A 133,259-nucleotide genomic window follows, 5' to 3' on the forward strand; every position below is an offset into this window, starting at 1 on the left:
ACAGAACAAGCATTATGATCATGTAAAAATCGATTTGAAAAGCAAATATATAAGATTTCACTCACTATAACAGAAGCGACACTTTGTTTTCCAGTGTAAAACATTGAATGAGACCTCACTGTTCATATTGTAGCCATTCAAAAGACCTCTTTATGCAGAATTACAAGCATTTTAAAAAAGTATTAAACAGTGAATGAATCATTACACCTACTGACCCTCATAAATGTCAAAGAATCTTAATATTCTACACCAAAACTCACTTTTAACTGTTGCTCCATGGATTTATCTAATTTAACATTCAAATGTTAGCAGTCATAAACAAAATGTTTTTTTTTTAAATAATGGTAATTATTATTTCTTATTTGAAACCAACCTAACAAAGAACAAATCACAAGTATAATAAAATCACATAGGTATAATAATTAGATAAATGTAATTATTGAACCTGAATTCCTTCTGATTCAAGTACAGTAAGTCAAACTGTCTTCCTCACGACAATAAAGCTTTAGACTCTACGCATGTCCTCTAATCGCTGCGTTTCCACGTCCGAAGTGCAACACTATGGAAATCCTACTTTGGTAAATCATAATTATGACATAAAATGTGGAAATTATGACATATCAAGTCATGAATATGAGATAAAAAGTCCAAATCATGACTTCTTCTATTCATGACTTCTACTATCTATATATTATAATTGACTTTTTATCAATTATGACAAAAAAGTCAGACTTTTTAACTCTTTTTAATATAACATGGGTTGTCAATTTCGAAACTTTATTTTGTATATTTATAAATTGTATTATAAATGTCAATTTTGACATGTCATAATTAGGACGTTTTATGTTGTACATACGTTATAGTTTTTCAATTATCTCATAATTGTGAATGTAATTACTACTTTTCGGAATTTTGACTGTCATAATTTTTTACTTTTTATCTTATAATTATGACTTTGTCACAATTTCGGCTTTTATGTCAAACTTTTGCATATATTATATCATAATCTTCTTTTTATGTTACAATCATGACTTTTTTAATTGCATAATTATGACTTTTTATCTCATTATTTCGATATTATACTTTTTTTCATAATTAGGACTGTCAAATTTGAATTTGTTTGTTTTTGTTATAATTCTAAATTTGATTACGTAATTATGACTTTTTATCTCATAATTATACTTTTTGTCATAATTAGGACTACCTCAATTTTGACTTTTTATCTTATAATTATGACTTTTCAGTCAATTTCAGATTTATTGTCAAGCTTTTGACTCTCTTATCATCATTTTGTTTTTGTCATAATTCAGATTTTTTTAAAATTGTGTAATTATGACTTTTTATCTCATAATTTCGAATTAGGAGTACCTCAATTTCAACTTTTTATCTTATAATTATGACTTATGTCATAATTTCAGCTTTTGTCAAAATTTTGACTCTTTTATCATAATTTAGTTTTTGTTATAATTTTGTATCTCATTATTTCGACCTCATCTCATCTCATAATTTCTCATAATTTTGAATTCTGTCATAATTTCGGCTTTCATGTCAAATTTTTGACTCTTTTATGTCATAATTGTGTTTTGTTACAATTCTGAATTTAATTGCGTAATTATGACTTATCTCATAATTTCGACTTTTTTGTCATAATTAGGACTACCTCAATTTCAACTTTGTATCTTATAATTATGACTTATGTCATAATTTCAGCTTTTATGTCAAACTTTTGACTCTTTTATCATAATTTAGTTTTTTAAATAATGAATTTGTTTTAATTTATCTCATTATTTCGACCTCTTATCTCTTAATAAGGAAATTATCTCATAATTTCTCATAATTTTGACTTGTGTCATAATTTCAGCTTTCATGTCAAACTTTTGACTCTTGTATCATACTTTTGTTTTTGTGTTATAATTATGACTTCGTATCTTATAATTTTGACTTTTTATCTCATAAATACGATTTACCAAAGCATTTTTGTCTTGTGTGGCAGAAATGGGCTTCCGTACAATACCGTTCCTCCTCAGCCATTCCATAAAGTTTTTATGACCTGTGCTAATCTTTGACATTTGACCTTTGGGGGGGGGTCAAAGTAAATTCCACCAATTTGTTCACAAGCATTGCTACCGTGTTCCTCTCTCAACAGTCCCTGAGCACTTGTTTCATTTATTTCACACAAATATACACAACAACTGAACTCAATAAAGCTTTTGAAGTAACTTTTACAGAGAGACGTGTGCACTCAAAGATGGCTGGCTAAGCTGGTTTACGGATATACGGAATCTATCCGCATTCCATTAAAGTCCCTTTATGCTCTCCGGGAATACAGAGAGACACAAATGCGATACTCTAAACTCTAAAGAGGCAATACTGAAGTGCGAAAACAACGGCCACAACGACGGGCTAAACTTAACACAGTAGCAGATATCCCAGACAAACGGCGAGCTCTACGAGACGTCCCTGATATATGGTGGTTCTGATGCGTGTGATGCAGAAGCAGCAGTTCGATGATCAGGAGCGACGGAGCAGGCATAAATGTCACATGCAGAGCAATTACGAGCCCTCTCCACCTATCCAGCAGAGCCGCTCCATGCAATAAAACACAAAAATCATCACTAGTTATACAAAACGCTTCCTTTGTGAGGAACATCTGGAAAAAAAGCTACAGCTTAGATCGATTCGAGTGACGTCATGAAGATGCACAGTGCGTTCGTTTCAGAGAGTAGCAATCACAAATTCATAAAGGTTTTTTTAAGAAAGCACAAACAAGCCATTCTCATGGGTAACGTGATAACAAAGGGTTTATACAGATAGACATAGAGCTATATTTATATTTATATATTTATTTATATATATATTTATATACTTCCTAATAAATACAACTTGCTCTGTGCAAGATGTGATGAAGAGTTTGTTTCACATAGTGAAACCCAGTTGAGGAAGAGCATGCATTTGTGCGAATGCCAGGGAGATTTTGATGTCGTTGGTTCTTTCCTGGGGCTTAGAATGAAGGGGTGGATTGCCTTTTCCCAGAATGCTTCAGCGATGACACTGGACAAAAAACACAAACTTAAAGTTAGGGGCTCATGATGACACAGGACATTGCACATTAAACTCTGGCATTCAGGGCAGGACTAGTCAATGTTCTCATTTATACTTACATGACATATTCTATATTCTTTTACTCTGACTCAGCTAGAAGAAAGAAAAGAGGCCTTAATCAAACCGAGAAACTACTGACAACTAATGACTGCATTCTGTAGGATAGAAATTGTGGACGTTTAATCCCTTTAAATAATTAGGGATGCACCGATATTACAATTCTAGTAAGACAGTAAATGTTTTCACTTTAAGGCGATAATTAAATGTAAACTATTTTCATGATTTTGACTATAATACAAAAATATATATATATATATATATATATATATATATATATATATATATATATATATATATATATATATATATATATATATATATATATATATATACATACTACCAGTCAAAAGTTTGGAAATATTACTATTTTTAATGTTTTTGAGTGAAGTTTCTTATGTTCATTAAGGCTGCATGTATTTCATAATAAATACAGAAAAAACAATAATATTGTGAAATATTGTTACAATTTAAAATTATGGTTTTCTATTTTAATATACTTTTCTGTGATGCAAAGCTGAATTTTCAGCATCATTACTCCAGTCTTCAGTGTCACATGATCCTTCAGAAATCATTTGAATATGCTGATTTGATACTCACTTATTATCATTTAGTTCAGTTATTATTGTGCTGCTTAATATTTTTTTGGAAACTGTGATACTTTTTTCAGGATTCATTGATTAATAAAAGGTTAAAAGAACAGCATTTATTCAAAATATAAATCTTTTCTAACAATATAAATCTTTACTATCACTTTTTTTTTATCAATTTAACATATCCGCGCTGAATACAAGTATTATTTTCTTTCAAAAAAAAAGAAAAAAGAAAAATTACTGACTTTATCAGTGGAACACAACACATCAGTGCTATTAATTTCTTTCAAAAAAAAAAATTTTTAATTACTGACCCCAAACTTTTGAACAGTAGTGTATATTGTTACAAAAGGTTTCTATTTTAAATAAATGCTGATATTTTTTAACTTTTTATTCATCAAAGAAAATCCTGAAAAAAAATGTTACACATATATCGGACATCCCTATGAATAATAGCTTGGTAGCTTATGCAAGACAAATGGACTTTTACTGTTTTAATAACTATATTATCAGTTGTTATGCTAAGAGAACATGAGTAAAGCAATAAGGGTAAAATGGCAAACAAGGCCGTTGGGACTCACCCTTCTCCCTTCCATTTCGCATGTTCTCCTCTTCATCCTCCAGACCATCATCCACTGTGAGATTTACAAACGTTAAAGTTAACACTGAAATCATGAAGTAGGTACTTAGAGGACAGAAGCAAGTGTACATGATCACCTGAGTGAAGTTCTTTCACTAGTGACGACATAGTGTTTGTGATCGAGTCTGCTGCCACCAAAAGGTCATTACGGAGATTTCTTGGTACACCTGGATGAAAGAAGATTTTTTCAGATCACAATATCCAGAGCTTAAAGGGTTAGTTCACCAAAAAATAAATTACTCGCCCTCATGTCGTTCCACACCCGTAAGACCTTCGTCCATCTTTGGAATGCAAATGAAGATCTTTTTGATGAAATCTGAGCGCTTTCTGTCCCTCCATTGACAGCTACACGACTGACACATTGATGCTTCAAAAAGTTCATAAAGAGATCATAAACCTAATCCATAGGAATTGAGCAGTTGAACTTTTGAAGTGTCAAAGTGTCAGTCGTGTAGCTGTCTATGGAGGGACAGAAAGCTCTCAGATTTCATCAAAAATATCTTAATGTGTGTTCTGAAGATGAACGAAAGTCTTACAGGTGTGGAACGACATGAGGGTGTGTAATTAATGACAAAATTATCATTTTTGGGTGAACTAACTGTTTAAAGAACTTTTCAACCCAAAATTAATTTAGCGATTTAAATTTCAGTCTATTCCTCACTCATTTGGCATTAGAAGACTTGAAATATACACAATAATAGTTGTATTATTAATTGACTATTAATTGTCCCAGTATACATATACTTTAATTGTATGTGAAAGATAATCTTGGACATTCCAATAAACATTTTCTAAAAACATCTTCTAAATATCTTCAAAATGTCTCCATTTGTGGAAGATGTTGTATGTCAAAGGAAAGCATCAGACTCCTCACCCTGAGAGAAGGCATCCAGCACGTCATCTCCGACCCCTGCCAGGCAGTCCTGCGGTGTGTGTGTGGGGGTTGAGCCGGCCGAGGTGGAGCGGATGGGCATAGGCATGGTGCAACTGGCACTGTGGCTGGGTGATGAGTGGGGCGAACTCCCCGTCTGAGACTGTAGGAGGGGAGTGAGGGAGGAGAATGCAAAAATTACACTAGATGCGTAACAACCTGAACCTCCATTGGTCCCTCGCTCCCCAAGAAACACTCATAAAAAGCTACTACTGCAGACATGGCTATAGATATCTGATCTATTTCTTTAGGTTGTCTCCATGTACTGCATTCTCCATGCATCTTCGGCCTGAGAGCTCACTGAGCAGCACGCAAGAGCCATTAGAGGAGCAAAAGGCTGGTAGAAAAGGGCCGCACTGTCCCACAGATTGATGCTGAGCTCAAGGCCTGTGGCCCTCTGCCAGGCAGCAGATGGCTGGCCAGACTGCAGTCACATTAGACGTGAGGTGCTTAGCCTTGATGAAAGGAGAGCAGGTCTCTGATATTTGGCAGGGAGACATGCAGCTCGTGGTCCCTCCCTGGGTCACAGGAACAAAGCAGCGGCACTTGACTGGAAATGGGAGCTTCATGTCCTCGTTATGAGGAGCAGACGTGATAGAGATCGCCCAGAGAGACAGTCTCATGCTTTATTCTCATTAGGCGACTTTCACTTATCAATCATTTTGTACTAGTAAAGTATTGAACGGAAATAAAGAAATAACATTTCTGTCATCATTTACTCATCCTTACGTCAAACCTTTATGACTTACTTTGTTTTGTGGAACACAATGGACTGACAAGCCAAAAAAAAAAAGAGTATGAAAGCACCGCTATTAAAATTCTGGCTGATAATTATTCTCATTATAGCCAAAGACTGCTGAATGTCTGATATTAAAGTTTTGGTAACACTTCAGTATAGGGAACATGTATTCACTATTAACTACAACTTTTGCCTCAATTAACTCCAAATTAGTAGTTAATAAGGTAGTTTTTGTAGCGTTTAAATTTAGGTATTGGGTAGGATTATGGGATGTAGAAAAAGGTCATGCAGATTAAGTACTAATAATGAACCAATACACTAGTAATATGCATGCTAATAAGCAACTAGTTAAAAGTGAGAACTGAACCCTAAAATGCTATACTATTTTGTCTAAATAAATGTAAAAAAAAAAAAAAAAAAAAAAAAAAAGCACAACTAAAATCCATTAATATAGGCATCACAGAATTAAATATTAAATATGCATCCAGCGGTTCTGCGTATCACTACACAACACCCTTAGCAACCACTCTTAGCAACATAAACTGTTTGTTCAATGAAGCTTACTGTGTTATGTAGAAGAGTATTGTGAGAAAGAGATCGAGTGAGCGAGTTTACCTCATTCAGATTTAGCATTTTCCTTCAGGTTCATAATAAAAATCTGTTTAAATGTCCGCTGCGATATCTTGTCTTTTTAACAGTTAAGTGGTTTTCCCGTGACTGACAGCTCTAGTCAAAGCATTTGTTAGTTGCGTCTTGTTCCGTGTTCACAACATTTCAGTCTTTTCAATATAAATGTCTTCGCTACTGACTGACACACTCATAAAGACAGTCTTTGCCGCCATCTAATGGCGTAATAATGTAACTTCTGTTGCTGTTCACAGTCAGGAACTATTTTTTCCGGCGGAAGGAAGGCTTTGGGGATTTTACTTCATGAAAGTTGCATTGATACATATATTTTTTTAGCTTTAATATTTTATTGTGTAGTAACTGTTCTATAAAAGCAATAAGGTACTCGAGGCTAGTGCTGTATCGTGACTAAGTCACGGCTGAAGGGGTTGCAGGCATCCGCTTTGAGTCATGCCTAACAATGCCCTTCAGCCATGACTTATTCATGATACAGCACAGCCTCTCATACCGTATTGCTTACATAATATAATATAATATGTGACCCTGGACCACAAAACCAGTCATAAGTCAAGCGGGTATATTTGTAGAAATTGCCAACAATACATAGTATGGGTCAAAATTATCTATTTTTCTTTTATGCCAAAAATCATAAGGATATTAAGTAAAGATCATGTTCCATGAAGATATTTTGTACATTTCCTACTGTAAATATATAAAAAATATATTTTTGTGAGTGGATATGCATTGCTAAGGACAATTTTAGAAGCAATTCTTTTCAATATTTAGATTTTTTTGCACCCTCCAGATATTCAGATCCTATCCTAGTCATATCTTAACAAACCATACATCAATAGAAAGCTTATTTATTTACCCCTTATTACTTGTTTTGTGGTCCAGGGTCACATATAATATAATATGATCATTTTAAACACTGCAAGTGAATTTAGGCTTCATAGCATTATATGCAAATTTATTTTCATATTTGAAGTTTACAAGACTGTAGAATGTACTATGAATGTAATACAATCAAAAGTCATACATAAAGATATATAATATAATATAATATAATATAATATAATATAATATAACAGTATAACTTACAGTTTTAAAATGCATATTCATTTTGGGATTTGCTAACGATTGCATTTACCAGTGTTATTCATTTTAAATTTTAATTTTAAAGATTAACTGTAACTGAATGTTAGATGATGGCAAAGTCAAATGAGTCATATGGACTAATTTCATAGTATTTTTGTCATATTTCCATTCTTTCTGGAGCAAGACAAAAAAAAACAAAAAAAAAAACACTGTCATTGTACAGAAAAGAGCAGCCTAAACATTCTGCCTAATATCTCCTTTTGTGTTCCATGAAAGAAGGAAAAAAAGGGTGAGTAAATGAAGACAAAACATTCTTTTTGTCAGTAATCCTCTCCGTTTTCAGCATTGTGCACCCCATTAATCTTCTACCTGTCAACTTAATGAAAATGCCCGTGTTTTGGCATGCACAATACATATGTTAGCTCAAACTTTTGCAGCTGTGACCCAGTGTATTTACTCCAGAAATTTTGAGCTGTATTAAAGGAACACTTACTGCCTGTTTCTGCTCTTCATCCTGTCAGCCAGAAGATGAGAGATGACAGTGAGTGAAAGCAGACACGCCAGAGACAGAGGTGGTAGAGAAAGAGGTGGAGAGAAAAAAAGTGAGTATAGAATGAGAAAATAAATGATGTTGTTTCCATACATGCCATGGGAAATGAAGGACCTAATTTTTGTCCAACAAGTTTCATACCTTCAGCAGCCTCATGAGACCTTCCAGCTGGACCATCAGTTCTCTCCTGCTCTCCTGCAGGGCCGACATGCGCCTCTCCAACTCGTCTTTTCTGTGCCTGAACAAAATGACAAACTAAATGAATAAATGAGTCACCAACTTAAAAATCAATGACTGCCAAATATATAACTTAAAGGGCAGATATGATGGAAAACAGGATTTTCTTTGCTCTTTTGAAATGAAAAGCTCCTTGTACTATGTTCATAAAGCAAATCTCCCTCCACAACCTATTCATACAACCTATGAAAACTAAGTGGGGAAAAATGGCTCATGGTAAAACGGCTCCAAAACCATGAGAACAGAGGATATTTGCATATACTGTTCTTAAAGGTGCAGTAGTGAAAACAGCCTTTTAATGCTCAAAAAGACAGTGGAAAATGGTCACGTAAACCTAAATTACGAAACCTTTATTAAAGGGTTAGTTCACCCAAAAACACCCTCATGTTGTTCCAAACTTGTATGAGTTTCTTTCTGCTGTTGAACACAAAAGAAGATATTTTTAAGAATGTTGGTAACCAGACAGTTGACGGTAGCATTTGACTTCCATAATAATTTTGGCTACCGTTTGATTACCAACATTCTTCAAAATATCTTCTTTTGTGTTCAACAGCAGAAAGAAACTCAAACAAGTTTGGAACAACATGAAGGTGAGTAAGTGATGACAAAATGTTCATTTTTGGGTGAGCTATCCCTTTAACATTAGTGTGACAAAGTGTATAATATGACCCTTTTCTAGTCTTTAAATCTGCTCAGAAATGCACATAATGTGGCTAAATCTCCATGAAACCAAAACAAAGAGGGCAAAATTGGCACATAATGGAAATGTGCTAATTCACTCATCTCCTGAGACTAACATTATTAAGAAAATGAATTTGGCTCCTACATGCCCTCTGGTGCCCATAAAAGGTACTCAGTTTAAATGACTTTAAAGGGAGTGAAATCCCAGCTAGTCTGTTTAAAATCTGTTATGTTCCTAACAATCTCAAATGTTCTGAAATGCTCTGGTTAACTGATTAATATTACACTGCCTGGCCAAAAAAGTTGCTGTTTGGATATAAATAGGCACATGCTTAAGACTGAAACATTTTTGCAGCGATTTTTATGTTTTTAGCATGTTATATGTTTGGGAACAGTTCTTTTAACCGTAATTCATGGAGTGTGCAGCTTTTCTTTTCTTAAAGGGGACCTATCATGAAAATCTGACATCTTCCATGTTTAAGTGCTATAATCAGGTTCCCGGTGCATCTACCAACCCAGAAAACATGAAAATGGACAACCCAGTAACTTTGTTTCCACCCATGGTGCCGCCATTTTGTTTTTGCAAGCGGGCGAAAAAAGGGGGTGAGGCCATGTTGGGCTGCTTTAGAGAAGAGGAAGAGTTGTTGTAGTAGAGTGTTGTTGTCATGCCGTCATTTTACACCGGACTGCTTCACAAACGAGGGTCAATTCAACACAAAAGATGAACATGACGGCACATGCTAGTGGATGAGTTGAATCAACTCCACAGCAACTACATAAATTTATCCACTAACCATTCAGAAACATCCAGTTTCATTCTAAAAGTTGTAACTTCTTCCTGAGTCTCTCCATCAGTGTCGACTCCGGTTTGAACAATGTAAGGCTGAACACCGTTACTGACAATCCTCATTTTGGCTGCGTGAGATTCTCCAGCTTTGTTGTTGTTGAGCTGTTAAAGCTCTGCCCTCTTCTGGAAAGGGGGCGGAGAGCAGCAGCTCATTTGCATTTAAAGGGACACACACAAAAATTGCGTGTTTTTGCTCACACCCAAATACGGACAAATTTGACAATCTATAATAAATGATCTGTGCGATATTTAGAGTTGGAACTTCACAAATACATTCTGGGGACACCACAGATTTATATTACATCTTGTGAAAAGAGCCATAATAGGCCCTCTTTAAACAACCATGTACACTTTAAAAAATGCTGGGTTAAAAACAACCCAAGTTGGGTTGAAAATGGACAAACCCAGCGATTGGGTTGTTTTAACCCAGCGGTAAGGTTAAATGTTTGCCCAACCGGCTGGGTAGTTTTATTTAACTCAACTATTGTTTAAAAATTACTGTATTGCTTAATTAAAATTAAAATTAACCCAAAGTATGTTGGAAATGAACATTTATTAATGTTCAATGAATAATTATTAAACAATAAACATTTATTAAATTGCTTATTAATACATTTATATTAATAAACTATTAAATTTATATTAATAAAATATTAAAGCTTATTAATAAACATTCACCTTTTGTCTATTATTGTTGCCTCTAATTGCATCTGGTTTTTAATTTCCCAACTATTTTGGGTTCATTTTAAGCTAGCCATATAGCAATTTTTAAACAATAGTTGGTTTAAATTAAACTACCCAGCAGGTTGGGCAAACATTTAACCCAACTGCTGGGTTAAAACAACCCAATCGTTGGGTTTGTCCATTTTCAACCCAACTTGGGTTGTTTTTAACCCAGCATTTTTTAAAGTGTAGGAAGACACATCATGGCCATATTCCAGAATGACAATGTGAAGATTCATCAGGCTCAAATTGTGAAAGAATGGTTCAGAGAGCATGAAGAATCATTTTCACACATGAATTGGCACCTCTGAGTCCAGACCTTAATTTCATTGAAAGTCTTTGGGATGTGCTGGAGGAGACTTTACAGAGTGCTCACCTCTTGCATTGTCAAAAGATTTTGACCAAAAATGTATGCACCTGTTGATGGAAATTATATCACAACATTATCAACATAATGACTCATGACCCAATTCATGTGTGAAAATGATTCTTCATGCTCCCTCCCAACCATTCTTTCACAAATGAAAAGCTGCACACTCCATCGATTACGGTTAAAAGAAATGTTGTCAAACATACAACATGCTAGAAACATAATAATCACAGCAATAATGATCCGTCCATAGACTCATAAGCATTTGCCTATTTAAATCCAAAGAGCGACTTTTTTTTTGTCCGGCAGTATATATCCATTCTGTTATTTTTTGTGCATCTCTGTGTAGTTGTGTTTGCGGACCGTAGCAGTCGAAGCTCTGCCAGTAGAGTGGGGTTCTGCTGGGCTTTCTCAGGGGTGGGCTGAGAAGCCTGTTCATGTTCTAGACGTAGACGCTGGATTTCTTGCAGGATCTCTCTACATACAAATCACACACAAAAACATAAATTAACTTCAATGCCACCTATTGAAAGCTCTCAATTCATGATCATGAATATTTTATGGGACAGTAAATATGAATTCTTAATGAGTTACTTTAACTTATAAGAGAATTTAATGATTGTTACAAACAAGTATAGTTTGCTATGGGAATTTAGAGATCTGTAAAGAACGAGTGCAGAACCCACCTGTTTTTGTTCTCTAATTCTGCGATGAGCTGCCTCTGCTGCTTATTAGCATCAAAATTGAAACTCAGATCAGTTGGAGGGCATTGCTAAAAGGCAAAATCATTAGAGAACAGCATTACTAATTATGCACAAAACTAATTGGAAAGATGCCGTTAAATGAAGACATCAAGTTATGGATGCATAAAAACCAGATGTACACTAAAACGAATAGACCTATAACTAAACATGCTGTTAAATTCCACTCAATAAAACAATTGTGTCCTCATGAACGAGACCCCTTTTTTTCACCCTTGTAATGTATGGAGAGGTGTAATTTGAGTGTGTTTGTGAATTAAATCTCACAGTGGAGTTGCTGGCCTCCGCCGCCAGACGAGCAGCATATCGAGCGATAAGACGGTGTTCTTCATCCAGTCTGCTGGGACTCTCAAGGGTGCTACTGTCCAGACAGATAGAGAGAATAAGAAGAAATACATACAGCAGGAAGAAGAGAGGCAAAGAGAGTGATGAAGCATGAGACAGATGAGGGAAGATGTGAATTCCTGAAATCAACAGGAGTAATGAAATATGTAAGATGACAGAAGACCACAAGGAAAAGGTTTTGGAGAAGCTAATCCGAAACAGTGGCATCATAAAATAAAATTATAATATAATATAATATAATATAATATAATATAATATAATATAATATAATATAATATAATATAATATAATATAATATAATATAATATAATATAATATAATATAATATAATATAATATAAAGTGCTGACAAATGATTAATCACATCCAAAATAAATGTTTGTTTACATAATGTGTGTACTGTTTGTTTATTATGTATTTATAAATACACACACAAACATGTATATATTTAACAAAAATATATTATATTTATGTGTAAAATATTTATATAAATATACATGTATACGTTTCTTAAATAAACATTATTTAACATGTATGTGTGTATTTATATATACATAATGAATAAACAGTTCACACATATATTATGTAAACAAACTTATTTTGGATGCGATTAATCGAGATTAATCGTTTTACATCACTAAATAAAATATAAAATAACAATATAATATAATATAATATACTATAATATAATATACTATAATATACTATAATATAATATAATATAATATAATATAATATAATATAATATAATATAATATAATTTAATATAATTTAATATAATATAATATAATATAATATAATATAATATAATATAATATAATATAATATAATATAATATAATATAATATAATATAATATAATATAATTAGTGCTGTCAAACGATTAATCGCATCCAAAATAAAAGTTTGTGTTTACATAATAAATGTGTGAACTGTTTATTTATTATGTATTTATAAATACACAAACATGCATGTATATATTTAACAAAAATATTATATTTACATATAAAATGTTTATATAAATATGTAAATATTTCTCAAATAAACATTCTTAAACACATATGTGTTATATATATATATATATATATATATATATATATATATATATATATATATTATATATATATATTATATATATGAAAAATCGTTTGACAGGACTAAATATAATATAATATAATATAATATAATATAATATAATATAATATAATATAATATAATATAATATAATATAATATAATATAATAATGTATAATATAATATAATATAATATAATATAATATAATATAATATAATATAATATATAATATAATATATAATATAATATATAATATAATATAATATAATATATAATAATATAATATAATATAATATAATATAATATAATTAGTGCTGTCGAATTGATTAATCACAATTACATATTAAATCACCACTAACATAAAAGTTTGTAAATTATATATATATATATATATATATATATATATATATATATATATATATATATATATATATATATATATATATATATATATATATATATACACAAACACACACACCCATACATATACAAATTTAATGTTAGATGCTAAAGATATTAACCGCGATTAATCGATTTGACAGCACTAAATAAAATAAAATAAAATAATCATTTTTAAAAAATTTATTTTGAGAAAATATGTGGTTTCAGCAATTTTATATGTATTATACACAAAGTCAAGATATAATATAATACTTATATAATAAATAAATTTAATATAGATATAAATATATAAACAATATTTTTAGTAAAATTTGAGCACATTTTGTAAGTTTGTCTGAAAGGATGAAGAACACAGACATGTGCAGAGGTTGCATAGGCACTCAGTGAGTCTGGGTCTTACAGTACGTTATAGGGTTTGGCATATGGCTGGAGCAGATGATGGAGCATATGTTTTCCTTCCTCATTAAGTGCTCTACAATTAGGAGTGAATCACGTGTGTATATGTGCGAATATGCGTATGTTCTGGCAGTTCTATCCCACACACACACACGCACATTTTTTAAAATGCACACACCACATTCATCAATCAAATGTAACACAAATATTATATTAGTCTGATAATACAACAGGATAATAAATGACTTGCATGGAGCTTTCCTGCTGTGTCGGTCCCTGTGGCCCCACCGCTGTGACCTGCCTGAACTCGCGGTCTCAGGGGAGTGATTCATTAAGAGGGTTGTTTCGATGCCAGACGTCTCGCAGACTAACATGGTGTTTATAATAATCAGTGTCGCGCTGAGAATGATCCACTGGAATCCACTTATTGATATGGCACCCTGACAGCGACTGTTAGGCGCTTATATTGACACATAAAGGTGCACTGGATCATTTTTCTTCATTAAAAAGCTTTATGCAAAAGAATGAAGATCACGTTTGAGAAATATGTTTAAAATTATGTGCACTCATTCGAGATAAATACGAGTGTATATCATTGGACTAGGGAAAAAAAAAACCTTACTGGGTGGAAAATGCTGTCGGTGAATAACATTGTTCTAGGAGGAACAAATCCTTTACATGCAAATATGCCCCTGCAAACTTAATCATAACAATAATCAACTATAAATATGTTATTAAAAGTATTAAAATGATTAAAAATATAATAAGAAGAATATTTGATATTAAAAGATATTAATAATAGTTTTTAAATGATTAAAACAACAATAATGATAAAACTAATTATTATTATTATATTACATGTACAGTGGCATGAAAAAGTATGTGAACCCCTTGCAGAATCTGTGAAAATTAGAATTATTTTAATAAAATAAGAAGGATGATAAAAAATGCATGTTATTTTTTGTGTAGTACTGACCTGAGTAAGATATTTTACATAAAAGATGTTTGCATTTAGTTCACAAGACAAAACAATAGCTGAATTTATTAAAATAACCCCATTCATAAGTATGTGAAGCATTTATTCTCAATACTGTGTGTGGTCACCTGATGATCCATGACTGTTTTTATGTTTTGTGATGGTTGTTCATGAGTCTCTTGTTTGTCCTGAGCAGTTAAACTGAGCTCTGTTCTTCAGAAAAATCCTCCAGCTCTTGCAGATTCATCCGTTTTCAAGCATTTTTGCATATTTGAACCCTTTCCAGCAGTGGCTGTAGGATTTTGAGATCCGTGTTTTCACACTGAGGACAACTGAGGGACTCAAACTCCACTATTAAAAAAGGTTCAAACATTCACTGATGCTCCAGAAGGAAACACGATGCATTAAGAGCCGGGGGGGTGAAAACTTTTGAACAGGATGAAGATGTCACAATTTTTCTTATTTTTTTTAAATATCATTGTTTTTCATTTAGTACTGCCCTTCGGAACCAACAGAAGATACTTGCATGTTTCCCGGCAGAAAAATTAAGTACAATTTACTAGGGATGTCCCGATCACGTTTTTTTGCCCTCGAGTACGAGTCCGAGTCATTTGATTTTGAGTATCTGCCGATACCGAGTCCCGATCCGATACTTAATAGCCTACATAAAAAAGAATAAAGAAGAGCGAAAAAAAACAGATCCAGGAACAGTGCTTTTCAGGTTTTTCAGGTATTCAGTTTTCACATAGTAATCAAATATAAAATATATATTATCTTTACTGTATAAAATAAATAAAGATTAATCATTATTGAAGTTACAAAAACTATTCAGTATTCAGTCAAGAGCAGTGAGTGATTTCTTTGTTTTTTGTTGTTTTATTTAACATTAAAAACAGGCAGCAGGAATAGTTGTTTTCCCTTTAAGACATGCACGATCCAGTACATATAGCTACTGTTCCACATGCGCTGTCTTTCTCGACTAATATACGTTCACTTAAGACATAACCGACTATGTTTGCTAGGATGCTCTCTAGAACGGGCATGTTGACATAATTTTTGTATGAATGTGGCCGCCGAAGCGCAAGACTTGAAAGAGAACTCAGTATTTGCGCGCTGACTGAAATAAGCGTGTGCGCGCTTCGGATGAGCGCACACAAATCTTCTCACAGCGCGTGCGAGTTCTCTTTCGCGTCTTGTTCTTTAAGGTTTAAATCAGCAAGGCTTAAATGAGTTAGTTTAAACACAGATAGCAACGTGTGCTGTTCAGGTCTCACCTGCGCTCGCGCGCTATCAACACCCGGGTGATGACGGCGTAAATGACTGGACATTAGAGCAGACGGCACTCGCAGTTAACAGTTTGCAAAGAGTGACTGTTTTGTCCACGCTTTCTGATTATCGTTGTTGTAACGTTTTATGCATCCATCGACTGAAACATACATTATCTGAACTCTGTCTGTTTTCCACGTTGCTATTTTAAACAAACCATATTAACCAATAGATGCGTCGTCATTCGAGATGGACCGCAGTGCAAGTGCGGTCCGTAAGTGGAGAACCGTCCTAATACATATATATCCGAGTCCTGATCGGGAGGTAATGTCCGATTCCGATCGAGTCTGAAACGACATGATCGGGCCCGATTTCCGATCATGTGATCGTATCTGGACATCCCTACAATTTACCTTGATATTTGAATTCAAAAGTTTTTACCCCCCGACTCTTAATGCATCTTGTTTCCTTCCTGAGCATCAGTGAATGTTTGAACCTTTTTTAATAATTGTGTTTGAGTCCCTCAATTCTCCTCAGTGTGAAAAGATGAATCTCAAAATCCTACAGCCACTGCTGGAAAGGGTTCAAATATGCAAAAATGCTTGAAAACTGATGAATCTGCAGGAGCTGGAGGATTTTGTAGACTGCCATGAAAACCTAACTACCATAACATTTTACATTCTAAATGACCTGAAAGAAAAAAGTATACCCTGACCACTTCAAATGCAAAAGTCGATAAAGGACATGGAGAGCATATCACCACTCTCTGTACAGCTAGACTGAGAGGTGGAGTCTATGATTTCATATCTAGTGGCAGGTGGTCAATACTCACTTAACTTCAAATTAAAAACTCATTCGGAGCAAATGGAAAATGATATTTCTGTTCTGGCAGCAAGACTGGCCATGACCCAGCAGACGATAAATTCTACGCAAGGCCACTTGTCCTTGAAAGCCAACCCGGTAAATGAACGTGTGCTGCACCGTCAGCAGAGAGACTCGCGCTTATCGTCCTGCCTACAGCTTTGATGTCCCCACAAGGCCATGCAATTACACTCAAACTGAGCTAGAGAGAGAAGGAGAAACTTCTTATGGAAGTTCAAGGCCCAAAAAGTTTCACACTAGGTTGTGACAGTGAGGAAATGTATCCACTGGTTAATCGATGTGTGACAACACCGGTATCACTGGGATGGGGGGAGGGGGTGTTCCCTCTTTTGCACCTTGCTTTCAAAACGCTAATTCAAATGCTCAAAACCCCACGGGCATTCATAAAGGTGCGAGCGTTTTCAATGAATTCCTATGGAAGTTGAGACATGCACTATTATGCGGTTGTGCGCATTTTACTTTCGCTTTCAAATTAGCGCCAATTCGGAGGAGGCAATTGCTTGAATGGTGGGCTCATTATTGTTCTTAATGAAAAACACAACAACTAGAAAAACACAACTAATATCTTTTACAAGTTCCCTATTAGCACCTGGCTTAAATCCAAAATACTGCAAAAGTCATCCGCCATCGTATTGTCAGTCAGCTCCTCACTGTCGTAATGAATGAAATCTGACTTCTGCTGCTGATCTGTGCTGCGACTCTCGTTCGGCTCACGCTGCATTGAGCAGACGCATTCAGTTTTTAATTGTAGTGTCTGTTTTCTAACTGAATGTAATGATTCTCATTACGGGGGCAAGTGTTGCGGCTGAACACATGTAACACCGCCAACCCCAACTATCGCAGCAAGCCTATTTCACACAGAATCTTGTTGTTGATGTTTCGAGAAGTAACGGAGATCAAGGGTTGTTGTCACAGTTTTTTACATTTTCAGCTTTCTTTAATGTGTAATGTTGCTCTTTGAGCATGAAAAAGGCCTGCAAAATTACAAAGCACAACGTCCACTCCAAAGGGAGTTATTTTCAATTTCAGTAAACATTGTTTCTGAATTCCCTGAAACGCCACGACTGTAGTCTTGAGTTTTCTTCCGGGAATGTACACATCATAAAATTCCTCATTTAAATAATTCCTGCCTAAGGCAGGAACAAAAAAAATGTCGCTATCTCCAAGAGACGCGTTTTTTTCCACCCCGGATCTAATATGGTTATGGCAAGGGCAAGCTCAAAACAAACTCAAAGCTCGAAGGATGACCAATCACAACACACCGAACAAGCCATGTTCCTGACAGACTGGGAGGTGCTGCAAAAATGTAAATAAAATATGTGAACATTCAAGCATGAAAACCTATTCTAGTAGACCCCAAAAACAAAATCAAGACTTCGTAAAAGAGCATAATAGGCCCCCATTAAAACGATTTGCCACCTTTTGATATAAATATATATGCCAATAGTACAATAAAAACTACTACTAAATTTAAAACAAAAAAATCATGCTGTTACAATCGCCTGTTCCAGCTGTGGGCAATAGTAACAATATCATAACATTAATATGCTTACTTGCAAAGAAAAAACTTTGATGTTGATTTTAAAGAATAATTTGCAGTCTTATATATGAGTAATAACTTAGCTGTAAATTATATGCATTTTTAAATTAAAAGTCTAAGTCCACATAATTCTTTGAAATCCTAAAATCCTTAAATGCATGAATTTTCTAATGAGTCCAAACTAGTTACACTAGTCCAAACAGTCATACCATTCAATACATATTTTTAACATTCATTCTTTAAAAAAAAATCGTTTCTGCAGTTATTTTTCTCTATCAGAGAGAAAAAGGTACTGAGTATGTGTTCCAGTTGCCATCGATCTTCTCTCTAATCAGGCTTTTAGGCTATGAGTACCTGCCATAAGGTTTACAAATGTGGCTGCTAGGCACTTGTGCGGCACCCAGATCACGTCCCAGGTTTGTACCAAGTGACACTACTGAAGTGGAACAGGATGATGATTTTGTAACAGTGTGCAGCAGTACATAAAACTGTCTGTTTTATAAATTGCATGAGCAATGTCAATTTAGAAAGTCAGCATTACTGTCCCAACAAAATTGGACGTTAGTGATGTCAAAAGTTCTGGTTCATAAGTACCAAGTCAACACACACACACACGCACGCACGCACGCACGCACGCACGCACGCACGCACGCACGCACGCACGCACGCACGCACGCACACACACACACACACACACACACACACACACACACACACACACACACACACACACACACACACACACACACACACACACACACACACACACACACATGTATATATATAGTGCTTAAAGTTATTAGGCCACCACCCAGTGTAAGGTTTGTGCCACAGCTGCCCAAAACTAACAGTATTGGTAATTACAAAAATAATTTTTTATGTGTTTCTGTAATGGTTAATCCACACCAGTATGTGTAAGCCATTTAGTCACAGTAGTGTTTCTAATGCTAAAATATCATTATTGTTGTGATTTAATGGTTCCTAAGATATATCGCATAACATTATCATCAAAAGCATGTCTTTGGGAACAACTAGAACAAATTTAGAAGTCAGTAACAACAAAGACTGTGGAAAAGTACATAAAACAATGCCAGCATGAACGCAAGCTGTTATCAAGGCCAAAGGAGGACATACAAAATATTGTATATATATATATATTTATTATGTGTGAATAAAGACTACAAGTTTTTGACAGATTCCTATATACATATATACATACATATACACCAACTATGTGTGTATATTATATATACACACACACACACACACACACACACACACATATATATATATATACACTACCAATTAAAAGTCAGGGATCAGTGAGATTAAGATATTAAAATAATCAAAATTTTTACACTGTTACAAAAATTATATTTTAAATAAACGTTGTTCTTTTAAACTTTCTGAAAAAAAAAAAAAAATTCCACAAAAATATTAAGCAATAACTTTTTTCAACATCATAATAAATGTTTCTTAAGCACCAAATCAGCATTTTAGAATTATTTAAATTGTAATATTCCACAAAATTACAGTTTCTACTGTATTACTGATCAAATAATTGCATCCTTGGTGAGCATAACAGATTTCCCCAAACTTTAAAATTTTTTGATAGTTTTTTTAGTAATCAATTAAGCAATACTTACTGTGGACCAAAATAGGTAACTAGAATCAGGACATTTTAATGTTGGTATAGAATTCTTTATAAAACGGTTAGTTCCTGTCCTTGATTCTGATTGGTCAATAGCTATGTTTTATTCATGATAAAACACGGCTATGACCGCTTCACCCAACGGTTCTGTGTATCACTACACAACACCCTTAGCAACCACTTTTAGCAATGTAAACTGAGAGAGCAGCGACAGGCCAGGATTAGACAGAACAACGATCAGAGGATACAAATTGAGTTGTGGTGTGAGGAGAACCAGTGGAGAACAGGGCATAGACCGGTGTTATCGTTGGCTAACGTGTATGTATCTATAAGCTATGTAACACTGTGCTTAGATCATAATATTGTACAGATTATTATCATGTATCAGGCAATAGCAAAGCTAGTATTGGTGATCTAGATAGAAATTAATAAATTTTGATCCGGCATAGCCTATGTCACACTCGTTAATATACGCCCACACTAACGTTCGTTTCTCATCACGAGCTGAGAATCATGTCTCCAGCCAGCAGCCGAACAGACATAGTGTTATTGAATGTGTTTCATGTTATCCTTTATTCATTAATTCTGTGTTATGTTTATTCTGTGCCCATTCATGGTGTGAGGATGTATATGACGTTGTGAGTATGTAGTTGAGTGAACTTGAACGTACATACATGGCATGAATGAAATTGAGTATTTACATTACCAGCACATAATTCAAAACTTTTTTGTGCGAGTGTGAGACTGTATGCATTTGTGTACATAATTTGTATTCATCAGTGTTGAAACTGATTCACGTAAAAACGGTGAAGAAGCATCGCGTGTAAGTTTATTGATGTAATATCATCCTTTACAGTAATATAACAATGTTTTACTCCATCATATCGCCGGGATGATAATCCTCCGGTCTATAATGAATGTGTTTATCTAAGCAGATGCAGAAGTGAAGTCCCGTCTCTTCACCTGCACAAAACACACCCCGGCACGGACGATAGCACCATCCTTTTCCTTGTTAGGTTGGAGTTTGTGCAACCTCCACAAACACAGTAATTTGCCTTGACGATGATAAATTAAAATACAAAAACTACACGGAGCCCGGCGAACGACTCCCTCTCGTGACGTAAAATGACGTGACGTTTTTACAGAGACCGTCACTTTATCTACTAAATTTGTGCCCTTATGTCCTGCAAAACATTTGTAAATCCTGCAGTACCTTTTTACATTGTATTTTCATACAAGGTTATATATTCATCTAAAAAAAAATAAAAAATAACCTGCAATATGCACTTTAATATTTGTATTGTATGGTAACCGTTTTATAAAAGCAATAAGGTGATCGACCGATATTGATTTTTTATAACCGATACCGATACCGATTATTTGCATGTTTATGTACCCGATAACCGATATGCAGAACCGATATTTTATTTACTGTTATACCTCTGTTTTTGACAATTATTACAACACAAATGAGCTGAACAAACCATTTTATTTATAACAATCACTCCCTCCTTGCATACAAAAAAAACTTTACTGAATAATATTAGCTGGAATATATAACATTGTCAGGAAAGTAACAAACAAAACAGCATACATCATTGCATTTTCCAACTAGTGTTATTAATCATTATGTTTTGTCGGTCTAGATCATGAAATGCTTTCTGACAAAGTGCTGTAACTTATCTATGCATTTACACAAAACTTTAAATTGGGCTACTCAACCGCGATCGCGTGTGGAGATACTAAATAATTTCCACAGAGCTGCATTTATTTAGATTTGTATTAACTAAATAATGGTTATGTAGTAAATCAAATAATTATATAACCTAATAAAGTTAAACCGCACTTGTCAGTTGGCATTTTATGATCTAAATTTAATCTAACGTTAAATCATGAAATGCCAACTGACAAGTGCTGTTTAACTATAACTTAATCAACCGCGATCGCGCATGGAGATAATAAATAATTAATTTCCACAAAGCGGTAGGCTATATTTATATGTGTATTAGCGAAATAATTGTTATGTAGTAAATTATAATATAATCTAGGGTGTTTAAACAAGATAATCTTGTCAAAAGTTTCATTCAGTGGCCGTGCTTAAGCCTCCTGATCATCCGTCAGTTGCTAAGCAATATGAACGAACTTTTTCTTCTAGACTAACGGTGAGTAAATACAACAGATACATATACTTTACCTGTGCACTGAGTTGTTGTTGACTGATCTCCTCAGACGGAGGAAGTCTCAAAACGGCCACAAGATGGTGCCGTAAATCGGCGAATCCGATATTACAAAACCGATACCCGATTATGGAAAAATGCTTAAATATCGGGAAAAATATCGGTAAACCGATACATCGGTCGATCACTACTCGAGGCTAGTGCTGTATCGTGAATAAGTCACAGCTGAAGGGGTTACTCCGCTTCACGTCATGCCTAACAACGCCCTTTAGCCGTGACTTACTGTATTCACGATACAGCACAGCCTCTCGTACCTTATTGCTTACATACTAACTATACTATTATTCACTAACTACCCACAATCTAACTTAACGTGTTGCAAAATGGACTGTCTGTCTGTCTGATAGTCGGCCGTAACCTCCATATAACAAAGCAACTATAACTAACCTGAAAGATCGGGAATTGCATTCATTACAGATTTTGTTGATGCATTTGCAGCATTATCTGATTTGCATAATTCCTTTAGTAAATGAGGTGCTAAAACAATGCTGATAGCATGTGTAAATAAAATATCTCCGGATAACCTTGGGTTGTAACCCAGCCTGAGATGCACCAAGGGTTCACAGGCAGCAGCCAATTTCTCGACTGAATGCTTTTACTCTTCCGTGTAATATCACTGGTATTGGTATTGACTACTAAAAATCATCACAACACTAACAAACGTAATCAGCTGTGGCGGGTTGAATGCAACATAATTACATAAGAATGCTAAGGAGCACTCCTCGTGTCCCCAACATTTCCATTTTGGCAGACTCCAGTAAACAAGATACGAGACGAGACGAGAATTAAGTGAATTATAATTCTGCATTAATTTTTGGCGCCCCAGGCATTACCAGCACTTGACATCCGACTCACATAAACAGCATGTTGTAATGTAAGATTGTGATGTTGGGTGAAATGTTCAAGCAGAGAGACTGACAGTCTGTGTCTTTGATTTCATAAGCAGTGGCGTGTTATTGAAGGAAACACAGATGAAACGAACATGTACGATCTCCCTCGACCACAGGCCTCATTTAAATGCGTCGCATCTCCGATTGCCTGAGGTTAAGGAGTCGAGTGGAGTCAGCTCCTTTTAGACTGACTATTATCATTACGGTGAGGGACTTCATGTAGGGTGAAGTGTTTACCCGTCCACTAGTCCTGCCTCTACGCTGGCCTATATTTAGAGCTGAATACACAATAAGCCAACCTCTCTCTGTGCAAAACATGCCACATCTGGTCCATTTTAGTGATTTGCCGTCACGACACGCGTTGCTCCGAGACTCGATAAGTATTTTAGTATTCACCCAATATTAAGAGGCCTGACACATTGACAACAAATGTAACGGCTTACTTTCCAGTATGTGTTTAAATGAAGGCGGGCGGCGCAGGAAACAGGGTGGTTTGGCAGCGGCTGTAAATAAACGGGGTATCTTATAAAGACTGGGATTGAATTTTAAGCTGATGGAAATGTTTGCGCCAGAGTTCACCAGCATAATGAAATACAAAATGCTGCGCGATAAACCATGGGTTTCTGCAAAGCGTGTTTTTCAAACATATCCATCAAACCAGGGTGCGATACTTTGCGATTTATTAATCATAACTTATCATTCCTGTAGCTCAAAAAAAGTATAGCACAGCACTAGAAATGGTTTCATTGGGTTTGATTGCCAGGGAATGCATGAACTGCTGAACAGTGTTGGGAAAAGATACTTTTAAAAGTAATGGACTGCAATATTGCGTTACTCCCTAAAAACGTAACTAACTGCATTACTTAGTTACTTTTTTATGGAAAGTAATGCATTATGTTACTTTTGCATCACTTTTTCTCATCTGGACTGGGCTGTTTGTTTGTTTGTTTATTTTTATAACAGCAAAAAAGTTCTATTTTTGGTAAATGTAAAGGCCCTTTCACACCAAAAGTGAAATGAATAAGCCTCAGGCTGAAGGAAATGCAAATTCACGCCTGTACAGTAGAGGGGGCAGCTCAACAAACAAGCTTTTTAGCTGTGCTGACATTCTGGAATACAGACGAATAGGATGCAGTAGAAGAAGTAAATGAGTAAATGTATGCTCACATTTAGTCTAGAACTACAATAACCATCATGTTCACACACAACACCTCTGCACTTACTCCAGATTTCTCTCAACATTGGGACAGGAGAGCTGTCGGTCAATAAATTGGAAAACAAAGTAACTTGCGTTACTTATTTGGAAAAGTAACTCAGATATTTTTCTGTCAATTTTAAAATAATGCTTATTTGGTCCCACTTTATATTAAGTGGCCTTAACTACTGTGTACTTACATTTAAATTAATAATTTAATAATGCACTTATTGTGCACATACATGTTTTTACATTGTACTTATATTTTAAAAACACCTGCATGTAATTACATCTGTAATTAATGTATGTAATTACATTTATAATTACACTGTTGACCCATCCCTTAACCCTTACCCCTACCCTTAAACCTACCCATACCACCAAAGCTTTCCCTAACTTTACCCGTATCCCACCTCAATAGCAGCAAAAGTGTTTTGCAATTCAATATGAACCCAATTGATTGTACTTATTTTTTGATGTAAGTACATAGTAGTTAAGGTCACTTAATATAAAGTGGGACCCATTATTTTACCAGTTACTTGGAAAAAAAAGGAATCTGATACTTGTAATGTGTTATCCCAGCACTGCTGCTAATATATATATATATCTTGAATGCAATGCAAGTCGCTTCAGATAAAAACATCTGCCAAATGCAAAAATGTAAATTATAAAAGCACCTTTTTTAACATCTTTAAGATAGCTGACGATTGTCAACTATCATGTCTTTCCAAACCCATGTGACTTTCTTTTCGTCTCAAAACACAAAATATTTGGAAGAATTTTGGTAACCAGTTTTGGTTGATTTTGCAAGGACAAAAAAATCTTCTCTATTTTATGTTCTACAGAAGAAAGTCAGACATACAGTTTAGGAATGACATGAGTAAATGAAGAATTAAAGCAACGAGAACACTTTTTGTGCGCCAAAAATAACAAAATAGCGACTTTATTAAACAATATCTAGTGATGGCCGATTTCAAAACACTGCTTTGAAGCTTTACGAATCTTTTGTGTCGAATCAGTGGTTCGGGTTGCGTATCAAACTGCTGAAATCACGTGACTTTGGCGCTGATTTAAAACAAATGATTTGTTAAGCTTCGAAGCAGTGTTTTGAAATCACCCATCACTAGATATTGTTGAAAAGTCCTTATTTGTTTTTTTTTGGCGCACAAAACATATTCTCATTGATTTATAATATTAAGGTTGAACCACCATACTAAATATGTTTTGAGTATCTTTCTGGATCTTGAGAAGTTCGGTGACATTGCTGGCAACAGAGGCCTCGCTGAGCCATCGGATTTCATCAAAAATATCTTAATTTGTGTTCTGAAGATGAACGAAGGCCGTACGGGTGTAGAACCACATGAGGGCGAGTATAGTTTTGGGTGAACTAACCCTTTAAATTTCAGTCTATTCCTCACATGAAGATTTCATATAGCTCCAGAAGATGGGTCAAATTGACTACTTTTTTTAACCACATTTTTTTGTAATTTTTGGAACTTTACAGCATCTGTGCTAATTCACTTTCATTCTTCAGAATTGAGCAGCATGAACATTCTACCTAAAATCTCTTTTTGTGTTCTATTGAAAAATGAAAGTCCTACAGATCTGGAAAGACATGAGGGTGAATATATGATAACAGAAAACCTCACAATGCCAGAAAGACAAGCATTAACTGACTACAAGCAAAGGCATTTGTCTTGGGACCCTGGGCATGTGTCAACAGCACAAAACAGAAAGCGCCATTCTGACCAGCTCTCTATTTACAAGATAAGGCTCTCGCTCCATCAGAGTTTATCTTCCGGATCACCTTTGGGCTGCAGCCCAGCCCAGGAAGCGCAGAGGGTTCGGAGACAGCAGGCCAATTTCTCGATTCAATGCTTTCAGTCATCTGCCTTTGAAAGGCAAACATTCAACCTAAATCTGCAGCGATGCAATAAACATGGAAAACAGTCCACCCAGAGAAAGATGCTACAATCTTCTACTCATCCGCGCGCAGCATAATTTCAAAACAAGCCATTTTACATAACAGGCTTAAGTGGAGGAGCTTGAAAAGCACACACACAATCAGCATGCAGACAGAAGCCTGTATGGAACGCTTACCTTTTTGAAGGCGTGGGCGTCCCGGAGGAAATGAGAACGGTATCGTTCATGTTGTTGGCCACTGGCCTCAGCTGACTGCAAAATTACAGAGTTTGAGTCAAGCATAGTCACAAACCTATGCCGCTCCAAACGCAAAGAAGTCGTGTTATTTTTGAAGTACACTGAGTGCACGTTAAACTTCCTCATCATAATCGCCTTCCAGATGCACACGTTTTAATTTAATGCTATTTGCCCAAACTTAATTAAGTTAACAAGATGACAAAAGGGTTTAGATGAATTCTAATTAAAGCTGAAGAAATCCGAGAAGGTTGGGAGAAACAGGAGGGGGTGACATTGCAGAAGGTAATTTGTGTGAGTAAACAGTGCCACGGGATCCATCTGGACTCGATGCCCGCCAGTCCTGATGCACACAGATTGATAGATCGTTTCGTTTAATTTTATACGGTTAATTCCAAGACGTTTCAAAATATTACCATTATAAACTGTTCTGTCGACGCGCTCGCATTGCAATTCTAAACAATTTTATGTTTTGGTGAATTTGCAGCTAATTTTCTAATCAGTTTTGTTTGCTTTTGACTTCCATTGTATGGACAAAAAAACTTCTCAAAATATCTTATTTTATGTCCTACTGAAGAAAGTCAGCAATTGTTCAAACAAAAATGAAAATACTTTCATCATTTACTTGCCCTCATGTCATTCCAAAACTGTACGTCAGTTTTGGAATGACATGAGGGCAAGTAAATGATGAAAGTATTTTCATTTTTGTTTGAACAATTGCTAGGAAGATTTCAATTTTGAAACTTTTATACGGTTAATTCCAAGGTGTTTTAAAGGTGCCCTCGAATGAAAAATTGAATTTATGTTGGCATAGTTGAATAACAAGAGTTCAGTACATGGAAATGACATACAGTGAGTCTCAAACTCCATTGTTTCCTCCTCCTTATGTAAATCTAATTTGTTTAAAACAGGCGAATCTCAACATAACATTGACTGTTACGTAACAGTCGGGATCATTAATATGTACGCCCCCAATATTTGCATATGCCAGCTCATGTTCAAGGCATTACACAAGGGCAGCCAGTATTAACATCTGGATCTGCACAGCTGAATCATCAGACTAGATAAGCAAGCAAGAACAACAGCGAAAAATGGCAGATGGAGCAATAATAACTGACATTTTTAGTGATATTTGTAAACTGTCTTTCTAAATGTTTCGTTAGCATGTTGTTAATGTACTGTTAAATGTGGTTAAAGTTACCATCGTTTCTTACTGTATTCGCTGAGACGAGCCGTCGCTATTTTCATTATTAAACACTTGCAGTCTGTATAATTCATAAACACAACTTCAATCTTTATAAATCTCTCCAACAGTGTAGCATTAGCCGTTAGCCATGGAGCACAGCCTCAAACTCATTCAGAATCAAATGTAAACATCCAAATAAATACTATACTCACAGGAATCGATGCATGCATGCAGCATGAATGACGAACACTTTGTAAAGATCCATTTGAAGGGGTTATATTATCTGTGTGAACTTTGTTTAGGCACTGTTTAAGGCAAGCGCGAGCTGAGCTGAAACTTCACAGACACATTCAGGGGACACTTTAGACTTGTATAACAAAAAACATTCGATGGCACCTTTAAAATAAACAGTTTGTCGACACACTCTCAGTGCAATTCGAAACTGAACCTAAACCTAACCATCAGTTTTTCCATCACCTTTAGAGGTGAAAAATATCATATTTCCATAGAAATCACACTGTATGAATTCATATGAAATCGGCACTTCATGAAATGGTTACGTTTCTCGTAAGTTTGTAGGTTTTATTTTAACATCTCTAAGACGGCTGACGATTGTCAACTATCATGTCTACTCATGTCATTCCAAACGCAAGTGATTTTCTTTGTCTGCAAAACTAAATATTTTGTAGAATTTTGGTAACCAATCAGCTTTGGTTGCATTTGACTTCCATTGTATGGACAAAAAAATATATATACGAAAAAATCTAAATATATTTCCATAGAAATCACACTATGCGAAATTGGCACTTCGTAAAATGGTTACATTTTCTTATTTGGTTTGTTTTCGTACATTCAAAAACAGACCTACTGAACTTCCCATCCTTTAATCATTCACTAATCTCATGTTTATTTTTCCTATTTTTACCTCTTGACTGATAAATATTTAGGATTTTTCCATTATTTTTTCCAGTCATTTGTGACTAATGGATATGGTGTTAAAATACACAATTCCTTGTCCAGCACAACTAGGAAAAAAATATATATGTTCACTATATAAACTTTTCCAAGACTTTTTAGGGTTTTTTAATTTTTCCAAGCCTGTAAACCACAATTTTAAAATTCCTTGATTTTCTCCAGGTTTTCTGTGGGAACCCTGCTCAAATCGGAGGCGTTTGTTTACTGCAATCCAAAATCTCTTCAAATGAAAGGAAAGGAAACATCCAAAAGGATGTCATTTCTTAGTTCGGTCGATTGGAGGGTCGGTGCATTTGCAGTACTGAGACGTCCTAATGGTAATGTTTCCTGAGGCTGCAAGCATCATGTCACACGACTCCAGGAACACCGTAATGCAATTCGAACATCCTTCTGAGACCTTGAAATAGTTACCAGCATCAAGCAAACTGATCCAACGCATGGCAAGAAAATCATGCCAGACATTTACTATAACTTACTAGTAATAGTAAAAAAGCACTTCTGTCCTATGCAATTACTCACCTACTTCCCGCAAGGCAAAGAGTGGCCGTCTGTCAAGTGCCCGAGACACAAGCAGTGCCTGCTCTGTCCAGCTGCCTGTCCTGTTCTGTGCTCAACTGAAGGAGCATCTCAATGCACAACACTGCTGCTGTCTCCAAGGAAACCTGACAGTCACGTGACGCGGTGACGATCCAGACACACTCTTACTCTCTCCTTTCCCCCCATCTCTCTCTCTTTCCTCCCGGCTCCACCGTTTAGACGCACATACTTTCTGCCACTCAGATGCTATATTCTTCCCAAAGAACATTAAAATTTTTCCAATCTTTGTTTCCAGCCACCCACATTAGTCATAATCCAGAGCAAACAATCGCCTCTTTTCCAGCAGAGAGCTTCATTTACAACACAATTACTATACAGAGCATTGCCTACACAGCAATAATATTCTCATACTTAAAGTGTAAAAATACATATTTTCACAAATGACTATTTGGCAGTATGCCTGAACTAGCTCTGTATAATGAAGATGGTTTGGACACATGTAAGACATGTTTCATGCAGGCAATTTTCAAGCTTTTCCCAGCCAATCACGAAGTTCTGAAGGAACTGATGCAGATTCTCCAACGTCATTTAGTTATGTGTCAATAACTGTTATTATCTACGCTGTGGAAAGAAATGTTAACAAATTAGACAGATGCTACATGGCACAACTGTTTAAAGGTCATTTCCGGCAGATTATATCATAGAATTTTGACGCTGATGTGTAAATGGAAGCAATACGGATAAAAGATGGAAAAGCCATTGTGTGTGTGAATAGCACATGTGGTACAAGGTAATCTAGCATATTTACAGAAATATAATGGGCTTTGTGCGTGTGAAAATGGCTGGTAGAAACCTTATCAGAGATACAAAAAATACAAAATGAATTAACTTAAAATATTAATTGAATTATACATCCACTACTATAACCGTCCATATTGTATATACAGTGGCGTGAAAAAGTATGTGAACCCCTTGCAGAATATGTGAAAATGAGAATTATTTTAATAAAATAAGAGGGATAATAAAAAATGCATGTTATTTTTTGTGTAGTACTGTCCTGAGTAAGATATTTTACATAAAAGATGTTTGCATTTAGTTCTCAAGACAAAACAATAGCTGAATTTATTAAAATAACCCCATTCATAAGTATGTGAAGCATTGATTCTCAATACTGTGTGTGGTTACCTGATGATCCACGACTGTTTTATGTTTTGTGATGGTTGTTCATGAGTCTCTTGTTTGTCCTGAGCAGTTAAACTGAACTCTGTTCTTCAGAAAAATCCTCCAGCTCCTGCAGATTCATCAGTTTTCAAGCATTTTTGCATATTTGAACCCTTTCCAGCAGTGACTGTAGGATTTTGAGATCCGTGTTTTCACACTGAGGACAACTGAGGGACTCAAACACAACTATTAAAAAAGGTTCAAACATTCACTGATGCTCCAGAAGGAAACACGATGCATTAAGAGCCGAGGTGTGAAAACTTTTGAATTCAAATATCAAGGTAAATTGTACGTCATTTTTCTGCCGGGAAACATGCAAGTATCTTCTGTTGCTTCCGAAGGGCAGAACTAAATGAAAAACAATGATATTTAAACAAAATAAGAAAAATTGTGACATCTTCATCCTGTTCAGATGAATCTCAAAATCCTACAGTCACTGCTGGGAAGGGTTCAAATATGCAAAAATGCTTGAAAACTGATGAATCTGCAGGAGCTGGAGGATTTTTCTGAAGAACAGAGCTCAGTTTAACTGCTCAGAACAAACAAGAGACTCATGAACAACCATCACAAAACATAAAAACAGTCATGGATCATCAGGTAACCACACACAGTATTGAGAATCAATGCTTCACATACTTATGAATGGGGTTATTTTAATAAATTCAGCTATTGTTTTGTCTTGTGAACTAAATGCAAACATCTTTTATGTAAAATATCTTACTCAGGACAGTACTAAGCAATAAATAACATGCATTTTTTATCATCCCTCTTATTTTATTAAAATAATTCTCATTTTCACAGATTCTGCAAGGGGTTCACATACTTTTTCATGCTGCTGTACCTTCATGGTACTCTCATATCATTCTGTACATATGTTAATAATTTTCATAAACTTATATCATAACTGATGTACACAAAATTGCACTCACTGTATACACCTCTCCTTTTTCTATGTACTGCTTCTGCCGTTCAGATTATTTATATTTATTACCCATTCATATTTATTATCAACTGTATATATGTAAATAACCACTATTAATGCACTTCTGGTTAGACACTAACTGTATTTTGTTGCCTTGTACTGTAACGTGCATTAACAATAAAGTTGAATCTTATCTAAACTAAACTTTACATAATGTATACATCTAACATTAAAGGGATAGTTCACCCAAAAATGAAAATTTCCCAAGCTTTACTCACTCCCAAGCCATCCTAGGTGTATAGGACTACCTTCTTTCAGATGAACACAATTAGAGTAATTTAAAATTAATTCTGGCTCTTCCAAGCTTTATAATGGGAGTGAATGAAGGCCAAGATTTTGAAGCATCCATCCATCATAAATATATGGTGTTAATAAAGGCCTTCTGAAGTAAAGCGAATGGGTTTTTGTAAGAAAAATTATCCATATTTACAACTTTATTAACTATTTAGCTTCTGGCAGACGGCTGTATGCATCAATTTGCGGTGGAAGAGTCACCTCTGACGCGGCGCATGACGCAATAAGGAAAGTAAAAGTGCAGAGGAGAGAGCAAAACAAAACACCGGTCATGAATTAAAAGTCTAAAACCAGAATTTTTAAAGGGAAATGTCAGAGGATTTTGATACAAGAGAAGAGGAGCTTGAGTTTGTTGCCCAGCCCTATTTGTTTAAAACGCAAAGTTTACAATAATCCTACATCCAACGTCATACATCGCTTCAGGGATTACTCTTTTGGTGCAAGTCGACTTGTGCAGTATGCGTACAGCCGTCTGCTGAAAGCTAGTTATTTTAGCTTCTAAAGTTTTAAAAATGGATATATTTCATACAAAAACCCTTTGCTTTGCTTCAGAAGGCCTTTATTAACCCCCTGGAGTCGTATGGATTCCTTTTATGATGGATGGATGCATTTTTCGGCTTCAAAATCTTGACCCCCATTCACTACCATTATAAAGCTTGGAAGAGCCAGAATATTTTTTAATATTACTCCGATTGTGTTTGTCTGAAAGAATATAGTCATGTACACCTAGGATGGCTTGAGGGTGAGTAAATCATGGCATAATTCAAATTTTTGGGTGAACTACCCCTTTAATATAGCGAGTAGAAAAAGATATGCTGTCAACATTAAAGTGAATATTTATAATAATATTTTAATATTATGATACTAATACTACTTGAGTTTTAAAATAAAACAAATTTTAATAAAACTAAATACTGTTTTTATAATATTATATATATTTTTTTTTTTCCTCACTATGGAAGAGGATTAGGGCCAAGCAATAATAAAAAAATAAAACCATCTCAAGATTAAAGTTGTTAAATTTCGAAAAAAAAGTTGAAATAAAATGTTGAGAATAAACTCAATAAACTCATTATTTTACTCATAAAATAATGAGAAAAAAGTCGTTAGATTATGAGAACGAAATTTGTTAAATTATGAGAAATATGTTAAATTTCGAGAAAAAGTCGAGATAAAATGTTGAGAATAAACTCATTAAATTATGAGAAAAAAGTTGTTGAATTACGAGAACAAATTTGTTACATTACGACTTTTTTCTCATAATTTAACTACTTTTTTCTCGTAATTTAATGACTTTATTCTCAACATTTTATCTCGACATTTTTTTTTTACTATTGTTTGGCCCTAATCCTTTTCAGTATCTCACAGTGTAGATTTAAAGTTTTATATTTTAGGTAGGGAAGAGTTGCAAGGGGATCATCATATTTGGGTGTCCTTGGTGTCAAAAAGTTGAAAAAGAAGAAAAAAAACAGCACACTAAAACCCTTTCGGCAAGGTTCTTTAAAAAATAAAAGAGAAAAAATATTGAGTAAAATTAATTGGTCAATCTCACTAGTCAATCAGTCAGCTGTCAGATGACCAGGACAATCCTGACACATCCCTTGTAGGCACAGTCTAAAAAGGGTTGTATACTTGTAGAATACAGGGCTGTCACTAAAGGGGAGAAAGGTGGTGACGCCACAGCAACAACCCTGCACCAAGCCCCCGGATACCCTAGCTATGGCTCTGCTTGTACTGCAATCCGCCACACAAGATTCATGGGACCAGTTTTGGATAGTATGGGAAACTCTGATGCCTTTCTAATTAGCTGTATCTCTCAAATCAATGTGCATATGATGCAATAATCATTAAAAGGTAACCCCACTGCTAACAGATGCCACCCCATCACTCTCAGTCACTGAATATGGATTCTTCAGCTTTTTTTCATTTGAACCATAAGCCACATTTTAGCTAATCTCCAACCACTCAAATTCATCAAGCAGATCAAACCAGGATGAAACCGTCTTCTAAACTTTGATTAGCAAACTCCTCTAGATTCAAAGCCAGAGACTGGCAAGTCTTAGACGTGCTACGAATGTAGATTTATTCGTCCTGATGTTCTGTCCCAGCAGAAGGGGAGGGAAAAATCACGCTCACATCTTTTTTTATGAGGTCAAATGAATTACATCAAGGGCCGTTCACAGCCACACTTCTCCTCTGGTTAATTACAATGAAGTGAGTACTTTCACAGAGCCCGAGCTGGAGAAATATGGAGCATCTATATCCTGTCTCAGCTGAAAGTTATCAATGCATGACCGGCCTTCCAGCCGGTTTATGCCTCTGGTTCTGGGCCCATGGCACAGTTTTATGACCTTGGCTGTTTATTATTACAGTCACTGTCTGTTTCAGCTACACTGCATGAATTCATACTGATTAAGCAAATAAAAGAAGAAGAAATGGCGTATGCACATTTGGTAAATGAGTTTCTGCTTAAATTCAATATGAAATCATAATTGACCTAACTGACTTTCTTCATTCTTGGTCTTGTTTTGCTTGAATTATCAATGCAAACTTGCAATATTGCGCTTTTTATGATCCAGTCAAGGACAATTAATTAATTGTTTCCCTTACGTCACCCTATTATTATGAAATGGCTGTGAATTCATAGTTCAAACATGGCCTTTTTTTATTATTATTATGATATTAGGACAGTTGTATCAACATATTTGACTTTTAAAGAACATTTTCTTCATAGAGGAGGTGTAGTCTGGTCGTGTTATGTATGAATTGCATTTTTAATGTATTTTTGAATTGATTAATAGATCTGAACAAAAAAACAAGAGTGAGATTCTGTTGACGGTTCAAGAAAACGATATGCTTTGCGCTATTTTGTTTCAAATTAGTCACAGACATCTGTCCCTACCTAAGGTTCAGCATGTCCTAAAGAAATCCATCTGTCAAGAAGGAGAAGATCTGGATGGTTTGCCTTCATATGCTATCAGCTTTCAGAAAAACATCATTCCAGTAGGGCATCAGAGAAATTTATCATCTCACTTAAAACAACAACAACAACAAGGCTGTCAGAGAGTCCCTGTGTCTGTTTGATTCATGGGGCTGAGCAGACATGATTCTCCTTTTCTCTGACTCTGCTCTGACCAATCAGAAGCAGGCAGCCTGCAGCTTGTGACAGCGGGATGTGGAGGATCATGTTGATGGATGTCATATTGAGGTCAAAGCCAACAGGAACACTATGCTGACCAATTGTGAGGGGCAGTAACGGGCAGGCAGACATGTTTACGCTGCTTTACTAATGAGGATCATGATATTAGTGTAATATTCAGGTTGAAGAAATTTACACTGCCCTCCAAAAGTCTGGAATCGCCCTAGAAAAGCGGGGTTTTGGACAATATTGGCATGAATCCTTTTTAAATTGTGATAATTTTGCACTGATAAGGGACAACACAAACTATGAAAACATATTTTATTACATAAAACATTTTATACATAGAAAAAACTTTTCGATTCATCAAAATATCCAGCATTAGCAGCTATCTGATCTAAACTGGGTTCTGATTGGTTCATTGTATTCTAAACTTAATTGGCAATCAGTTGTTGAAGCTATTAAGGTGTGCTGACCCAAAAACTTTTACAAACCTGGGCCAAGTTTAAACCAGTAACCAGCATCACAGCTGGCAAAGGGGCATGTCAGACTTTGACATTTATATATTGCCATTATTATGTAATCAAAATGAAAATCATTATTGCTGGTCTTCAATGGTAATGTCAAGTTACTGTAATGTATTTGCACCAGAAAATGATAAGGATTTATGCTGATATCGACCAAAACCACACTTTGCCAGGGGTGTTTCCAAACTTTTGGAGGGCAGTGTAAATATGTTAAAAAAAATTTCAATAAATAAATAAATTCTGCCAGATGGTGTTATATTCAGGTTTTGGATAGATAGAGAGAGAGACAGACAGACAGTTCGGTGCATAAAGTCAGACGATGGTTACTACAGTCAGTCACAGGAGATCCACACTCCAATCCAGAAGGGGGCGCGTGGTAATGCAACGCTGTTTGCTAACTGCCACAAAAGGAAAAAGCGCAGAAGAAGAATAAACTATCTATGCATAGATATGTTTAAGTGTAATAATCTCCCAACAAGTGTTTCAACTGCGGAAAGACAGCTTGAGAACAATATCTCACATAGCATTACATTTACCTCAGGCAAGTCATTTAGTGTCCGCAGCATGTTAGTTCACAAGAGAAATCAACTCTAGAGGGAGCTTTTCACTAAATATATGCACTATATTAGCTTAAACAAAGAACTTGGGTCGCTTCATAAAATTGAAGTTAAACCACTGGAGTCACATGGATTACTTTAAAGGTGCCCTAGAATCAAAAATTTAGTTTACCTTGGCATAGTTTAATAACAAGAGTTCAGTACATGGAAGACGTACATTGAGTTTCAAACTCCATTGTTTCCTCCTTCTTATATAAATCTCATTTGTTTAAAAGACCTCCGGAAAACAGGTGAATCTCAACATAACACCGACTGTTACGTAACAGTCGGGATCATTAATATGTATGCCCCCAATATTTGCATATGCCAGCTCATGATCAAGGCATTACACAAGGGCAGCCAGTATTAACATCTGGATCTGTGCACAGCTGAATCATCAGACTAGGTAAGCAAGCAAGAACAATAGTGAAAAATGGCAGATGGAGCAATAATAACTGACATGATCCATGATATCATGATATTTTTAGTGATATTTGTAAATTGTCTTTCTAAATGTTTCGTTAGCATGTTGCTAATGTACTGTCAAATGTGGTTAACGTTCCCATCGTTTCTTACTGTATTCACGGAGACAAGAGCCGTCGCTATTTTCATTTTTAAACACTTGCAGTCTGTATAATTCATAAACACAACTTCATTCTTTATAAATCTCTCCAACAGTGTGTAATGTTAGCTTTAGCCACGAAGCACTATCAAACTCATTCAGAATCAAATATATACATCCAAATAAATACTATACTCACATGATCCAAAGCATGCATGCAGCATACATGATGAACATCTTGTAAAGATCCATTTGAGGGGTTATATTAGCTGTGTGAACTTTGTAAATGCACTGTATTATAGTCGAGAGCTCGGGGGTGGGGAGTGCGTGATTTAAAGGGGCCGCGCAGCCTGAATCGGTGCATAGTTAATGATGCCCCAAAATAGGCAGTTAAAAAAATTAATTTAAAAAAATCTATGGGGTGTTTTGAGCTGAAACTTCACAGACACATTCAGGGGACACCTTAGACTTATATTACATCTTGTTAAAAACTGGTTCTAGGGCACCTTTAATGATGTCTTTACTGTTTTTCTGGGGCTTGAATGCGTAAACTGCGTTGCTCCCAATGGGGGGACTGAAAGCTCTTGAATTTCATCAAAAAGATCTTCATTTGTGTTCTGAAGATGAACAAATGTCTTACGGGTTTGGAACGACATGAGGTTGAGTAATTATTGACAGAATTAACCCTTTAACCATAAACCTATTAAAAAAACATTGACTTTGGGAACCAGAAGTGCTAAAATGCTAACTCGTTTCGTTTCCAGGTTTTGGCCTTTCAAAAATATGTCATCCCTGCACCATTCTATTACGTAGGTTTGTTATACATATTGCAGCAATTTGGAAATGAAATGTCATGTGATCCCTTTAACTGAAGCAACTATGCCTTTTTAGCTTGCTTACAAGTCTTTGAGCTTTTTTATAATGACAGGACTCGTACACAAGTGCAACAGAAATCTGCCCCAGTAATCATAATTTGTGCCAAAAGGAATAAAAATTGTTGCCATTTTACTGCCTCTATGTTCATCTCAGCTGGAAACTGCAGTGAATTGTATGTATAGGTACGCTTTTGGATTAGAGTTTTGCAAAAATGTAAGGAGAGGCATGTATTTCGAATGAATCTAGGTTAGTAATATGTGCATTACCAAGAACAACTAATAACATAACATGACAACACAGATGAGATTAATCACAACAGAACAACTTCCTTCAATACTTAATATAAGGATGCATTCATCTCTAAGCTGAGGGAAACAGACCATAATATCTGTCCGAGTCCATAAAAGTGGGATTGTAACATTCCAGAGTCATAGTAAACAGCAAACGCTGGAGGCTTGAGATTGATTTAGTGCTAAAGAGTCGGAGTGGCCCGCAGGCACCTCAAACCACATTTAGATAAGTTAGGAGGACAACATGTGACAGAAGAAGAATGTTTAATGTCAACAGCAAGTCAAAACCTCTTTCTTACTTTTGTATATGTTATGGTCTTATTGTAATGAATAAATCTGTGCACATTAAATGGGAGAATAATGTATTTTTCTGTAGTCTTTTATCAAAATGTACTTGTTCTGAAATGATTTAGCCTGTCACTTATATAATTTTCTAATTTAATTCCTGATTCATTCCGAAATATGTCACATTACAGAAGTTAAATGGGTTGTGAATGCTATTTCATGCCTTTAAATGTGTGAAAATGTGCTCCGCATTGTAATCAAGCTCTGATGTTCATCTATTCTAATTCAACTCTTTCATATCTCTAATTGTCGCACGGCCAATTGAAGAAAGCATTACGAAAGTCTCTTGCCCTCTTTATCCAGAAATAGGAAGCGTTATTTGAAAATAAATTGCTACAAGTCTTTTACACGAGGACTATTTGAAGCTGATGCTATTCGAGTGGTACAAAGGGATATTTCAAGAGCAGTTTTAATTGCTTAGCAATCTGCATTTGGGAACTATAAATAGACGACGCTGGCAGCAGAACACGAGCTGGCAAATGTGCCCTTCGGTCACAGTGAGTTCAAAGGCAATTTCATCATTAAGCCTGAATAAATCTATTCTAGGTGGTAATAAGACGGCAAAATTTAAACAGTTGGATTACATGAGATTATTTTGTGATTGACTTGCATGCAAAATTGTGCTTAGAATACAATATAAAACAGATCTAAAGAAACATATACACTCCTGGGCCAAGCCAAAAATGTCAAAATATTTAGTGGACTTTTAATGGTCATAACCATTTAAATCAGAAATCACTGGTCTGGAAATTAGCAAGAATTGCACAAATACTGTAGATAAAGTAACGTAGCATGGAATAGCCTTTCCTTTTGTTTTCTTTGATTGTTTGCTTAAATTTTGCTAATTTCCTGACCAATAATTTGTGGTTTAGACTATTGAAAGCTTAGAGTTTAGCCTTTTTTTTTTTTTTTTTTTTGCCCATGAGTGTATAAAAATACATATTTGAACTTAAAAGATTATTCTCTATGAAAAACAACAGAATGCAGATGTTTTAAAAAGTTAGATGCTGAATAAAAAGCACTAGATATCAGCCGCATGCATGTATACATAAACCAAGATTTAAAAGTGCAGATTAAACACGAGCAGCATGTGAACTGGGTAATTTAAAGATTATTGAAAATATATAGGTTAAATATATCATTATTGAACAAAACCATCGAGGTCAACGCACAAAATTGAGACCTACAGATTATGCAGATAATAGACACAATAAAATCAGACAATTTGAATTCTGACTTTAATTGTCGTAAGGAAACTATCTTTGAAGCCAGTAAATGTTTGTCTGGCTATCACCAGACCAAGCTCAATTTAAAATTGAACATTGGTCTGTGGAGTCTGTATGTATTTTCTACTGCACAAGAGGCGTGATCAACGAGCATTATTCACGCAATTGGATAGTCCTTCAACCAATCAGATCAACGATCCGGGTGACGTACTTTGCCGGGCGAAATCAAATAGCTGGCAGATCAGACTGGGTTTACCCAGTCTAAGTAAATGTTACACTACATCTGCTTTAAAGGCTTTAAGATTGAGTTTTTCTGTGCTGAACATTATAAAATTTTCTCTGAGAAGTTGCATCTATTAATTCCCTTTAGAGAGCATTTTTACTAAAAACATTAAAGCTAAATAAAAAATGTAAATTAAAAAACAAACAAACAAACAAACAAAAAAAAACATCTGACCTCTCTAAGCAACTAAAACTCAAACCACAACCTTTTTTTTTTTGCGTGATTCTACATCCAACCACTAGGTGTCAGTATAAAGTATGTCAATATGGCTGAAGATAAATAAGCAGAAGTACATTTTAATATTTATAGTTGACTCTACAGACAACATAATGTGCTATTCACAATCTATTTTTACATTTAAAGTTGAATTAAAATGAGTGAATCAGGAAAAAAAAGACACACTGTAATCAGAAATGGATTGGATTATGAAAGTGGGCATTTCAGTACAGTATATACCAGAATAGTGACTAGCAGCTGGAGGAGAAAGGTTGCTAAGTAAGTCAAGTGATTCATGATTAAACAGTTAAACAGGTAAAAAAAAAAAAACTGCATGCATTTTGAGGTGTTTTGGCTCTGCGCGACTGTGCGGATGAATATGGTTATCCTACTGTTCATAAAACTTCTAGGCTTAAAGCATTAGTTCACTTCAGAATTAAAATTTCCTGATAATTTACTCACCCCAATGTCATCCAAGATGTTCATGTCTTTCTTTCTCCAGTTAAAAAGAAATTAAGGTTTTTGAGGAAAACATTCCAGGATTTTTCTCCATATAGTGGACTTTAACAGGGTTGAAGGTCCAAATGTCAGTTTCAGTGCAGCTTCAAAGAGCTCTACATGATCCCAGACGAGGAATAAGGGTCTTATCTAGTGAAACAATCAGTCATTTTCCACCTACGTCACGCGTGACCTTTCCAACATGATTACGTAATGCGTGGCACATCACAGAGCAGTGCAAGATGAGCATTTGTGGTTAAAAAGCATTTAATTTTTTTTTCAATCGTTCAATCGTTTCTCTAGATAAGACCCTTATTCCTCGTCTGGGATCATGTAGAGCTCTTTGAAGCTACACTGAAACTGACATTTGGACCTTCAACCTGTTGGTAACTGGTTAAGTCCACTATATGGAGAAAAATCCTGGAATGTTTTCTTCAAAAACCTTCATTTCTTTTCCACTAAAGAAAGAAAGACATAAACATCTTGGAAGACATGGGGGTGAGTAAATTATCAGGAAATTTTAATTCTGAAGTGAACTAATGCTTTTAGAAATATAAGCAGTTTAGAACAGATCTCAAGTTGACTAGCTGAAGATGTTATTATAGCTATAGCCATTAATAGACATGGTCCTTCTTTGAAAATAAATTCCAGCACAGTGCTACAACAACTACAATGAAGCAGCCCTTCACAACAGATCATGCATCTTTTATTTATCATGCTCCATGTCAACCATAAGACATAAGACTCCATAGCTGCGTCTCATTTCAGAGGCTGTCTTTCGGAGGTCGCATTTGAAGGCTGCATACGTCACCAAAGGATGTCTTATTTAAACAGTTATTCCTCGTGAGGTGTAAACTTACTCTTACTTTGCAATCTAACGGTTACTTTTCTTAAATGAGAGTGCATGGATGATGCACTCCCGCTATGATGTAAAATATAAACACATTTTATAATAGCCTTACCATTGTAAATCAGGGTAAGACAAAAAGACGAAGGACTGATGACATATTGACTAATTATTTAAATTAAAAAAAATATATATATATATACATTAAAAAAAGTTACACAAATAATGTACCTTAAAAAAGTAAAGTCATTTTAGATCTACAGAAAAGTATGAGATTTAAAGGATTACAAACTTCTTTTTTTTTTTAAATTTGAAATAATGTGCAAAAATCAATTGTTCAATAAGACCAGGAATATTATGTGCATTTAGAAAGTAATTTTGGTATTGATTAAGGTGACTCAAAAATAAGGATTTCAAAAAATATTTTCACTTGTCTTGTTGGCAGTCATCCACCATGCTTTGCTACAGACAGAAAGGGTCAAAGGGGAAGTCTGAGAGAAAGATTTGATTTAAAAAGCTTGTATATCTCTATAAAGATACAGAGCGGGATCCTCGAGGGGATGTGCCTCAGCTCAGGTACATCAGCAGCCTCCATTAAATTTAAAACTCCATCAGTTTTAGTGCAGCTATTCTCTGCCAACTCAGAAATGCCACTGGAGCATGACTGTGCACTTCAGCTATTATTTTACTCCCCACAGGAGACCGTCTGCCTGGCTGAGATCTAACGACCCTTAAATCTTATTTTTTAGATCATAAACAGTACTATGCACTTTGTTTTGACTGCTTTGATGCTAGCTCAAGGTCAGATTTTAATGCTGACCACCAGTGCACAATTAGTCCATTTATGAAATGTATTAAATGATGATTTTTAGCAACATATAAAATCTGGTAAAAAAAAAATTATTGCAATTTAAATAACTTTTCTATTTGAACATATTTTAAAATGTAATTTATTCATGTGAGGGTTCAAGCTGAATACTCCAGTCTTCGGTGTCACATGATACTTCAGAAAACATTCTAATATGCTGATTTGCAACTCAAGAAACATTTATTATTATTATTATTATTATTATTAATGTTGAAAACAGCTGTGCTGCTTAATACTTTTGTGGAAAAATGGCTTTTATTTGAAATTGATTTTTTTGTAAAATTATAAATGCCGTTATTGTCCCTTTTGATCAATTTAATGTTTAGATATGTTTTTAAAAAAATGTTTGGGTAAAGTTTGATTATTTTGGATATTTTCATTAAAATTATATGCCATTATGAAACTAAAATTTATGAATATGATTACAAAAATATTGATTCAACATTTTCATAAAGACAAAAACTATGACTAAAGTGATCACAGGCTACAGTCTTACATTCATATTGAAACATTTTTGCTTTACTGCCGTTCATTTTCCTCACTCACAGTTCAAACACTTATACGCATGATGATATAAAATTATGAGATTGTTATCCGAGCTGATAATACTTTCCGTGGTTCATAATCAAATAACACTGGTTCTTCATCAGAAAAATAAATGAACACAGTAAATCTGCTACACTTTCCCTCCAGTGGAGGGCACATATGTTCTGTAGTTTTATGGTCTTCATCAATCCCCAAGTTCACGTGTCAGTTAATGAAAGTACTTCCAGAGCAGCGCCTGTTCCAGGTCTGTCAGGATTGATTCAGCTCTCCGATATTTATAATTCAGTAAACGAGAAAACTGTACCCATATATTTTTACACACAATATCTTTCTTCGTGGCATTTCCTAATTACATTTCTTTCCCATGACAGATCTGCAAATCAATATTCTCTTTCGCTATAGAAGAAAAAAATACTGTGAAATTTCAGACAAGAGGACGTGATTACAATTATTATGACCTGACTGCAAAATATCAGTGGTGTGAATCGTCACCGGTCTGATGATTAGATTCGATTCGATTCGACGATGCATCATGATGCATTGCATCCTCAATTTTCAATATTACTGCACATGGCTACATTTTCGTCAATGAATAAACAGTCAGATATATGAACTCGCCTTTTATTATATCTGCTCCAAGAATGTAGAAGAATGTAGCAAACATCAAACAAAACTTAAAGCATTAGTTCACTTCAGAATTAAAATTTCCTGATAATTTACTCACCCCCATGTCATCCTAGATGTTTGTCTTTCTTTCTTTAGTCGAAAAGAAATTAAGGTTTTTGAGGAAAACATTCCAGGATTTTTCTCCATAAAGTGGACTTCAACAGTTACCAACGGGTTGAAGGTCCAAATGTCAGTTTCAGTGCAGCTTCAAAGAGCTCTACATGATCCCAGACGAGGAATAAGAGTCTTATCAAGAGAAACGATCGGCCATTTTCTAAAATAAATAAAAATGTATGTACTTTTTAACCACAAATGCTCATCTTGCACTAGTTCTGTGATGTGCCACGCATTACGACATAGGCAGAAGTACCACAGTAGGGCATCCATTTCATTTTCTCCTCTAACTTCAAAATCATCTGACATTGTTGTTTTGCCTTTTTGGTAAGGGCGTTTGACTTATTCTTTGCATGTTCGCTTCGTAAACACTTTTGCTCTGTACTTTCGCCTTTGTCACGCGTGCCTTTCCAACATGATTACGTAATGCGTGGCACATGGCAGAGCAGTGCAAGATGAGCATTTGTGGTTAAAAAGTATATATATATTTTTTAAGAAAATGACAGATGGTTTCTCTAGATAAGACTCTTATTCCTCGTCTGGGATCATGTAGAGCTCTTTGAAGCTGCACTGAAACTGACATTTGGACCTTCAACCTGTTGAAGTCCATTATATACAGAAAAATCCTGGAATGTTTTCCTCAAAAACCTTAATTTCTTTTCGACTGAAGAAAGAAAGACAATCATCTTGGATGACATGGGGGTGAGTAAATGATCAGAAAATTTTAATTCTGAAGTGAACTAAAATAGTAGGTGCATTTTTTATTACTCGGTTTTGTGTTTCGCCTCCCTCCACCAGTTTATGCTAGAGCAAGAAGCGCATAAGCGATGATATAATATATAATCGTAATATAATCGTTTAAGGTCTATTGCTGCATCGATGCAGAATCACCCACGTCTGATGCATCGTAGAAAGGGTTAATTTCAACACCCCTACAATATATACATTTCAAAAAATGTTCATACAAAGCCATCAACAAACCGAAAGACCTGTCTGGATCAACTTGCCATACGTATACTGTAGCTGATTTGAGTCATTGGGTCAAAGTCACGCAGAAATGCAGTGAATGATATGAGATGTGCGTGTAGTACAGAGCTGAGAGGTGAGATGTGATTGGATAAGCACTCCAGAGAACTTACGTGGTGTGTGCGAGGTCCTGAGGTCTTTCCGCTGCCTCTGGGAACACGGGATGAGGAGGCTCTCCGATCGGCATGCAGCCCAGAGATTTACTGATGGCATGGCTGAGCTTCTTTGCTGGAGACTTCTGTAAAGCGAGCGGGGGAAAAAATACTAAATATAACCAAAACATACTCTGGAAAAAATTCAATTATATGTAGTTTGGTGGCATAAAAGGGGAATTAATGAATTTTGATCTGTACATAAGTCGCATGTGAAGCTGGAGCTTTTTGCATAATTTAATGTAGAATAATATATTTTATATATTTCATTTAAAGTTAATGAAAAATTCTCTTTGATTGAGCAAAATCCTTGTTCTGTGGTTAGAAAAAAAACTTAGTCGAGGTGGTAAGAATGAGGGGGGTGGAGGGGGACTGTTATAATTGGATTTGGGAGGCAGTGCGAATCGTTTCCCAAGCTGTAATTTCCAGCAGTGTGACTGAGCTTTGGAACAACGCTTGAGTATTAAAAATGTAATCAATATATAACTCACTCGCTGAAGAACATGACCCCCTTCGACATCCTGAATTAGAGAAGAATGATGTTTAACAGGAAACTAAATACTTGCTGCTCATCCAGCCCTGATTCATGGCCAAACAATTTTGCTATGAACGCATACACTACCATTTGGCGCTAACATTTTTTAAAAGAAATGTGTACGTTTTGTCAGTAACGTCTCGGTTACGTATGTAACCCTCGTTCCCTGAAGGAGGGAACGGAGACGTACGTCAGTAGTGACCGACGAATTGGGATATCGCTTAGAGAGCCCTATCATCTTCGTGTAAACTAAAACAAGCCAATGGAATTGGCGTGCGATATTTGCATAATGCGCACCGCCCCCGTCAGGTGTATATAAATAGGAAGCAGATGCAATCGCACTCTGTTTTTCGCTGAGGAGACAACTGGTGTCCGCGCTACAGCGAGGGTACAGAAACTGTGGCGACGGGACGTACGTCTCCGTTCCCTCCTTCAGGGAACGAGGGTTACATACGTAACCGAGACGTTCCCTTTCAGTCGGTCACGTTCGACGTACGTCAGTAGTGACCGACGGAGTGGGATCCCAACTAAAGCGCCACAGTTACGAAACCCCTTCCAGTGCCCAGCGCAAGCTCAGCCGCCCATAGCACCGGCTGGCGGTGAAGGGCGAGCTTACACCGAGAGAGTCTACTGCTGTCTAACCACTACCCACTAAGTAAACTAGACACACTGGGGAAGCGAACCCGTGAGGGACGCTGCGGAGACCACTACCTACCCAATGGGGGAGGAGTTTACGTGGGAAATACACACATGGACTGGCCCGGGGGGGCAGTACGCATATGGAGTCCCTGGGATGGCTCCACCTGGTTAGGGGGAGACTCATCTGACAGGTGACAGCAGAGCTGGCTCTGCTAAGGGAAAGACACGGACTCGGCCCGTAGGGAGTTTTAAACCGTGGAGAATACACATATGGGACCGCTCACGTAGAGGGGTCACGACATATGGGCCCCAGCCAACAGACAGCGTCAGCGACGGATGTAGGCCTGGCATCAGACACTCCGCAATGTCCGAGCCGAAGGGGGAGGCGGAGGAACTCGACAGGGTTCGCCAGCGGGGAACACGACTGGAGTGAAAGTATGCACGTATCCGGCCAGTGGCGGGAATGGCATTGCAAGCCGACACTTAGAGCGGGTACAACACGTCTACCGACTAGAGGATGCGAGTACACGCGAGGATACCGGCTCTACACGTAGGCTATAAAACCTAGCGAACATGTTAGGTGTCGCCCAGCCCGCAGCTCTACAGATATCTGTCAGCGAGGCGCCATGAGCCAGCGCCCAGGAAGAGGCCACCCCTCTGGTGGAGTGGGCTCTCAACCCGAGTGGGCAAGGCACGCCCTGGGATTCGTACGCCAAGGCGATGGCATCCACTATCCAGTGGGCCATCCTCTGCTTGGAGACAGCCTTTCCCTTCTGCTGGCCTCCGTAACAGATGAAGAGCTGATCTGAGGTCCTGAAGCTTCGCGTTCTGTCCACGTAAACGTGCAGAGCGCGGACGGGACAGAGCAAAGCTAGGGCTGGGTCTGCCTCCTCCGAGAGCAGCGCTTGCAGGTTCACTACCTGATCTCTGAAGGGAGTGGTAGGAACCTTGGGCACGTATCCAGGCCGGGGTCTCAGGATGACGTGAGAAGTACCGGAGCCCGAATTCTAGGCACGTTTCGTCGACCGAAAATGCATGCATTATCAGATCGTGTTTCCCCAGGGACTTACCCACAACTGCATGGTGATGTGCGGCAATAGCGGCAACATGCACCTAGAGGGTGGAGGGAGACAGCCTTCGCTCCAACCCATCTTGCAGAAAGGAAAGCACAGATCCGACCGAACATGATCGGGGTCCTCTCGGCGAGAGGCGCACCATTCGACGAACAGGTTCCACTTCAACGGATAGAGATTCCTAGTGGAAGGAGCTCTAGCGGAAGTGAAGGTGTCTACAACCGCTTGCGGGGAGATCACTCAGAACCTCCGCATCCCGTCCAGGGACCACACGTGGAGGTTCCATAGATCGGGACGCGGGTGCCACAGGGTGCCCCGTCTCTGAGTCAGGAGGTCCTTCCTCAGAGGAATCGGCCAGGGAGGGGCTGTCGCGAGGAGGATGAGGTCTGAGAACCAGGTCCGAGTGGGCCAGTACGGAGCCACTAACAGAACCTGCTCCCCGTCCTCCCTGACCTTGCACAGGAGTTGTGCGAGAAGGCTCACTGGGGGAAACGCATATTTGCGCAGACCCGGGGGCCAGCTGTGTGCCAGGGCATTCGTGCCGAGCGTGCCGCCGGTCAGGGAATAAAACCACTGGCAGTGGGCAGTTTCTGGGGAGGCAAACCGGTCTACCTGAGCCTCGCCGAAATGCTGCCAAATCAGCTGAACCGCCTGGGGGTGGAGCCGCCCCTCGCCCGCAAGTGGAGGCTGCCGTGACAGCTCGTCGGCTGCACGGTTGAGCACACCTGGGACATGAGTGGCCCGAAGGGACCTCAGATACTTCTGACTCCACAACAAGAGATGGCGGGCGAGTCGCGACATGCGACGGGAGCGTAGACCACCCTGACGGTTGATGTACGCAACGGCCGCAGTGCTGTCTGAACGGACTAGAACGTGCTTGCCTGACAACAGCTTCTTGAAGCGGGCCAAAGCAAGACGTACCGCTAGCAACTCGAGGCAATTGATATGCCAATGCAGCTGAGGCCCCGTCCAAAGACCTGCCACTGCATGCCCGTTGTACGTGGCCCCCCATCCCGTGGCAGAGGCATCTGTGGAGACCACAGCATGCCTGGACACTTGTTCGAGGGGTACTCCGGCCCGCAGGAACGAAGGGTCCGACCACCGGACAAGGGTGCGACGGCAGCTCGGTGTCACGGGGACACGGAGCGTGCCGCACTGCCACGCCCATCTCGGGACCCGGCCGCGGAGCCAGTGTTGAAGCGGTCTCATATGAAGCAATCCGAGCGGCGTGACCGCGGCTGCAGATGCCATATGCCCCAGGAGCCTCTGAAAATCTTTCAGTGGAGCCGCTGTCCTGCGCTTGAGCGAACTCAGGCAGTTCAACACCGACTGGACACGCGCCTCGGTGAGACGCGCAGTCCGTGCAACCGAGTCTAGCTTGAGACCGAGATAAGAGATCCTCTGCCCGGGGGCGAGTTTGCTCTTATCCCAGTTGACCCGAAGACCCAACCGGCTGAGGTGAGCTAAAACCATGTCCCTGTGTTCGCACAACTGCTCTCGCGAGCTGGCCAGGATCAGCCAGTCGTCGAGATAGTTGAGAATACGAACGCCCTGTTCCTTGAGGGGAACAATGGCCGCCTCCGCAACCTTCGTAAAGACGCGGGGTGACAGGGCCAGCCCGAAGGGTAGGACTTTGTACTGATATGCCCGACCCTCGAACGCAAACCGGAGGAAGGGTCTGTGTCGAGGCAGAATCGAGACATGAAAGTACGCGTCCTTCAGGTCTATTGCTGCAAACCAATCCCGGGGACGGACGCATTCGAAAATGCGCTTCTGCGTGAGCATCTTGAACGGCATCTTATGAAGGTACCGGTTCAGGATGCGCAGATCCAGGATTGGCCGTAGCCCACCGCCCTTTTTCGGTACAATGAAGTAGGGGCTGTAGAACCCCGACTTCATATCGGCTGGAGGGACCGGCTCGATTGCATCCTTCGCCAGCAGGACAGCAATCTCCGCCCGGAGAACAGGTGCACTGTCCAACGACACCTGAGTGAAGTGGACACCCCTGAAAACCGGGGGACGCCGGGCGAACTGAATCGCATAGCCGAGTCTGACAGCGCTTTTGCCTGATAGACGGGACGGGCTGGGAAGCGTGATCCACGCCTCCAGACTCCGAGCCAGCGGGACCAAAGGCACCACAGACGCACCGGGGGTGGGGCAGCAAGGCAGAGAGGGACCCGACTCGGACGGCATGGAAGCGGCCCGGAGTGAGGTCGGACTCTGCGAGGCAGCCGTGCGAATGGGAGACGGCGCACGGGACGCGGTCTGCGCCATCACACTGCCGCCTACTGGCGGAATGGGAGGGGGTTGCGAGTGGCGAGGCGGGGCCTGGCACACTGGCGAACGCGCCCTCCTGTGACCTGGAGTTTGAGGAAACTGCTCTTTTTGTGGCAAAGTGGGTACCGCTGGACTCCGGAGAGCCAGCGGCGGTAGATGGACAGCCGCCACAAAATCCCCCCGGCCCTCCTCCGGGGGTGGGAGAGCAGATGGAATACTCTCCCAAAGGGCAGGAACCTTCCGCTCCAGGTCGCCCGTCTCCGGGCCGAGTTTTCCCCGACCGCTTGCCACCTGGTTGGCAGAGACGGGCTGGGCACCACGTCTGCGACCGGCACCCTGCTGTTTGGCTGGTGTAGGCTGCTGCTTTGCCAATTTAGCAGGGGCGGAGGAAGACGCAGGCGGGCGCCCTCGGCGACGAGCGGGCTGAGGCTGAGCCACGGGCGGCTGGGTGGAGGCAGCAGCGGACCGCCGTGGCATGACATGTCTGATAGCCTCAACCTGCTTCTGTGCAGCGGAGAACTGTTGGGCACAGCTCTCCACCGCGTCGCCGAAAAGGCCGACCGGAGACACGGGGGAATCCAGGAACCGACGTTTGTCGGTCTCCCTCATGTCTGCCAAGGTCAGCCAGAGGTGGCGTTGCTGGGCTACCAGAGTAGACATCGCCTGGCCAACAGAACGCGCTGTCACCTTCGTTGCCCGGAGGGCAAGGTCAGTGACGCGCGCAGCTCCCCAAGCAGCTGTTGGTCAGGACCTTCCTGGGGCATCTGCGACAGCGCTTTTGCCTGATAGACCAGCAAAAGGGCCATCGCGTGCAGGGCAGAGGCAGCCTGCCCACAGGCACTGTAAGCTTTCTCAGTCAGACCGGCTGAGAATTCACAGGCCTGGGACGGGAGACGCGGCTCACCGCGCCAGCCAGCGGCCGTTGGACACAACTGCGTCGCAACAGACCGCTCGACTGGCGGGATCCTCGTGTACCCCCTGGCTAGCCCGCCGTCCAGGGAGGTGAAGGCGGACAAGGGACCAGGCCCCGTACGAGCCCCATGCGGAGCTTGCCAAGACCTGGTCACCTCATCGTGTACCTCCGGGAAGAAAGGCATTGGGGCGGGACGCTGGATTTGACCAGCGCGACCCCCCAAGTACCAATCGTCCAACCGAGATGGGCCGGGACAGGGTGGAGGGTTCCACTCGAGCCCGACGCACAAGGCGGCCCGGGAGAGCACAGCCGTGAGCTCGGGATCCGACTCGGGCAACGCTACCGTCCCGGGCGGCAGCGCGTCCGAATCCTCCCCGAGGACTCAGGCTCACCTTCCGATGCAGCGATCGACATCCGATCCGCCGCCGGCACACCAAAGGTAACGGCTGGACAGTCCGTAGAGGGCCCAGCGGAAACCAACGGTGGCACGATGGGTTGCGGTGCTGATGAGGCGGCAGGGGCCCGAGGAGCGTTTCCGCTCGGCGGGGAAGCCCCCTGACCGTAATCCTCAGGTCACCCTTCCCATACAGCGCCGTACCGTCATTCCGGTTCCCGGGGCCGGAAAAAACGGTCGTACGCGGCATAGGAGAGGGGACCCCCGCTTCCTGAGACTTCAGGAAGGAGAGTCTCGACCTCAGCATCGCGATAGTCATGTTCCCGCAATGGGAACATGAACCATCCACAAAAGCTGCTTCAGCGTGCAGAATGCCCAAACACGAGATGCAACGATTGTGTCCATCAGCAGGGACCAGGGAACGACCGCACCCATTAACGCACAGACGAAATGACATACTGTCAGGGTTCGTCTGTAAAGCTCTTTTAGAAGGGGAAGTCAACTCACTCGTGCTGAAGCACCCAGGGAGCGACGCGATGTGTCAGGTACACCACTCCCTGACACACCGAGGAACCGGCCCAAATCGCTACACACGCACACACTCTTTGTGTTGCTGTGAAAACAGCAGTTTTCGAGCTTATAGCTCAGCTCCTCGGAGACTCGCGACCTCGCTGAACGTGCCCTTTCACCAGCACTGAAAGCTCGCTGTAAATCCTCTTCTGAGGCAATGTTTTAGAATAAAACAAACGAAGAAAGGAGTCTTCTAAAACAGGACACCAGTGAATGGCTCCGAAGCGAAAGACAGAGTGCGATTGCATCTGCTTCCTATTTATATACACCTGACGGGGGCGGTGCGCATTATGCAAATATCGCACGCCAATTCCATTGGCTTGTTTTAGTTTACACGAAGATGATAGGGCTCTCTAAGCGATATCCCAATTCGTCGGTCACTACTGACGTACGTCCAACGTGACCGACTGAAAGGGAAGGACATTTATAATGTTACAAAAGATTTATATTTCAAATAAATAATGTTCTTTTGAACTTTCTATTCATCAAAGGATCCTGAAAATAAATGTATCATTGTATCCACAAAAATATTAAGCAGAACAACTGTTTTCAACATTAATAATAATCATAAATGTTTCTTGAGCAGCAAATCAACATATTAGAATGATTTCTGAAGGATCATGTGACACTGAAGACTGGAGTAATGATGCTGAAAATTCAGCTTTGATCACAGGAATAAATAATATATTTAGACAGAAAACAGTTCTTTTAAATTGTACTGTTTTTACTGTATGTTTAATCGTATAAATGTAAGCTTGGTGAGACTAATGCTGCGTCCAAAATCGCATAAGTAATTACTTCATGACAACTAAAAAAGTGTGTTTTATATAGTATGAATGTCTGTAATATGAATGTAATCCAGACATACTACATCCACCATGTTGTCATTATCATGTGACCTACAGTTGTGTCGCTTCACTGCCATTCACAAATCCTCTCCAGTGGCCTCATGGGATATTAAAGTGTTGATCGTATGCACACTTCAGAATCTCAGCGGAAGTAGTAGGTCATCCGGGTACTTTTTTTTGCGTACATATGAGTACTGTGAATTCGGATATTCTTCTTTTGTCATATACTGTTTTTCCCCAACTATATAGTACGGAAGTACGCAATTTTGGAAGCAGCCTAAGACACTATTTCAAAAACATTTACAAAAAAAGTCTTACTAATCCCAATCTTATGAATGGTTGTATAAACATTAAACTACAGGAATAGAACATTTCATTTATTAACAATTTATTTACCCCAATATCATTCCAAACCTGTATTATTTTCTTTCTTCAATAAAAAGTCAAACCTTCCATCTTTCCTGGCCAATTCTGGCTTTATATCTCACAATTCTGAATTAATATCTCGCAATTCTGACTTTATATCACACAATTCTGAATTAATATCTCGCAATTCTGAATTTATATCACTCAATTCTGACTTTATATCTCGCAATTCTGAATTAATATCTCGCAATTCTGACTTTATATCACACAATTCTGAATTAATATCTCGCAATTCTGAATTTATATCACACAATTCTGACTTTATATCTCGCAATTCTGACTTTATATCTCGCAATTCTGAATTAATATCACTCAATTCTGACTTTATATCTCGCAATTCTGACTTTATATCACACAATTCTGAATTAATATCTCGCAATTCTGAATTAATATCTCGCAATTCTGAATTAATATCTCGCAATTCTGAATTAATATCTCGCAATTCTGAATTAATATATCGCAATTCTGAATTCATATCTCGCAATTCTGACTTTATATCTCGCAATTCTGACTTTATATCACACAATTCTGAATTAATATCTCGCAATTCTGAATTAATATCTCGCAATTCTGAATTAATATATCGCAATTCTGAATTCATATCTCGCAATTCTGACTTTATATCTCGCAATTCTGACTTTATATCACACAATTCTGAATTAATATCTCGCAATTCTGAATTAATATCTCGCAATTCTGAATTAATATCTCGCAATTCTGAATTAATATATCGCAATTCTGAATTCATATCTCGCAATTCTGAATTAATATCTCGCAATTCTGAATTTATATCACTCAATTCTGACTTTATATCTCGCAATTCTGACTTTATATCTCGCAATTCTGAATTTATATCACGCAATTCTGACTTTATATCTCACAATTCTGAATTTATATCACGCAATTCTGACTTTATATCTCACAATTCTGAATTTATATCACGCAATTCTGACTTTATATCTCTCAATTCTGACTTTATATCTCGCAATTCTGAATTTATATCACTCAATTCTGACTTTATATCTCGCAATTCTGAATTTATATCACTCAATTCTGACTTTATATCTCGCAATTCTGAATTTATATCACGCAATTCTGACTTTATATCTCGCAATTCTGACTTTATATCACGCAATTCTGACTTTATATCACACAATTCTGACTTTATATCACACAATTCTGACTTTATATCACACAATTCTGACTTTATATCACGCAATTCTGAATTAATATCTCGCAATTCTGAATTAATATCTCGCAATTCTGAATTAATATATCACAATTCTGAATTCATATCTCGCAATTCTGACTTTATATCTCGCAATTCTGACTTTATATCACACAATTCTGAATTAATATCTCGCAATTCTGAATTAATATCTCGCAATTCTGAATTAATATCTCGCAATTCTGAATTAATATATCGCAATTCTGAATTCATATCTCGCAATTCTGACTTTATATCTCGCAATTCTGACTTTATATCACACAATTCTGAATTAATATCTCGCAATTCTGAATTAATATCTCGCAATTCTGAATTAATATCTCGCAATTCTGAATTAATATATCGCAATTCTGAATTCATATCTCGCAATTCTGACTTTATATCTCGCAATTCTGACTTTATATCTCGCAATTCTGACTTTATATCTCGCAATTCTGACTTTATATCTTGCAATTCTGACTTTATATCACGCAATTCTGACTTTATATCTCGCAATTCTGACTTTATATCACAAAATTCTGAATTCATATCACTCAATTCTGACTTTATATCTCGCAATTCTGTCTTTATATCTCACAATTCTGACTTTATAACTCGCAATTCTGACTTTATATCTCGCAATTCTGACTTTATATCACAAAATTCTGAATTCATATCACTCAATTCTGACTTTATATCTCGCAATTCTGTCTTTATATCTCACAATTCTGACTTTATATCACGCAATTCTGACTTTATACCTCGCAATTCTGACTTTATATCACGCAATTCTGACTTTATATCACGCAATTCTGACTTTATATCACGCAATTCTAAATTTATATCACTCAATTCTGACTTTATATCTCGCAATTCTGACTTTATATCTCGCAATTCTGACTTTATATCTTGCAATTCTGACTTTATATCTCGCAATTCTGACTTTATATCTTGCAATTCTGACTTTATATCTTGCAATTCTGACTTTATATCTCGCAATTCTGACTTTATATCTCGCAATTCTGACTTTATATCTCGCAATTCTGACTTTATATCACAAAATTCTGAATTCATATCACGCAATTCTGACTTTATACCTCGCAATTCTGTCTTTATATCTCGCAATTCTGACTTTATATCTCGCAATTCTGACTTTATATCACGCAATTCTGAATTCATATCACTCAATTCTGACTTTATATCTCGCAATTCTGTCTTTATATCTCACAATTCTGACTTTATAACTCGCAATTCTGACTTTATATCTCGCAATTCTGACTTTATATCACAAAATTCTGAATTCATATCACGCAATTCTGACTTTATACCTCGCAATTCTGACTTTATATCACGCAATTCTGACTTTATACCTCGCAATTCTGACTTTATATCACGCAATTCTGACTTTATATCACGCAATTCTAAATTTATATCACTCAATTCTGACTTTATATCTCGCAATTCTGACTTTATATCACGCAATTCTGACTTTATATCACGCAATTCTAAATTTATATCACTCAATTCTGACTTTATATCTCGCAATTCTGAATTTATATCACTCAATTCTGACTTTATATCTCGCAATTCTGACTTTATATCACGCAATTCTGAATTTATATCACACAATTCTGACTTTATATCACACAATTCTGACTTTATATCACGCAATTCTGACTTTATAACTCGCAATTCTGAATTTATATTACTCAATTCTGAATTCATATCACACAATTCTGACTTTTTATCTCACAATTCTGAATTTATATCACACAATTCTGACTTAATATCTTGCAATTCTGACTTTGACATGCAACTCTGACTATATATATCTCACAAAAAAAGTCAGAATTGTTAGAAATAAACTCGCAATTGCAAGAAAAAAGTTGTGTGAGATAAAAGAATAAAAATTGGGAGATAAAAAGTCGCATTTAGCTTTTTTATTTTTTAATTTCGTGGCAGAAACAAGCTTCCATAATGTTGAACCATAATTGAGAGCTTCTGTGATTAATGGCTTCAATTTTGGGCTATTCTTCTAGCAAATCCACTTCACACTTTGAATATAGAGTATTATAATTACGTACCATTCATGGAATGTTTATTGTAACTTTAAAGCAATATAAATCACCAACCACTTTCATTATAAGCTTGGTTATTCTGCATAACATCTCTTTTTTTGTGTGTTTCATGGTAGAAAGAAAATTATACAGGTTTGGAATGACACGAGGTTGAGTAACGATGGCTGAATTTCCATGTTTAGGTGAACTAACCCTCGAAAGTGATGGTACGTACCCATGAGGAGTGCTCCTTCATCTGGTGCTGGTTGCTATGGGGACCGCTGGCATGACCGCGCCAGAAGCAGCTCTGACAAAGCTGGTAGCCATGGCACTGCTGGCAGCGATACCGGAAACCCATCATGCTCTCACTCCGGCAGTACGAACATTCCACTGGATGGAAGACTGTGGGACGGCAGCACAAAGGCTTTCAGGCATTCGCAAACCTTGTTTTAGCCATAATTTATGAGTAAGGAGTCCAGACGTAGTGGGCGATGGGAAATAAGTCATTAAAAACCCACATACAATCCAGTCGCAGCACGTACCATTCTCTACATTAGCGAGTCGGTGCATGAGAGGTAGCCATACGAGGTACTGCGGGGGTGGATCTGCCATCAATACATCCAAAAACGTATTCAGCAAGATCTTCTTCTGGCGAAGCACAGATAAGACACTCTCAGTGAAAACATCTAAGACTTCCAGACAGGTTTTAAAGGGATTCTAGCTGTTATTTGAAGCAGATTAGTGTACTCACCTGCTGAGGGAAGCATGTTCTCACAGAGTGCTCGGTGTAGCCAAACGAAGGCCCCTCGAACACTGCCGTCGGGAGCTTCAGCACTTCCCTCAGGAACTGGTCAAATTTGGCATAGACCATCACCCCATTGGAGTCTGATATTTGGGAAAATATATCTGAAAGAGAAAGAAGTGAATTTTTTATAGTTATGCTATGTTGTAGATTAATATTTATAACCATTCAAAAAAATGAATGAAATCTGTGAAAGGGAAAATGCATTATTATTTCACACTAAAAAAAATCCCACACTAAAGATAATATGATGAAACAGCACTTTTGAACTGGTGTAATTTCATCAGCCGATGCACACCATTCTCAACAAAACTGCATATACAGCTAAAATAACTTGTGGGATGAAAAAAAATCATCTTTTTTTACTTTAGATTAGAGATAAGATGCCTTTTAATAACTTTAATGAGTATTCAGCGAACATTTAAAGGGATAGTTCACCCAAAAATGTAAATTCTGTCATCATTTATTCACCCTCAAGTTGTTTGAGTTTTGTGTTGAACACAAAAGAAGGAATTTTGAAGAATGTCTGTAACCAAACAGTTCTCCCATACTACGAACTGAACAACTGTTTGGTTTCCCACATTCTTCAAAATACCTTCTTTTGTGTTCAACAGAAAAAAGAAACAAACAACTTGAGGGTGAATAAATGATGACAGAATTTACATTTTTGGGTGAACTATCCCTTTAAATTCTTTTAGGAATGTAACACATTATGTACAGAAGGGGGAGCCAAACTCTCAGTGAAGCATCTTGCATAAAAGCCCTTGTGTATTATTTTTAATTAAAAGTTTGTGTATACGCCTCCAAAATAGACCTATTTCATATCAAATAACATTTTATGAGCTTACAGTCTTTAAAAATGGAGTAATACTGAGAAAGATGTGCAGCAGTTTAGCAAAAGTTTAGTACAAAATGACTACTTAAATACATTCAATACTAATCAATAACAGTTTAGCATTGTACAGCAGATGAGCTCCAGAAAAAATCCATAGTGTCTTTGTAAAATTACTGTTGAATAGCTGTATAAAAGGCATGATACTCACAACGTAATTTGTCCAGTATTTTACCGCCACACATAGTAGCTAGCATTGCCTTCATAGCAAACACTGTGAGTTTCCCATGGCCTTCGCTGAAACATAATACACATTATCAGAAGACGTTCTGGTATAACAATTCAAAACCATTGAGTTCTTTAAATTCCAGTCAATGTTTAGACTACAGCAATCGTCATACTCTTTATATCCAATCTTTTGCAAAAATGTGTGCAAACAGAACATGTTTGATGTTAAAAGTAATATTTGAGCAGGCCCACAACCCCACAGCCAAACACCTTTTCTCTGATTTTGGGGAATTCTGGTAAGTCCAGTGTTGGGAAGTAAGTAACCAAACTGAAAGTAGCAATGTTACAAACTTAACTACATTTTTCTTTAGTTTTGCAGCAGTTCAGCTGTTTTTGTTTACAGTGAAGCTTTTTCAGTTGTTAGCTACTTTTTCCAACAGGTGGAAGTGTAGCATGACAAAAAATCTACATCGCCCTTTTTGTCACAATGTGCAGACAGCTCTACAACCACCAAACAAGTTAAAATGTCCTCTAGCTCATTTGTAGTGTTGGAAAGTCTGATTCATTTCATTGAATTGGTTCATTTAAATGATTCATGTAAATGAACTGGTTCAAAAACGACTCACCAATTCCTTTGAGTCCATGATTTTTTATTTTTTTATTTACTCTTTTGTCACTGTTTTTTTACTTTTATTAGATGTTAGGTATGTAAATGTAACATTTTATTTAAAATGTAATGCTGTTGACCCTGACTGAGATTGCTTTTGAGCAAATCAGTACTTATTAATGATTCACAATATAACGGCACCATATCAGTTTTCAGCTTATTTTATTTATTTATTTTTTTAATTTTGCAATATCGGCTGATATTTGATATTTACTTGTGCATGCTCATTTCCCTTATTGTTACATTAAAAAGTACCTTTGCTGTCATCATAACAGTCATCCACCACTTAAAGTTATTCTTTAAAAACATTAATAATTTAATAACACTGTTAAATGTAATCTTACAAATGTGAAAATTATTATGCAATTATCATTTTTTTCATTTGTACATTATAATGCTGTGAAGCCTAAATTAACTTGCACCATTTAAAATGATTGATTTTAGATTTTATTGTTTTATTTTTATTTGTTAGTGGACAAAAATAAGATATTTTGGTCATAGATTAAGAATTCCACAATTTATTAATTGGTTTCCTCATTTTAGTCGGATCTACAATTTAAAGGTGCAGTAAGAGATTTCTTAGAAATGCTGCTGAAAGTGGATCAGTGTTGACTGATGAATTTGCACATGGTTTGTCACATAGACATATAAACAACATTTATACCACAGGGGGACTTTAACTAAAATTAAGGAATGAATTATTACAATCGGGCCACGATTTAACTAAAATGATTCCAATATCTGTGTGCTGAAATCCAGATCGAATTAATTCCTATTGAAACTGAATTTCATCTGTGACACTGAACAAAGAAATTAAATGTGACCGGACCTTTTAAATCTGGCCAAAATGAGGTGCAGTATCATAGTGAGCAACAAAATTAAGTCGTCTACCTTTTGGAACAGCCTTCACCCCGGAAGTGTGTAACCGATGCCATAAAATACTGCCTCCGTAGACAGCTCACTATGTTTTGGAACAGAGCATATGCCTTCCAAACACTCACTCTTGTCACGATGCATATGACTCATAGTCCATCAGGTTTGCAGGGACATACTGCCACAAGGGACCCCCTGAGAGAAAAACAAATCTCCCTCGCTAAGAACACACCTGTCATAAGTGGCCACAATAAAGTTCAGCAGCAGGCCGATGGACTGCTCCACGTTTATCTGGTGGGTGGTGGGCAACCGCTTGTTGAGCTGGTAGAAGATGGAGGACAAAATGGTCTCCAAGCGTGACACATTAATCTCTGCGTTGTGGTCTAACGTGCTCAAGCCATTGTCACGGAAAGCTTCGATCATGTTCCACACGTCCACCAGGTGAACTACGACAGGAAAAGTATACAAAATAAATGTAAATTATATATAACCAAAGTGACTTCATACATCACAAAAATACACAAAATGGCATTTCAAGGTAAAAGCATGAAAACAGGACTTACGGTTGCATCGTTTTTGAACAAATCGCAGCTTACACGCCGTCCTGTATGTTGAGAGGCGAATAACATCAAAGTTTTGTGCCCCTGGTGAAAATGACATGCATCAGTATTATCACCTTCAGAAGTCCCTTGTTCGCCTCAAAATTAAAATTCTGACATTATTTACTCATGTTTTTCCATACCGCATGACTTTCTTTCTTTCATGGAACACAAAAATAAATAAAGTGAACAGGGATCCAGGCTGTCAAGCTCTAAAAAAAAAGTCACATTAGTCAATTTTTGGCAAAAAAAAAGGGTACCGATAGCCTTGTGGGCAGCGCTTCCACATTCAATTCCGACGTCCTTTGCCAATCCCGACCCCACTCTCCATCCTGTGCTTTCCTGTCTGGTCTCTTGAAAACGTCCACAATCTAATTTTCAAGCGAACTGAAAATTGTGATCTTTTATGTCTTCATAATTTTAAAATACAGCAATGTCTGCCTACTATCAACATAAAATGATAATTGTGCCACATGCCGTTCCTTTCCTTTAAGCGCTGTGCTTTCGCTCCTCCTTAAAAGCCTAAACTTAACATCCAAATCAGTTGAATCATGTAGCGTAACATGCAGGACATGCGCATTAAACTGCGAAAGATACTGATCCCCACACACATAACATGGATGAGCAAAGTATACTTGAGGTTTCAGCCGCACACCTAAACGGTCAAATACACACAAAAATAAGTCAAATCTTGGCAAGTATTTACAGTGCTTCCCACACATAGACTTTACTTGGGCAGGCCGCCCACGTATAATAACGGCCGCTTTGCTTTTATTATTTTTTTCCTCTTATACTTTTATATCCGCGATCGATAAACTAGTCGTTTCACACCTGCTCGTTACGTGTGCGTCAGAACTGTTTACTCCCGCTGACATTCCCACACAAGTTACAAGGGGCGCTGTTGCGCGTTCTACAAGCTCGCGTAACAGCGCTTCAGACTGCTTCAAAGTGATTCTCAATCAATGAAAAGCGCAGATTTATGCCAAGCGATTGCTAATGAACTCAAGTTGATGAATTATTACAAAGTCTACTTTATGGCCTTTATATAAAATGTTTTAGACGATTGTAAGAATCTGAAGGATCAGCCTACAAAAGTACAGATATTTCAAAATAAGAGTACCTGTGTATTTCGGACTTGTTTATAATTAAAAGTCATACGCTAAGTTTTTTCTTTTTCTTTTGGGCATTATTGGTATTTTGGTTACACAATAAATTGTATTTAATTTGATTTCCATTTAATTCATAGTAAATTATTGTAGTCTCCCCCATAGGAAGAAAAGACTAAGAACATTATTTGACACATATATTATTCATTTTATAAATTTTACTAGTAAAATCTGTGTCCCATTCACTGAGAGAGACACTATATGACAGCAAGGAGAACATAGGAAAAGGAGAACCATTTAAATGCTGCAATTTTGCATAATTTATGATGCAAAATAATGCATAATATTAGTACGTAATAAAATGTAATATGCTATGTAATTAAAATGAATTTCAATTAAATACAAATACTCTTAAAAATCACACATTATTTGTTTGTCACGTGTAGTAGACCATTTTTGTGCCGTGGGTAATAGGATTTTTCACCCGGCTACCATCGCAAGTATATTTCAAACCTGTGGGAATCACTGATTTACATAACAGTCAGTTATGGCTTAAGTGAATAAACAGCTGGGAAATAAATCGGATGCGTATAATTATATTAGATCCATGCATTCGGCCTTAAAGCCTAATGCAAATACCTGCAAAATCACTCACTGCTCTTGACTGAATAACTTTAGTAGCTTTAATAAGAATCAATGTAAATTTAATTCATGCAGTGAGAATTATGCCGTGTTTTAAAGTTTAACTCAGAGTTTAATGACTATTTTGAAAACTGGATGTTTAATGCAATACTGTGTTTTAAATTGTGCAATTAGATTGTTCCAGTCCGGATATTCTCGATAGTACATCTCAAAATTGGGAAGATCACGATTCAGATTGTGGATTTTGGGAAGATCGCCCATCCCTACACTGAGTGTCCTATCCAGTAAAGGCGTAAAAAAGGCCAAAAAATATAACTTAAAAAAAGATCTATTGTCTGTGGTCAATAGTGTATCGATGTGCGACACAAAAAACACTTTTAAACCAAGCAGCTTTCTATGGAAGCTTGTTTCCGCCACTAAATAAAAAAATAAAATAAGGTAAATGCGACTTTTTATCTCACAATTCTGACTTTTTTTTAGAATTTCTTAGTTATAAAGTCAGAATTGCGAGATGTAAACTCAATTCTGACATTTTTTTCTAAGAAATTCTGAGTTTATATCTCACAATTCGGACTTTTTTTCTCAGAATTGTGAGTTTATATCTCGCAATTCTTACTTTATAACATGCAACTGAGACAGTCAGTCTTTTCCCCACTCACAATTGCACATTAAAATACACAATTGCATGTTTATATCCCACGATTCTGACTACAACTCACAATTCTGACTTTATATCATGCAATTCTGACTTTATAACTCTCAATTGTGAGATATAAACTCATTAATTCAAGAAAAAAGTCAGAATTGTGAGATAAATAGTGGCAATTACCTTTTTTATTTTTTATTTCATAGCAGAAACAAGCTTTCATAGCTTTCTGTTGGTCAGTGAGTGTGAGCAATATCTGCATGAAGAACTTTTTTTGCCCTAAAACTATTGGTCTCAGAGATTTCTATTGAAAAGACTAGGTTTCGTTCATAAAAACAGAGAAACTGTAAATGTGGCTGCACCTTAAAACTCTCATTAAAGTGGTCCACCTTTTGTGCTCCACAGAAGAGAAAATGTCATACAGCTTTGAAACTAAATGAGGGTGAGTAAGGGAGCATTCACACTTGGCAGGTTTGGTTTGATTAGAACAAACTCTGGTGCGCTTGCTCTGTTTGTGCGGTTCACAACAACCGAACACTCGTCCGCACAGAACAATCAGACCAACACCCATGAAAAGATGGGAGTCAGGTCCGCTTTCAAACCAACTCCGGTGTGGTTCCACTAAATGCCAGAATTTTATTTTTGGGAGAACTAGCCCTTCAGAAATGTGTATTCTACGATACTCACAAAAATACTCTCATATTTTGTGAATATATACAGTAAAGCAGCTATGTAACATTTGTACTGCATAGTTTCACTTGGTCCATCAACCTGGTTCTGGTGTTTTCTCAAAATCAGTTTTGCCTTCCAAACAGAGACGCTAGATTGTGTCAGTCTATTGCCCCGTGGCAGTGAAGAGTGAATAGGATTCGACAAGGCCTCTGTGTTTATGTGTGTGTGTGTGTGTAGTGCGTTGTGTTGTGCAGGAAATGTTGTTAACTCTGAAAGCAACTCACTCATCTCCATGAAGAGCTGTCTCTTCTCCACCATGGACTTGCTGCTTTTACTTCCCTCTTCAATCATTCTGCACAACACAAAAGTCCATTTAATACCACAGTTTAACCACGGTCTCATTACGAACACACAATTCACTATCTATCCATCTATCTATCAGGGGTGTAAACTGTTTGTTACGTACCTCGGTTTTGAAGTCACGGTTCAGTTCGGTTCAGGGAGAAAACTAAACAAAATTGCTTTTTTTTTAATTAAACAGTTTACTGAACAAAATGTGTCTCTGTCTTTAAATGAATTTAATTATAATTAAACGTTTCTTGAGGATAAAAAAAAATTACCTCTGCTAATATTGTAAACCATATAGGGAGCTCTTACTTGCACATTACTATAATAATAAAGGTTCAGAGCCAAAACTATTAGCTTAAATTCAATTGCTATCTATTTTTATAATAATTAACACTTAAATAACAAATTGTATGCAAACTGCACATAAGTTAGTTTTTGCATTAACTTCTTAATCTAATTATAAAATTATGTTTTCACTTCAATTCGTTGTTCAAATGTAATCATTTTTACACAGTGGCTGTCATTTTCATGATAGATTTAAACGTACATTAAATAATCAAGACATAACTAACAAGTTAAGTAAAATATAATAAATATATAGGCTAATATAGTGCAAAAGAGTTCATTTCTCTGGCAAACTAACAAGCTGTGGACTCATCTGAGGTAAATGCTACATGAGTGTTTACAAGCTGTTTTATTGGCGTCTTTCCACCGTTAAAACACTGATTGAGCGATTACACAAGATATTAAACGTTTCAGTAAGTTGTACTGTATCTTTTAACATACCTTCAGATGTTCAGTCATGTTTATTCTGTAACTAGTATTTAAAGAGAAAGAGATGATTGCATTTACTCGCGCTCCACGCTGCCACTTAAAGGTGCCCTAGAATTAAAAATGTAATTTACCTCGGCATAGTTGAATAACAAGAGTTCAGTACATGGAAATGACATACAGTGAGTCTCAAACTCCATTGCTTCCTCCTTCTTGTGTAAATCTCATTTGTTTAAAAGACGTCAGAAGAACAGGTGAATCTCAACATAACACCGACTGTTACGTAACAGTCGGGATCATTAATATGTACAACCCCAATATTTGCATATAGGCATTACACAAGGGCAGCCAGTATTAACGTCTGGATCTGTGCACAGCTGAATCATCAGACTAGATAAGCAAGCAAGAACAACAGCGAAAAATGGCAGATGGAGCAATAATAACTGACATGATATTTTTAGTGATATTTGTAAACTGTCTTTCTAAATGTTTCGTTAGCATGTTGCTAATGTACTGTTAAATGTGGTTAAAGTTAACATCATTTATTACTGTATTCACGGAGACAAGAGCCGTCGCTATTTTCATTATTAAACACTTGCAGTCTGTATAATTCATAAACACAACTTCATTCTTTATAAATCTCTCCATCAGTGTAGCATTAGCCCATTAGCCACGGAGCACCATCAAACTCATTCAGAATCAAATGTTAACATCCAAATAAATACTATACTCACATGATCCGATGTATGCATGCAGCATGCATGACAAACACTTTGTAAAGATCCATTTTGAGGGTTATATTAGCTGTGCGAACTTTGTTTATGCAATGATAGAGTCGAGAGCTCGGGAGGAGGCGGAGAGTGCGAGCATTTAAAGGGGACGCAGCCTGAATCAGCGCATTTCTAATTATGCCCCAGTTAAAAAATTAATTTAAAAAAATCTATGGTGTATTTTGAGCTGAAACTTCACAGACACATTCAGGGGACACCTTAGACTTATATTACATCTTGTAAAAAAACGTTCGATGGCACCTTTAAAATGAGGCGCCTGTACAGTGATCGTTCACGCACACATTAAAGAGCATAGAAAATGGCATTTTTTGTTTGAATTCCGTGACAAAATGGACAGAATTTGAAAGATGACATTTCAAAAGTAACAAAACGTGAAGCTTATTGTGTTTTATGGTGGTTAATGGTGGCTAGGCTACAACGCTGCATTGGTCGTGTAGATAGTGATGTTCGGTTCTTGAATGAACCATTCTTTTGAGCCGGTTGAAACCGGTTCTCAGGAAGTAACCAGTCGAGCCAGTTTACTAATCGAACTGAATCGAATTTTAGTTCCGGGTTGATGACGCAAGTAGCACATCCGACTTAAAAAGAACCGAGGATTAGGCAATCAGACAGCGACTAGGGGGGTAATAATTTGGCAGGGAGTCGAAATTCGGCACAACACCGGTTCAACTAGCTGTCAAGTTTTGCAAAGGATTACCGAGGAGTCTGATGAGTGAGTTGACGGTATCATGCAAGCCTGAGGCACGTACTAGAAATATGCTTATTATGACTACTGTTAATAAATAACATTTTATTAAAACCTTTTTGTCGAGAGATGTAAATACATTTTTACTATGGTTTATTATAAATGCAGATTATAAGTGGTTAAGTGAAATCAATGAGTTTATTCTTTCTATACTTTAGACATGTAGAAAATATCTGCGTTTGTGCATGAAAATGTGTGTTGTAGTTGCGAATCTTATCCAAGATGTAGATGTATTGGTTAGTCGTATCCGACGTAAAGAATCCGCAAACCAATGAAACTGTGACCACAAACTCCATTAAGTGAATGAAAGGCAATAATCAGCAATATTCTTTCACACAAATAACTTTTTATTTTAATGTTTCAATATGTATTGATTGACACAAATGACTTTATTTAAATGTTTCATTGATTTTTGGCTTTTTGAAGCGGTTCATTTAGCCGAACTGTCCAAAAAAAAAAAAACGGTTCGCGGAAATGAATTGGACTTTGCATCACTGCATGTAGATCCAGTGGGTCAGGGCTGGGTGGGGCGCGTTCGGTACGCCATGAGAGTATTGAGGTACATACCATGGGTGGTGTATTGCGGTTTTTCGGTTCAGTTTGAATATCGTAACACCCCTACTACCTACCTACCTACCTACCTACCTACCTACCTACCTACCTACCTACCTACCTATCTATCTATCTACCTACCTATCTATCTATCTATCTATCTATCTATCTATCTATATATCTATCTTCCACATTCCTTCACTAAATAGACTTTCAGAACTCTCTTATGTGACCCGCTTTAGTGAATGATTTCACCAAGTACAACATCTTTGTTGATCCTGGAACAACATTCTAATCAACCAATCAGATTTACAATTTACAAGTTTACAGTTTATGTCAAGTTTAGGCTTACAACTTCTACATCAGTGTTATTCACCCATCATTCCCCTATGATTTAGGGATAAGTTATGGGTAAAGTTAGGTTTAGGGCCAGACTAAATTTTTGGATAGAAATGTTGATCCAGGAACATGTCTTACTTGGCAAAATCACGGTGAAAACACATGGAAACTTCTGAACACTAGTACTCACCTGTCAGGTTGGCTGGGACTTAGATAAGGTGATGCAAAGGAACCAGGAAGCTCCTACATGAGGAAAAACATTTTTATGTTGACATCTGGGGAAATACCCCTCCCCCCAATCCAACCCACACACAAATACAAAAATAAACCCTGGAATAAATCCCCCGTTCACGAAAGGGCATTCGAGTTCTCTTACTCTGTGCAAGTGCTGATTATGTATGACAATAAAGTCGGCACAGGCTGCATCCTGTGCGCTAATGAAACAAGAGCCGCTAAGGAGCCACTTTAGTGACAGGCAGAGAACACATCATAGAGGCATGAAGGAACAATTCTTACTATAATGACTGTGAAAAAGGATAACATTATTATATTATAGATTAGCATTTGCTGTGAGAAACAAGAGCTGCTATAAAGAACAACTTAATGACAGTGTTTATACTGTGTGTGTAGACTTGTGTAATTGTAGTTCATGAAGCCTTACATCAGCTGTCAAGTCACATTTACTCACTTTTTCCATAAGTGAAAAGGGTTTTTTAAAATTTAACTGACTCAAATCTTTTGAATCAATTCACCAAGAACATTTGATCTCATTTATTCACTACTTCAGTGATCATTTCTGCAGGTGTGATTCATTAATCATTCGCTCAACAGTTCACAACCTTCTGTAAACAAGACTTTTTATTTATTTATTTATTTTTTTTTTTAAATGTGCTAATTTAGAAAGAGAGTGTTTAAATATAACATTTCTCAAAATGCATTTTTCCCAAAATTGAAGCGCAAAACTGAAATCATGTGATTCATTCAGTTCATCTACGATCAAAATGATTCATAACAAAATCTCTCGCCCTGTTCAGTTGTGAGTCTTGTTCAGACTGAATTCAGAAGAGCATATTTCTATTTTTTATTTCTATTACTATTTCTGCCAAATCTTTATCTATCATATATTTATATGAATTTAGCTAGCGGCTCGTTCAGATAATCTGACGTGTTTGTTTAGTAGGGATGTAACGATTCACTCAACAATACTGGTTTCACGATTCGATTTTCTCACGTTTTTTTTTAACAAAATTAGATTTTAATGAGAAAGTGTCTTTTTATTATTTCTCAGACAAAACACTGCATATTTCTTTGTGAAACTGAAATATCTTTATAACAAAACTAAATTGAAATTTTTAAATAATTCCTAAATCATATAAATAAATAATACTAATAAAATAAATCTCTTAATATGAGTACATGAACAAGATGTTTATTTGCTCTATTACAGGCTGAACTATAGCCATTAAAAATTAGAGGCAACCACTGCATTTTAATCATGATCCCAAAAAAGATGCAGTTTTTAATTTAATTAGATTTTTTAACATTGAAGCAAAAACACAATGTTCAGACTTTAGCTTTGTAACATTATGCTACATAAAACTTCATAACAGCAGACAGGCTGCATGAGAATGCAAATTCACTGTCTTGACAGCAGGTGGCGCTTATGAAACAGCGACAATACAGCGCTTCCATGTTTACTGCTATAAACAAAGCAGCGCTATGTGCTAAAACTACTTTAAGCATTGTACGGAATTAAAGATGAAAAGAAAATACCATCTAAACTTTTCTGAACATAGTCAGTTCCCCTCAGCTATTCATTCATATAAACCCCTGCCCCCAAATGCATCGCGATTCTTTTATCATCTCAACCGACTTGAATAGTCACGTTTTAATTGATTTTCAACTGGTTCAGAATGCATCGTTACATCCCTATTGTTTAGTAATTAGCCTAAACCCTGTTTACACAAGTGTGTTTATGTTTTAAAACGGTGTTTATACTGAAAAACAACCCCAGCGTTTTCAAACTAAAACAGGGTCTGCAGCGTTTTCGAAAGTCTCCGTTTTCAAGGTTCGAAAACGGTGGTGTAATGTAAACGACAGGCGTAACCATAGCAAAACGTATGCATTTTAAAATGAAAACGTACTAGTGTAAATGGGGCCTAATTGACTTTCAGAGGACATCATGTAATACTATTGGCTCTCAGTCATTAAAGTCGGCATGAAACGGAAGTTGCGATAGTCTTGTGATGAATATCTAAGCGAACCGGTGTCAAGTCCCCTCCAGGAATCAGGTCTCCTTTAGGACCCAGGTGGTAATGCCTGATCAAAGTTGTTATCGCAATGTCTTGACTAATTATATAGTATGGTATAGTTTTATTTAATGCCATGTCAGCATCTGTAGCTCTTGACTAATTATAATCTTTTTCACTATTGTATGATGTTTATTATATTTAATGCACAAACAACATGCTTGAAATATAAAATAAATGCCAATGTATTGCATAATAAAACTGGAAACATAACCATGCCTAAAAATGTATTTTTTTTATAAGGATAAGGATTGTTGCAACATACTGTGTTCTATTCACATATGTTAGCGATTCAATTCCGATTTCGATTCGATATCGATTATTTTGGATGTAGTATATCAGTTACAGTAGGCCTACATGGCAAATTTGCTGTAAACTACATATGGGAGTCAGTTGGTACTACATTATTATATTATTGAAGGTTAAAATTAACTTATTTACAAACACTTCAATTACACTCAATGATGTTTTGTTATAATAAATAAAGTTTAGAATTACATAATCATATGTTTACTCCAATTCGTTTTTTTTTTAAATATAAACATTTAAATCGTGGCGGTCATAACTAATTTATTCAAACATGCATTGAATATTGAAGAACATTAAAAATTATAAGGAATATGTAGCGGTGCATATATTTATTAGAATGGTGCTGACGATATAGCTGACTTATGAGTTTATATTCACTGAATATGTTTTTCTGAGGTAAATGTGACATTGTTTACAAGGCGTTTTATTGACGGCTTTCCGAGGTTGAACTATGAGCAATTACACAAGATATGATACTGATTTCGGTAAGTTGTATTGTATCTTTTAACATACCTTCAGATGTTCATTCATGTTTATTTCGCGTTGTAACTGGTATTAAAGTGGAGGAGAGGATGATCACGTGCGTTCATGCTGCCGCTTCTCTTTAACTGAGGTGCTACTGCGATCTGTCACGCCACATTAAACAGCGTCAAAACGGTATTTATTTTTTGAATCTCATAATAAGATGGACGTCATTTGAAATCTGAGACTTTGCTTCATATCAAAAGTAACAAAGATTATTGCGATTTATTGGATGGGAGGCGCAGGCGCGCTTCATATTCTGTTCATTCATCAACTGAAAACAGACAAGACTAATCGATTCTTGGGATTTAAGAATTGATATCGGTTCATTAAAGTGAGAATCGATTAAAACTGAGAAATCAATATTTTTTTTACCTAGCCCTAGTATATAGTAATACTATAATACATTTTTAATAAATTAATTGTCATGCTAAGTACACACAAACATCATTAATTTGAAACACTGGGAATTATATTGGAAGTAAAAAAACATACCTAATATAATATAAGCTAAGCTAGCAGGCTAATCGGGTAGATGTATGCTATGCTAGTACATACGCTAACTAAAAAACAGTAAGAACGATAAAACCTTGATTTCACAACCTATAGCTTCAGTTATATACTAATATGTCAATTTAAAAGACATTAATGGTCATTATAACGCATTTTAAATTATATAAACCATAATGTGATTTTGAAGGAATTGTAATCATGCGCTAAAAATACTACCCATTAAAAGTCTGTTGAACCAATGAGATCACTCGGAGTCATAAAGAAGACATGATTTACTGGGGGGGACTCGATTTCTCACCACAATGGCTTCTTGAACAAGACACATTTAGGGCAGGATTTGATTAATCATTATGGTTTACTATTAGGGCTGGGTAAAAAAATATCGATTTCTCGATTTTAATCGATTCTCATTTTAATGAATCGATATTGATTCTTAAATCCCAAGAATCGATTAGTCTGTTTTCAGTTGATGAATGAGCAGAATATGTAGCTCCTCCCATCCAATAAATCGCAATAATCTTTGTTACTTTTGATATGAAGCAAAGTCTCAGATTTCAAATGACATCCATCTTATTATGAGATTCAAAAAATAAATACCGTTTTGACGCTGGTTAATGTGGCGTGACAGATCGCAGTAGCACCTCAGAGAAGCGGCAGCGTGAACATCCTCTCCTCTGCTTTAATACCAGTTACAGCACGAAATAAACATGAATGAACATCTGAAGGTGTGTTAAAACATACAGTGCAACTTACCGAAATCCGTATCATATCTCGTGTAATCGCTCAATCAGTGTTTCAACCTCGGAAAGACGTCAATAAAACAGCTTGTAAACAATGTCACGTAACATCACATTTACCTCAGAAAAACATATTCAATGACCATAAACTCATTAGTCAGCTAGAAAAATTAACTCTAGAAAGCAACATTCTGATAAATAGAGCTATGCACCGTTACATATTCATTATAATTTTTAATGTTCTTCAAAATTTAATGCATGTTTGAATAAATCAGTTATGACAGCCGCAATTTAAACGTTTATATTTCAAAAAAACAAATTGGAGTAGAAATATGATTATTTAAGTCTAAACTTTATTTATTATAAAAACAGCATGTAATTTAAGTGTTTGTATATAAATTTAATCTTTAATATTATTATAGTACTACCAACTGACTTACATGTGTAGTTTACAGCATTAGTTGAGAGATTTTTTTCCTCTAGAAAATTTGCCATGTACTGTAACTGAAATACTACATCCAAAATAATCGAAATCGAATTGAATTGAAATCGTAATAGAATCGAACCGAAAGCATGTGAATAGTAATAAAATCGTGAAAATTGTGTCTATAGAGTGCCCCAGGGATGACGCGTTTTTGTAGGCCAACCCGGAAGTTAGCGGCGCACGGGTTTCCTCGATTGAAAGCCTATGCATTTTTCCCATAGACTTTTGGAAAATCGCAGAAAATAAGCTCTGTGTTTAACAAAGGGTTATGACACTTACACGTTTTGTCTATCAAGATAATCTTTACAAGTTAACACAACATTTATAGATTTTGAAGCCTAAATAAAGTCGTCAGATATAAATGGCTAACAGTAGGCTATAAACGAACTACAGCACACCATGTTCACGGATCAACGTCGTCACCACCAAGCTTCTTCAAACTGTATTTAAAAAACAACTCTATTTAAAACATGCTCGCTGATTATGATCTGTGCTGTTATGAATACTTTTCCACTTTTAAATGAGAAATGCTGTCCAAATGTCCCGTTTTTAATGATGACGTCTAAAGTCCCCGCCAAAGGAAGTAGTCCCTTTTAGCAATTTGTTAGCAACCGCCGATTTTAAGACACAGTAAAAGTTTAAAAACTCACAAGTGGGTTATAACTGGTGTGTTTTATGTCATAGATCAAAACGTGAAAGTATTTAGAGGCTTTGTTAACCACAGACCTTATTTCAGGCGATTTGGCAAAAACCCATTCAAAAAACCCATAGACTTTACGGCGTTGGAACCGGAACTCCTAAAATGCTAACTCGCTTCCGGGTTTTGCCTACAAAAACGCGTCATCCCTGGGGCACTCCAAGCCCTATTTACTATTGCTGTGATTTCATGTGAGTGACAGGTTGTCCCGCCCTCACGCCAGTAATTATTGATTAACGATTACGAGGGCACATGAATAAAAAATAAATAATAAAATGGACATATAAATCATTTATAATTAACACTGCAATATTATATATATATATATATATATTATATATATATAATTTATAAGAATTGTCCATTTTGATTTTATGGTGACTTTAGTGAGGAGAAACTTCAGTGAACCAAATGAGTCAGTGCAAGATTCGTTCACTCAAAAGATTCGCTCAAAGGCACCGATTCGTTCAAAAACACCACTAGAAAGCATTATGTCATTCCTGAGCGTTAAAGGCACTGCTGACGTTATGACTTCTGGCTTCAAATCACTCCGTTCGTTTCGCTAGTCTAATCGCATCTTGCAGTGCTACTACTGAGAGAGTAAATATAAGGCCCAATATATAAGGCAGAAGTAACACACCGCACCTAATGACTCGCGCTTTGACGCGACTCAACGTGAGGATTTTTCATAAACCATCGGAAATACACACTCCTATATTTAAAATAGCAATACACCCCCAGCGCGATTAAATGACAGCGTCGGCATACGGCCATATTATGTTTATTTAACTCTCTATGCATCTTTAATGTTAAATAATAAGCTGATATGGTGTATAAACACATTTAGATTATATACGGTTTGTATGTGAAAGCATCATTAAGGGATGATCTTACCAGCGAGAGGAAATCACGCAGGTCGCGCGACCATCATCAGCATCTGATGAGAGCGATCATCGGTCTCGCGCTCGAGTCCTGGCGTATCATCATCATAGCTTCACTTTTTTTTAATATATACTTACAATTACCAACCTAATAATACGCAATTTCGTAACGCTGCGCTTCCCCATAGTCACATTTGCGCCGTGGTTACCGTTCGTTCCGTTTGATTCGGTCTTGTAGGAACTGCAGTACAGGCTGCGCGAGCGCTTCTCTGAGCATCAGCCAACAGCAGAGGACAGCAGAGCACTCCTGCCTTTCCCATGACTGAGCATCACTATTGCTCTTCATGTGCACGATTATTACAATGCCATTAGCCGACCGTTAGTTTTATGTAATGCTGTGCAATGTGCCTCTGCTCAAATATACTGAGCAGCTGTTCATATACTGCCTGTATGCTTATTATGACTGTCAAAGACATTTAAAGAAGGTGTTTATATACCTAAAGGGGCTTGATATAGTTCTAAACAGAACAGAATAAAAGTCCTCTAATCTAGGCATAAAATTGTATTTACATAAAAATAATAATAATAGGGGAGAGTGGGGTAAGATGAGCCATTTTTTAACTTATGTGGTCCTCAAGATAAGGGAAAATGAGGCAGAAGAACAATGAAAGCATTAAAAGTAAACTTCAGGATGTTTCCTATCACTTTAAAGGATTAGTTCACTTTCAAATGAAAATTTCCTGATAATTTACTCACCCGCATGTCATCCAAGATGTTCATGTCCTTCTTTCTTCAGTCGAAAAGAAATTAAGGTTTTTGATGAAAACATTCCAGGATTTTTCTCCATATGGGGCGCTCACACCAGATGCGACTTGCGCGATTAATCACGCGTAGTTGGAAGCTTGAACATTTTGAGTTTACTCGCTTCATTCGTGTGTGACATTCACTTCACAACAGACGTGAATTCGCGTCACGAGAGGGGCTCTCCTGCTCCTTTATGTGTCCCAGACTCTTCCACTTCTTTCTACACACTTCCTCTGAATAAACACAACTTGTCAGCGGGGAAATAGTTGTAAATTACAGTGAATACAATCAATTTGCCAGCTTTAGCTAGCTTGTAGTCTCAATATATATGTAGCTCAAATTGAGTAAAGACCGTTTTTTACAACTTACCAGATTGTCCGACCTCCTCACTCACTTTCTTTCAAGCAAGATCCTTTTTATTCCTGTTTCTATAAAAGTATGAAGATGTACAGCCACGATGATTTTGTCTTCCATGTTGTTTCGGATTTCTGCCTCACAGCTCGTTATGTCACGTCACTACTAGAGCAAGCTCCTGATTGGTTAACGCGGCACGAATTTTTGCCAAAGTTCAGATTTTTCCAATTGCATTTTATGCACGTCAAACGCCCGAAACGCTCAATTCGCGTTGCCTCATTCGCACGTATCGTGCCGCAGGATGTCTGTTCGCGTCTTTGCATTGACTTAACATGCAAATCACTCGCGCTTAACGCTTCATTCGCGTCTGGTGTGAACACACCATTATAATGGACTTCAACAGTTACCAACATGTTAAGGTCAAAATTACAGTTTCAGTGCAGCTTCAAAGGGCTCTACATGATCCCAGAGGAGGAATAAGGGTCTTATCTAGAGAAACCACCGGTTTCATTTTAACCAGAAATGCACATCTTGAGTGTATTAAGTGTATTACTGCCCTCCACAGGTCAAAGTTTGAACTAATTGTTATATACTTGCACTAGCATATTGTATATGACAATTTAGTTCAAAATGATCAGAATACATCTATGACAAATTCTTCTAAAAACATGGCTTCTTATCAAAAAAAAGTGTTCCTCTGGCTCAATTTACCCCGGGTTAGTGGTAAGTTGAGCCAAATCAGTAGGTGGGTGTAAACTGACCAACTGAATCAAACCCATGTGAAATTTTAAAGATAATGTACCTATTTTAAAAACTAATTTAATACTCAAATTTCCTTTTACAAATATTTTTTGTAAAAATATTTTACAAATATTTTTTTAAAGCTAAATTAAACATAAAACCAACCAAATGAAGTTAATTTTCAGTATGTTTAATTGTTTGTATTTCTGAAACAATAAATCAAAGATGTAACCTTCCCATAAACAGACTAAACAGAGAGTTTGCTGAGTAAAATTAAATGAATTAATGAATAAATGTCACTGAAACTAATAAACATTTTAGTCAAAATGTTCTTGGTCTGGTAGATTTTCTGCAATGTCGACCATGTTAGGCCATTAGAGACCACAGGTGGGAAGATATATATGATTAAACATCCTCTGGTTCGTATCAGAGAAGGATTTGGTGCACTTGTACACTATTCCTATCAAATAAACTCGAAAATAAAGATAAACTAAACCAGCTGTGTAATATTACATTGAAATGACACCAGTTTATACTTCAGATTTAACTGAAATGCATTGCCTTATGGTGGGGTAAGTTAAAACGCTGACTCAATTTACCCCACAGCTGCCATTTTAGGAAAAGCTAGCTAGCTTACCAATTCAGAATAATATCACCAATATGCATCACAAATAGTTTTAGACCTGGACAAATTTTGCTTTGATGAAACAGCCATTACATCTGTTATGTTAAACTTTTACTTTGACAAACCATAAACAAACCAAGACAAACCAAAACTTTAATGACATCCCATTCTTAATCTGTAGGGTTTAATATGGAGTTGGCCCACCCTTTGCAGCTATTACAGCTTCAGCTCTTCTGGGAAGGCTTTCCACAAGGTTTAGGGGTGTGTTTATGGGAATTTTTGACCATTCTTCTTGAAGCGCATTTGTGAGGTCAGGTACTGATGTTGGATGAGAAGGCCTGGCTCGCAGTCTCCGCTTTAATTCATCCCAAAGGTGTTCTGTTGGATTGAGGTCAGTTAAGTTCCTCCACACCAAACTCGCTCATCCATGTCTTTATGGACCTTGATTTGTGAGTCATGTTGGAACAGTAAAGGGCCATCCCCAAACTTCCCACAAAGTTGGGAGCATGAAATTGTCCAAAATGTCTTGGTATGCTGAAGCATTAAGAGTTCCTTTCACTGGAACTAAGGGTTCAAGCCCAACCCCTGAAAAACAACCCCACACCATAATAACCCCGTCCATCAAACTTTACACTCGGCACAATGCAGTCAGGCAAGTACTGTTCTCCTGGCAACCGACAAACCCAGACTCGTCCATCGGATTGCCAGACAGAGAAGCGTGATTGGTCACTCCAGAGAACACATCTCCACTGCTCTAGAGTCCAGTGACGGCGTGCTTTACACCACTGCATCCGACGCTTTGCATTGCACTTGGTGATGTGAGGATTGGATGCAGCTGCTCGGCCATGGAAACCCATTCAATGAAGCTCTCTACACACTGTTCTTGAGCTAATCTGAAGACCACATGAAGTTTGGAGGTCTGCAGCCATTGACTCTGCAGAAAGTTGGCGACTTCTGCACACTGTGCGCCTCAGTATGCGCTGACTCGCTCTGTGATTTTACATGGCCTACCACTTTGTGGCTGAGTTGCTGTTGTTCCCAATTGCTTCCACTTTGTTATGATACCACTAACAGTTGACCGTGGAATATTTAGTAGTAGGAAATTTCACGAATGGACTTATTGCACAGTTGGCAACCTATCACGGTACCACGCTTGAATTCACTGAGCTCCTGAGAGCGACCCATTCTTTCACAAATGTTTGTAGAAGCAGTCTGCATGCCTAGGTGCTTGATTTTATACACCTGTGGCCATGGAAGTGACTGGAACACCTGAATTCAATGATTTGGAGGGGTGTCCAATACTTATGGCAATATAGTGTATAGTTCAAGTCTTGGCTTCTGATTGGTCAATTCAGTGCTCCATTGCTAAAAACCCAGTGGTCGCTATTGTTATTGCATAGCACTTGATTTTCTAATTAAAATAACATTTTAAAAATATTGAGAACGTTTTTTTTTTTTATTATTAAAGTCACCATGAAGTCAACATTTTTTGGCTTTCATTATGAACATGTTAGACTTACTCTTATCTATAAGGTAGTGCACTCCAAAACAATGACAAAATTCGTATTTAGTTCAAAACTTAGTCTCTCACTTCTGCCAAAATGGATCAATGATTTTGGTGACATCACCCTGCATTTCAGCTTCTCATCAGACATTCTGTTCAATCAAATGCTCTCTAGAATACCGCCCCAGTGCTGCCAAGTCCATGGTTTTCCAGCAGAATTGGGAAACTTTAACAGTGTTGCCGCGGGTTGTTTTTCATGTCGGCGGGTTGAAGCAACCCCATAACATATTTAGCCCCTGGAATGCTAATTTTACCATGGGAACCCTGACAAAAAACGTGGATTTTACTCCACAGGATGTGTTTTTTTTATTGGGGGACCCCCTGAAACGCGATTGGGCTAGTTTTGACTAGCAATTGGGCGGGTTTTGTTGTGAAAACTTGGCACAGAGTGGATCATACGCGCAAATCCACGCAGACCACATAACGTATCAGACCCATTTGAATTCTCCATATAATTCTATTTTTTAAAACGATATAGAGGAGATTAAGAGAAGAAACGGTTAGAGATTACTCACACTAGGCACGGTTGTCTTGAACCAAGCCCAAGCGAGATTGTCGAGCCCAACTGTACCGTGCTCTCGCCCACCTCTTCCAAGCGGGCCAGGTACGGCTAAATGAACCGCGCCCCAGGCACAGAATGGAGCGATCACTCGCTTTGGGGGTCAAACGCGCTCGGGCACAGTTCAGAGCGCCTAGTGTGAGTAAACCCTAAAATTCAACTGCGATATAAACAAAACGCTATTGGCCATTTAAAAAAAAAAAACAGAGCAGCTGTTAGATATGTTCCTCCCTGTTTTCCTGCTTCAGTGGAAATAACATCAACACATTAAATGATGCTGTGCGTTCCACGGCACTTCAGTGGGCCTTTAATAATTATGTAGTAAATGCAATAAAAGCCATGTTGTACTGAAAATCAACTAAATTAAGCCTACATCAAAAAATACCCCATCACTGCATTTGTTTTACTGCATTTTATTCATATTGTTTCTTGATAAAATACACTTTGCTTTACAAGTGCTGATTACAATTACTATATTACATTCACCTTTATTTTACATAAAATATTTGACATAACACACATTGTGGAAGCCACTCTAATGTTCTGGAATACCAACATCTCCTGCACTAAGAGTTGTATCATTTCAGGGTTCCGCAGACTTTAATTAAAAATCCAAGTGTTTTGTAAAATGTCACAGGCATATAAGGTTGAGGACAGAGATGGTGGCAAGTCATGCATTGCAACTCTATCAAAGGAAATTAAAGCAGTAAATAAACAACGATTTACAGCTCTGACAAATTAAAACATTTCCAAGAACCCAAATATCAGTTTTTAAAATTCAAATCAGTTCTAAGGCCTGATATAAAGTATAACGGAGTTATCACAGTTATATTCTATGAGTCTCTTGTATGTTTAAATGCTGCATATGTATAGTACATGTAAATGAAAGCGATAGTTTACCCACTGACAAATTGAAAGCCTGAAAAACAATCTCACACCCAAAGACATTCAGCACAACCCAACCACCAAGCTATTAAAATGTTATTCATCCAACACAAATACTACAGTATAACCTGATGGATTTTTTTCTTTTCTGTAATAAGCTAGACTTCAATAAAGTGTCACAGATATTATTAGTCAATTAAAAATCCACTGTGAGGGAACATCAATTCATTGCAGGCAAAACTAGCCACACAAGGGATCAGACTATCACAAGGGCCCTGGTACAAAAAAAAAAACGTGTAAAAAGTCTGTACACCTCCTCAGACAAAGGTATACCAAAATGGGACAGCCAATATAAAGATATAGTAAATACCCTGTTTCTTAAATGTTTTGTAAATAGACTTCTTTTTATTAAAATATATTACTTAAAATATATTACTTTGCTTAACTAGACAGACATTAAAAACAAAAACTGATTATCTAGTTACCATAAATTGACTTTGGTATATTACCAAGCAAATCTTATCTAAAATTCTTTTACTTTTCTATTGCCTGGAAGTCAGACGATAAAAAAAAAAAAAAAAAAAAAAAGACTAATTCAAAGATGCAAGACATTTTTTTTTTTAAACATACATAGAATTATTTGTATCAAAATTTATGTTTAGCAGAATTGTTTCAGGACAGAAACTGAGCCACAACATTTAATGTTGCAATATGATCAAAATTATGATTTGTGTCAGACAGTATTTCTCAAACAAAAACCCAATCAGACAATCGGATATGTGTAGGCAAGATTCAAAAATGCTTTGTAGAAAATGTTTGTACATCTCAAAGAAAGTCAGTATTTACAATATAAAACAAAACAAACATCTTCATATAATCTCCCTTCTGAGTGTTTAACTTCATTGCTCGTATAGTTTTCCTGTAAATATCTGCATTAGGTTACTGGGAATATCTACTATTCCAATTAGAGGCAATGTCATTCATGTGACGTAAACAACTCAAATGTTTAGACACAGGTTACTGAAATGATTAAGACCTGTTTTTCTTTTTTTCTCCTGAGAGGGTATAATAGATTATTTGATTAAGAAGTGCTTTAATTCTATTCATTCTTACAAGCCATTTTTGAAGGTATAGCAAAGGTAAAGTCATTTTCTGAACATAAAAAAGTGCAACCCTAATAAATCCTATTTTTTTTTTCTGAAGAAAATTATTTAAAGGGGCTAATGCTCTATTTTATAAATATTGTAAATGTACAAATTATTGCCATTATCAGTATAAACCTGTTCTTGCATTGTGCTCTCAAGTAAAACCCACCGATGCAAGAGAAGTGCTAGCCTGTTAACATAATTGACAAAACTCCCTTCTATCCCATAAATAACTTTTAACAGTACCATATAAACCTAGTAACAAGGCAGGTTAATATATTAGGTTTACATATTCACAGTAATTCTGCAAAGTAATTGGTATTTCAGTTGTGTGGTTGTGAGCCACAAAGGCTAAAACCAACCAACAAATTGTTTTGCAGGATAAACAAAGACTAAATATTGATGTTATATGTTTCTAATCCAGCAAACTAATGTGAATTATATGTAAAAGATCCAAAATCTGAGGGGTGAGAGGATGGGGGGGAATCATGATTTTTAACATCTATAAAAATAGTAGTATATTGATTTCCATTTCTAAAATTGTTACAAAAATATTAAAGAAAAGAAACAAGCCTTAAATATTGCCACTATTAGTCTTGAGTCTAAAAGAAAGGTGCTCAACGAATGAGAGGAAGTATTACTCGGCATTGCACATTTTACATACATCATATTCTACTATGCTAATTGTGCTGTAAAGAAAAGCAATGGGGCAAATTCTGGGGCTTGGACAATAAATCGATGCATTGGAATCGAGAAATTATTCTGGATCGTTTCGGTATTTTTCCGAATGCATCACGATTCTCTCCTGAATCGATTCAGATGGCACTGTGTGCTTTAGAAACAGCCGTACTCTGCTCGCTTCCAATTTCTTACACACACCACTTGAACCTTCTATAAAATAATTATTCATAAAGTTCAAAAAGGTTGAAGCTAATTACAAGGGTATTGCAGTGAGCTGTTTACATTACTCTCGCGTCATAAAAGCATTCTGAGGTGCAAATACATACACAGACTCAGTCGAACGCGTGTGATATTTTTTCCCCCCAAATGGTTCAGTGGAAATCACTGCCCAATTTCATTGGCTGAGGTTACAGTGACGGGTAGGTTTAGGGATCAGGGTTGGGTGTAGGCAATCGTTATTGTGATTGACATGGCCAATGAAATGTTTTAGAATCGGCTCCAAGGCGGGATTTCCACTGAACTTGAAAAATTACGCACCGAACGCACGAGCGCTCTTCTTCATGAGCATTTGAACGAGTTTAAAAACTAGCCTAGAGCACCGACTGCTGTTAAAAACTAAGCTCAGAATTGATTTGAGGGAGAATCGCGATGCATTCAGAAAATCTCAGAAATTAATCCATGAATCGATTTATTGTCCCAGCCCTAGCAAATTCATGCAGCACAAAAACCTGCATCTTTTTCACTAGCAGCCACCCGCAATCCAGTTTAACCAGGCGCTTAAAGCTCTGAAACTGTAAATGATAGACAAAAGCATGATGACCAGGCACATATCCAGACATACAGTGTAGTTAAGTGCATTTTCTGCACTCTAAAGAGCCGATTCAGGTGTCTGGATTGCAGCCATACTGTACAGTTCCAGTAAAGCTTGCCATATCACGGTAGTCTGCTGCTATCCCCACAACTAAGCAATCAGAACTGACTTAAGGGGCTTTCGCACCGAATAGTTCTAGGAACAAGCCACTAGGATAGTTCCCAGAGAACTAATCCTAGATTGTTAAAATAAGGCCCGAAATCTCTTATGACAACTTGTAGTATTACATATCATCTAGGTGGAGAAAAGAATACAGCATTGCAGACAACAGGTAAATGCTGTTTTCCATGTTCCTGAAGTAAATATGTTTACACTGCTTTTTTAAAAAATGCTGGGTGCTGGTGTTTGACATGTCATGACGTCACTGGTAGTTCCTATAATGCTGGTTTAGACCCTACTCTGAAGTAGGAGCTAATATATAGTTCAAAATCTAAAGGTACTTCCGCCACTAGTTCCAGGAACAATGAGGTTCCTCCAGTGCGAAAGCCCCTGTACAAGAACAGAACTTGTAGCTGGCCATGTTTACATCATTACCTGATTTGCATAATTCCTTTCCTGAATCGACCGCTAAAATAAAGCAGAATGTACGTGCAAATAAGCAGCACTATTAGCAGGTGCAATTCATTCTTAGTGAATTCCCCCCAAAGAATAACAGCACAACAGCCTGTCTCAAATGACAATGGATAGATGAATAGGTTACCACAGCAAGAGCATCACTGTTGTAACATTTCTGTTACCCTTACTGCAGTGATTGCTTTTTTTTTAATGAATGAACGAGTCACAGTCATTATCGTACCACCAAACATGAAACGCATAGTTTGGATGGACCAATGCAATCATCGTGACAGAAAGCGCCACATCCCTTGCACATAATCATGGCCTTCAGCCGACAGTAGCACTTTGATTGGACATCCTCCATCCCAGAGGTTTCTATGTAGGCTTGCTCAGGTGAGGTCTCACCCTGACTGCTCTGATCCAGTAGGTGACCTGCAGGTATGGCAGTGACGGTGACGGAAAAAGACATCATCCCTCCACCAGCCGTTTCACCATCACCGCTGCAGGACACAGTGGGAGAAGTTGGAGTGTCAGCCATGCTGTGGTTTAGTGCATGAGGGACAGACATGCTGATAGTGCCACCATACTGAGGTCCATTATGGGCTTTCTGAGACAAAAACGTGCGTTGGTTGCAGTCACTTAACTGATATCGCTCTGTTTTACCCTGTATACTGCTGCACATATCAAGCTGTGAGCTTCTTGAGCAGGTTTCTTTGGTTCTAGTAGAAGTGCTGCTTTCTTGGCTGGATAAACAGCTCAGTGATGGAGATTCAGACTTTATATCAGAACAAGGTTGGGATGCCAAACCATCATCTGGTTTATTGATAAAACATCCCTGCTGTTCCACTTTGACCTTTGGGAAATTCAGGAGTCCTTGAGAGGTGGTATGAGACCCTGCAAGTGATTCTGTCTTCCCTTTCACACTCTCCTCTGTTTCAGTTTTCTCTTTCTTCAGGTTGGCAAGGGCAGAGCTTGTATTAGTAGCTAGGTGCGGCCGTTTGCTGCTCTCGGATACTCTGCCATATGTGGAGACATTGAGGAGGTAGTGTCCTGTCATAGCTGGCTTAGATAACCTCTTCCGTCCAAAGATTCCTAGATGGACACTCTGGTCCAGGCTGCTCTCAAGGTGACCTAACTGACAGGACTGAAATTGAGAGGGTTGACAGTTTGAATTGGTGTGCTTTTGCTCACATTTGTGCCTTGGTGGATGGAGAATCTGGTCCTGAGTGCCAACATTGACCAACTTGTCCATACTTCTGACTTGCATCACAGATGAGCCAAAAGGAATTTGGTTCCCAAATTTGCTAACATCTTCTTGGTTTGTTGGGTTATCTTTTTTCAACCCATCAGTGGTGGTACCTTCATCTTTGGCAGAAATTGCCATAGACTGAACCTCCACTTTGGCTAGTGGCTTTGGGAGGATCTTTTCCAATGGAACCTCTTTACCTTGAAGAAGCTGGGTGACCAGAGGATTGTTTGCTGGGATTGAAGAGCTAGGCTTGGTCACTAACGCTCCTGAAAAAGGTGTCTGCTGTGGTCTCTGGTTTTGTGCAATTGCACTTCCTGCCTGACTGGAAGGTGCTAGCGTCCCTCCAGGACTAAGGAGGTTATGTTGATCATTGCCCGTTGGGTTTAGCGTGCACTGAGTGGTTTGCGACCCCATCAAAGAGCGATTTTCTTTTAAAAAACCCTGGCTTGCACTGAAGTCTAGTACAAAACCCGATTCTGTGTGTCCAGTAAAACCTGAGGAAGGAGAGGTTTGTGAGAGAGTCACTGTGCCTTCAGGGGCCGGAGATCCAGAGCTTAGCTTTATAGGCGACACAGATTGACTTCTGCTGCTTGCTGGTGAAAAATCTTCTGACAGGGACCTAGCTGGAGAGGGTGTTGAGGTACCTTCAACTGAGCCGGTTCCTCTTGAGGAAGATGACCCGGCTGCTGCAGCAGCAGCACGTTGTGCACGCGCTAACTGGGCTTTTGCCTTGATGTCAGCTAGAGTGCGTGCACCGGTGCGACCGGGCCGAATGCTAGGGGGTGTCAAGGGAACAGGAGTCCTGGGAGATACCTGCTCAAAAGAGGCAGGGGCAGAGAGAATTCTTGACACTGGGATCTGCAAAGAGAGAGTTTAAATGTAACTATGAGAGCTAAAATTCCACTAAAGTTTACATGTATTACAAAAACAATGGACAAAGCAGCAAAAAATTGATTTTTACATTTTCTAAAGTTCTATGCATGGTACAACTCCCTACCACAATTAAGCATGATTGCTAGCGATAGCTAGAGAGTTTAGCTTATGATTGCTAGAGTTTTCTTGATAGTTGCCAGTGCACTCTAAGGTGTTTGAAAGAGTGTTCTGGGTGGCTGTATAAAAGTATGATTGCTTAGAAAATCTATAACAAATCTCTCCTCAGCAACTCACACAATAGGTGTCATTCATGTAAATAGCACAAATGATGATTAAAGGGATAGTTCACCCAAAAATTAAAATTATCCCAAAATTTACTCACCCTCAAGCCTAGGTCTATTTGACAATCTTCTTTCAGAAGCACAAAATTAGTGCTATATAAAAAAATATCCTGAATTTTTACAGTTTTATAATGGCAGTGAATGGCTCTCGAGATTTGAAGCCCAAAAAAGTCCATCATAAAAATAATCCATATGACTCCAGGGGGTTGATAAAGGCCTTCTGAAGCAAAGCAAAAAATAACCATATTTAAAATTTTATAAACTAAAATAACTAGCTTCCGGCAGATGACCATACACATACTGCGCAAGTCGACTTGCGCCAAAAGAGTAACCCCTGACGTGATATATGACGTAGGATGTAGGAGTATCATAAGTTTATGTGAGATTATACGCCTCTCACGGTTCAAAAAAATAGGGCTGTGCAACAAACTCAAGCTCCTCTTCTCTAATTTGTGACCAGTGTTTTGGATAATATTCATTTTTGGGTGAACTATCCCTTTAACTTTTACGTATACACCGGTTGTGACCCTTGTCAACTGCTTAAAGCTGTCAAACTCAGTAACACACCACAGTCTAGTACTTAGGGTCGAGTTGTTTTTTTCTTCAAAAGAGATAAACCTAAAACTTACTTTGAGTGGTGGTACTCTCTGTTCTACTTTTTCTTTAGCTGTCACAGTGGATGACATTTCTGATGAAGAGACACGGGGCTTCTTCTCAATTCTGAGCTCTGTATCCAGTTCAGTAGAGATTTTTCTCTTCAGAGGCTCAGATGTGACAGCAGTTATTGGAGATCCAGCCTTATTGCTCTCCGTGATCTGTCCAGCATTACCTACGGGACTTTCCTCTTTAGTGGTCTGTGTCTCCTTTCCTTTCAAACATGTAACTTCCTCTTCCAAAGAAGATGCTGGGGTCTTACATGTGATCTCATTCTCCAGTGTTTTCTCACTGCCAGGTTTGGGATCCTCTGCTTTTTGAACAGAGGACTCTGGAATCAATTCTTCCTGCGTATCCTTCCTCGTGTCTAAGGATAAATGTGATTGCTTTGAAGCAGGAGGTTTGACTGGCTCTTCAGGTGAGGCATGTGTTATAGTTGATTTGACATCTCTGGATCTCAACTCCATGTGGATGACCTCTGTCACTGGGTTTATCTTCTGAGGCTCTTTGACAATCTCTGGCTTTTCTGATTGGACTGAGCTTTTAGCTGGTTCAGGAATGTCCCTGGCTTCTGTCAGCTCTTTGGATTCCTCTATACTCAGTCCAGAGCTGAAAAGCAAGAAAAGACAGAAGATTAAGAAAAAGGATGTCAAAAATCAAACATCACCTATGATAGATTAAACTAGTGGTCCACTAACCAATTTTTCGGCCTCACGTTGATTGGAAACCAAAATAAGGCATAGAACTACGTGACCGGGATCACACTGTAAAAAATGATTGTGATTTTAACTGTAAAAGACTGCAAAAATGCTATGGTAAAAAACTGTTAATTGATTAACACTAAGTTTCCTTTTGATATACGGTGAATAACTGTAATAGTTCTAACCTTACATTTAATGTAATTTTATAGTAAAATACTTTTAAATTTACCATTTTTGGAAGTGAAAAAGAACAAGTCATTGCATAATTTGACATTACCATAAATTGACATTCCCAGAATTCCCTATATGACACTTCACATTTGATGTATTTTTGTTGAAATAACCATCTTCTTACTTTTTTCTAATCAGTTATGTACATTAGGGTTTTATTTTACATCTAATGTTGTTAAATTAATGTTTAGTGCATTGTGTGTTACCATGATGGTGTTTAGTATTTGTGTAAATGACACTGTGCACCTTTTATATTAGTATTTACCTTTTCAGCTTGTGATGAGTTTTGATTCATCATGTGACTTTCTCGTCACCACCTGTTTTTGGTGGTTGTCAGTATATTACAAAGGTACAAAACAGATATTAGTACTTCAATAGGTTGATATATTAACATTTTATCAGTTAATATGTTGTTTTTTTATTGTAAATTTAAGTTAAATCAGTAAAACCTAAAATGTCGCCATCATATTTTTTACAGTAAATTTCTGGCAACCACAGCTGCTGTTTTGTTTGTGTTCTTCTGTAAATTTCACAGATTTTTTTTTTACGGTGCACAATATATGTCAGAGGCACTCGTTTAACTGAGTGAGTGTGACAGACAAATGGTAACAGCTCAATGGCCCAGATATACTTCAAACGAAATCGAAGAATGAACTGTTGTGAAGTCATTTTGAACAAAATCAGGCCAAAACAAAGTTTGTTTGGAGTTTATTTTGGGAGTGCGAAACAGCTTGCCAAAGCGAACTTTCTGGAAAAGTTCACTCCAGCTGGTAAAACCCTTCAAACTACCACTGGTCCGTAGCGATTACTTAACAGGTACCCCTGACCTAAACCAATCTCTGATTTTCTTTTTTCAGTATTTCCATAAGGTGACTTACTGTTCACCATAGTAGCTCTCAAAGAAATGCTCTTTCCAAAGTTCCACCTTCTTTTCCTTCTCAATTTCTTGCCGCATTCTCAGTCTCAACTCTGGGGTAAACTCACCTGAGAACACAGTTATGCATAAGCCACATACAAATATGTAAGTACAGGGTTTCTGCAGGTTTTATGAGTGTAAATGTAAGACGTTTTCAAGACCTTTTTAAGACCAAATGAAGAAAATTTAAGGAATACACTGAAGGGAACACAATACGTCAATATGTTTTCAGAATGTAAATGTCTAGGGAGAAAAGTAAAGCGTTGAAAATGCAACTTCCAACAGATATCCATTACTTAAAAAAGTAGCTTGAATACCTCTGCTCTCAATCACTTAAATATGGATATAACTTTTACTGTATCTCAAGATACTTACAGGGTTTCTACAGGTCTTATAAAGCCTTAATTCACCCTTACCCAAATTAATGCCTTAAAAAGGTCTTAAATCAGAGCGGAAAGACTTAAATTCATAAAATTTTGGCATTAAATGTTGCATACATTGCAAAAAAATGTTTATCTTATGTATTCTTGTCCTGTTTCCCAATACAAATATCGAAACATCTTTGATACATTTACTTGCGATGCAAATGTAAAATGAAGTCTTCAATAACAAAATGAAGCAAGTTAATGCTTAAAACAAGAACAAATGTTTGTCAATGAGTTTCCTTTTGAATTAAGTTGATTTTTCTGAGCCTGTTGGCAGATGTTTGTTCTTGTTTTAAACAAAACTCATATCAGTTTCACAGAAAACAAGACTTCATATTATGAATCTCCAGTAAATGCATCTTGATTTTAAATGAATCTTGACAGTAAATTAATCTTTAGACAGTTACACTAAAAACCAAGACCTAAATACTGAGGAAGAACACCACTTTTTTTGCAGTCTACTTATTTTATCTCGTAAACCCATCAGTTGCTGGACACTTTCGGTTGTGGTGTGGAATAAATTAATTAGCGGTGAAAAGAATACCTCCAAATAGGGCATTTCTATAATTGTGACCAAAAACTTTTGCTTCTGTGTGATGAGAAGTAAAAAACTTCAAGACCAATGATGTATCAGGCAGTAAAATTAACAAAAAAAGACAACAACTGACCCTCTGACAACCTCTCCTTCCAAGACTGTGCTGCTGATGTGAAGAATTCATTGTTCAGGGCAGAGCTGGTCACCTTCAATGCTCCATCCATACTAGCCTGCAACAAAAAGTGACCACACTAAGCACCAAAACTGAATCATCAATAACAATCAGTGATTCACGATCCACAAAATCATATTGTATGTTCAACACAGCAGGGTTCATCTGCATCTCACTACCTGCTGGTCAACCTCTGGCAGCATCTTAAGAAGCTTCTGTTGACACTCTGTAGGCAACACTGAGAATGTGTGCTTGTTGATCAGCGCTCGCAAGTTAGTGTTGACAAGGATGGAATCTGGTGTCTCAACATCTATCTCACACTTGGTACGCCTCAGTTGTCCTGAAAATCCAAAGCGGTGGGATCAGTCACAGCATCTAATGCGCTGACACAAATGACATCAATCTGTGATGATACTCACTGGCACTGAGCCGACTGGAGCGCTGAGACACCTTGCGGGCACCGGTCGCATGGCACACATCTGCTTTGACAGAGGAGGACGAGCTGGAGGTAGAGTTCTGTGGACTGGCAGGGCAGCGCTCTGTCTGTTTCAGCTCCCAGGCTGCAGAAAACAGACATACCATTTTATATTTCTTTTGCATTTACACGAATATGCAGCAATTATTACAGAAGTACTGGGATAAAAGTTTGAATAAAAACACAGATATTGAAAACACTGTTTCATCCAGTAATGAAACAAGTGAAGTCTTTGAGTGAGTCATTAAATCATTCATTCAAAATGATTTTTTATAATAATTAAAAGGCACAATATGTAATTTTTCTCCGCTAGAGGTTGCTTATTCAAAACAAAGGTGTAGCTTGATGACGCCTTGATTTAACGGAATCATGGGAGGTGTTGTCTTCATGTATACAGCCGGTGGAAAATAATCCGATGGGACCCAGGCAGAAATCATATTCATGGATGAGTTAATGTATTATAGATTTATTAACATTACTGTAGTGTGAAGCAGGGTGTGGCAGAAAGTCTTTGGAGCGAAACGCAGCCGCTGGAGTGACTGATAATGAGAGACGAGCGCGACACACGGATCAAGAGCAGCAGAGCTTTTATTATGCCGCAAAAGAGCGCTTCCTGTCATGCGTATGTGGGGTAACACAGCACTGTCTTATCATATTAGATACATTTGTGTGTTGAAAGTTGTTATAATGTTACTCTGTGCATTCGCTCGGTGGCTACTATGAGACTATTGTTTTACACTGCAGTAAACTACACCGATATTAGTCATGTTAAAACATGGTACTCACAGTAAATCAAGAAAACATTAAGACTTTAAAGGGTTGGTTCACCCAAAAATGAAAATTCTGTCATTTATTACTCACCCTCATGCCACACCCGTAAGACCTTCATTAATTCATTATTAATGTGTTATTATTATTTTGTTAGTCATTATTTTGTTTTTTTGGCAGTCCAAAAAAATTCTCGTCGCTTTATAATACTAATATTGAACCACTGTACTCACATGAACTGATTTAAATATGTTTTTAGTACATTAATGGATCTTGAGAGAGGAAATATCATTGCTCCCTAGGGAGGCCTCACGGAGCCATCGGATTTCAACAAAAATATCTTAATTTGTGTTCTGAAGATTAACGAAGGTCTTACGGGTGTGGAATGGCATGAGGGTGAGTAATAATAAATGACATTATTTTCATTTTTGGGTGAACTAACCCTTTAAGACAATAAGACTTGCTGTGTTGAGATATAAAGTAATGATTAGTTTTCTGTCTATGAATGTATCCAAACAGTTGCTCACCTGTCTTATAAAACACATAATATATTAAAGCGTCTTTGGTTTTTCCATGGTTTATACAAAATAAAACCGGAAATTGAGGGTAACGCGGGTATGATGTCATTGATAAGCAACGCACAGTCCTGGTTAAAATTGCTTATTTCTCTGGATTTAAACATTCTTGGAAACATTTGCATCACAGTCAGGAAGGTAAAATTCACAGTGAAAAACATTTTGTATCATTCACGTGTCACGTGATGAAAAGGTGCCTAATGAAACTGTAAAAATACTGTAGTATCAAATACTGTTTACGTACAGGATTTGGAGGAGTCATGAGCCATGTCTTTGACAGTCTTGAGGAGCAGCCGTGGGCTTGAGGCGTTGGGGATTCCACATTGCCGGCGTTGATTCCTCTGCTGCTGCTGTTTCAGTGCCTATAGATGAAGGGCAAAATAAGAGAATGTCCATAAACCCACATGTTAAATAAAGGTTATTTCTGTGTTGCCAAAAACAGCACAGACGGTCTCTCAACAGCTTAAGGTTTAAACTTGTCAACAGTGGTTAATATCATAGGCCCTGTTTACACCTGGTATTAAGATGCGCATCAGCTTTTGTTTCTGCTCTGACAGCCGCAAGACCAGCCGAACGCTGTGAGTGTGTGTTAGCAATCAGGAATGGTGAGAGAACATTGTGTTTGGTACATTTTTTGCCTTCAAACCAAACTTGGGTCTTCAGCAGACAAAGTTTAAATCCCGTCTGGCTAGCCCACTTCCCATAATGTTTATGCATGAGGTCAGTAGGTGGAGAGTAGATGGTCTTTAGCGGCTGTTTGAACACATTCGACCACATGAGCGTTTCCACTTCGAAAGCAATCCGGTCAAATGCGTTTTCAACTACCTCTGTAAGTGGACAAAAGTGGACAAGCTCAAAACATGTAACACCCCGTTTACACCTGTATTTAGTGTCGTTCAGTCTTATCCAATCGACCAAAATGCATCTTAATACCAGGTGTAAAAAGGGCCTGACTTTAACCAGGTGTTAACTTGTAATGAATTATCTTAATTTTTACATAATTTTGTTCTATTTGTAATTACAACTTAAAATTAAGTACCTACAATGTATTTTTAATTCATTGATTATCCAAAGAGGCATTACCACATGGTTGTTTAATAAAGGTTTAATAAAGGATTAATAAAGGGGGGGGGGGGGATTTCAAGCAAAAAATAACAATGTGATTTATTGTTATCGTAATATAAAAAATATCATGAAAATAAGACACCTGTGCTATTTGCAGTAAATGTTTTTACAACTTGAGAAATAAACAGTAGTAAGAGGTGTAAATGGTAAATGGCAGCACCTGTTTGAGGGCCTTCTTGCTGTGTTTCTGTGACGGGGACATGAGTTTGCTGCTGGAGACTGATGGAGATGAACAGCGGGACTGTGGGGAGGACGGCTGAGACTGCAGTTTTGCTGGCACTGAGAATGATTGGAAAGCAATACATTGGGCATATTGACATCTGTACCACAAACACAACTGAACAGGCATATGCACAAACATAATTTCACTCTGTAACATTCTCATTCAAGGTCATTTTTAATTTAAGTTTAATTGTCTGAATTTTTTTAATATATTTTTCATTATAAGTTGAGTTGTTAACTTGCAGTAAACACTTGAAATTACATGCTTTTACACTGTTCAATGACGGCTATGAATTCATAAACTTCTGCTGGAAAACAAATACATACTGTTTGATCATTTGTTAATAAATGCCAACTGCAACTCATTCTTCCCGATTCTTCCAAGACAAGTCATTCTCACAAGTCATCTATCCAGCCAGCTAGATAACTTTACCTTGTGACATATTTAACATCATTCAGTACATCACAAAAAAATAAAATAAAAAATAAATGTATATATTCAGCAAAGTAAGATGTATTGGCAACAAAGCACTGGTCCAGTAGGGGTACAACGGGACTAAAGGCGCACCAGGGTAAAAGGCGCAGTTGATTTTATTTTCCTCTAAACAACTAGACAGCACAAAAAGTTGCTGCAACACTTTCCAAAACATCCGCTTTTCAAGATGCACACGGAAATTTGACTAATCCTTGACATGATCATGGACAGCAGCGCAAAGTCGATTCTGTGCCAATTTCATATAATATTTGATGTTATTTAAAATGCTGTAGATTTAAGTAGCAAATAAGAATTGCTAAAATTATTGAATATACTTTGAGACAAATGTCTTCTTACTGATTTTCAGTTTTGTTCAAGGTAATTAAAGCAACAGTTTTTCATTAATGGAAGAATATGTAAAAGTATGGTATTTGGGTAAACAGCGCCCCTGCTGTTTGGGTAAAAGGCACAATAATTAACATGACAAACAGCTGGCGGACTCTTCCTTAAGCCCAGTTCAGACTGCATGATTTTCAAAGTAGTCGGGTCACTGTTCTTTTCACACTGCATGACTATCTTGGCCAGAATTCAGTCGCTGCTGTGTTCAAACTGCACGATGGATCGGCGACAGAAGGTTTCACACTGCATGACTTTACATTAGGAAGAATCGCCGACAACTCTGTCTGGCACGCAAACTGCGTTTCACAACCAAACACACGCGAGATGTGACAAGGAAACAACGCGATATCATGCATGCAAGACCAGAGTTGTTATTATTATTATTATTATTAAAAAAGCAAGAAGCTTGCAATACGAATTGCCCGTGCGCTAATTTGCAGCGAAAACAAGAAAAAGAAAAGAAGAATATGGAGGAGGAAATGGTTGGGGAGACTGTGGATTGTGTGTTCTGCAATGTGCTTTGTTTCTTTTTGATATAATTGTAATGTTTATCTGAAACGAAGCCATGCTTGCTGATATTGTGGTCTATAACTCCTCCCCGCTGCTCTGTATCTTGCTCTCTCATTGGCTGTCAGTCATCGCCGATGTAGTTTTCAGTCAGAACACTTTTCACACAGCAGGATTTTGAATCGCCAGATATTTAGCATGCCAAATATCTCACGGGTGTCGGCGACTCGTCGGCGATTCTCTCAGATCGCGTCTTTGCTCATTCACACTGTGTGATTGTCACTCGCGTGAACGAGCACCGATTTACCTGTGATTTTTGGGCATTTGTCGGCGATTTCGCAAAACCTGTCGGCGAGCCAAAATCGGGGCTAAAATCGTGCAGTCTGAACCCGGCTTTAGAGAAAATCACCATATTTATAATGAAACCATCATATTTAAAAATATGATATTAATCATATAACATATAATAAATAGGGCTGGTACAATACATCGATGCATCGCGAATCTTATCGATTCTGATATGTTTCGTATGTATCATGATTCTCTCTTTAATCGATTCGGAGCTTTGTTTTTAACAGCAGATGGCACTGCGTGCATTAGAAACAGCCGTCCTCTACTTCCTTCCAATTCCTTACACACCACTTAAACCTTCTATAAAATAATCATTCATAAAGTTTTGATGAAAAGGTTGAAGCGAATTACAAGGGTGTTTGTAGTGGGCTGTTTACATTAATCTCATGTCATAAAAGCATTCTGAAGTGCAAATACATTCTCAGACTCAGTCGAACGCACGAGTGCTCTTCTTCATGAGCATTTGAGCATGCGGCCAAAAAATAGCCTAGAGCATCGATTTGCGATGCATTCGGAAAATATCAGAAATGATCCACGAATCGCAATGCATCGATAGTATTGTCCCAGCCCTAATAATAAAATATAATTTATTGATACTACTGAAAATCTATATTAAATTATTATGGCATCTCCTTCAATGCTTTCAAAATCTTTACTTTTGAAAAATAATTTGTTTCTGTATTTTTAAAATATATTTTTATATTAATGACAGAATATTTACTGAACAAAATTAATTATTTTATTTATCAAAATAAACAGAAAATAGTACAAACTTTCCTGAAGTGATTTTTTTAACAAGTATTAAGTTGCACATTATTAAAAACATTTCACCACCTCATGCATTTATATGATTTTTAAACAAAATAAACCACTTTCATGATTTATTTTCACACAAAATCTGTTGCTCCATATATGTTCAATACAAACATACATATTTCTGCACTCACACACTATGGGAGTAGTGAAAAACACATTTTGTCTTAAGGAGCTTTTAGCCCTGTTGTACCCTATACTAACAACAACCAGAGTCAGAACTTAACCCCAAAAAATAAAAACATTATCTTTCACTGTAATAGATCATCCAAGCACATTTATAAAAGGAGTGTTTTCAAAAAATACTTGATCAAACTAACTCTCATGAATAATATGCTGCTGCTGCGGTAATTATTTCCTGGTTTTTGCTGAGTTAGTTTCTCTCTCTGGCACAACAATCCCCATTTTCTCAATTCACAGCATATTAAGATGAAAGTGTTACTTACAGCACTTGGTTCTGCATGAATTCACTCTGTTATAGTGCATTATTCTCAAATACTTAGTTAAAAAGTTTCTACAAGATGGCCTGAGTTAAAGCCTGTGTTTGTCTACATAACTTCACACTGCACTCAAATAAATGAGGAAGTGGCATCAATCTTGCAAAGGAAAAAAAGAGTGAAAAAAAGTAGAATTTCCTGTTTAAAAGGGTGTTCTGCATTCAAATAATATTTTGGCTTCAAAGAAGCAAATCTACAATGTGAGGTCATTTATACATATACCAGAGCCAGCGTATGAGCCATCTAACAGTGATCATAAGACCATAGGTTACTGATAAATTTACATAAAGTAAACCATTTTATATACACAAATTTACTGCACAAATTTAACTACATTTCTTCAAATCTTTAAATATTAGTGACAGATTGATATATTTTAGCCACCTGCTATCAGTTTCAAAATCTACTGAGTTTTTCCTGTTTAGTGTAAATATTGTGTAAAATAATATGTGTAATTGTGTCATTTTGAAAAGACATTGTGAAACATACTGTAATGCACTTTAACGAGAAAATAAATTCATCACACAATCATACTCTGTTATATAGGAAGGCGCTGCAAAGATTGTGTTTTTCCACAACTTGGCACTTAAAACGTTTTGTAATCCTCAGAGGCGTCTCTCGTAATCTGTGTTTGCGTCTGTCTCATATTTACTTCTGAATTGGTGGGTGGGGCTAAAGAGGCAATGATGTAGAAGTAGGCGTTGATCTTCTGCAGAGGCAGTTTTAACATGTTGCTAACATAAGTTAATAGTTTGTTAACATAATTAGCATGTTAACATGTTTTAACATGTTCCTAACTTGAATTAACATGTTGCTAGCATGATTTAACAGGTTGTTAGCATGATTTAACATATTGGTAGCATGTTTCAACACATTGCTAGCATGTTTTAACACATTGCTAGCATGTTTTAACACATTGCTAAGATGAATTAGCATGTTTTAAACACTTTGCTAGCATTAATTAACATGTTGCTAACATATTTTACACTTTGTTGACATGAATTAACATGTTTTAACATGTTGCTAACATGAATTAACATTGTTAGCATTATTTAACAGGTTGTTAACATGATTTAACATATTGCTAAGATGAATTAGCATTTTGCTAACATGAATTAACACATTGTTAGATGTTTTAACACATTGCTAACATGAATTAATGTTTTAACACTTTGCTAGCATTAATTAACATTTTGCCAAAATGTTTTACACGTTGTTGACATGAATTAACATGTTAGCATGTTTTAACACTTTGTTAGCATGAATTAGCATGCTGTTAACATGTTTTAACATGTTGTCCTAGGATAGTCATTAAACTTTGCCAGTGATAGCTAAAATACTTGATAAGTATTATAGTGCAAATGTCTTGACCCCCTCAATGAAAGTCTATGGAACTTTTCGTAGTTTTGATCGTCTGTTTAATGAAAAAGCCACAAGGTAGGCAATGCAAAGATTGTGTTTTTCCACAACTTAACACTTCAAAACATCTTGTAATCCTCAGAGGTGTCTCTCGTAATCCAGTGTTTGGCTCTGTCTCATATTTACTACTGCATGAACATCTAACAATGCTAGGAGCGTGTTAAGTCATACTAGCAACATGCTAATTTATGTAAGCAACATGTTAAAATACATTACCAATGTGTTAAATCATGCTTGCAACATGCTAAAATATTTTTTTTACTTTCTCTGAATAAAACCTTCAAACTTATTCAAAGTTCAAAGTTATTTTAAACTTCCAGACCTGGCTTTGCCAAGCCAACATCAAGGTTTGTCATCAAACTTTACTCTAGTTCTCTTTAAATCTACTCTTTAATCTAGTTTTATTTAAAAAAACAACACTGCAAATGACAATGTATACGTTTTGCATTTTATCGAAAAGGACAAACAATGAATAGCCTATAAGTGCGACAAACAATGGCACACTCAAATCACAATTCCAAAAACACCGTAAGTCATCCTTTGTCAACTGTAACTATAGTAACTCCAAGTAAGTATTTTATGCAACACTGTTACACAATCATAGCAGTGGGCGTTTACTTCCAAGTCTTGAATGTTCGAAAGGTGAAAAAACAGGATAGAAAATAGCTTATTACTTCTAATTAGGATGTTTTTTAATGTAAAAATCTTGATAACATTATAAGAGAATATTATAAAATTTAAAAAATGCAGTTTATGACGCCTTTAAAATACGTTTTCCAATTTTTTTTCCAGAATCCATTTCAGCGATCCAAGACACTGGCCTGTCCAGTAACATGAGTTTGAAGTGAAACTATCTGACCGACGACAGATGGGGAACGCTCGGGTGCAGAAATTACACACTTCAGCTCTAAGTTTGGCTATTCAGAGTTCATAAAAATGTGGTACCTCTCCTCTTCCACCTTCCTCTGCGTCCATCTTTGCTGTAGGTAGTGGTGCTGGTATTTTCTGAGCATCGGGTATCAGACATGTTATCACTGCTGTCCTCTGAATCCTCTTCTGACAGTTCCTTCGCCACATCTCCAATGTCCTTCTGCTCACATACAAACACAAACCATACATATCAGATGCCTAATACTAATTTTCATAAAACAGCTCATTTGAATCTGATCAAACAATTAATGCTAATTTACACATTTAATAAATCATTAGGAATGTGTAGAGCATAAATATGTAGAAATCTGCTTTTTTTTTTACATTTTCAATTTAAAAAAGCTTAATAATGACAAGTATGGATTGTTATGCTAACGTGAACTGAGTGTTAATTAATTATAACAGCAGACGGTACAACAACATTTATTTATAGAGCACATTTAAACAATATATATCGATACAAAGTGCTATACAGTGTAGAAAGTAGGTCTAAAACAATAAAAACAACAATTACAGGTTTCCAAAAGCTAAAATGAGATAAAATTTCCAAATTTAAAATGTCCAATGAAGGAGCAGACCTCACGTGATACGGGAGACCATTCCAAAGCTTGGGGCCAGCCACAGAAAAGGCCCAATCACCCTTTGATTTGTAGCGACACCATGGCACAGTTAAGATCAAGTGATTAGAAGATCTAAGTGCCCAAGCAGGACAGTATGACACAAGAAGATCACCAATATTGAGAAACAGTGAAAAATGTGGGCCAAGGGAAGCATATAATGGGAAAACAATAAAGGTCCCAAAATGGATCCCTGGGGCACACCACACAAGACAGGCGCAGATGATGAGGAAAAATTTCCTATATTTACAGAAAACGTCCTATTCTTGAGGTAAGAAGCCAACCAGTAAATATTTATGCCAGTCAACAGAGCCGTAGGAACTCAGATAAACAAATGTAACCGGCATTTATATTTACTTTTATTTCATTATTTGGCAGGCACTTTTATCCAATGCAACTTACGGTGCATTCAAGGTATACATGTTATACTATCTGAAAATCTAAACTATGATCGTAGTGACATGCTGAGCGACAGGACCTGTTCTCAGATAAGAAACATTTATTCTGTGAGAGTTGCGGTGTGACTAGCCTTGTTTACCTTCAGTGTATAGACTCCCATTCGACCGGGGACCTTGTAGAAGATCCCTTCCTCTCCACGTGAGTTTGTGTGGAGCATGGCATTGAGACAGGCAAGAGGGGAAGTCCCACTGAAACATGAAAAAATCATCTAATTAAATCAGTCACCATCTTTACACAACTGAAAAGCTGCAACAAAGATCACAGTTCACTGGTTGGTTTCCAGATATTTGTGCATGAATGTGAATATAAATTTGAATTAAAGAGGCCATATATATAACAAATATAAATAGCCTCTAACAACTATTTGCACTTATTGCAAAGAACTGCTGTTTTTATAGTGCAAGTAGAATATATCGCTATTTTCACTTTGTGCAAATAGCTGCTTTTTTAAATGAGGAATAATGTGACGTGTTCATTCCCACCTCAAAACTAGAGAACAACTCCCTTCGGAGTGATATTGTGTTTTGCAACTTTGCAGGCCTTTTTCATGATCAAACAGCAACATTACACACTAAAGACTGATGCCTGGCTTTTGATCTGGCAAGATTAATATAATAACATAGTATATATTACTGTATAATTGTGTTGCAAAATGCACAAATTTCAGTACAATATAGTACAAACAAACTGCTACAAACATTTTTGTTTAACATTTTGATATTCATCCTACAGAGGAATAATTTCATGCACAATCTACCAAAACATTAAAATTAAGTACTTACAATATTTTATTATTCAATTGTACTGTATGCAAAGAAAATATAAATGTAAATGTAAGGAAAAACTAAAGTGGAAGTATGTGAAAGGGGGTGATTTTTGTATCATTTATATACTATTACAGTTTTTATTAATATTTTAAATGAGCTTTTTTATATTGTAAGTTTTCATTTTAATATTAGTTTAATTTTTAGTCATTTTGTTATGTGCTTTTGTCACTTTTATTATATTACTTTTTAGGTATATTTATTTTTATTTCAGTTTTGGTGTTAGTTGAGTTTTTGTTTATTTCCAGTTAGTAATTTTAGTGCTTTATTAACTTATTTCAGTTAGTTGCTTAGGAAACATTCCTAATTTTCATTGAGTATTATTTTATTTCAGCTTTCTTCCAATTAAAAAAAAAATGTTTTTTATGGTTTTATTTAAGGATAATATCCCTGAGGGAGTTCCATCTGTATTATTTTTGTTTTCTATAACTTTTTTGTATTGTAGCAATTTTCATAGTTTTAGGGCCAGATTTACTAACAGCTTGCACCAACGCAAACCCTCTTTCATTATAACATTAAAAAACTACTGTCAGGATTTACTAAAAAGACACGGCAAAATTAGCATTGAAAGGCGTGGGTGGTTATTTTTGCGGCCGACCTTACTGCATATGCATTTGTAGGAGTTTCCTTTCCAGACGCAAAATTTATGGGAGGAGAATATACAAATGAATCATGCAAGGTGATTTACTAAGGTTTGCGCTAGTCAATTTACTGGTATTTGAGCCATTATTTACCACCCAGAAACCAGACGCTAATTTGCGCAGCTCTTTGTAGATTGTGTTGGTCATTATGGAAATGATCCGGCTGAGTCTCTGTTCTTTAATTTGCGTGTCATCAGTAGATCACGCACAGAACTTTCCACTCCCATCTGCGTTTTTTTGGGAATTACGCTCTCATGCTAATTTGCCCTGTTTAGTAAATCTGGCCTTTAGTCTTGAATAAATAATAGTAAAAATTAGCTTGAGGCTAAACACGCATTCAGTACATACAATCTATAAAGTAATTCAAGGGACCTGTTACCACAACTTAAATGCATCGAATTTATTGTTTTAACTAAACCTTTTAAGTTGCAAACATAATTTTGTTGACATAATAATGTTGATCATTACAGCAACTTAATATCATTTGTAATTTAAACTCAAATTTCTGCGTTAATTGGCTTTTCTAAAAAATTATGTTGTAGTAACTTAATGAAACTGTCTTGATAACTTCGGAAATTAGGCAGTGGATTTCTAGTTCCAGCATGCTTTGCATAGGACTGGATAAGGAGAATAAATGTTGAAATTAAGTGTTATTTTATGAGGGTTTTTTTGGTTAAGTAAAAGACCTATTAGTGTTTAATGCTGTTATGTTTGACATTTAAAAGAGTTTCTGTAATGCTGAAGTTTTTGTGGTTATCATTGTGCTGAAGAGTAGATACATGAAGGTAAACACTAAATTGACTCTATAAGCAATGACTGCGCTAATGCCAGTGATGAGTAATATCTTACCTGTTCATTAAATATACATGTTAAATAAGTTATGTTAGCATGTGCTATGATGATAGCTTTTGATCTGAACTGAAATAGATCAGATTAATTGGTTCAAAGGCTACAACTCTGGTAATTGGAGTGACTTAATTTGTAGCATAAACACAAATTTTGAATTTTGAATTAAGTTTCTCTAACTCAATGTAGCTTGAACGCAAATACACTCAAAGTTGTCATAACTCAAAACAATTGATGCAAAATGTTGCTTTTTTTGTGATTGTAGATATTATAAAGTATCTTCAAACAAAGCAAAACTGCCAGAAGCACAACAAGCCACTAGCCATTTCTGAGGACAAGCACAATGGTCAAAGCCATGGCTATTAGGTCCTCGCTCTTGGAGTTTACGGAGTCCCTTTGCATGCTGTGTCAACTGGGGACATGTTAATAACATGCATAGAGATTGGCTAATGAATTTAAGTTAGTTGGAGGGGAGGGTGTACTACTGTATAATCTTACCTTCTGGAAGACAACAGAGAAATGAAACAAAAAAAAAAAGAGATGTGATAATTAGATACGTTGCCACATTAAATTTTGCTTTGGAAAAATAAAACAAAAGACAGTAAATAAAACATAAATGTTCAGGGCAAGTGTTTGATAAAGAAATGGCTATTTTCTTATAAACATCTGGAGAATGACCTCACCTTATCTCCTTAAGCCTTTCTCTCTGAATTACTTGCAGGATCTCTTTATGACTCATCGGTGTGTTGGGGTACTTCTCAAGCACCTGCGAACAGTATTACGGGAACAAGTGAACAATTCAGCAATGACTCACTATGGCAGCAACCGCAGAGAAAGGATGAAGCAGAACTGATGGTCAGTCCAAAAAGAGGTTTGTTAGACAATAATGCCTTTGAATTATCATTACTTGACCACAGTGAAACAGACAATCCCATTCTTTGAAACTAACCCAGAGAAACGTGTTAGTTTGATACTTTGAACTATGTTCAAAAGTGGTTGTATTTTGAGAGTTTGGGAAATGCAAACAGACTCCAGACATTCCAAGTGATCTGTGGCTTTTAGCCACACATGAAGTCAGCTGCTGGACGGAGGCCCAAGAGCTGCTTCACCCCTGCTGTGTCATAGTGATGACATGATCTCACATCCTGCGTTCATTTCAGTCATTCTTTACTTTGGTCAATAAAGTACATTTATTCATGATGCATCTTTTGCCTACATGAAACCAGGTTTCTTCTCTTAGACACAAGGCACAAACAGTGTCCCCAAACTGTATCCAAACACCAGTGTCATTTTAGTATCACTGATATACTACTATAGTTATGATATACTACTAAATCATATATTTGCATTGATCTTTTGACATACAGTCAAACCAAAATGTATTTAGACATCTTGAACATTTCATTCATTATTACAGTTTATTCACTATAGTTTAAAAAAATGGTACTAACAAGATCTCAGAACAAAAATTAATCTTAATTATGTCAGATAACACTTAAGCAAAACATGGTCAGGTCAAAGTGTCTGAATAATTTTTGGTTCTAAATTTTTATGTTTTACTGGTAGTCCACTGTATGAAGAATTTTTGGGTATAATATGTCACAGTTTACTTTATTTTGCTATCCTCACTTACATAAATTAACTATAGTGTCATGCACCCACTAAGAAATTTCACTGGAAAATGTAATCTGAACAAGTTAGTAACATGTCTGCCACTTTTGTTCTGACCAACTGAGAAAAAAAAAAAAGCATTTACAATAAATCGCGCTACCAATGGTGATTAAATCTAACGATCGCTTAGCTCAGATCATGTCAAGACGTGCAAATTATTATTATTGTTATACTTTGTTTTCAAATTGTTAATGTTAACATCAGCATTGCGTGACTGTGTATTTAGTATGTATTATCGTTACCTGTAGATTTCAATTTCTGTACATTTTAATCTGCAAGGTTGTCATATCATAAAATCCGCCATCAAAATAATGTTTAATTATCGCAGCTGCTGTGAGAAAAGGCTATAAATGATTCGCTACCAGAAGCATCCTCACGTGATATAGCCTACTAGCTGGGACTCTTTCTTTATGTAAACAGACATTTACATAAAGTTAAAATAATTGTTTTTCTGCATATATATTGTGCAAAAAACTGTATTAACAAAGTCAAGAAGCTGTTTCAATTGGGATATGTGTCACAATAGGGAAGAACAGACTATGACGACTTCCGATTCATGCCGATGAGGTCAATTTTTTTTCTAAAAAATTAAAACATATGCATGTATGAATTGCTGACAATAAGATTTAAAACATGCACGTAGATAATAGAAAGGTTGCGTTTTCATTTAAAGGTGCAATATGTAATATTTTCTGTCCGCTAGAGGTCGCTAGAGGACTGTTCAAAACAAAGGCGTAGCCTGATGACGCCAAGTTTGAGCGCGGAATCTTGGGACATGTGGTCTTCATCTCAACGGCTGGTGGAAAAGAATTGGGATATTTATGCGATTATTAATGGTACTGTAGTATGAAGCAGAGCAGGACCGAGTGTTGTGGGAGCCGAACGAGGCCGCTGGAGCGATTGCACAAGACACACCTCACGAGCAGCAGAACTTTTATTATGACACAGTCGCCGGCGCCGCTTCCGCTTTTCCGGTCATGAGTATGAGGTAATGCAGCTCTGTTTATCATATTAGATACATTTGAGTGTGTTGAAAATGATGTTATAACTCGATTTTAGAATATCATATTAAATGCTGGATGGCTTGTGTTGATAAATGGCATGCAATTAATTTTAACGTATTGTATGATGGAGAAAATTCTGTATTACTGTTACTAAAAATAAAGCTGCATCTGATTATGCTATGTTAGCTACTTGACAGAATAGTGTTTTTCTCTGAGGCATGGTAAAGCATGATACTCGTTAAAAAAAAAAAAATTCAACATTTTATTTAAACAATAAGACTAAATGTGTTGAGCTATATAACAATAATTAGTTTTCTGTCTATAAATATATCTAAACAGTTGTTCCCTTGTCTATTAAAACATGTAATATATTAAAGCGTTTTTGGTGTTTCCATGGTTTCTACAAAATAAACCCGGAAACTGAGGGAAACGCGGGTATGACGCAATTGACAGGCGACTCCTCACACGTCCAGGAGCCTTGATTAAAATTGCAATTTTCTCACGATTTACAAACAGTTGGAAACATTTGGGATATTGTAAGTACTCAAGTGAACAAAATATACACTGGCCTAGTGATTTTTGGATATTTTACTGCAAAAATCTTACATATTGCACCTTTAATGCCTTTATGTTTTATAAATGGGTTTTTATTGTAATTGCTTGTGTCCCCATTCATTGTACTTTTAAACCAGTTATATGCAGTCAGGGCATACGAGTTTTCAGAAGGTGTTTCATTATTTATTTTGCATTTCTGCTGTAGCTTTACAAAGGGCTTTATTGAATTTGCATGTGTCCAAGCTCATTCTACTGTAAACATGTTATGCAGTCATGTCATAAGTATTTCCAGTACTTTTTATTTGCAGTTTATGGTCAAATGTGTGGTTGAGCTGTTGACCCGGATCACTGCGAGTTGGAGATGCCCAAAATAACCCAAATTAAGTTCAGGAACCGCTCTCAATAAACAAATGGTTCTGTGAGATTCGTTATCCGAGTCATCAAAACCATCCGACTGAAGACTGGTTCACAAGTCGAACATCGCAAACAGGTGCATTATTAAAAGCTGTGAATATATGTGAAGTTTGAAGTCCTGAAGGGACACCTGTATCATTCACTGTTCAGATAGTGTGTCGAATATTACAAACAGGGTTATATGCAACAGCAATGCGTTAAGTTCGTCTGAATTCAAAATACCATAGCAAAACATCCATTTTAACGGCGTCAAAAAGTAAACAAGCTACAAACTCGCGGTCAACATGCTAAAGCAAGCGGTAATTCTGACATTTTACAGCAGAAAACACTGACGAATTCTGAAGCAGAGTGATATAAAAGTATATTTAATATGTTAATGAGAATACAGGGTTGTTTTTGTAGGTTTAGGTGAGCTAAGCTAACTGGCTAAGTGTCACTAGTCTACATAAGCGCGCTAAGCTGCCTCGCGCGAGCTAGCAACTGACACGAACGTCACGCTACAGACGTTTCATCAAATCACTTCCCGGATCAAAAAAGTTCCTAAATGTTACGTAATTATGGAGAAAAGCGTTTCATGCACGCGTTATGCCATGCTTTATAGTGTATGGATCTTAATGCACTTTGGCAACACCAACAGAAAACAGGCCCCGAAATGCATACGCAATACTTCGCCTACACCAGCGGGTCATGAACTCATAAACACAGTTGTACAAGTGGGAGCACAAGGCGAAAACAAGCTAAACAAGCTCTCAAGAATCTCTTGTTTTACCGTTTTGGCTGCCTCTGCCCACGTCCTCCCCTTTTTCTTCTTCTGTCGTTCCCTCATGTCGGCGGTCGGTCGCGAAAAATCGACCAGGGTGCTTTAGAAAGTGTTGATGTTGCTTTAGTTACCGTGCAAGACCTGCCATCTCTGCCATATTGGGTTTTTACTGTAAGAGACAAATCATGTGACCCTCTGGGAAACGTCATCTTACTGTACGATGACAGTTCGGGGGAAACCACCTACCCAAAGCTAACCTCTCTCTTTGTTTTCGTTTGTATAAACGTTTCAAGCTCCAGACACACACGCTTACATGTAGTATCAATTTTAAGCGTTTATACCGATCAAATTACATTTAGAAGAGGCTATTTATTATCGTGAATTTAAAACAAGAGCTTTATTTTCAGGCTAGGCTACGCTGACAACATATGGAAGATATATATTCAAAAGATAGCCTATATATTTATAAAAAATAAACAGATATTTATTTATTTTAAAAAACTGTACACTGTTTAATAGATATAGATGAGGAAAAAACTTTCGACGGAATGAGAATATTGATGAGGAAAAACTTTTTGGACACTTTCGACGCATGTTGGTGCGAGCTAAACGGTTTTACACATGAAATTGCATTTTTGAAGAAGTAAAATGATGTTTGCAAACATATTGAGAGATATGAAGACTCAACTCGTATTAGTCTTCCAAATTTCCCAATAAATAAATCTACATGGTGCGGGTCGCCCCCTGATGGGCGGCGCCATATTGGCACCACATGACCAGCCATGTTGCGCGTTTTCTTGAATACTTTAAAGGGTTAGTTCACTCAAAAAATAAAAAATAATGTAATTTATTACTCACTCTCATGTTGTTCCACACCCGTAAGACCTTTGTTCATCTTCGGAACACAAATTAAGATATATTTGTTGAAATCTGATGGCTCCGTGAGGCCTGCATAGCCAGCAATTACAAGATCCATTATTGTACTAAAAACATATCTAAATCAGATCATGTGAGTACAGTGGTTCAATATTAATATTATAAAGCAACAAGAATATTTTTGGTGCACCAAAAAAACAAAATAACGACTTATGTGGATGTTACTTTGACACGCACCACCTACCTAAGCATTGTTGCAGACCATGTACGCCCTTTCATAGAAATGGTATTCCCTGGTGGCCTCTTTCAGCAGGATAATGCTCCTTACACAAAGCAAAAATGGTGCAGGCATGGTTTGAGGAGCACAACAACGATGTTGACTTGGCCAAGACTTGGATAGAGCATCTTTGGGATGTGCTGAACATACAAGTCCGATCCATGGAGGCTCCACCTCACAACTTACAGGACTTAAAGGATCTGCTGCTAACATCTTGGTGTCAGATACCACAGCACACCTTCAGGGGTCTAGAGGAGTCCATGCCTCGACGGGTCAGGGCTGTTTTGGCAGCAAAAAGGGGACCAACACAATAATAACACAAGGTGGTCATAATGTCATCCCTAATTGGTGTATGTAAATATATGAAATTATATTTCAGACAAGTTTGCAGGAAATTCTAAATTTAAGATTGAGACCATTTATTTTAATATAGCCTATTGACAGTCCTAATGTCCTTAAAGAAATAGTCTTTTCACAAAGCACACATGGATTAAGCATTGTACAGTTGTTTTCACACAAACACATTAACCTGCGTTGAGAACTAAAATTAAGTCTTAATGTAAAATCATCTTGACTAATTACTGTAATTAGACTTACAAGTGTATTAGCGCATTAATAGAACTGTTAAAAGCCTTAAACAAAATGAACAGCAGAAAACATCACTGTGCGAGCTAGAGAACATACAGTAATGTTAATTTATATTGAATATTCGCCAAATCATTAAATGTAACATGTACTGATCAAATTTAACAGCTTGAGGTTACCTGACTAAAATAACCCCAGGACCAGTCGGTAATCATAAATTTGCAATTTATGAAAAGTGAAATTAGTTTTGAGAAGAGGTTTAACATTTGTTTAGATATGCCATTTGGATTCATATTTAGTTTAACGTTTAAGGTTGCAAAGCTAATGTTTTTTTCTGTTGCATTATTATAAGAACATGAACATATTAATAAAGTAAACAAGGTCAGTTTTGATTTTATGTTCATCTTAATTGTACAAATAATATATAAGTATATGTGAGAAAGGTTAACACTTGCCCTTTTGCCTAGTCAAACCTTGTGATTACCCCAGAGCTGTGAAGCTGAAGTGGTATGTATCAGTCATATGAGCTATGGTATACTAGAGTTCTTATACAAACCCCTTTTGTGCTTTTCTTTTATTTCTGTTACATTACACTTACATTACATTTTTATTTCTTTCATTTCAATGTGCTTGTGTTTCAGCCGCTGTTCATATGGAGTCATGGTTTGGTTTGTACAGTTCAGGATTGCATTTCTACTCACTTCTGTATGTCTTCATGCTATATACTTCTAAGCTATACTAATCTAAACTTGTTATGTGGTAAATATCGAGAGATCATTTGTTTATGATACATTTATTGTTTGCTTCTCTGTTCAAGAATGACATCACAAGCTTAAACAGGATACACTAGCCTTTTTTCAAGTATACAGGAGACAATTGTGCTTAAAACGACTAAGCTGTGATGCTAAAAAATGTTTTAAAGGGAGAGTTCATGAAAAAGATGAAAATTCTGTCATTAATTACTCATGTCGTTCCACACCCGTAAGACTTTCGTTCATCTTTGGAACACAAATTAAGATATTTTTGATGAAATCTGACAGCTTTCTGTCCCTCCATTGACAGTCTATGCAACTACCATTTTCAAGCCCCAGAAAGGTAGCAAAGACATCATAAGCTGGGTTTCCTTCCAAACGTGAAGTGTATCTTTAAAAAAAAAATGTATGCAAAAAAACAAAGGGATTTGAATTAGGTGCGTTTCCATCAAGTTGTTTGAGCAGACAGTGGTATTGGTAACCAACTGTAAATAAAACATCATCAGCAGAAACAGCAGATCAGTCATGTGGTTTTAATGTTCTTCAGAATTTATTCGGCAAATGCATTTTTATCTCCCAGTATTTGCATGAACTCTTTTTGGCACAAGTCAAAATCCACCTCAAGCGAGCGTAAAAACTGTGAATTAAGGGATTTTTTTCTAAATTTGGTGTTTCCATCGCTCGTTTCTGATGCGATAGTTCAAAATGCGCATAAAAACAGGCTAAAGGAAACATAGGACCTATAATGCCCCTTTCACAAGATGTAATTATAAGTCTCTGGTGTCCCCTTAATGTGTCTGTGAGGTTTCAGCTTAAAATACCCCACAGATCATTTATTATAGCTTGTCAAATATGTGAGAAAAGACATGCATTTTTGTGTGTGTTCCTTTAAATGCAAATGAGCTGCTATTCCCCTCCCGCTTTCCAGAAGAGGGCGGAGCTTTAACAGCTCAACAACAACAAAGCTGGAGAATCTCATGCAGCCAAAATGAGGATTGTCAGTAACGGTGTTCAGCCTTACATTGTTCAAGCTGGAGTCGACACTGATGGAGAGACTCAGGAAGAAGTTACAACTTTTATCATGAAACTGGACGTTTCTGAATGGTTAGTGGATAAATGTATGTTTCTGGGGCTTAAAAGTGGTAATTGCGCAGCAATGGAGGGACAGAAAGCTCATAGATTTCATCAAAAAGATCTTGATGAACAAAAGTCTTACAGGTTTGGAACGACATGGGTGAGTAATTAATGACAGAATTTTCATTTTTGTGAGAACTATCCCTTTAAGATGTTGAAACAGACAAATGGCATTGCTTAAAGCTCATAAAAACAGTGCAAAGAATAATTAAGTGCTTTCTATGCTTGCAGGCATAACACACTGTACAGGCTCATGGTTGGTAGGTTGCGGCACAAGCTCCCATTACTGAGGCTGGGCACTGGGGCCCAGAGGCCTCAGAGCTGGCTGATGAAGAGGCAGAATGACTTGGCCCTTGGTACCTTGAGGAGGAAGAAATGAGCAAGGTTTAAATGCGGACGATTAATTTTAGCAGTAGCAGCTGAATAATGGATGATATGTAGGGTACTCACCACGATCTAGCTTTCATGACCCGTGATGCAGTCGTCTTCTTTCTATAATGGCCAAAGTCACGTATCAAGTCTTGGGTTCTTATATCTGACCTCTGAAGGTCCAAGGGCACCATGGTGGGGGGAGAAATGTCCAGCTCCAGAAGCATGATGTTCTCAGCCTGTTTTTTTTAATTAATCAAAAGAGACAGTAAGTTATATAAAGTTATAATATTAAAGGGATAGTTCACCCCAAAAAAAATTTGACAGTAATTTAAACTTATATGTGAATAAAAATCTAAATTAAATCTGTTCATCATATAAAGTGATCGAGTCTCTTCAGAAAATTTGGATTAAACGGCTCAATTCATATGGATTAGATTTACGATCTCTTTATGAACTTTTTGAAGCGTTAAAGGTGCCCTACAACTTATTTTTAAAAGATGTAATATAAGTCTAAGGTGTCCCCTGACTGTGTCTGAGAAGTTTCAGCTCAAAATACCCCATAGATTTTTTTATCTAACATTACACACTGTTGGAGAGATTTATAAAGAATAAGATGTGTTTATGATTTATACAGACTGCAAGTGTTTAATAATGAAAATAGTGACGGCTCTTGTCTCCGTGAATACAGTAAGAAACGATGGTAACTTTAACCACATTTAACAGTACATTAGCAACATGCTAACGAAACATTTAGAAAGACAATTAACAAATATCACTAAAAATATCATATCATGGATCATGTCAGTTATTATTGCTCCATCTGCCATTTTTCGCTATTGTTCTTGCTTGCTTACCTAGTCTGATGATTCAGCTGTGCACAGATCCAGATGTTAATACTGGCTGCCCTTGTCTAATGCCTTGAACATGGGCTGGCATATGCAAATATTGGGGGCGTACATATTAATGATCCCGACTGTTACGTAACAGTCGGTGTTATGTTGAGATTCGCCTGTTCTTCTGAGGTCTTTTAAACAAATGATTTATATAAGAAGGAGGAAACAATGGAGTTTGAGACTCACTGTATGTTTCCATGTACTGAACTCTTGTTATTCAACTATGCCGAGGTAAATTCAAATTTTAATTCTAGGGCACCTTTAAAGGGGTAGTCGTGTAGCTGTCTATGGAGAGACAGAAAACTCTCAGATTTCATCAAAAATATCTTAATTTGTGTTCTAAAGATGGATGAAAGTCTTAACAGCATGAGGGTGAGAAATTAATAACAAAATTATTATTTTCGGGTGAACTAACCCTTTAAGAAATGTTTCTTGAGCACTAAATCAGCATATAAGAATGATTTCTGAAGGATCATGTAACATTAAATTGTAATAATACTTCACAATATTACTGTTTTTACTGTGTTTATTTTGATCAAGTATATGCAGCCTTGATGAGAAGAAAAACATGAAAAACTGACCTCAAACTTTTGATTGGTAATGTCTTTTTTATCATCAAATGCTAATATTTTATTTCGTAATGATTGAAAGTTTTAAAAATGATTAATCTCTGTACAATACCAACCCTGTATCTAGAAGGAGACCCGGTTGCCACAGCAACTTGAGCGTATTGACTAATTGGTCTCTTGTACCCCACTACAGAAGTTGGCCTTCGTCGAACGAGAGGGGAGTTACTGGGAAATGAGAGAAAATACAATATCAGAGGATAAGAATATCATCCTCGTGGTCCTGTAATGTTTGGAAGAATGTTGCTCTTTCCCTTACTTTTCTGAAGGGAGAAGAGGTAAGACTTTCCACTGGTCTTCCTCGCTATCAAAGTGGAGACGATTTATGATCTTATTCTTTTCCTCTGGAGGAATGAAGTTGTCAATGATCAGATTTCTGGTAAGAATACAAAGGGACGTGACAAAATCGAAACCATCACTGCATGTAGAGGTATAGTTTATTTCAGGACAAAGCTGTGAGGAAAGGTGGGACATACTTGAATTTCATCTCTCTTGTCAGCTCATTCATTGTCTGCTCCAGTTCCTGTCTCATTGTAACATGTTCGTTGATGATATCGCCAATCTCAGACCTCACCAGCTGCAGCTTACTGTAAAACTGAGAGGAGAAACCAATGCAATCAAATAGCTTCATGTATATACTGTAGTTGCACCACCTGACATGGAAAGTGAACCAGCCTACCTGTACTTACAGTTTTTACCAGTATTTGAGAGATCTACAAACCTTTTCACTCTCCCACAAGGATCAGCTGGGGTCCTCTAGATGATGCATTGTCATGTTTAATGTTATTACCTTGTCAATTCATAATAAAAGAGCAGTTGTGGCACCCTGACATTTGAGAATATGCAAATTGATGGAAAAATTATTTCAACAGCTTTAAAACTACTGATATTTATAAAAATGTGTTTATATGAAAGGTTTCAAACCTAAAATGACACCACAGTATTTAGATTAGTTTTTTTTTTATTATTATTATTAAAGCATCAGTTTAAACAGTTTTCTTGCACCACCTGACATTTTGGGGAGTTTAAGATATCAAAACATAAAATAATATGTATTGTTTAAATGTAGTTAAAATGAATTCAAACAATAGGTTTTATAGAATAAAAAGTGATAGATGTCATGAATTTATCATTATTTTAAAAGGAAATAATGCACTTGGACACAAAAATATGCACATCAAGTCATTGACCCACAATGCAATGAACAGTGGCCCTGAAAATGCTAATTATGTGACAAAAGCTGACTGATAAAACACAAGCTAAACAAGCAATCTAAAGGAAGTTTGTCATGCCTGATAAAGATCCATATCATAATCATAAATATGTAAAGGAAAAATGTACAATAGAGTGCAACATTTGGGTTCCAGAAGTAAAAATTCCATACATTTTCTCCATAAGGAAATGGATCTTAAATGATAACTTATAAACCTTTAAAGACAGACCTACTGTGAGGTTGTTAATCCTTCTGATAAAGCCGTCAGCCCACATTATTTCAGCTTATTTTTAAAATAATCGTGTTTAACAGCAGAATTCCTGGTGAAAAAACTACATTACCCATGATGCTGTAAAGAATTACACCAATATGAGAGTCGAAAAAGCAACATGTGCCAAATTTTCTCTTTAGCTCCACCCACTCCCATGAAGCACTGCGAATGACATAATCTCTATATGCTCCAAAAATACTGAAAAGTTTGTATATATGTAAAATATATCGTTTTTATACATATAATCAACATTTTAAATGAGTAGTTTTATATTTCTCCACCATTTTTTATTTGATTCTGCTGTTCGCATTTTTCATGGGATTGTACAATAGTTCTTTTCCTCACTAAAGCCGTTAAGTACACAGTCTTGTACCTTTGTCTTTTTGTCTGATTTTCAAAATCTTTTTTGCTTCCAATCAAAGTTTATAGTGCTATGATTCACCTCGTAGCTGATGGGCTTGGTTCATGGCTTATAACATTTTATTTTCTGCAATAATCCAAAAGACAATAGAAAAATCCTATTGGCTTTTTGTCGAGGGAACCAGGGTGATGCTTGCTGCGATTATTGTACATTATCCAACTTATTACATGACAAGTTACCAAATAAATGAATACATGGGTATAAAATGAACTGAGCAAAAATTATATGAGGAAACAGAGAAGTGATAAGAAAGACACTAGCACAGACTAAGATGTGCTAGTGCAGTCTAATGTTTGTCTGTTAAATATACAATTTAGCAGTCATTTTAGAAAGATATTTGAATACGTATTGCCGTGACTGTCTTATCAGAACAAGTCTAACTAGTCTAACATATAATGCATATAATCATTGTAGTCTAAGTCTATTATATAATCTAACATATAATAGGCTTAGACTAGAATCCCTAACATTTAGACTAACCCTTAGGGTCTTTGGGGTCTTTTTAGACCCCAAACTACATTTGCTCAAATAAAAAAATAAAAAAACTTTGTACAGTTGTTAACACTTTCTAGATCTACAAAAAAAAAAAAAAAAAAAAAATTGGAGTGATAGCTTGTTTTTCTGTTAGTGTAAAAAAAAGGGTCACACTCAGGGTCTCCGTGCTCTCCACAGACCCAAGGCAACAAAATGTAATTTTGTAACAAAATAATTGTTTTTTAAAAAACAAATTAAATTTTACTCTGTTTATTAATATTTTTACTTTATATTTTTGGAGGATTTGTCATATCTTTTAAATTTCTATAAATAAATAAATTCTTTTTATACAAAAACAGCTTTTCATCTAAAATTCACTTCAAAAAAGACCCACATTTCTAACTTTCATTCATGGGGATAAAATGGATAATTTGACATGGTTTACTGTAAGATTTTTGTGTTTTGGAAAATACAGTTTTAAATGTAAAAAAAAAAAAATAATTTTAACCAGTAGATGGCTGCAGAGCTCCACTATATGCTATGTGCTATTTGACTGACTGAAAGACATCTTTTCACAAGTTTTTTTTTTTTTTTTGGATTCATATCTAAATGTTATGAAATCACAATTATAACAATAAAAAATTACTTTTTGTCAAAGTTTAGCATTTTTTGTACTGAAAAAAAAATAAGTTTTACAAAAAAGTTGATTTTGAGGATGAATTTTGTGGAGTCTCATCATAATGTAACAATATTGAAAAAATGATTTTTTTTTCATTAAAAAAAATACTAAACTTTAACAAAAAGTAGCCTTTATTGTTTTAATTGTGAATTCATAATATTTAGATATGAATCCAACTGAAAAAAACTTGTGAAAAGATGTCTTTCAGTCAAATAGTGGTGCTCTGCAGCCATTTATTGGTAAAAATTATCGTTTTTTTTTTTTTTACTTTTAAAACTGTATTTTCCAAAACCCAAAAATCTTAAAAGACCGCACAAGAGCTAACCTCTCACTGTATTTGAAATGGAATGAAATGTTAGTCGGAGATGTGTTGTGACCTTACGCACCTTTCTAAGTTTCTTAGTCTTAAATTCCACCTCTTGCTGTAGAGTGGAGAACGTCTCTTTCAGTTCAATCGTCTCTTCATCCTGTTCAAACATCAGCTGCTGCATCTCTCTTTCCTTTCTGTCCTAGAAGGATTCATCACACACATATGAGATTGCAATCCTTAAAAGGCACAATATGTAATTTTCGCCACTAGAGGTCACTCATTCAAAACTAAGGTGTAAATGTATCTTGATGACGTCGTAAATAAGCGTGGAATCATGGGAGTTGCCGTCTTCACCTCGACAGCCGATGGAAAAGAATCCGACGGACTCGGGCAGAAATCATGTTCATGGATGAGCTACTGTATTAAAGATTTATTAACATTACTGTGGTATAAAGCAGGGCGTCCAGCTGAGCTTTTATTATGCTAATGATGCAGTCTGCCACTTCCGCTTGTTTCCTTGCGTATATGTGGAGTAACGCAGCGCTGTTTTACATGGTTAAAACAATCGTACTAAATACATTTGAGTGTGTTGAAAGTTATATTATAACTAGTGCAGTCAAAATTAGCGTTAAAGGGATAGTTCACCCAAAAATGAAAATTTGATGTTTATCTGCTTACCCCCAGGGCATCCAAGATGTAGGTGACTTTTTTTCTTCAGTCGATCACAAATTATGATTTTTAACTGCAACTGCTGCCGTCTGTCAGTCAAATAATAGCAGTAGATGGGAACTTCAACTATAACAGTAAATAAAACTTGCTTATACAAATAAAAATTAAACCCTGCAGCTCGTGACGACACATTAATGTCCTAAGACACGAAACGATCGGTTTGTGCGAGAAACCGAACAGTAATTATATAATTTTTACCTCTAATACACCACTATGTCCAACTTCGTTCAGCTTCCTGTTAGTGAGGTCAAAAAACGCGTTGTGATGACGGAAGTGATGTCTCGCCCATATACTTCAATGAGCGCGAGACATCACTTCCGTTGTCAGAGCGCGATCTGACCTCACTCACCGGAAGCTGAACGGAGTTGGACATAGTGGTGTATTAGAGGTAAAAAATTATATAAATACTGTTCGGTTTCTCTCACAAACCGATCGTTTCGTGTCTTAGGACATTAATGTGTCGTCACGAGCCGGAGGTTTTAATTTGGATTTGTCTATGGAAGTTTTTTTCGACTCTTATTGTTCAAGTTCCCAATCACTGCTATTATTTGACTGACAGACGGCAGCAGTTGCAGTTAAAAATCATAATTTGCTTTCGACTGAAGAAAAAAAGTCATCTACATCTTGGATGCCCTGGGGGTAAGCAGATAAACATCAAATTTTCATTTTTGGGTGAACTATCCCTTTAATGCATGAGGGTTTTTTTTTTTCAGTTTAACGTGTTAAAAATATTTAACGCAGCATCCATTTTTTCATCATATTTTGGCACGTGTTAAATTATATGATCACGTTTTTATTCACGCAAATGCTTTTAAACCATTCAAGCTCGACACGACAAATGAGAACGTGCTGTCTGTGAACGTTGTTTCTGCACACAGAAAGACGCGCCAGTATCAACGTCTCTTTCGCGCTTGAACAAACAATAACACACAAAATTAAGCCAAAATGCCCATTTTGTCGAGTATCCTTATTAAAGCTTTATCTTAAATGAGCTAAATAACATCTTAAACAAACTTAAAAAGTTGTGAGAAAATGAGATGCGCGTCAGATCTGCATCATGTTCGGGAGCGGCAGCTCTTAAAGTGACAGCAGCCTAATAAACCAGTTAATGTGATGTCTGTCATTAATGTTAATCAAAGAACAAAGATAACAGAGAAACTTGTAGCTTTAAAGGATTAGTTCACTTTCAAATTAAAATTTCCTGATAATTTACTCATGTCATCCAAGATGTCCATGTCTTTCTTTCTTCAGTCGAAAAAAGAAATTGAGGTTTTTGATGAAAACATTCCAGGATTTTTCTCCATATAGTAGACTTCAATGGCCTCCAAACGGCTGAAGGTTAAAATTACAGTTTCAGTGCAGCTTCAAAGTGTTCTACATGATCCCAGACGAGGAATAAGGGTCTTATCTAGAGAAACCATTGCTCATTTTCTAAAAAAAAAATTAAAATTGTATACGTTTTAACCAGAAATGCTCATCTTGAACTAGCTCTCTTCTTCTTCTTCTTCTTCTTCTTCTTCTCTATTTGAATTCCAGCAGTGTAGACACTGCTAAGTGTATTACTGCCCTCCTCAGGTCAAAGTTTGAACTAATTGTTATATACTTGCACTAGCATATATGACAATTTAGTTTAAACTTTGACCTGTGGAGGGCAGTAATACACTTAGCAGTGTCTACACTGCTGGAATTCAAATAGAGAAGAAGAAGAAGAAGAAGAAGAAGAAGAAGAAGAAGAAGAAGAAGAAGAAGAAGAAGAAGAAGAGAGCTAGTTCAAGATGAGCATTTCTGGTTAAAACATGTATAATTTTTTTTTTTTTTTAGAAAATGACTGATCATTTCGCTAGGTAAGACTCTTATTCCTCGTCTGGGATCATGTAGAGCTCTTTGAAGCTGCACTGAAACTGACATTTGGACCTTCAATTGTTTGGAGGCCATTGAAGTCCATTATAAGGTGAAAAATCCTGGAATGTTTTTCCTCAAAAACCTTTATTTCTTTTCGACTGAAGAAAGAAAGACATGAACATCTTGGATGACATGGGGGTGAGTAAATTATCAGGGAATTTTAATTTGAAAGTGAACTCATCCTTTAATAAGGATTAATCTACATTTTTAATTTATAATTTATGCAGTGAAGACTGTGAAGTGTTTGATGACTTTATTTTTTATAACTGCAATTTCTGTATATTTCCTACCTGTTAGACAGGAAGGCCACAGGTAAATATGACATTTATTATAATGGGTTTATGTGAAGATTGTTTTAAGTTCACTTAACTTAAAAGGTATTTTATAAAGCCTAATAAATGTTGAAATTGATAGATTTTAGTTATACTGTAATGTTGAATATCTATAATTAATGTTTTATAGTATCAGTGATATTGGCCGTCATTCATAAAAAGATGCCATTAAACAAATATTTAAAATATACTTCTCTTTAAGCTGTTTCTACATGAATTTGTAGAGTAACTGTGAAATTATTACAATGTAAAAATAATAAAAACTGTTTTTAATGTAGTTCGATATTAGAATGTCATAAAACTGGATGACTTGTGTTGCTAAATGACATGGAATTAATTTAAAAATATATTGTATGATGTAAAAAGCTCTCTCTGATTATGCCATGTTAGGCATGGTAAAAACATGGTATTCACAGTAAATCAAGAAAACTAGAAATACAAACAATAAGACTAACCGTGTTGATCTATATAACAGTGATTAGTTTTAGGTTTCCAAACAGTTGCTCACCTGTCTAAGAAAACTCATAATATATTAAAGTGTCTTTGGTGTTTCCATGGTTTCTACAAAATAAAAGCGGAAATTGAGGGTTACGCGGATATGACGTCATTGACAGGTGACGCAATGACACCGTTACGCTGATTTCTCTGGATTTAAACATGGATAAATACACAAGTCAACAAAATATCTAACATTTTTATAGTGGTTTTTGGATATTTTAATCTAAAAATCGTACATATTGTGCCTTTAAAGTGTATTTATATTACTATGTATTATAATCTAAACATGTATACGTCTACATTTGCACTACAGTTACCTGCTCAGCAATCTCCTGCCTCTTCAGTTCCAGCATTCTCTGCTGTTCATTGGTGTGGTCAATGATGTTTTTCCCTCCAACCAGAAGCTTACTTTCCATAGCCTACAAAAAAAAAAAAGAACCATGATTTATGAATGATATGGTGTATAATTTGCACAAAAAAGTTGTGTGGAAATAACTAACCTTGTATTTTTCTATCATAATTTCCATAGCTTGTTGCTCCTTCAGCAACTCTTCCACAGTCTTTGCTTTCTCGTCTACCATGCCAAGTTTCCTGCTAATATCTGGCCTGTAATTGGCAGAGTTCTTGGCCATCTGCTGCTTCCACCAATATTCCTCCACACTCTCCTCCTGAACCGTCCCAACGACCCCCAGCTCTCCATCTCTCGGAGTTTCCACCTCTCCGCTACTCATACTCCTCGTCATCCTCATACTGTTTCTCCTCTTCCTCCTCCGTTCTTTGGCCAGCATCCCTCGTTCCTCGAGCTGCGCCTTTAGGCGGGCGATTTCCTCTTGGAACTCGCGGAGCAGGGCGTCTTTGGGGTCCTCGTTGATCTTTGGCTTGTTCCTGATGTTCTTTGCTCTGTTGGCGTACCTCAGTGTGGTGAGAGTCTCGTCATAGTGGCACGAAGCTGGTCCAATGGTGGCCACCATAACGGTTTTAGAGTTGCCTCCGAGGGAGTCCTGCAACAGCCGGGTGAGTTTGGAATCCCGATAGGGAACGTGGGTGCTCTTCTCATCCACCAAAGCCGAAATAACGTTTCCAAGAGCGGAAAGAGACAAGTTTATCTTCGTAGCCTCTTTAAACCTCCGCCCCTGCACGCCCGTTTTGCTTTGCCGCTCACTGCCAGCAAGATCCACCATGTTTAACTTTCCGACACGGATGTGGTCTTCACCATCAACGCCCATTTCGCTGCATTCAATGGTTATGACAAAAATCGCATGAGATCTTGAGCTACGCTCGTTCATTTTGGTGAATCCGACAGATCTCGATTGGTTCCCCAAGTTCATGACGTGCTCAATCTCCTTAATGTTCTTAGTCACCACAGACGAGAGATTTTTGACATAGACGCCCAAATCGGAGTTCTCCTTGATCTCCAGCTTTTTATTGTTGTCCTTGCAGAGGAGGTCTCGTATCTCCTCTTGATATATTTCAAAGTAAGACACTCTCACGAGATACTGCTGGTTCTGAGATCTAGATATGTGAGTGAAAATTTGCTGGAATGAATTTGGGATGACTCCCCTCGTCTCAGGGTTTGTGGGCACACCTTCCATTGTATATGTTTTGCCGGTCCCAGTTTGCCCGTAAGCAAATATAGTCCCGTTGAACCCGAGCAAAACAGAGTCAATCAGAGGTTTGCACGCATAGTCATACAAGTCGGTTTGTTTTGAACCCACGTCATAGACTGCATCAAACGTGAAGGTTTTTGCGAGGCTTCCGGATGATTTGGGTTTGCGCACGCTCACCTGTCCCAGTCTGACATCTACTTCAACAATTCTTTCTTGATTCATCGTCTCCTCCTTCTTGTTTAAAGGGCGGCACCGCACCACCACCTTAACAGCCTCTGATTTTTTGCCAATCGACATGGAGCGTGGTCGCAATAGGCTATTTCGCTTCATCATTTTTTTTTTTTTTATGATAAAGCCTTTACGTCTATAATATTATGCTATGCTATATATGAACGCAAGGAAGGGTGAAATAAAATACGCACATTCACATGCAGGCTGCAAATGCGCTGTCCGTCATATGAAAACGAGAGCGCAGATCATCTTGGTCCAACGCCATCATCATTACATTCCGCTCCATGCATCGTGTCTCGCGCATCTCCTGCTCTGGGTGCACACGCCCTGCTCCTCACAGACAATAGGCAGAGCGCGCTCACAGGCGGCGTGATGCTGATAGGTAGACTAGGTGTGACGCATTCGGTGTGGGTTATGATTATTGCAATGATAAGATTAGTGTGATTAAGTTATTAAAAGTCAGTAGCCTATAATAGAGCACAAACATTGTATATGGCTTAAAACAGATTTATCAAATGGTCAATAATTAGGTTATTTGACTAATAACCTTCATGATTGTTTAGAGAGTCGTCAAAACCCTTTAATAGCTCAAAAATATAATTTAGCATAGATATAAGGATAAGACTGATACACCTACATTTACAAGGGGGAACTGTCAACTATGAGTTTTACCATCAAAATTTAATGATGATGCAAGCATTATCTTATGGCTTTTTTTGTGACTGCATATTTACAACCTGAAACTTTTTTAAAATTTGAATAAAATGAAAACTAAAAGACTTTCAAATCACATGAGCCAATATTTTATTCACAATAGAACATAGATAACATAACAAATGTTTAAACAGAGAAATTTTACACTTTTATGCACAAAATGAGCTCAAATTCACATTTGATGCCTGCTAGCTAGGTCTCAAAATAGTTGGGACGGGGTCATGTTTACCATGGTGTAGCATCTCTTCTTCTTTTCAAAACAGTTTGAAGATGTGTAGGCATCGAGTTTCTGGAGTTTTGGTTTTGGAATTTGCTCCCATTCTTGAATGAACACTTTTCCACTTTGAAACAGTCCGTTTTAAATGAGCTTTGGCCCACAGGACACGACGGCGCTTCTGGACCATGTTCACATATGGCTTCCTTTTTGCATGATAGAGCTTTAGTTGGCATCTGCAGATGGCACGGCGGATTGTGTTTACCGACAGTGGTTTCTGGAAGTATTCCTGGGCCCATTCAGTAATGTCATTGACACAATCATGTCAATGAGGGATGCAGTGTCGTCTGAGGGCCCGAAGACCACGGGAATCCAATAAAGGTCTTCGGCCTTGTCCCTTACGCATAGAGATTTCTCCAGTTTCTCTGTATATTTTGATGATGTTATGCACTGTTGATGATTAGATTTGCAAAGCCTTTGCAATTTGATGTTGAGGAACATTGTTTTTAAACTATTCCACAATCTTTTTGCGCACAATTTCACAGCTCTAGATGTTCTCCCAACTGAATCTTTTCAAAATTTCTTGCTTTATCAGCCATTTGTTGCCCCCATGCCAACTTTTTTGAGACCTGTAGCAGGCAACAAATTTGAAATGAGCTCATTTAGTGATTAAAAGTGTAAAATTTCTCTGTTTAAACATTTGTTATGTTATCCGTCCTTCAGATGAGACGTTAAACCGAGGTCCTGACTCTCTGTGGTCATTAAAAATCCCAGGATGTCCTTCGAAAAGAGTAGGGGTGTAACCCCGACATCCTGGCCAAACTTGCCCATTGGCCTCTGTCGATCATGGCCTCCTAATCATCCCTATACACTGATTGGTTCCTCACTCTGTCTCCTCTCTACCAGTAAGCTGGTGGGCATACTGGCGCAATATGGCTGCCGTCGCATCATCCAGGTGGATGCTGCACATTGGTGGTGGTTGAGGAGATTCCCCCTTCAATATGTAAAGCGCTTTGAGTGCCCAGAAAAGCGCTATATAAATGTAAGGATTATTATTATTATTATTATCTATGTGCTATTGTGAATAAAATATTTGCTCATATGATTTGAAAGTCTTTTAGTTTTCATTTTATTCAAATTTAAAAAATGTCCCAACATTTCCAGAATTTGGGTTGTATGCAGTACTCATCTGTATAATGCAAAAATGTATCTGTATAGTCTAATGTTATTATGTTAATGTAGGCATGTGTGTGTGTGTGTGTGTGTGTGTGTGTGTGTGTGTGTGTGTGTGTGTGTGTGTGTGTGTGTGTGTGTGTGACAAGCATAATCCCTGACTGCATATTTTACAGTTCCTTCCATATATGTAATTCAATTTTATAATGTTTCACCTTTTACCTATTAAATTCTGTCAGATGTCCTGATTTATATACATCTGAGAGGATTAAATATGTAACCCTCGTTGTGTGTGTGTGTGTGTGTGTGTGTGTGTGTGTGTGTGTGTGTGTGTGTGTGTGTGTGTGTGTGTGTGTGTGTGTGTGTGTGTGTGTGTGTGTGTGTGTGCACGTTTTTGCGTCATATCAGGACACAAATGTGTATAATGAAATGGGTATGACATAGGTATTACAAGGAGAGGGTGACTTATGAGGACATTACTCCATGTCCCCATTTTTCTAAAGGCTTATAAATCATACAAAATAATTTTTTTTGAGAAAGTAAAAGTGTGCATAGTTTCCTGGGATAGGTTTAGGGGTAGGGTTGGTGTAGGACGACAAAAAATACAGTTATATAAACCATTACGTATATGGAATGTCCCCACAAATCACAAAAACAAATGTGTGTGTGTGTGTGTGTGTGTGTGTGTGTGTGTAGCAGGAACATGTTTAACAAATCAAATGGAAAATAATTTAAAAATTGCAATTATTATTCATTTTCTAAAATATATTTTTAACATTTAGCCCTATAAAGTCTCCATGTCCCCCAAATAAAAAAATAGCCTAAACTCTAAAAAAATGCTGGGTTAAAAACCACCCAAGTTGGGTTGAAAATGGACAAAACCAGCAATTGGGTTGTTTTAAGCCAGTGGTTGGGTTAAATGTTTGTGCTGAACAGTTTTATTTAACCCAACTATTGTTTAAAAATTACTATATGACTGTGTGGTAAAGTTCGTAGTTGTGGGAGGAAAGAGGACAGGGATCGGCTTTTAGCTGCTGACAGTCGCTTTATTCTTTCTCAAAGAGAAAATGTCACACAAAGAACACAACAAAACAAAAGCTCGGTGCAACGCACACTTCAATTCTCCACATCCGAAGACGGGCTTCACTCCAATGGACCGGACGGCATACACGACTGTCAGCAGGCTCTCTCTCTCCTCCACTCCTGCTTCTCCTGGCGTTTTATCCTGTCTCCACGCCAATTACTGGAACGAGAAACAGGTGTTCGTAATTTGCATCTAACCCGTTCAATCACCGCGCCTCCCCTGACGCTCCCTCCTGTTGCAGAACCCGCTAAACCACGCCCCCCTCGCCACATACCCCCACCGCCCGACTCAGGCCGGGGAGCCGTCCGGCCTGTAGCCCCCCCCCCCCCATTTCTGGAGAGGAAGTCGGCCACAGCCATCTGAACACCCGGCCTGTGGATCACTTTGAATTTAAAAGGCTGTAAAGCAAGATACCAACGAGTGATCCGCGCGTTGGTGTCCTTCATGCGGTGGAGCCACTGCAGAGGGGCATGGTCCGAACAGAGGGTGAACTCCCGCCCCAGGAGATAATAGCGGAGAGTGAGGACGGCCCACCTGATGGCTAAACACTCTTTCTCCACGGTGCTGTACTTAGCCTCTCTCTTGGAGAGCTTGCGGCTAATGTACAGCACCGGCCCTCCTCACCCTCTATCTCCTGGGACAGGACTGCACCCAGCCCCCTGTCCGACGCATCTGTCTGCAACAAAAAGGAGGGAGAGAAATTAGGGGAATGAAGTAACGGCCCGCCACATAAAGCAGCCTTCACCTGGGTAAAGGCCTGCTGGCACAGCTCCGTCCACTGGACCGTATCTGGTGCATCCTTTTTAGTCAGATCAGTCAACGGGCTGGTGAGGTCCGAATAATTAGGAACAAACCTTCTGTAATATCCCGCCAGCCCGAGGAACTGTCTTACCTCCTTTTTGGTCTTGGGACGCGGACAGGTTGCAACCGCTGCTGTCTTATCAATTTGGGGACGCACCTGTCCATATCCCAAGTGGAAGCCCAGATACCTTACTTCCACGCGCCCAATTGCACACTTCTTCGGGTTGGCCGTGAGCCCAGCTCCTCTCAGCGATCTCAGTACAGCCCTCAAATGCTGCATATGCCGCTGCCAATCATTACTAAAAATAATAATGTCATCCAGATAGGCAGCCGCATACGCAGCATGGGAGCCGTAACACTTTATCCATGAGTCGCTGAAAGGTAGCCGGTGCCCCGAACAGCCCGAACGGAAGGGTCACGAATTGGTGTAAACCAAACGGCGTCGTGAGCGGTCTTTTCTTTGGATAACGGAGACAAGGGGATCTGCCAATACCCTTTAGTTAAGTCCAGTGTCGAATAAAGCGAGCTGTACCAAGCCGGTCAAGCAGATTCGTCCACACGCGGCATTGGATACGCGTCGAACTTCGACACTGCATTCACCTTGCGATAATCCACGCAGAACCGCACTGAGCCGTCCGTTTTGGGAACCAAAACTATCGGGCTCGCCCAATTACTGCTGGATTCCTCTATTACCCCCATGTCAAGCATTGCCTCTAATTCTGCCTGAACCACTTTTTTCTTGTGTTCAGGTAACCTATCTGACCGGCTGCGAATCACCACGCCCGGCTCGGTCTCGATGTGGTGCTGAATGAGGTCCGTACGGCCCGGTACGGGGAGAGAACACGTCGGCAAACTCAGCCTGTAATTTAGAAACATCAGTGAGCTGTGAGGGCGAAAGGTGATCTCCCCCTGGGGCCAGAGCGAGGGATTGTTTTTTTACATTCGCCTCTGGCCCAAGATCATCCTCTCCGCTAATCACCGTCGCCAGCATCACTGATTCCGCCTCACTCCACTTTTTCAGGAGGTTGAGGTGATAAATCTGACGTGCCCCTCTCCTATCGGACCGTATTACCTCATAATCGAGATCCCCAATTCGTCGTGTGACCTCAAATGGTCCTTGCCACTTCGCCAGTAATTTTGAGCTTGACGTTGGAAGTAATACAAGCACTTTCTCTCCCGGTGCAAATTTACGTAGATTCGTTCCCCTGTCATACAACCGGCACTGTCTGTCCTGGGCTTGTAACAAATTCTCCATAGATAGCCGCCCCAAAGTGTGGAGTTTTGTTCTCAAGTCCAGCACATACTGAATTTCATTTTTTGATTGAGACGGTCCGTCCTCCCAAGATTCTCTTAGGACATCCAGGACCCCGCGGGGGTGGCGCCCAAAGAGAAGCTCAAAGGGGAAAACCCCGTGGAGGCTTGCGGGACCTCTCGCACAGCGAACAACAGGGGTTCCAACCATTTATCCCAATTTTTGGCGTCTTCTTGCACGAACTTACGAATCATGGATTTAAGCGTGCGATTAAAACGTTCGACCAACCCGTCCGTTTGTGGGTGAAAGACGCTGGTTCGAATCGATTTAATGCCCAACAATTCGTACAGTTCGCGTAACGTACGTGACATAAACGCCGTGCCTTGGTCAGTGAGGATTTCTTTCGGAATCCCCACCCGGGAGATTAAACTGAAGAGGGCGTCCGCAACACTCTTAGCAGAAATGTTGCGGAGAGCCACTGCTTCTGGATATCGGGTTGCATAGTCCACAATGACTAGAGCAAACCGATGTCCTCTCGCTGATAAACTCTAATGGCCCGATGAGGTCCATACCAATTCGTTCGAAGGGGACCTGCATTAATGGAAGGGGGCGCAAAGGCGCTTTTGGGGTGGCCGGCGGATTTACCAGCTGACATTCACGACAAGACGCACACCACCTGCGCACGTTCTCGTGAATGCCCGGCCAAAAGAATCGGGTCATGAGGCGATTTAGTGTCGCTGTTTGTCCTAAGTGTCCAGCCATTGGGTTAGAGTGAGCCGCATGGAAAAGCATTTCCCTGCGGCTCTTTGGTACTAACAACTGGGTTGTATCTTGTTTTGATTGAGCGTCTTGGGTCACTCGATACAACCTATCTTTAATAATCGCAAAATAGGGGGTAAGTCAGTGGTCGTCCAGGCTGGAGAGACTGACCGTCGATCATGCTGACCCTCTCAAACGCATTTTTCAGCGTCTCATCGTGAGACTGCTCCAGGGGAAAATCATCACGGTCCGAGAGAATCAGTCTCCCGATTCCGCTCGGTTCCCCTGAAAGCAGACACCACTGGTCCCTGATCAGTCTCCCCCGCCTGCACTCGCACTTCCTTCCCCCGCGAACATCTCTTCCAAGAGGCACCCGAACATAAATGTCCCAATAATTTATTAAACGCGGGCCAATTTGTCCCCAAAATTATCGGGTGCCGGAGGTGGGGATTAACTGCCACCTCTACACTATGCTTTTGACCCCTAAATAGAATCCTGACCGACACCAACGGATAACTCGCGATATCCCCGTGCACACACCGTACCCTAACCATGCGGCCTGTATCCAATGCCCCGGATGAAATCAGGCTTTGATGCACCGAGGTTTGGTTACAACCCGAGTCCACCAAAGCCTGATATGTACCCCCTTGATACTCACTGGTATCTGGTACTGACCAGCTTGACCGGGGGCAACCTGCAGGTCGTCCGGGACCCGGATCAATGTCCCCACCTCCATCATTGGACACCGGTCTAAAAAGTGATCCGGGTCCCCGCAACGCCAGCAGGCCGGCCCAGACCTGCCCGCCGCTCCAGTGGCGGAGAACGGGCCGGATGATTGGCGTGGAGAGAGGAGAAGCAGGCGCGGGGTCCGGTCCGGCGGTGGCCAGACCCGCCCCCCTGGGCGGGGCTCTCGGAGCCACGAACGGCCGGAAATCCGTTCCACCCCGCCCCCGGGGTGGAACACGGGCGGGCCGGGCGGACGGGACCTAGGAACAGGGACAGGTCGAGAGAGAGAGAGAGAAGGGGGAGAGGGGGAGAGAGAGACAGATGGTAGGGGCTCGCCGACCCCTGGGCACGCCACCAAGTGGTCCTCCGCCAGTTGGATGGCCGAATCCAGCGACGTGGGCCGGTGGCACTGGACCCACTCGGCGGTCTTCCTCGGGAGCCGAGTGGTGAACTGCTCCAGCACCACACGATCGATGATCTGCTCCACGCCACCTCCGTCGGCCATCAGCCATTTGCGGCACGAGTCCGGAGCTGTTGGGCCAACACGAAGGGCCGGCCCGCTTCCCCCAGCTCCAAAGACCGAAATCGCTGACGATGCTGTTCGGGGGGAGCGGCCGACCCGCTGCAGGATGGCCCTCTTCCAGGTCGTCGAAGACCAGGAGGTTCTGGATGGGCAGCTGCTGGGCTGCCACCTGCGACTCGCCCGACAGCAGGGGACGAGCCGCATGGGCCACTGGTCCCGGGGCCAACCGGACACTTCAGCGGACTTCTCAAACAAGTCGAGGAAGGCCTCCGGGTCATCGTGCGGGCCCATCTTCTGGAGTGGCAGCTGGAAGGAGGCAGCAGCTGCCTCGGTGGTTCCCACAGGAACCTCCCGGTCTATCCAGCTCCGGAACCTCTCGCGGTCCTCCTGCTGGCCCTGGATGATGGCCTCGAAGCGGCGCTCCTGGTCGTTGCGAAGATCCACCAGGGCCCGATGTTGTTCTTGGTGAAGGACCGCGAGGGATGCGATGATGTCCGCAAACGGCTTTCCAGCGGCGGGGGCTGCCTGCATGGCGGCGGCTTCCGTCTTTTCCTCCCGGGTTTCGGCACCAGTGTGGTAAAGTTCGTAGTTGTGGGAGGAAAGAGGACAGGGATCGGCTTTTAGCTGCTGACAGTCGCTTTATTCTTTCTCAAAGAGAAAATGTCACACAAAGAACACAACAAAACAAAAGCTCGGTGCAACGCACACTTCAATTCTCCACATCCGAAGACGGGCTTCACTCCAATGGACCGGACGGCATACACGACTGTCAGCAGGCTCTCTCTCTCCTCCACTCCTGCTTCTCCTGGCGTTTTATCCTGTCTCCACGCCAATTACTGGAACGAGAAACAGGTGTTCGTAATTTGCATCTAACCCGTTCAATCACCGCGCCTCCCCTGACGCTCCCTCCTGTTGCAGAACCCGCTAAACCACGCCCCCCTCGCCACAGACTGACTTAAAATGAACCCAAAATGTGACCCTGAACCACAAAACCATAAGTCGCAAAGGTATATTTGTAGCTATAGCCAATAGCCCATAGTATGGGTCAAAATGACTGATTCTTCTTTTATGCCAAAAATCATTAGGATATTAAGTAAAGATCATGTTCCATGAAGATATTTTGCAAATTTCCTACCGTAAATATATAAAAAATGTATTTTTGTGAGTGGATATGCATTGCTAAGGACTTAATTTTAACAACTTTTAAGGTAAATTTTCTCAGTATATTTAATTTTTTTTGCACCCTCAGATTCCAGATTTACAAATATTGTCCTATCCTAATAGAAAGCTTATTTATTCAGCTTTCATATGATGTATAAATCTTAATTTCAAAAGCATTACCCTTATGACTGGTTTTGTGGTCCAGGGTCAAAAATAGGTTGGAAATTAAAAATCAGACACATAATTACTATAGAGTCAACAATAATAATCAAAAGGTGAACATTTATTAATGAGCACTTTATTTGCTTATTGTTTAATTATTATTAATTAAACTTATTAATAAATGTTCATTTCCAACACATTTTAGGTTCATTTTAAACAAGCAATACAATAATTGAGTTAAATCAAACTAGCAGGTTAGGCTTTTAACCCAACCACTGGGTTAAAACAACCCAATCCCTGGGTTTGTGCATTTTAAACCCAACTTGGGTTGTTTTTAACCCAGCATTTTAGTCAATCCGAACAGATAGGCTAATTAATGTAATTGCACAACACCGCAATGATTCAAAATTGCAATAATTAAATGAACGGGTAATGATAATCGTTCTTTATTACTAATCTCTGCACACCTTGGAGTAATTTATATTCATTTGCACTGATTGCTGTGATTTACATTGTTTAAAGGGCTGTTCTCACTGACCATGTGACTCCAGCATACAGTGATATTCGGCCAATGGGGACGCATGGGACTGTGTGTCCCCCTCAGACCGTGTGGAGAAGTTTACCGGTCCGGGTGCAAAGTCTCAAGTTTCGCTTAACTTCTCCTGGAGATTCAACGAGCGTCTTTTATTCCATCCTCAGTCTATGGCGGCCGGTGTTTCTCTCTAATAAGTATGAATGAGCGTCTCGCTGTGCTGAACACTTTAGCAACTGATAATTCGCGAGTTGCCAATAGCAACGCGTTTATTTTCAATAGCTATTAATCTCTTGTTTATGCCATAGACATCAGGAAATGTAAATATTATTCGCGCAACTCTTTGCCGTTGAAGATAAAAAATGGGTTTGGGACAGAATCGGGTGCGCTTGCTGTGTATGCTGTCTTTAACGCTTGTGTTTTTTATTGTTGAAGTTGTGGTAAGCAGGATAACAGCATCTCTAGCAATGTTATCAGACTCTTTTCATATGCTGTCGGATGTAATAGCATTGGTAGTGGCTTTGATTGCCGTGAGTTTTGCGGAGACAACTCGAGCCACGCGTAAAAACACGTACGGATGGATCCGCGCAGAAGTGATGGGAGCGCTAGTGAACGCGGTGTTTCTGACGGCCCTCTGCTTCACTATTCTTCTGGAAGCCGTCGAGCGCTGCACGCTGCCGCACGAGATTGAGAATCCACGCGTGGTCATTTGGGTTGGCCTGGCTGGACTCCTGGTGAATGTGCTTGGTCTTTTTCTGTTCCACGGACACGCAGGGTTTGGTGGGCACGGGCACTCTCATGGAGGTCACTCTCATCGGGGACACGGACACTCTCATGGTCACAAGACGAAAAGCAGAGATTATGAAAAGCCAAAGGCACATGAAGAAGCACATAATCTCATGATAAACAGCAGCAGTTCTCAAGGAGACCAAACTTCTGAAATGAAATCAGGTAGACTAATTAAATAATAATATTAAATATGTGCTTTTTTCATTATAATTGTATTAATAAAACAATATTGGTGAATTAGGCCTACACTTTTCATGATTTACCACATTTTTTCTTTGTCAAATCAACTATTTAATGTGGTTCAGATATGCATTCATATGAGTTTCTGCTTATTAATGGATTAGTTCACTTTCAAATAAAATTTTCCTGATAATTTACTCACCCCCATGTCATCCAAGATGTTCATGTCTTTCTTTCTTCAGTTGAAAAGAAATTAAGGTTTTTGAGGAAAACATTCCAGGATTATTCTCCTTTAGTGGACTTCTCGAAATGGTTGAAGGTCAAAATTACATTTTTATTTCAGCTTCGAAGGGCTTTAAACGATACCAGATGAGGAATACGTGTCTTATCTAGTGAACCGGAAAAAACACAACCGTATATGCTTTATAAACACAAATGATCGCCTTTGTACGTGCTTCCGCTTTCTGTATTCTTCAAAAAGCTTACGTTGTATGTCCTACGCCTTCCCTATTCAATTTATGGGGAAAAAAAACGGAACTGGCGCCACATTTGTTCCATAAGTTGAGTAAATTATCAGAAAAATTTTATTTGAAAATGGACTAATCCTTTAAAGCAATTGCCTTCGTTGTATTAACTCAAATTTTTAATTTCAATGAACTCAGAATTTTAATGCAACCAGGTAACTTAATTTTTTTTTTTAAGTTAAACCAACAATTCTTTTTCCCAGTGATTTCAATGGCAAAAAGTGTTCCAATCAACCTGAATTCACCCTTACATGTAAATTCAGGGTTCTCACACTTTTCCAGGAAAACCTGGAAATATTAAGGGAATTTTAAAATTGTTATTTTCATCCCTAGAAAAACATGGAAATTATTAAAATCTAAACAAGATTTTCCACAGTGCTGGAGCATCTTTAAAGATCAAAAGTATGATTTCAAGGCCTGGAAGAGTCATCAGCATTTCTAATTTGTGCAGCTATTTTGTAGTTATTTCTTCAGCTAGAAATCATCGACTGGGATAAACGTCGAAATTAAGAAAGTGTGAGAATCCTGATTTAAAAGTCATGGAATTTTATATAGTGAATATTTCCCAGTTGTTTATTTTTCCCATATATTTCCCATTATTGTTTTAAAAAAAGAGAAATGTATTGTTGAAACTTTGTGAGAACATACACTCTAAAAATGCTGGGTTGGAAACCAAGTTGGGTTGAAAATGGACAAACCCAGAAATTAGGTTGTTTTAACCCAGTGGTTGGGTTAAATGTTTGCCCAATGTGCTAGGCAGTTTTATTTAACTAAACTATTGTTGAAAAATTACCATATTGCTCACTTAAAATGACCCTAAAGTATGTTGGAAATTAACATTTATTAATATGAACACTTATTAATAAGTTTAATGAATATTAAACAAACAATGTATTAAATTGCTAATTAATAAATGCTCACCTTTTGATTACTGTTTTTGTCTCTAGTAATTATGTGTCTGATTTTTAATTTCCAACCTATTTTGGGTTAATTTTAAGCCAGCAATACAGTAATTTTTAAACAATAGTTGGGTTAAATCAAACATTTAACCCAACCGCTGTGTTAAAGCAACCCAATTACTGGGTTTGTCCGTTTTCAACCCAACTTGGGTGGATTTCAACACTCTTTGTACACTCTAAAAAATGCTGGGTTAAAAACAACTCAAGTTGGGTTGAAAATGGGCAAACCCTTCCATTTGATCATTTTAACCCAACTTGGGTTGTTTTTAATCCAGCATTTTTCAGAGTGTTTTCAGCTACTTCTTTTTATGCACATAACATAATGGAAAACGTATAATTGAAAAAAATATGTTTTTAATTCTCACTTTCACTTTTTTTAGACAGCCTAAACATCAAAATCACTGCCAACGGCTCATTGGAGGACCTGGATCACAGTTCCGAGTCGGCTTCCCAGTTGAACATGCGCGGAGTGTTCCTGCACGTGCTCGGGGATGCGTTAGGTTCTGTCATTGTGGTAGTCAACGCCTTGATTTTCACTTTCGTGTGGACGCCGTGCCACAGCGACGAGATCTGTTTCAACCCCTGCCGCAGCACCCACTTGACTGAACACCAGCATGTTAACAGCACAGTCCTGAGCATATCCAAACCGCACGACAGGACCCCCAGAACCGTATCTGTAGCCGGACCATGTTGGGTGCTTTATCTGGACCCAACGTTATGTCTAATAATGGTGTGTATATTGCTCTACACAACTTTCCCTCTCCTAAAGGAGTCGGCTCTGATCCTGCTACAAACTGTACCCGAACAGATCGATATGCACAAGCTGAATGGGAAACTACAGAGCCTGGATGGTGTTATAGCCGTTCATGACCTGCATATCTGGCAGCTGGCCGGATCTCGCATTATTGCAACCGCTCACATCAAATGCGCAGATCCAGCTACTTACATGGACGTAGCCAAACGCATTAAAGACATTTTCCACGATGAAGACATCCATGCTACTACTGTTCAGCCAGAGTTTGCTTCCATTTCTGAAGGGTCTGGTGACTCACCATGTGAGCTTTCCTGTCAAAGTCAATGCAAACCCAAGCTATGTTGTAATCCGACCAAAAGGGCTAAACCGGAGTCGGAGCAGGCCAAGATTAACGAAAAGACCTGCAGGCATCTCGTAGGATGGGGTGATCAGAAGGAAGTGGAGAAATCTGTACATATGGAGATAGAATCAACCGTTTAGGTCAAGAAGGACATATTGCATGAGTTGCACATTAGCACTTGCTTATAGCTGATTGTCGCAGGAAATATGTGAAATTAGGGATTATTTCTAATCTGCTTATTGCAGAAGTATGTCTCAGAGAGTTGGGTTTGTTGAAGCCAGCAACATTAGATTTCATGCTGTGTTCTGTATATAAACCTGATATATAAAAAACTGAATTTTTTGTTCATATTATGCTTGTTGGTTCTTATTGATGGCTAGATAGATGAATATTAAAGGATACGTATTTACAAATAAAACATATATTGATGTATATTAAAGGGGTAGTTGATTATGATTTCACTTTTTTAACTTTAGTTAGTGTGTAATGTTGCTGTTTGAGCATAAACAACATCTGCAAAGTTACGACACTCAAAGTTCAATGCAAAGGGAGATATTTTATTTTACAGAAATCACTTTTTACGGACTACAACAAATGGCTGGTATGGACTACGATGAGCTAATTCCCAGGTTAGTGACTTCACAAACCCTAAAATTTACATAAACCCCGCCCCCGAGAACACACAACAAAGGGGGTGTGGCCATGTTGAGCTGCTTTAGAGAAGAGGAAGAGTTGTTGTAGTAGAGTGTTGTTGACATGCCGTCATTTTACTCCAGACTGCTTCACAAACGAGGGTCAATTCAACACAAAAGATGAACATGACGGCACATGCTAGTCGATGAGTTGAATCAACTCCACAGCAACTACATAAATGTATCCACTAACCATTCAGAAACGTCCAGTTTCATGATAAAAGTTGTAACTTCTTCCTGAGTCTCTCCATCAGTGTCGACTCCGGCTTGAACAATGTAAGGCTGAACACCGTTACTGACAATCCTCATTTTGACTGTGTGAGATTCTCCAGCTTTGTTGTTGTTGAGCTGTTAAAGCTCCGCCCTCTTCTGGAGCAGCATTCATTTGCATTTAAAGGGACACACACAAAAGCGGCGTGTTTTTGCTCACACCCAAATAGAGGCAAATTTGACAAGCTATAATAAATGATCTGTGGAGTATTTTGAGCTGAAACTTCACAGACACATTCTGGGGACACCACAGACTTATATTACATCTTGTGAAAGGGGCATAATAGGTCTGCTTTAATAGCAGATATTTATTTTTCATGAATATTGTTTATGTTATAATCTATCACTTATAACAATCATGCACTTTTACCAACCAATAGAGGCATACAGTGGCCAAAAGTGATGTCCAGATTTGTGTATAATGACCCTACAAGTTCGATTAAACCTTAAAAATATGAGGAAAATATTTTATATTTTCAAATATATTAAATATGAGGGTAGAACAAAACACTAAACTTGATTAAGGTGTTTATCAGACAAAATTATTTGGCAATAAAGGGGCAAACTACAACTAGAGGTTTTATTTTACTATGCATAGAAAAACAAAAAGCTCACAGGATAAAGCATACATTGACTACAACATAATCAGTTAATATTTAGTTGATTCTCTCTTCATAATTTCTTTGTATGACAGCCTAGCCAAAAATGATGTCTGCATTTGGCAAATAACAAAAGCACAACTATGCATTATGCTCACAAAGTCTTTAACACATTTTTAATAATTTGAGTAAAGGGTGAAGATGCCAATTTTTGTATCACTTTTGGCCACTACTGTACATGTTCAAATAAAAATAAAATATTAATTCGTTAGATTTTAATCAGTCTATTGTGGAATTGTAAACATTTTAAAACATATTAAAATAATCCACACAAATATATAATGCTGTATTATATTTTTAAACAAGCATGTCTCTTTTTTTCTGATCATCATTTGATTCTCCTCAAGAAAATTTTGCCAGTTTAATTTATGCTAGAGATTATTATTAAAATATACATGAACATTATGTTTTTTGTCATGCTGCAAAAGGAGCCTAATATTCTATAATTTTTAAGTTGATTAATCATGCATGTTACTGTGTCATGCATTAAAGTTGCCATGAAAAAGAAGTTGCAACAGTCATTTCTTCCCTATTGTGATGTATATGAGAATAAAACGGCTTAAGCAGGGCGGCACTTGAGTTTGTCGATCAAGAATCGATTGGATGGTTGGATCGTTGTGATGAGAGTTATTTTGATTA

General features: G+C 37.7%; 4 protein-coding genes across 5 annotated transcripts; 1 reads left to right on the forward strand and 3 right to left on the reverse strand.

Annotated features, from left to right (window-relative positions):
- Positions 1-2,994: 2,994 nt before the first annotated feature.
- dtnbb (dystrobrevin, beta b) lies at positions 2,995-73,797 on the reverse strand. Its single transcript, XM_067366746.1, has 21 exons — positions 73,699-73,797; positions 66,681-66,733; positions 63,229-63,296; positions 59,843-59,923; positions 59,512-59,725; positions 57,723-57,808; positions 56,629-56,783; positions 56,420-56,525; positions 56,113-56,279; positions 44,900-45,024; positions 26,910-26,984; positions 12,224-12,314; positions 11,882-11,967; positions 11,559-11,672; positions 8,479-8,575; positions 8,281-8,301; positions 5,267-5,426; positions 4,470-4,559; positions 4,334-4,387; positions 3,162-3,195; positions 2,995-3,051 (listed from the first exon to the last, which is right to left on the reverse strand). Exons 1-20 carry the CDS (start codon positions 73,720-73,722, stop codon positions 3,182-3,184), a joined length of 1,881 nt encoding a protein of 626 aa, XP_067222847.1. The 5' UTR covers positions 73,723-73,797; the 3' UTR covers positions 2,995-3,051; positions 3,162-3,181.
- A 4,198-nt stretch (positions 73,798-77,995) lies between these two features.
- Positions 77,996-104,325, reverse strand: asxl2 (ASXL transcriptional regulator 2). Of its 2 annotated transcripts, XM_067366866.1 has the most exons (12): positions 104,180-104,325; positions 100,450-100,532; positions 97,535-97,643; positions 96,395-96,539; positions 90,927-91,045; positions 89,886-90,003; positions 88,243-88,383; positions 88,003-88,163; positions 87,785-87,881; positions 86,654-86,759; positions 84,819-85,452; positions 77,996-83,833 (listed from the first exon to the last, which is right to left on the reverse strand). In XM_067366866.1, exons 1-12 carry the CDS (start codon positions 104,234-104,236, stop codon positions 81,959-81,961), a joined length of 3,645 nt encoding a protein of 1,214 aa, XP_067222967.1. In that variant the 5' UTR covers positions 104,237-104,325; the 3' UTR covers positions 77,996-81,958. The 2 variants fall into 2 exon arrangements, with proteins under 2 accessions (XP_067222967.1, XP_067222969.1); XM_067366868.1 differs by lacking the exons at positions 96,395-96,539; positions 97,535-97,643; positions 100,450-100,532; positions 104,180-104,325 and adding an exon at positions 93,980-94,608.
- Positions 104,326-108,045: 3,720 nt separating this feature from the next.
- Positions 108,046-118,454, reverse strand: kif3cb (kinesin family member 3Cb). The gene is made up of 8 exons (XM_067367788.1): positions 117,015-118,454; positions 116,832-116,933; positions 113,130-113,252; positions 110,162-110,280; positions 109,945-110,061; positions 109,745-109,853; positions 108,245-108,402; positions 108,046-108,154 (listed from the first exon to the last, which is right to left on the reverse strand). The coding sequence occupies exons 1-8, from the start codon at positions 118,452-118,454 to the stop codon at positions 108,046-108,048; spliced, it is 2,277 nt and encodes a 758-aa protein (XP_067223889.1).
- A 9,090-nt stretch (positions 118,455-127,544) lies between these two features.
- Positions 127,545-131,390, forward strand: slc30a1b (solute carrier family 30 member 1b). Its single transcript, XM_067367859.1, has 2 exons — positions 127,545-128,404; positions 130,286-131,390. Exons 1-2 carry the CDS (start codon positions 127,816-127,818, stop codon positions 131,137-131,139), a joined length of 1,443 nt encoding a protein of 480 aa, XP_067223960.1. The 5' UTR covers positions 127,545-127,815; the 3' UTR covers positions 131,140-131,390.
- Positions 131,391-133,259: the final 1,869 nt, after the last annotated feature.

Source organism: Chanodichthys erythropterus, chromosome 18 (assembly GCF_024489055.1).
Source record: "Chanodichthys erythropterus isolate Z2021 chromosome 18, ASM2448905v1, whole genome shotgun sequence".
NCBI classification, from domain to species: domain Eukaryota; kingdom Metazoa; phylum Chordata; class Actinopteri; order Cypriniformes; family Xenocyprididae; genus Chanodichthys; species Chanodichthys erythropterus.

Excerpts from the sequence above, each read along its gene's own strand:
- dtnbb (XM_067366746.1), bottom strand. The coding sequence starts at position 73,722 with ATGAACATCTTGGATGACATGCGG. Across the intron at positions 63,297-66,680 it reads AGTCCCAGCCAACCTGACAG|AATGATTGAAGAGGGAAGTA; the intron begins GTGAGTACTAGT and ends TGTGTTGTGCAG. Across the intron at positions 57,809-59,511 it reads ATTGTGGCCACTTATGACAG|CGAAGGCCATGGGAAACTCA; the intron begins GTGTGTTCTTAG and ends ATTATGTTTCAG.
- kif3cb (XM_067367788.1), bottom strand. The coding sequence starts at position 118,454 with ATGATGAAGCGAAATAGCCTATTGCGACCACGCTCCATGTCGATTGGC. Across the intron at positions 116,934-117,014 it reads TTATGATAGAAAAATACAAG|GCTATGGAAAGTAAGCTTCT; the intron begins GTTAGTTATTTC and ends TTTTTTTTGTAG. Across the intron at positions 110,062-110,161 it reads ACAAGAGAGATGAAATTCAA|AAATCTGATCATTGACAACT; the intron begins GTATGTCCCACC and ends TATTCTTACCAG.
- slc30a1b (XM_067367859.1), top strand. The coding sequence starts at position 127,816 with ATGGGTTTGGGACAGAATCGGGTGCGCTTGCTGTGTATGCTGTCTTTA. Across the intron at positions 128,405-130,285 it reads AACTTCTGAAATGAAATCAG|ACAGCCTAAACATCAAAATC; the intron begins GTAGACTAATTA and ends CACTTTTTTTAG.
- asxl2 (XM_067366866.1), bottom strand. The coding sequence starts at position 104,236 with ATGAGGGAACGACAGAAGAAGAAAAAGGGGAGGACGTGGGCAGAGGCA. Across the intron at positions 96,540-97,534 it reads TGGGAGTCTATACACTGAAG|AAGGACATTGGAGATGTGGC; the intron begins GTAAACAAGGCT and ends GTATGTGAGCAG. Across the intron at positions 88,384-89,885 it reads TCATGACTCCTCCAAATCCT|CCTGGGAGCTGAAACAGACA; the intron begins GTACGTAAACAG and ends TGTTTTCTGCAG.